The sequence below is a fragment of the Arvicanthis niloticus genome, chromosome 3 (assembly GCF_011762505.2).
Source record: "Arvicanthis niloticus isolate mArvNil1 chromosome 3, mArvNil1.pat.X, whole genome shotgun sequence".
NCBI classification, from domain to species: Eukaryota; Metazoa; Chordata; class Mammalia; order Rodentia; family Muridae; genus Arvicanthis; species Arvicanthis niloticus.
In genome coordinates this window covers 35,694,686-35,838,864 of record NC_047660.1, presented here as the reverse complement: position 1 = coordinate 35,838,864, position 144,179 = coordinate 35,694,686, and positions in this window count along the sequence as shown.

Below are 144,179 nucleotides of genomic sequence, written 5' to 3'. Positions count from 1 at the left end.
TTGAAAAAGTGTTTCTTGCTGTTAAATAACCCTCTATTGTTTCTCATGAATGTATTCATTAGTATATGCATATAATAACCATTGATGAAAAAAGAAAAGAGGCCATGAATTTAAACCTAGCAAATGAGGATTTGGAAAAAGGACATGTAAGGGGTAAATTTTAGGTAATTATATTTGTACTCCAAAAAATTATAAAAGTATTAACAAAAAGAAACTATTGTTAAACTTAGTGAAAAACACACAAAGAGACAGACAAATTCAAGTTTTCCACTGTTCTACAGAAAGTTATTATCCTGAAGCATAAATAACTGGAAGGCTCCGTTCTAAGGATAAAATTGTTATATATCAAATCACATTTATAGTATCCTTAGGCACATCATTGTAAGGGGAATGGAATGAGTTCAGGAGATACTTTCTTGATATATAAATCAATGGATGACTATATCAGTGTGAACCTGAAGAAAGTAATGTATAATGCTATTTCTAGATGAGGATCAATGAGCCAATAGTTTAAAATATCAAAAATTCTTTCAACTAATTTACATGGTTGAAAATTAATTGAAAATTTAATATGTAAGTGATATATTTTTCTTCATCCCTGTGTACATGTATATTTCTGTGCACATGTATAAACAGGTGCTCTCCATAAGAGCAATTCATTGTCTTACCAGCTGAGCCATATTTCTTGCCATAAAATTTAATATTTTATAATCCTTATAATTTATTTCCATAATGTTTCTCAAATCTTCCACTTACTTCCTCTGCCTTTGCACTAGGTAAGATTCTCATTATAACTTGTCTTGTAACATTGTGCAGGGTCTCTCCACGTCCAGCATGCATCAATTCTAAATTATCATCTCATATAAAAATGCTAGGCTAGTCTGCTTAAGGCAAGGAATTGAAGAATTTACTACCTTGCTGTAATATCATCAATTTTTTTCACCCATGTATTAGCAGAATAATTTTCAGAATCCTAGTCTTTGTACTCGGGCTCTTATAGGACGAGTCTCTACATCTTTTACATTGTCTAATTCTACATGTGTTTTCTCCCCCTCTTTATGTGTACTTATTATCTCTGTAACATACATTCTGCTTCTATAGGTTACTACTTCCACTCAAAATTATTCCTTCTCTTAAATATCATTTGTTATCCTCCGCTCATTTCTTCATTAAGCCATGCCCCAGTACATCTTGTGTTTACGCTACAGTGACTTCTCTGATGCCACCTGGAAATTGCTTTCTTGACTTCTGGGCATACATAGTACTAATTAACTGTATCATATTTCTTAATATAAATTCACAGTAAAAAAACAGGTTTATAAGAAAAATAAACATTACTAGCAAATGTGTACTAACTTTTAGATGTCCTGATAGAAGTCACAAATAATTCTTTTCAACAATGCTTTAAGCAGAATTAAATAGAAGGAAGCCTTAGTCAGGAGGGTCTTATTAGGAAATATTTCCAGTGAAGTTGGCATACCTGCAAATACATTGTAAGAGAAAACTATATTGTCACTATTTTATGGTATACATATTTGGTATGATTATCCTTTTGATTTTTCCTCTCAGGCATTATAGTTTTGTAACATAATATATTCCTTTCTTGGTGTTATTTCTAGAACACTTAGGTTGCTATTTTTTCTGTAATCTCATTCCTGATACTGTTCTACTATTGGGCTTTTATTTCCTGCTGTGTCAGCTTTGCTATTTATTTTACAGGTTTTTTAAATTTTTTTTTATTTTTCTCTATGTTGCCATAGTAGATAACTACTGCTTTGATAATTGGAGAAGCTTCATGGTGGAACAATCATAAATGTATGTTCTTAGCTTTCTGGATCTCAGCAGTGTGAAAAGTGGATTCATATCAACATAGATTCTTGCCTGGAAGAATGGAATACTTTTCTTTGGTTTTCACCACCAACTCATCCTTTTACAGATGGCTTGTTCCATATTTAAAGCCAAATAAGTTTGATCACGTCTTTCTCGCAATGCCTTTGACTTCTTTGCTTTGATCCTTTACTTTATAAAAGCTCTACGAATATGTTATGCTAATAAAATTGTTCATAAATCAAAGAAAACATGCTAAGTAGGCACTTGGTTCCCATCTATGAGCTTGATCTGGACTGTGTCAAATATATATATATTTTCAGCCCTTGCTTTCAAACATGGATGTAGTATCTCAGGAGGTCTTTCACTCTCTTTACATCAACTACCTTAGCTGTTTTAGTACAATGAATTTCACAGGTTACACATAATTTACTTAAAAATAACTTTAATTTTCATTATTGCATAAAGTTTCAAGTGGATTATAAAAAGTAAAATTTTCTATGACATTCAATGCTTGAAACATTTTTATCTGTACCTACATTTTAATAACATTCTATAAAATGAGAATATTCTATCACACATACTTATGCACAGAAAAAGGGTACATTAGAGAATCTAACTATTTTAAGTAGTTTGTTAATGTTCATAACCTATTTTTCTATTAATTTTATGGTAGCTTTCCCCTTTGCCTTAATTCAGTTTTCAGCCTGATCTGATGTAGATGCTTTAGGCAGAAATAGATGGTTCTCCATTAATGATTTAAAGTCAGGTTTATGTACTAACGCTATGGTTCTGGAACACATGAAAATCAAAGCAACTATAGTTCATTGTTAAAAGGAAGTTAAATGCCTTGGTTCATAACTGAAGAAAGTAGACAAAATAAAGCCTGACCTTAGTGAATGGGAGATGGTGAAAGTACTACTTTGTGATATTACTGGAACTTATTTCAAAGACTTAGAATTTTAATTTTAATTAACTAGTAAGAATAGCTTAGATCAACCCTATTATTTTCCAGTCCTCTGTGCCAATTTTAATAAAGCACATAAACACATCTCATCACTCAGGATTTATGTTTATTGGCAATACTTGGAGAATGGAAGACATAAATAATTTAGAAACAAGTGAAATCTCATATCCCAGCTTTATAACTGACTTTAAAACACTATGTACCAAATTCAGGGTATGAAAATGTGAAACAGTAGACTGTTTTGCCGAAATGGTTTTCTAAGCTGACTGTCATTACAATCTCTAAGGACATTTAAAAGTCTTGATGCTCTGGTCACAGCTCGAAGTAATTAAGCTGGAATCAGATTCCAGGTCACATCTCAGACTAATAAAGTCAGAGTTAAATTCAATGTGCTGATCTAGAAACAGAAGGGTTCCAACAGCAGGCATTGACCACTTATGAAATCTGTAGATAAACCTTTAACTTCTAATTGATTTTTTCCAATACTTTATGCAGGATCTTTGGATATTTAAAACACCCAAATTTATAGCTTGTTCCAATGATTGGCAGGATGATGATTTCTTTGCTTGTCTTTCATTATTTTTAATGATATTACCATTTAATGTTGTTTTGATAGGTCTCTCTACATAGCTTATGTTGGCCTGTAAATTTCTATATAGGTCATGATTGCCTCAGACTGGTAATCCTCCTGTTTTAACCTGCTTGCTGCTGGTATTAAAGTACATACATCATACACATTAAGTTTTTAATCTTGACAATTTTTACTTCAGATCTTGTCTGAAAATTCAGTTTTAACATTCATCAGCATTAATATTTTCCTATATGTTATTGAATTTTAGTAACCTAACCAGAAGCGTGCTTATAGGTATATTTCCCATGTATCATTTTAGATTATTTTATATATTTTAATTTCATACCGTAATTGAATGAATGTTTTTCTCTTTCCTTTAGTCCTTCCAAACCCACCTTTATATATGTACTTGTTCTCTTTCAATTTCATGGCCTCTTTTTCTTTATCAATTGTATTTATGCACAAATATGCATATTAATGTATATTGATAAATGCATAAATACAATCCACTTGTCTATATAATATTACCTGTATACATGTATGTTTTCATGGCTGTCCATTTGCTGTTGTATGAACAACTGTTGTGTTCTTCCCTAGGAAAGTTGATTCCTTCCATTTTCAGAATTCCTTAGTTTCATATAATTCGATATATTCATATTTTGAGACAAATGCTCATGAATCCCAGGCTAGCCTCACACTCATTATGTAGCCCAAAATAGCCATTAATGGTTATTTCAGCTTCCATCTACCAGACGCAGGACAAGGGCATGAGCCACTCTGATCAGTTTATATAGTGTTAGTGAACAAACCTATGAAGTTTTGCAACCCAGGAAAGCACTTTGCCAACTGAGTTACATTATTTTTTCCAGAATCTTCTATTTTTGTGTTGTTTTTGCTTTCATATTTTTGTTGTTGTTTGTGCTTTCTTTTTCTTTCTCCCTTACAGTGTAAACGTTAAACATAGGATTTTATTCATTTATTAAGCAAGCATCCTACCCCAGAAATACTCCCTAGACCTAACCAGAAGATCTTCATTTTAGTATTTTTAGTAAATATAAAGAAATCATGTGCTAAGTGACTTAGCTAAGTTTTGTAATTCAGATGAGTGAATGAAAAACTTTAATCACAATTGTTGACAATTCTATCTAGCATTTACTTCACCAAGGAGTCAATTTTACAAGATAGGAACTATTAATATCCTTTCAAAGCTAGGTGGTGCCTTAGTTACTCTTTTATTCCCTTGACAGAATGCCATGAGCAAGGCAAATTATAAAAGAAAGGATTAATTTGATTGCTTATTGTTTTAGAGGGTTAGATTCTATGACCATCATATCAGTAAGCAAGGCAAATGACAGGCACTCATGGTGCTCCGGCGGGAGCTAAAACATACATCCTGATCCTCAATTTGAAGACAGGCAAACATTTAACAGGGAATGGCATGGCCTTTTGAAACCTCCAAACTGTCCTTCCTCAGTGACACGTCTCCTTAAATAGGGCCACGTCTGTCTATTCTGTTCTCTGAAGACCAAATATTCACAAATATGGGCCTGTGATGGGTATTCCCATTCAACCTACCACATGTGGGTAAATTTTTAAAAATGTATAACTTGGCATAGGTCACAGAGCTTTCAAACCCAGAATAATGATTATGAACCAAACTAGTCTGTATCAGGAGCTTATGCTCTTAACCATTCTACTGTTAAAAACATATGGACAATGACAATGTAACTGAGCTCTTAGGAGCAGCCATCATATTCCTCTTGGGATGCAGTTTGCCTAGATGCTCTTCTCCTTCAGCTAAAGAAAAAGCCTTTCACTAGAGCAGCAGAGAAACACAATATTCCCTAAACACTACGAGGCAGCTGCAGAAAGCATTTTGTAAACATATGGTATTTGTATAATTAATGTTTAAGTAGAGAATTAGCTTACAGTTGCAGAATTACAGTTAGAAAACCTGAAATTTCCAAAGCAGAAGACATGAGATTTCTTTTTTCTCTTGAAAACACTCAATACTGATTTTCTCTTGCCCAATGGCTAAGTGGAAAACTAGTTGCTCAATAGATCTTTAAGAGCATAACCACTGCTTTCACTGACCCCTCTCATCTTCTTCTCTTAATAATCTGTGATCCAATTAATACACATTTTCAGGGTAAAAACAACTCCATACAATGTTAAGATAACTGCCTATTTATACCCAACATCTAGCCCAACTTCTATCTTCTGTGGTAAAGTCTCTTAAAAATACAAAGCTGATAGAACATAATTATAAGAAGTTTAAGATAAGTAACAATATGTACCATGGTTATCAACCCATGGGTCATGACCCATTTAGGGACCAAAGGACCCTTTCACAGGGGTCACTCAAGGCCATTGGAAAATATAGAAATTTACAATATAATTTATAACAACAGCAAAATTACAGTTATGAAATAGCAATAAAAATGACATTATTTCACCACTATGAGAGGAACTGGTTTAAAGGTTTACAGCATTAGACAGGTTAAGAACAACAGACATATAGCATCTCATTATTTTCTCATTTAATTTGGATATATAAGATTATTATTGAAAATTATATGATTTTAATTTAATTATTACTGAGTACAAAAAATGAAAAGAGTATTGAACTGTTAAGCAGAGTTGTTTCCCTAGGCTCTGATACATAAAATATTAATATGAATATCCTTTATATATATGTAGTACTACATGTGCTACATGTACTTGTTAGTGCAGAGGTGTTTGTGTGCATATCTATACTTGTGTACATGGAATCCAGATGTCAGCATCATTTGGCCTTTTGAAATATTCTCTATTTTGTTTTTGAAGGCAGAGTCACTCACTGAATTTTAAGCATATTAATTTGGCCTGCTTGACTAGTAAATAAGTATTGTACATCTGCAGTTCTCTAAGTGCCTTCTAGAAAACGCACCATCACGCATCTTTTTACAGGGGACTGGAAAATTTAAAGTCAAATACTCATGTTTGCATGGCAAGCAGCTCACTAGCTGAACCATCATCTAGTCTTTGGTTTTCTAACAGGGCTATGAACCTTAATCTACCTCTCCTTTACTTCTCTTTTTCATTGCTGTTGACAGAAGATTTGTTTATTTTGCCTTAATTAGACATTCCTTTTAAAGCCAGCACATTATCTTCATTGTTGCAGAGAAAAATATAAGATATCTGTATCTATTATTTAATATTTACAAGTGGGAGTCAATAAATAAAACACAAACTAAGGAAATACATAAGAAGTACATGGGGAAGAGAACAGGAACAACAGATGTAAGCATCACCAAAAGGGTACAGGAGATGGAAGAAAAAAAACGCAGGCATAGAAGACACAGTAGAAGAAATTGATGCATCAATCAAAAAAATGGTAAATTTAAAAATTCCTGACACAAAACATTCAGGATGTCTGGAATACCATGAAAAGAACTAACCTAAAAATAATAGGAGTAACAAAAGTTGAAGAACCCAGCTCCCAGGCCCAGAAGACATTCTCAACAAAACTGTACAAGAAACGTTTCCTCACCTAAAGAAAGAGATGCCCCATAAGCACACAAGAAGCTTATAGAACACCAATTAGCCTTGACCACAAAAGAAAATTATCCTAGCACATAATAAAACATAAACTCTACAGAACAAAGAATATTAAAAGCAGTAAGCAAATAGGCCAGGTAACATACAAAAGTAGACCTATCAGAAAGCATCACCTAACTTCTCAACAGAGACTCTAAGAGCTATAAGGGCCTGTTCAGATATCTTGGATAAAAACCTGCTTGGAGATGGGGGTTGGGGAGGAGGAGGTACGGGATGAGCAATAGTCAGAGGGCAAAATGGGAAAGGGATAATAACTGGACTGTAAAAAATAAGATTAAAGAAAAAAATAATAAAAAACCCACAGGTGTCATCCTAGACTACTACACCCAGAAAGTCTCTAATCACAATAGATATAGAAAATCAGATATATCAAGACAAATCAAAGTTCAAACAATCTATCTACTAATCCAGCCCTACATAAAATAGTAGAAGGTAAACTCCAATCCAAGAAGCTTAACTACATCCAAGAAAACATAGGAAATAAGTAATTCCATACTGGCAAAGACAAGGAAAGCATACGAGTGCACACTAATCCAGCCCTACATAAAATAGTAGAAGGTAAACTCCAATCCAAGAAGCTTAACTACATCCAAGAAAACATAGGAAATAAGTAATTCCATACTGGCAAAGACAAGGAAAGCATACGAGTGCACACACACACACTCACCAAATCACCACCAACATCAAAGTAACAGGAAATAACAATCACTTGTCATTAATATCTCTCAAAATCAATGGACTCAATTCCCCAATAAAAAGACAGGCTAAAAGAATGGATATATAAACAAGAGCCATCATTTGGTTGCATACAAGAAACATACCTCAACAATGAAGATAAATATTACCTCAGACTAAGGGGCTAGAAAAAATTTTCCAAGCAAAGGGAACCAAGAAGCAAGCTGGAGTAGCCATTCTAATAACTAGTAAAACAAAATTTTAAAGAAGATTATTCAGAGACAGGGAAGATCATGACATACTCATCAAAAGAAAACTCTACCAAGATATGTCAATTCTGAACATCTATGTCACAAACAGAAGGACAGCCACATTTATAAAAGAAATATTGCTAAAGCTTAAATTGAACATTGAACTACACACATTAATAAGGGGAGACTTCAACACCCCACTCTCACCAATGGGCGAGATATCAAGATAGATGAAATCTAAATGGAGGAATAATGAAACTAACAGACAATATGAGTCAAATGGACTCTACCTTCCACTTATCATCTCATGGACCCTTCTCCAAAATTGACCATATAGTCAGTCATAAAGTAAGCCTCAACACATATGAGAAAATTGAATTAATACCTTGTTATATTATTACACCACTATGGATTAAAGCTGGACTTCAATAACAGAAACACTGGAAAGCCTCCACACTCATGGAAATTGAACAACTCTCTACTCAATGATCTCTTGCTCAAGGAAGAAATAAAGAAATAAACTAAAGACCTTCTAGAATTCAATGAAAGTGAAGGGACATATCCCCAAATTTATGGTACACGATGAAAGCAGTGTTAAGAGGAAAATTCATAGCACTAAGTGCTTCCATAAAGAAATTTGAAAGTTCTCATATCTATAATTTAAAAGTACACTAGGAAGCTATAGAAAGAAAATAACCAAGTCCACCAAAAAACAGAATGCAACAAGTGATCAAAATCAGAGGTGAAATCAATCAGTAAGTAAGAAAGAAAATGATACTAAAAAATTAAAGAAACCAAAAGATGGTTCTTTGAGGAAATCAACAAGATAAACTAACCCTTAGGAAAACTAACCATGACACAGAGAGACAGCATCCAAATAAACAAAATTAATAATGAAAAGGGAGAGATAACAACTGACATTGAGGAAAGTCAGAGAATCATTGGGTCTTCCACAAAATTGGAAAGTTTTAATAAAATGGACAATTTTCTCGACAAAGAAATGGAAGCAGTCATTAAAATTCTCCAATATCCCCCCCCCAAAACAGGGACTGTTTTAGTTCAGAATTCTACCAAATTTTCAAAAAAGAGCTAACACCAATACTTCTCAAATTATTCCACAAAATAGAAACAGAAGGAATACTGCCAAACTAATTCTATGGAGCAAATCACCTTAATACCTAAGTCACACAATGACTCAAAAGAGAGAGAGAGAGAGAGAGAGAGAGAGAGAGAGAGAGAGAGAGAGAGAGAGAGAGAGAGAGAATTTCAGATTGATTTCTTTTATAAACAAAATACTCAATAAAATACTTACAAACCGAGTCAAGAAAACATCATAGACATCATCCATCAAGAACAAATAGGCATCATCCCAGGGATTCAGGGATATCTCGGTACAAAAACATCCATCAAAGTTGTCCATCATAGAAACAAACTGAAAGAAAAAAATTACATGATTATATCATTAGATGCTGAAAAAATCTTTGATAATATCCAATAGCTCTTCATGTTAAAGGTATTAGAGGAATCAGGGATAAGGGCTACATACCTAAACATAAAAAAAGCAATATACAGCAAGCCAATAACAAACACCAAATTAAATGGAGAGAACCTTAAAGTATTTCCACCAAAATAAGAGACAAGACAAGGCTGCCTAGTCTCTCCCTATCTATTCAATGTAGTACTTGCAGTTCTAGCCAGAGCAATAAGACAACTAAAGGCGATCAAGAGGATATAAATTGGAAAAGAAGAAGTCAAACTATCGCTATTTGTGGATGATATGATAGTATTTATAAGCAACTTCAAAGCTTTTACCAGAGAACAATAGAGACACACACCCACACACAAACCTTTCAATCCAAATGTTATCCTGTCTACAAGAAATGCAGGCAAACGGAATGGAGCTGAGGCTGAGGGAATGGACAACCAATAATCTGCCCACCCTGAGAACCATCTGTGGGCAAGTACCAATCCCTAAAAACTTTTTATTTGTCTTATTGCTCTGGCTAGAACTCTGTTATGCTTACAGAAAGGAGCAAGTTGTCATCTGAGAGGCTCCATCCAGAAGCTGATTCAGACAGATACACACATCCACAGCCGAACAACTGGTGGAGCTTGAGGACTTTCACGGAGGAATGGGAGGAAGAATTGTAGGCTCAAAGGGGATAAGAACTCCACAGGAAGACCAACAGAGTAAGGGAAACCTTGGGGCTCTCAGAGTGTGAACCACCAACCAAAGAACTTACACAGGCAGGACCTCGACCTCCTGGGCCTAGGACATTTGCATGCAGAAGTGTAACTTGGTCTTCAACGACTGAGTGGTGCTTATTCAAAAAGTTTTGCCTGTATATGGGATGTACACTACTAGTTGGGCTGCCATGCCTGGCCTCAGTGGGAGAGGAAGCACCCAGCCTAGCAGAGACTTGAAGGGCCAGGGTTGGGGGATACCAAGGGGGGAAGCCCTCTCGTTCAGAGGAGAAGGGGAGTGGGGATGAGGGAAAAATTGTGGAAGGGAGTGACAGGGAGGGGCCAGAGAATAGGATGTAAAACAAATAAGTAAAAAATGAAATAAAATTAATATAATAATAACAATAATAACAATAATAATAATAATAATAATAATAATAATAATAACTGTAGAAACCTCTATAATTAATGCTAAATGTTTTATTTGTTCCTACATCTACTCACTTGGTTAACAAATTTTCTTAGGCATGGTCTCTTTCCTCACAAATTGTTAGTAAGAGATATGAAGTAATTCTTAATCAGTAGTATTTAAGTACGCACAATGTAATAGCCTGCATAATAATGGAACAAAGCCACTCAGACGATCAGAGCAAGGTTGTTGTCTCAAAACTTCAATGAAAACCTGACAATCTTTGATATGGCTATGTTGTCTGAACAAGACATCATGGTGGAATTAAATATCAAAACCACAATATTTGGCAACCACAAGGGAGACCAGCAGTGCCAAATGCAAACAGCAAGGGATTTCTCTCACACTTAGATTTCAGAGCATAACAGCTTGATTCTTCTTTCAAAATATATCAAACAAATTCTCTCAGCCTTGAAATAACTTGAATTCTTAAGAATACACAAATTACAAAGATGGCGGAATCAAACCCATTTAACTTCAGAAATTAAGTGAACCACTGGGCAATACAACAAGCTGGAAAATTTGAAAGCAATAGTTTCTCATGGAAGCAGAACTCTAATTTGGATAAAAGAATAGAAGCAGAATGGAGACAAGGTCCCTGTCTTTGAGTAATTGTTTTTGTTACTAATGGGCAAGAACTGTGTCTTGTTATCCAGCAGTAGCATTACAATATGTGGCAGCCTCTAACTAAATCAGAAAGGGGTTGTTAGAGGATATACGACCTTTTGATATATTGTCTTCTGAAACACCATTGTACCGGAGAAAGCCAAATAAATAACATTTTGAGAGGTGAGGATATGTATAATTAAATTTAACTGAAAAGATAAAATAACCACTTCTTATGCTGCTCTATCTAAACTTTCAACCTTGCATCTATAAATATGAAACAGAGTCTGGTTGTTTATGCAGGTGTCAAAGTTTCCTGAAGGATAGGTTTTTGTTACCAGTAAATCATAACACATGAGAGGGATGTAATGTAATATCTAGCCTAAGAAATTTTACAGCATAAGGAGAACTCTCACCTGCCCAAGAAGGTAAATAGCTCTGGAGAAATCGAAACAACAGTGTCCTTACTCTGCACTTAATTTTAGCATTTAACCTTGTATTGGTTGATCTATTCCTGTTGTGTACGTCTATTATTTACATCATACTGTGGGTGCAGCAAGAGTGAAAACTATATCTTCTCCACTTTTCCATCTATAGCTCACAACACTTAGCAGCCTGCAGGTAACTAAGTGATATTGATAGTAATATCACACTGGGGTGTATTTGGTCTTATATGCCTTTGGTAAATCAGAATATTATACTGTTATTTCTGTTTATGGTATTTTTGTATCCTGATAATTTTTAGTGAATTTCATTCAGGATTATCAAAATGTGTTTTTGCACCAAATGTCTTAGTAGAGACACACAACATTAAATAGCTTATGTGCAAGTACTGATAGATAAAGTACTGCCTGCCAATGCTTTGATGGGAGACAGTAGGATTAGATGGTGACCACAGAAAGTGTCCAAACCAAAAAGAAAAAAAAATCAGCTAGTTAATGACTTTAGGATCTTCCATCTAGAATATTTAAAAAAAAAATAGGTATATGAAAGGCATAAAGATATCCCAGAAGGCAATATGGTAAAGTATACATCTGACCTGAAATATCAACTAATACCTGGGACAAAATGGTGATTCTTACATTTGGAAGAATTGTGGCATCACCCCAACAATTATATTGCAGTTCTGACTGTCTGGCATCTATATGTTGACTTAAATATCTGTGAGCAAATGAGAGTGATTTGAATTGAAATCATGTGGGGTGCAGTGGGCATATAGCTAGGAACCTGGCTATGGAGTGTTCTTTTATCTGTCCTTAGAGTCAACAAGTATATTGACTTATTAATCCTTGGCAAACATTGAGTGAGTGAATCTAACACGTTCACAGTAGTTTTATTCGTATATGTCTGACTAGGAAGAAAATAGAGAAAATTGAATAATAGCATCCAAACCTCAATGGTAAAGGATCTGGAGAGATAGCATAGTGATTTTAAAGGTCTTACTGCTCTAACAAAAGACTTGAGTTTGATTCCCAACTCACAAATGGTTCAAAGTGGAGAAAAATCTAGTTCCAGAAAATCTATGCCTTTTTCTGAGCATTGAGAGCACCAGGCACATGCACAGTGCTATGCCTGTAGGAAGAGCACTAATATACATATATAAATTAAATAAAAGAAAACCTTTCAAATTTAATGGGAGATAAAAACATAGCACTAATAATGAAGAGTAAGGATAGGCATAAGATTCAGTGAGTAAAGCACTCTTGAAAGCAAGATATCTGAATTTAAATTCCCAAGAATACCCTAAACCAAATTTGGGGTAATTTGTCACAATATCAGTTCTCCCAAAGCCAGATAGGAGGCCAAGAAAGCGAATTTCAAGGTATGAACATGTCAACTATCAGGACTTATACAACATCAATAGATGACAAAGTGAACTTTTCGCAAACAAGCTGCAAGACAATTTTACATGACTGACATGTTGTTATACTCTAAATTTCACTTGTGGGCAAAGGCACTTGAAAGTGCACACAAACATACACACAGAGAGACATGCACACATGCATGCTCACACACATTTAGACAAAATAGAAGGACAAATCTGGAGGATGCCCAATGATGAGTCATGCCTCAACATATTCATATATGTATATACATGTACATATGCCTACATATACACATACATAACACATACAAATCTACATGCATATGTGCATATATCCACGCAGACACATACACTCTCACATATATACAATGAGTCTGAAGAAGAAGAAACAATTATAAATAAAGACTTGCTTAGGAATTAATTTATTTACACACTAAAGGGTTGTTGGTTTTTTCAGGGAGAAATAAAACATTTATTTTAATTTTATAAAATAAAAAATAATATTAAAAATTAAAATAGGTGAGAATATAGGTTTGATTCTTAGAGAGATTACAATAGGAGTTGATTTGCAAGTCCCCTTTGTAAACTGAAAATTGGAGTGTTGGTATTGCATAAATTCACAGACTGTAAACTTTTACAGAAAGGAACAGAGATGACGCTTTATCAGCATTCATGTACAGGTACTGCAAAACAAAAAAGAATCAGAAAAGGAGGAAAACTTTTCAGTGGACAATTTTAATAATATATGTAAGTGAATAAATACTCAAGAAAGTAGATATTGTTAATATTTATATATACTAATCTACCTGGATGATCTTACTATCCAATATTAATAAACTGATTAATGAAGAACATAGTTTACTAAGAGTGTCTGCATATTAGACAATGACATGATTTAGACATATACTTTTATGCCAGTTACCATGCTTGCTTGGCTATTACCTTAACAATGTCATTAAACAAGAGGACTATTGAGAATTCAGTTGAAATTGATATTTGTGCAAGTGTTATATGTCTTTCAGAGAATAAAAATCAATTGCTTCAGGGCTAATTTTAAGAAGGTAAGGTGATGGGGTTAAAAAAATGGACAAAAAAAATCTATGTTAAAACAAAAAATGACAGAAGCAATATTCTGTAAGTAACAGAGAGAAAGAAGTTAAACGGTATCAGCATAGTTGGGATCAAAATTAAAGAATTAAAATTAAGTCTCTTCTGTAATAGTGTGTTCTATCTTAATGATAAGAAATAAATAAGAACGAAGATATTCAAAATAAAGTATGTACACATCATGAAAAACTGCATTAGGAGTCATGAATTTCATGAGCTCAGGTCCTACTTATGCTACTGTCTAGTCTTTGACCTGAAGAAATTTATTTCTCTGTTTTTAAATGCTCTCATCTTTAAAACACTAATACTATTTTGGGCTTTATGGCATAGCTTGTTGCAAACAGAACATGTCCAACAATGCATACAAAACTGATTTTTAGGGTTTTACTACTAAACTTAATCCAACATATTTTTCAAATACCATTTTTAATGATGGCTTTTAAATTCTTTAACCTTCCTTTTAGCCCACCACCCATCAGAGGTAGTGTGAAAGAAAGGATATGGAGAAGTAGACCTGTTTGGAAACGTTCTTTGGAGCAACTCCCATATGTTGTCTGGAAATTGGCAGTTCAGGTCACAGGCCAGCAGCAGCTCAAAATGCTTGACTGATAATCCAGCAGTCCACTTCAATAAAGTCAGTTCAGCCAACAAGAATCATCAGGGTTGGCACTACCTAGCAGAAATATCCAGGCCCCAGCTTAGGGTTGAGTTAACAGGAAGGACCAGTACAGCCACCAAGGAGAAGTTATAGACTGTGCCTCTTTCAGAGAAGCGAAGATCAGTAAAGAGAGGAGACCAACAAGCATTGCATAACTAGCTTTATAAGCAAGCCAAACTCAGCCTCTATCATTGTCCATTGAGTTATTTTTATGCTCTCTCCAAATATCACATGTCCTCCACCTATCTTGCCTCAGCATAGGTCTTGTCTCAGCACATGCATCTATCTCAGCTGACACCATTCTGCCAATCAGCCCGAGTCTGCAGAAGCAGCAAGAAACTGAGGTATACCATCATGTAGAGCTGTAGGTCTTGGTTTTTGTTGAAGGACTAGCTAAAAAGCCCGGAGACCCAACAGGTGTCCATTGCCTGTAAGGGATGGGCATCTGTTCTGCCTTGTTCCCAGAATCCAGGCTCCTAACACATGACATGGAACTCCAATTGACCTACACTGTTCAGGGCAATTTAGCCCCGCCCAAAGAACACAGGTAGAGGGTGTAACTACAGGCCTCAGACCCAAGAGAGATTGGCATACTAATGAGATGCCTGAAGGCAAGAGGGTGGAGCCAATTAAGTATTCTTCCACAGCCCTTCTCCCCTCTCTCCCTCCCTATTTAACTCAGGTCTGCCCTGAGTTTCACAGGGGTGCACATTCAGATTCAACCATCATTCCTACATGCCAATAAAGCCTTTTTGGAAACCCAGGGACTTTCTCATGTCATTGGGGCTGTGCTGTGAGAAGCCATGGAGAAGGCCTTTAATGAGCCACTGTAGCCACAGCTGTCTTGCCTAACTTCAGGCCTAGAGGAACTTTCAGCGTTCCTAGCCACCCTACCCACACCACCACATGATTTTTGGTGTATTTCTCCCTATGGAGTTCCAAAGGTGGACCAATACATGCGTGTTGTTAGGAAAGAATCCTTTATCACATGCTTGCCTTAACAAGTCAACCTTTCACCTGTGTCTGCTTCAGCTAAAAGTTCCTTCATGTGTTTGCCCCAAGAAAATACCATCCAATTGAATTTCAAAGAACCCTTAAGTTTCTACTTCACCAAGATTTTATAAAACATTTTGTTTAGGACACAAATATCCCAAACATTAAATAGGCTTTAGTGAAACTTATAAAAATATAAACAAAAATGTTAAGAAAAAAAGACATGAGAGGTAGCCATTTTCTGTTAATGATTTTGCTAAAGCTCTTTTCTCATTGTTGTTGTTGTTATTGTTGTCGTGTTGTTTATTTCCCCAAAGACAGACCATTCATTTTCTCTGTCATTGTGATGGCAATTCTTGCTAGTCAATTTGATAATGTTTGGAATTGGATAAAACTTTAGTGGCTTGGATCACCTGTAAGAGATTTTTGTTAAGTAAATCACTGAAGTGGGATGATCCGGCTTTATTCTGGCACAGTCTTTTTTATGGCAGTCTATATAATGAACATGGAAGAAGAAGCTTACATTTTCTGCCTGATTACTTTCACTCTCAATGGCAAGTCTATTTCTTTACTAGCATCAGAGGCTAGCTCTTCATACACTTAAGAGCAGCTGATACACCCAGCCTGGTAGACTGAACAACTATTACATTCTTGAAAGTAAGTAAGTAAGTACTTACTTACTCTTGAACTAGATATTCATTATATCAATTCAGCTGTCTAGAAAATATTGAATAATATAGTCAATGTTTTATTCAGCTGTATTACTTTGTTTTCATATTCTATATATTTTCTACTTAGTTTTATGACTTAAAAAATCTTAGGACTGCAAATAATTTGAGTTCATGAAACAGTATAAAATTAGGAAATGTTTTAACTAACCATTATCTTTTTTATGCCTTTTGAATATCCAATAGCAATGGTCAGTCCTTAAAACATATACATATAAGTAGCATTATAAAGATTGAGCAGGGTGCATTTAAATATTTAGGAATTCAGAAATATATGTATGTAATACTAATTACCAGGAAAAAAAAGAGGTGATACACTTGATCAAGGGCAAGAAGGGATAAATGAAGCTTTAGAAAGAAGAATGAGAAAGAAGAATGATGTAATTCTAATATCAAAATTAAATCTAATAATAAAATATTTTTTCATATTTCTGAATTATTTATGTATATTTATATATTTGTAATTAAATAATTTATATCCGTTATGGCTTGATGGATTTTCTCAGAAAACCAAGTAAATCAAATGATTTAGATACAAAGAGCAAAAATAAAGTAGATTCACAATTTTAGGGAATCATTATTTTTATTTATTGTTAACTCTGTTATAACCTTGGTTAAATCACCAAGCCCAATGTTAAAATCTACTCATACTTCTATTTTAGAGCTAAATTTTTAATATTAGATAAAATACAATCCTTGATATTGAAATCAAAATGTTTGTTGTGTTATGACAGTTTGTGACAGAGAGTTGTGACAGGTAAAGTATTCAAACATCATTATTATAAAATCTTCTACTATGAGGAATGGGAAGCATTACAATACATAAGAAGGAAGTGAATATTCATACAACCAATTAAGCAAGTTCACTGCAAATGCAAAGGATATTTACTGACATGACATCATTTCCTCCTTTAACTGGTTGTAATACTATCAGAGACTTGTATGTACATCCAATTGTGTACCACTAGCTAGCTTTTGAATCTCTCTCATTTTGTGTACAATTAATTTTATGCTTAAAATTTTTATTTAATAATAAAATTATTATTTTATGAGCATTCTCCAAAAACTTGGATGCAGTGTAATATTAATAAATCCATACATGAAATTCTACTTATTATATAATATTCAGATAGCTTCTGTATTTTTTATTTGACTTAATATGTTGTTACTTATTTAAAACTATTCAATTACAATTTATTGAATATCATAGCTATCTAAGCTGCTTCAACTTTTACTTAAAACAAAGTTAATGTATTCATTTTCTAATCTTATTTATTCTGCAAATATTTATTAATTACCAGGCTCTAGAATTTTCATTACAAATTCTACACCATTTTCTAAGTCACAGCTGAATTTTTACCAGTTTTCTTAATAATTTTCTAAATATTTCAAACATATTTCTGTTTGTGTGAAAGAAATTGCTAATTTCTATTGGAGTAGCTCACATTTGTACTTTATTTTATTGAAATGACTTATGGAATGTCATGTTTTATAATTTTTTCCATCCTTCAAACACTCTATATTGTATTTAAAGTGCCTTATGATCTTTTAAGCTCTTTTGCTATAGAAATTGTTGGTATCCTTCAATAAAATTTTTGCTATTATTTAAGTAAGGTTGTCCTAATTGAAAACTACTTGCTATAGGTTTATCCAGGGAATGGCTAATCTTAGTTGATTGACACGCTTAAGAAAAGAAAACCTTGATTAATGAACAGCTTCCATCAGATTGGCCTCTAGGCATATCTGTAGGGTCATTTTATTGATTGCTAATTGAAGATGCTCCCAACACCTTGCAGAACGTGCCTACCCTGGTTAACCTGGGCTGTATAGGAAAGGTAGCAAGATGCCAGCTTTGTGCCAAGCCAATAAAAAAAAATATTGTTTCCAGGTTCCTGCCTCTGTTTCTGCTTGAATTCTTGCCCTGAATCCTCAATGATGGAATGTGACCAGGATTCAGAAGTCAAACATTTCTTCTTTAAACTGTGTTCTTAGTTATCACAGGAACAGTAAATAAATTAGGATAGCCCAGGATGGCCCGCAGTTTTAGAAAACATGTTTTTTCTGGAGACAATTATAGAAAGATTTTGGAGCATTGAGATAGAAAATAAAAGCTAACTATTGAAAATGTAATGGGACGTTCTGTGGGAGTTTGGATAGCCCTGCTTAAAGACAAGCAGATGAGAAAAGCCTGGGTTGTGACATTTCAAAGAGAAGCCAAGGCTATTGGCAGTGTTCTTGCAAATATTTGAATTAAGAATCTGTGAAAATGAAAGTTTTGTCTTAGTAGGACATTGGATGCTGGTTAACTGGAGCTGAAAAGCCAACCATAATTAATAAGAAACCATTATCTTCAAGGCAAACATCTTCCGGGAAGTATTTCCTCAAGGAAAATACTGAACACAGAAGCTGTGATCCAGGGCAGTTCAAAAAAGCTGTCATCTGAACATGAAAATGTTTAAGAATCTCCTACATGGTACTTGTTTTAGAGACATGAAAGCTAAGCAATGGCCTGTGGAGAGAACCGGTGGCTTTGCTTCATGTGACAATTTTGAAGTTCCTGCAGATATGCTAGGAGGGGCTACTAATGAAGATACATCCTAAACCACATTCTGAACAACATCATATTGGAGATACCAGCCTTGTGGAGCTAACATCAAAACAATGGCAGATATGAAATGGAGCTAATTTGATCCTACAAGACAAGCTATATATGTACAGCAGAGAGCAGATCAGAAGAAATTGAGTTACCATAGCCCATAAGAACCCAGAAGATCGTAACTAAGCTCCAGACATTGGCCATTTAGCTATTTAATCTGTTGTATTTTGATTTTATTTTTATCTGATTATAACTGTGTCCACATCCTTCCCTCTTACATAATAAAATATATCACTAGTTTTGGATTTTGCAGGAGCCCATGTTTGAGAAGATTTTTTTATATTTTAAACAGGCCTATCCTTTTTAATTTGTGGGATCTTTAAAGATTGTGGTACTTTTAAAATTCATTGCATTTTGTGTTATAATGGTATCATTGATTTTGGGGACAAGGGAAAATGATATAATTTAAAGTGATGTTTAGTTTAAAAGTTGACAATGTATGGACCTGTGATGGTTCATGTTTGACCACAAGAGGAGAAGAAATCTCCATAGAGAAATGGCCTTCATCAGATTGGCCTCCAGATATGTCTGTGAAGCACTGTCTTGATTGGAAATTGAGAAGAGCACCCAGCTGGAATTGGAGGTGTTATCTCTAGGCAGAAGGTCCTGAAATATAATGGAAATGTAGCTGAATATGAGTCTTGGAGCAAGCCAGAAATAAGCAGGAACATTTGATTTTTCTCCTATTTCTGCCTCAGTCTTCCATTAATGACGATCAGTAATTCTGTAGCACAATTCAAATAAACCCTTAGTCGTGGTGTTTCTCAGAGCCACAGAGAAGCTAATTAAGACAATGAGTAACTAATGAGAATATCCCAATAATATGAGAGAGAGGAATTTAAAAATCTGACACCTAATTTGAGATTCCTGAGTTTTAACAAGTGTAAAGGCATCTCCTTATATATCTGTAGTTGAATTTTGATGGAAATAGAAGGCAAGGTAGAAATATATATTTAAAAACATTAACTTGCTTCTCCCCCTCTGAAATCTGTTGTCATGGTAAAATTATTTAGCCTTCTTTCTGCTGAATCAGTCAAAAGTGGGACATTAGTAAAATATTTTATCATGATGTTAATAACATTTAATGGCACAAGACTACGCATATGATGCAGATTGCAATTCCCAGAGTTTAGGAAACATAAAACTGATCTTCTAGTTATCTGTATGACACATTTTCAGGTATGTTGTTGACTGGTGGCATTGCTTCCTGATTCCTGTAGATTTGGTCAACGGATACACTTCATTCATTCTGACTTAAGTTATCTCCCTGCAAAATTTGCAATGTGACTGAGATATACGTAGCTAACTTACCTTAGGCTGGAGTATAATGTTATTAATGGAAAATTTATATCCAGTGAATCTTGTCTACTTGTAAAATAAAATGTTGGAACTGTTTTAGCAGTTGAAAATTAAGGAAGAGAACAAAAGATGTGAAATAGCGTGAAAGAAGAAAAGACAAAATACAATTAATCCAAAGACATGAGTAGAAGTGATAATGTCTTCCAGGGTTAAAAGAGTCTTTATTTCTTGTCACTAGATGTTTAGAGTTCTATCTTTTTATTTTAGTTTCTGTTAATAATTGTACAACATAGAGTGAACCGGAATTGTTCTCAGTCTATACTAAATTGTGATTTTATTACTTTTGGGAAAATAATGTAGAGTACTTCATGTTAATCCTGTGATAGAGTTATGAGACAGAGGAAAAGTTAGATAAAACATTCCAGAAACAGGACCAGAAGAAAATATTTGTTCAAAAAATTCATAGAGCCAAATGGCTGTGCTTTCTCAGTTGATTAAACAAATTAGATGTAACTATTATTGTAAGACAGATTTTAATCTATTATAAGCATGCATACAATTTAATTCAAGTTATAATTACTACAGGTCTTGCAGCCAATCCAGATTTAGTTTATAAATTTGATGGAATTTGTTTATATTTCAGAAAGGGTTGACTTACAATTCTGTCAAAAATATAATATATAAAATGACAAAACTTCTCAAGTCTATAATCATAAGTCAGCTCTAACTTAAGTGGAAAGCAAAAACATTCAGGGAAAACTCTCACACAACTATGACCCATAGAATTAAAGAGGGATGTTGAGCAAAGAGGGTTATCAGTATTATCAGAATGATCACCAATTCCTCAGGGCAAGTTTTCAGAGTATAGATAGATTTGTTTTACATATTATTAAAAGGATAAGTATGTTAACAACTTAGTATCAACTTAATAACTGGCCTGGTTCTGTAAGAACATTGTACCTTAAAATACCCTACAAGTATATTTTGCCTTAAAAAATGAGAGCTACATACTCCCAAACTCATTTTCTTAGACTTTGGTGAAAGTAATTGAGCCTCAATTTCAAAGCGCTGAAATATTTCAGGAGTCACTGTATGCTAGATTTGTACATATTATTTCCCATATGTTCAGTCTTATAAACAGTTAGAACATCAACATTCTTTGTCAGATCTAGGGACCAAAATATTAAAGTCAAAGATATGGTGTTAGATTCATCCACAATGAGTTGAAGAAAATTTGTGTCCATTTGTATGTATGGACAATTCTGTATAATAACTGTTTGTGTTCTTTGTTCTAAGCCTTTTCTAATGCATGATTCTTCCAATATATAGCTTCTAATCTTACCTGTTTTTTTAAAGCTTACTATATTTTTAAATTTATAAGCATGTGTGTTCATGGGACAAAATATAATGTTTTAACATGATGATTTGTAGAATGATAAAATTAGGTCAATTAGCTTAACTATTACCAAGAATATTTATTGGTTTCTTGAAGTAAGAAACATTTTAATTCTTTCTTTTGCCAATGTACAGTCTTACCAACTGTACTCATTTGAACATTGAAATGCACAGTCCTAAAGCACATGTGAACACAAATACTTATTATCTCCACTATGCAATTACATTCTGGGGTTTAAAATACCAACCTGAATAACCGTGAACAAGATGGACTCAAGTCCATCTCTTGCTCTTAACTTTAGAAGTTCTTTCCAAGTCTCAAACATATATAAGAAAACAGGCCTCTACTTCTTCCCAATCAAATATAATTTTATTTTATCTTCTGTGTTGCTTCTAGTCATTTTGCATAGAATTGTTTCTCTATTATTATATGCCACTTTAAATTGAGATTATGTCCCTGAAGACTCAGCTTTTTATTCTCTGCATCAGCTATAATGACCTAACATTCTTTACATCCATGTTTATACAATCTAACTGGAACTGAAACTGACCATCAGTGTCTGTGTATTCAGTACAGTGTACTCTGTCGTACTCTGTCGTCAGTGCTCCTCAATGGTTGTGACCCATCTGTCAAGAATCCTGCCAATCACACAAACCACAAACAATCTTCAAGATAGCTATTTCTAAAGTGTTTTTTTTTTTTTTTTTTTTTGAAGAGGTCTATACTGAATTTTGGTTATTATACATAGTTACAAGTTCTTATTTTAAGATAGAATCATGGGCAGTTCTCTATGAATCATTATTATTCATGATGGCAATAATAGTGTACCAGCATTGGAACAATAGCAATCACGGCTCTAGTTTATTTTTTGCAACTTAAGATGACTCATTAAAGTTTCAGAATAGCTAATAAACACTTGCATAATATAGACACATTCAGTTTAGCAATGCAAGTGTTAGGTAAATGCACAATAGTTGTTAACTATATGAAAGTATGTTTAAACAGGGGTCTAGATTAATAAATAATGAACTACTTTTAAAATGACTTCAATCTTAATTTTTAATTATGTTAAATATTACTCATTTTTGAAATTTGCATGTAAGGATGGGAAAAACTCAAAAAGTGTTTTATAGTCAGGTTCAACTTTATACTTCAGAAATGAATAGTAATTACTACTAAAAATGACATTAATACGTCAGTGTTGTTTAAAGGAATTTTGCTCATTTTTGTAAACTGAGCATATACGGCTTCTTTACTTTTTGTGTCTGTGAGAAGTAGATATTTTTCACAAAACATTTCACTGAATTAATGTGTTACTACACTTTTATTAATATATTTATAACCTAAGAGAATAAACACAAATATAAATCTTTGTATTTTATTATTTATTTAATGTTTTTTACACTTCAGATTTTATCCACCACCCATTCCACCCTCAGAATGTTCCACATCCCATATCCTTTCTACCCCCTGTCTCCACGAGGCAGTCCCTATCCCCCAACCCCACCCCACCTGACCTCTAAACTCCCTGGGGCCTCCAGTCTACTGAGGGTTAGGTGCATCATCTATGAACACAGACCCAGAAGTCCTCTGCTGCAAATGTATTGGGGGCTTCATATCAACTGGTGTATGCTGCCTTTTTGGTGGTCCAGTGTTTGGGAGACCTCAGGGGTCGAAATTAATTGAGACTAATGGTGCTCCTACAGGGTCACCCTCCTCCTCAGCTCCTTTCAGCCTTTCCCTAGTTCAACCACAGGGATCAGCAGCTTCTGTCCATTGGTTGGGTGCAAATATCTGCATCTGACTCTCAGCTGCTTGTTGAGTCTTCTGGAGGGCAGTCATGATAAGTCCCATTCTGAGAGTGCTCCATAGCCTCAGTAATAGTGTCAGGCCTTGGGACCTCTCCTTGAGCTGGATCCCACTTTGGGCCGGTCCCTGAACCTTCTTTTCCTCAGGATCCTCTCCATTTCCATCCCTGTACTTCTTTCTAACAGAAACAATTATGGATCAGAGTTTTGACTGTGGAATGGCAATCCCCTTCCTCATTTGATGCCCTGTTTTCCTGCAAGAGGTGGGCTCTCACAATCATTTAGTCCCCATCTTCATGATGTTCACTAAGACTTGGGTATAGCAGTTCTATTGTAGATTTATCTGTTCCTTTTGGTTCACCATAGACAGATAATATCTGTTTTATGACTATTTGTGGTTTTCTGTAAGAGCCTCTGTATGTTGAAAAGAGAAGCTTATTTGAAGATGAATGTGAGCTACACTGCTCACTGCTGGCATATGAAAAAACAAAACAAACAAACAAAAAAACCAGTTACCCTATCAGGCAAATACTGAAAGTCTGAAGCCAAGTAGTTGACTGTCTAGATGGTTTAATCTCAGGGTCCACGGCTGAGGTCAAGCTTTTGGCAAAGAACATAGATTGTTTTCAGTTGTCATTTTTTGCTTATTGTTTTTGATCCAGACAATTTAATACCTTGTCATGTGGGGTTTTTTATAAGGTCATTTCAAGATAAGGCCTTCTCTGAAATGATACCAGATTGAAAATGCCTAAGATTGAGAACCAATTGTAAAAGAAATCATTTGATTTTTCACTTGTGTTATAGTATAATAATTAAGGAAAATTCATAGTTTTGCTTTTTCTTCATGGGAAGTCTATTCATGGGTTGAAGACCTTGTATCCACATAATTTTAAAACCAACATATAGTGCTGTGTGTTTCATTGATGCAATTTTTATCATGTACACAATTGCTGTATTCTATTTTCCTGGCGTAAGTATTTCCACAAGGTTGTTGAGAGTTTTTTGGATTCATAGACTCCTCAGTTCCCTTCTTTCATAGCATAATTTCACTCACATATAGATAACCCCACATTATATTGTTATCCAAGATGTAAATTAACCCTTGAAACAGATACATGTATGCTATTTTGAATATAACATTAATCTGCCATCCTAAACAGTAGCACTCACTCATATGCAAAATTAATTGCTGTCATTTGCAAACTCATCTCATGTAATACTATCATCTTCAACCACAAAGGGTTATTATGTACCCCTCAAAAATTAGTTCAAAATATAGTAGGTCACATTTTTTTTAATTCAGCTCAGAAATACAAAAGAAATTATGCTTAATCCTTATAATCTAATTAATGTTCCTGATTAAAATATTTTCTGATGATTGATTTTGATGGTCATATTTGGATGTAATAAGTATCCTTTCAGCCTTTTTCTTTAATGTGATATCTTAAGCCCCCTCATGTATGCTTGTGGATAATTTGGCAATTATTTTAGTAATTTGAAACATCTCGTGGAAAATGAGTCAAATTAAGCTATGTTTTTAAAAAAAGAATGAACATTTTAAGTTATTATGTGTTTATATGTTGCTTATAGTTTCTATTTTTTGTCTAAAATTTCTAGTTTCTTTGTTTATAATTATCACCAGATAATGGTTTATCAAGTTCAGGCTAAATTATCAAGGGACATTCAACAATTTATATTGGTGAGTATGTTATTTACATATTATCAGCATACCAAATAGAATAATTTCAACACAGAGGTAATAAAAAGTTTTAAAAAAACATTTTGTGTTAATGCAGTTTCTAGTAAAGTGTTTAGAAATCTTAAGGAAACACTAGTCAACAAAAACTCTTGTCTGTTTTGAAATATCTGGAAGATTGATCTTTTTCCTCAAAGTTAAAGCATAACTTTCTAAGTAGAACTTCATTCCAGGATTTTTAAAATATATTCAAATGTCAATAAATTGCATGTCATTGCAATTAAGAGACACATATAATATGTTCAATATCATACTGTATCATTTAATTGATTATCAAGATGTTTTAAAATGTTTTTCTCTCATGATTCCTTTATGATCTAATTTATACTTTGTAGATTTCAGACTACTCAGCATAGCATAGGCATGTGTGCACATTCATACACACACACACACACACACACACACACTCACTATAAATAAATAAATGAAAAGAAAATATTAAAGATCTCACTAAATTTACAAGCCCAAAATGTCAAGAAATTATGAAATTCAACAATGAAAAGAGTACACATGGGGGGACCATGGCTACAGCTGGATATGTAGCAGATGATTGCCTTATCTGGCATCTTTGGGGGGCAAGGAGTGGTGCTTAGTTCTGTGGAGGCTCAAAGTTGATTCAGCATAGGAGAATCCTAGGGCACTGAGGCAGGAGTGGGTAGGTAGGTGTGGGAGCCCCCTCACAGAGGTATGAGTGGGGGGAGTGGATAAGAAGTTTGTGGAGAAGAAACTGGGAAAAAGAACATTTGAAATGTACATAAATAAAATAACCAATTAAAAAGAAAATAAAGATAAGAACTTAAATTTTTGCTAACTCTTTTTTTCAAAGCCACTGTGATGCAGTTGTTGGGGGCCAACTTTTAGCAGAAAGTGGCTATCAGCTTTGCAGCCATCTTGAGCCGTATACCCTGACATGAGACTTGGATTACAATAGCCTACAACAGCTGAGCACACTCTGATAATCTTGGTTTAGATACCTTGAGATTAAAGGTGCGTGAGATTAAAGGTGTGTGAGATTGAAGGTGTGTAACTTAGAAGTGTAGAGATCAGAGTTAGAGACAAGACCTAAGGGCATGATTAAAGGTGTAACCAAAAGGCATGGTTTAGAAGTGAGACATATAAAAGGCAGAGGCAGACAGAAGAGGGATGAGAGAATCAGACACTTCAGAGAGTACAACTTGGAGTAGAAATTAGGCATTAGGTAGCAGGCACTTGAAAGAGAACTTGGAAGAAGTAACTTGGAACTTGGAGGCACTAGGGACTAGGAACTAGGGACTAGAAACTTAGGACTTGGGACTTGGAGAGAATGAGACACTTAGAGGAAGAGAGACTGAAGAATAAAAGGGATTGAAACACACTCTGTCTGGTCTCCATTCTTCGAGTCCACCCTCACTCTCTCTCTCTCTTGCTGAACCCCGACCTGCGGACCAGAGCGGCAACTTGGACCCGGATACAGTGGCCCCCAAACGCGGGGCAGCCCGGGCCTCAACATTTTGCTTGGGCCGTGACATGCAGTCTTATTTATTTGTTTGTTTGTTTGTTTATTTATTTATTTATTTTACACTCCAGACCCCATTTCCCTCCCTGTCCACCCTCCAACTGTTCCACATATCATACTTCCTCCCCATCCCCCTGTCTCCATGAGGATGTCATCATCACTCACCCCCTCCCCACCAGACTTCTCAACTTCCTGGAGCCTCCAGTCTCTTGAGGGTTAGTTGCATCTTCTCTGACTGAACCCAGAACCAGCAGTCCTTTGCTATATATGTGTTGAGGACCCCATGTCAGCTGTTATATGTGGCCTGGTTGGTGTTCCTGTGTTTGCAAGATCTTGGGATTCCATGTTAATTGAGACTGCTGGTTCTCCTGCAGGGCTTCCCTCCTCCTCACCATCCTCTAGCCTTTCCTCAATTCAACCACAGGGGTCAGCAGCTTCTGTCCATTACTTGGGTGCAAATATCTGCATCTGACACTTTTAGCTGCTTGTTGAGTTTTCTGGAGGACAGCCATAATAGGTCCCTTTTTGTGAGTGTTCCATAGCCTCAGTAATAGTGTCAGGCTTTGGGACCTCCCCTTGAGCTGGATCTTACTTTGGGACTGTTGATGGTCGACCTTCTTTTTCTTAGGCCTCTCTCTATTTGCATCCCTGAAGTTCTTCGGACAGAAACAATTATGAGTCAGAGTTTTGACTGTGGGATGGCAATTCCCTTCCTCATTTGATGCCCTGTCTTCCTGAAGGAGGTAGGCTCTAGAAGTTCCCTCTCTCTACTGTGAGGTACTTCATCTAAGGTCCCTTCCTTTTAGTCCTGAGAGTCTCTTACCTTCCAGGTCTCTGGTGCATTCTAGAGGGTCTCCTCAACCTCCTACCTCCCTAGGTTGCTTGTTTCCACTATTTCTGCTGTCACGCATGGCTTCAGTCCTTTTCCCTCACCCAATTTCCGATCAGGTTCTCCTCTCCACTCAAGCCTCATCTACTTTGCCACCCAGGTCCCTTCTTCACTCCCTCTCCACTTGTGATTGCTTTCTTCTCCCTCCCCAGAGAGACTGAGATGTCCTTACTTGGGCCCTTCAACTTGTTGATCTTTTTGAGTTCTGTGGACTATATCTTGGATATTCTATATTTGGGGGGGGGGGGTAATATCTACTTACTAGTGAGTACATACCATGTATGTCTTTTTGGGTCTGACTTAACTCTTTCAGGATGAAATTTTTTAATTCCATCTATTTGCCTGTAAAATTTAGGATTTTCTCATTCTTAATATCTGAGTAGTATTCCATTGTGTAAATGAACCACATTTTCTGTATCAATTCTTTTGTCGTGGAACATCTGGGTTGTTTCCAGGTTCTAGCTATCACAAACAAGGCCTCCATGAACATACTGGAACACCTGTCCCTGTGGCATGGTGAGGCAGCTTTTGGGTATAGTCCCAAGATTGTTATTGCCGGGTCTTCAGGTAGATCTATTTCCAATTCTCTGAGGAACCTCCAGATTGATTTCCAGAGTGGTTGTACCAGTTTGCCATCCCACCAGCAATGGAGGAATTCTTCTTTCTCCACATTCTCAACCAACATGTTCTGTCACCTGAGGTTTTGATCTTAGCCATTCTGATTGGTGTAAGGTGGAATTTCATGGCCATTATGATTTGCATTTCTCTGATCACTAAGTACTTTGAATATTTGAATATCTTTAGGTGCTTCTCAGCCATTCAAGATTTCTCTGTTGTGAATTCTAGGTTTAGTTCTATAACCCATTTTTTGATTGGGTTGTTTGGTTTTTTGGTGGTTAGCTTCTTGACTTTTTTATGTATTTTGGATATTAGCACTCTATAGGATATGGGGTTAGTGAGGATATTTTTTCCAATCTTAGATTGTCAATTTGTCTTATTGACTAGGTCTTTTGCCTTACAAAAGCTTTCTAGTTTCATGAGGTCCTATTTATCAGTTCTCAATCTTAGAGCCTGAGCCATTGAAGTTCTGTTTAGAAAATTTTGACCTGTGCCAATGAGTTCAAGGCTCTTTCCCACTTTCTCTTCTATTAGATTTAGTGTATTTAATTTTATGTTGAGGTCCTTGATCTACTTGGACTAGAGCTTTGTGCAAAGTGGCAAATATGGGTCTATTTTCATTTTTCTACATACAGACAGCCAGTTAGACCAACACCATTTAGTGAAGATGGTTTCTCTTTTCCATTGCATATTTTTGGCTTCTTTGTCAAAGATCAAGTGTCTGTAAGTGTGTTGCATATTTTCTTTCTTGTTCTTCAGTTCTGTTCCATTGATCAACCTGTCTGTCTCTGTACCAATATTATTCAGTATCTATCACTACTGCTTTGTAGTAAAGCTTGAGGTTAGGGATGATGATTCCTCCAGCGATTCTTTTATTGTTAAGAATTGTTTAAGGTATTCTGAGTTTTTTGCCTTTCGAGATGAATTTGAGAATTGCTTTCTTCATGTCTTTGAAAAATTGTGTTGGGATTTTGATGGAGATTGCATTGAATTTGTAGATTGCCTTTGAAATGATGACCATTTTTACTATGTTAATTCTGCCAATCCATGAGCATGAGAGATCTTTTTATTTTCTGAGATCTTTGATTTCTTTCTTGAGAGACTTAAAGTCATTGTCATATAGGTCTTTCACTTGTTTGGTTAGAGTTACCCCCAAGATATTTTATATTATTTGTGACAATTGTGAAAGGAGTAATTTGCATAATTTCTTTCTCAGCTTGTTTATCATGTGTTTAAAGGAAGGCTACTGATTTATTTTAGTTAATTTTATATCTGGCCACTTTGCTGAAGTTGTTTATCAGCTGAGGACATTCTCTGGTAGAACGTTTTGGCATTGCTTATGTCACCTGCAAGTGGTGATACCTTTATTTCTGCTTTGCCAATTCATATCACCTTGATGTCTTTTTGTTGTCTTATTGTTTTAGCTAACACTTTGAGTAATATATTTAATAAATATGAGGAGATTGGACATCCTTGTCTTGTCCCTGATTTTGGTGGGATTGCTTCAGTATCTCCCTTGACTTGATATTGGCATCAAAGATGGTGTCACTACCCCTCCAGCAGTATATTTGTTAAATTGTCATCTTGCCAATATTGAAAATCAAAGAAGAATCTCTTTAGATTTTATTTGCTTGCCAACAATATTGTCTTCATTAAACCAGCAGTTATTTTTAGTTTTTCCCCTCTACAAGGAAAGACTTGATGTTTTGTATTGTCTACAGTGAATCACCTTGGGAATTAGTCATCAAAAATATATATTATAAGCTCTTTAACATTAAAGAGTACTGTTAAATATATAGCAGCTTTCAGTGCCACCCACCTTGTTGTGAATAAAGATAGAAAGACGTTTTAAAACCGTGAGGCAATAAACACCACCTGCTTTTAAAGTGCAAGGATCCTGACATTTGTATTTCTGTTTATATTTAAAGTCTGATATTCACAGGGAATTATGTTGGTATTTGAAAACAGATTGAATTTTAATATAGCACACCTAATGCAAAAATGTAAAGAAATAAGACATTTTCTATATGCTTAAACATATCTAGTAAAAATAGAATATTAAATAATGACATGTTAAAGCTGTTTGTAAATGATAGAATTATATATGCTTCCTTAAACATATATAGTTCTCAACAATTCTGAACTAATTTACTTCAATTAATAAATGTGGAATATCTTTTATATTGTACAGTTAATTCAATAAGTTTAGAGCACTAAGTATATGTAAAAATATTTCTTTTTACCAATGACATTTTCATTCCTTGCCTTTAAATAAAAAATTATCCTATTTAATCTTAAGTATCATTTAATATTATTTATGAAAAATCAAATTCTCAGTCCTTTTCAAAAGTTAATTTTCTTATACTTCAGAAATTACATAGAAATGTGAGTACTTCACTAAACTTCTTGACCTTATACATCATATCTTTCAGTACAGACCAGTTGCTACATTTTTTTTGTTTCAAAACACATTTTTTAGTCTGTTTTCCTTTTATTTTCTAAATATAAGTTCAACTTCCATTTATATCATATATCTGCTGCTGGCCCATGTCCACTTTAACCCTCTGGCTAGCCAGGCCATTATATATTAGACTGGGTTGGAGGAAGTGAAGCTTACCCAGGTAACACAAACAGACTTAGGAACAGCTTCAGAGAATGGCTTTGGTTTAATTTGAGAAGTAGGGGCTGGGAGAAAAAGATATTTATGATCCTGGGGAGGTGGCCAGGGTCTTTGAGGCAAGGTTTGTATGGACTTGAACAACTGGTCAGAATACAGGTGTCTCTTGGAAGATGATTCATCTACCTATTCAGGGGCTTTACACTGAGTGTGCTTGTGCATGTGCATCCTTGTGTGTGCATGCAGAGGTTGGAGGAGGTTAAGGTAAAACAAAGAGTGAAGCATGATAACTATCAGAGTAATAATTTCTTACTGGGTTTGATGGTGTGGCAGGCAGCTTCGTGGTGCCAGGTTGAGAGGGAAGAGGAAAGAGGGAAAAAGGAAGAGGATCCTGGGATCCTCATCTGGGGTATATGAGTTGAAGATCTCCTCAAGCCTTCCTCTGAAATCCTGGGCCATTATGGTTCCACAGTCTACCTTTTTGTCATTTATGTTATACTTGCAACTAATGATTAGATGCTGCTGTAATTTTCACAGTAGATTAGCATATTCCAGGTTTTTTCCATTGTCAATTCAGTACACACAGCAGGTAGGAAGGTATCTGTTCAATGCAGTCATTTAGTCTCAGTCACTGTCACTTGATTGGTTTTCTTTTTCTCTTTATATATTTGTCAAAACAGTTATTTTTAAAACACAGTTTGCTCATCTTCTCTCACTCTATCTCAGCATTTTATTTTCTTACTTTTAAATAAATCTCTAAGAATAATCAGTACCTACTTAATCCAAGTCAGTGTAGTTATTTACAGGTTTATATCAATATAGCCAGACACAAGAATGTTCTGCTCTGTCATTAATAAAATGACTTCATGTGCTTCAACACATTACATCATTGTAGCAGACAACATTACAAGTAAATGAACGCTGTGCTTTTCCACAACTTTCCTATATTAAAGCAGAGAAAGAGCTGCAATTACTTACCAAATTCTCATGATCATAGTTGTTGATGCTGAGTTAAATCTGAAAGAAAATTTTTCTGCTTAGGTAAACATTAAGTCTTGTCCAGTTTACTTCTCTAGAGAAATTACAACTGAAGTCTCCATTACAATTTTCTTTGATAGTTTGTTTTACATAAATAATTTACATATATGAGAAAAACTAATATAGAAGATAATTACCCTTAATATTTGAAAAATAGAAAAATACAATCATCATTTATCACCATTATTTGTCCTTCTAATATGATATGTAAAGTTGTAATAATTAAATATGGCATAAGAGATCAAATAAATAAAAATGTTTTGTCATAATCATTTGAAATAAAATTGATCTAACAAGTTGATGATTATTACGTTTTTAGAGTCACAGAGAGTGAAGTATCCATATTTTGTTTCATGGGTGACATCAATAAGATTACTGACATCAATGTGATTCATTGTTTTATCAATATAATGTAAAGGAGTTGATTGAGTCCATGAATGAAGAAAAAATGCCATGCTACATTTTAAAATCAACTATACCCATCAACTAATTCACTCTCACTGTATACTAAGCATATAAAACAACTACTTTGAAGTCATACAGGGGAAAACTTAATTTGTTTTTGTCTTACTTGGAGTAGCCTATAAAAATAGATAATGTAAATATGTGTTTTCATAATGCTTTTTGTGGGGAGCCGACAGAAGGCAGCTATTATCCTTGCAGCCATCTTGAGCCATATACCCTGACAAGAGATTTGATTACATTAGCCTACAACAGCTAAGCACACTCTGATAACATCTTGCTTTAGATACCCAGGATCTCCCCCTTGGGTGTGTGAGACTTAAAGCTGTGATTTAGAGCAGATCAGATTTAGAGACAAGGCCTAAGGGCATGACTTAAAGGCGTGACTTAGAGGCGTGGCTTAGAAGTGAGACATAAAAGTCAAGAGTTGAGCACAACTAGAGTACAACTTGGAACTAAGAATTAGGTTAGAGAGTACAACTTAGAGTACAACTTGGAGTAGTTATTAGGCATTAGGTATTAGGCACTTAGCACTTGGAAGAAGTAACTTGGAATTGGAGGCACTAGGGACTAGGAACTAGGGACTAGGAACTCAAGACTTGGGACTTGAAGAGAAGAAGAGAGACTGAAGAATAAACAGGATTGAATCACACTCTGTCTGGTCTCCATTATTCGAGTCTGTCCTCACTCTCTCTCTTGCTGAACCCCGACCCGTGGACCGGAGCTGCTTGGGCAGTGCTGGCTAACAAGTTAGTTCCCAAGGCTTTTGGCAGTGACGATTCCAACATTGACAGAACAGTCCGAGACATTTTTGACACCCAAAGAAGGGTAGCTCAGGCTGCAACAGCTTTTAATGACAAATTTTATTAATACAAGCCCATAAAATAGACCTATAAGCACTTTGAATTGTATGTATATGATATATTTAGGGTTACTTCTTTCACTCAGGAGGATAACATTCTCGAAAATAAAGACTTATGCCTATACATATTAATATTTAAATAAATAAGCATATATTTGTATATTTAAATGGAAATATATATTGTTTAACAATTGTGTGTATTTAAATATATATTTTTATTTGAATATGTGTGTGTGTATTTTATACACATACAATTTAAACCAATGGGTCTCATCAACTTGTATTTACATGTGTAAATGTGTGTATGTTTGCATGTGTAACAATAATAAATGAGAGAAAAAAAGGTTGACCTTAAGAGGATGACAAAATATTATACTAGTTGTGTTAGAGTGAAAAAAGGGAAGATGAAATGGTATAATTATAATTTTATTTAAAAATAAAAACCAAATTCAGACAAAGCAAACACATCTGAATATTTATGCTTACACTCACAAATAAAAGAAAACACATGATATTTGTCTTTCTGGTTCTCCCTCATGCTAAATGATTGCAGCTTCATTTTTAGCTGCATATTTTGTCATTTCATATTTCTTAAAGTGATACTACATATATCTTCTACACGTTTTCATTAACTATGCACCAGAAGATGAACAGCTAGGTTGTTTCTGTCTCTAAATATAGTGATTAGGGCAGCAGTGAGTAATGATGAACATCTATCTCTATAGTAATACAGGATTATTTGGGTATATGCACAAGATTGGTATAACTGGATCATGTGTATTCAGCTTTGGGGGAATCTCCTCACTGATGTCCACAGTAGCTGAGCTGGCACTCCCACTAGCACTACATAGATATTAACTTTTCCAGGATACACACTAGTACTTCTTGTCATTTGTTTTTGGATCTTAGCAATTCTGACTGGGGTAAGATGCAATTTAAAAATACTTTAAATATACATTTCCCTTTCAGCTTCTTGTAACCCAGAGGAAGCACAGCTTCAACCAACCAGACACCCCAGAGTTTCTGAGGACTAAACCACCAACCAAAGAGTACACAAGGAGAAGCTAATAGCTCCATCTGCATATGTATCAGAGGATGGCCTTGTGGAACATCAATGAGAGGAGAGGCCCTTGGTCCTGCTAGTGGGAGAGCATCCTCATAGAAGCAGGAAGAAGGGGATGGGATAAGGGGATTCTGGAAGGAAAACCAGAAAATGTAAGTAAATAAAATATCCAATAAAAAAAGAGAAAAAGATACATTTCCTTGAAAGCTAAAGATATTTAGCAATTTTAAAAGTATTTCTTAGTCATTTGTGCTTTAACTTTTGAAAACTTTGTTAGTTCCATGTCCTTTTCTTAAAAGAATTGATCGTTTACTTGATGCTTATGTTTTATTTTAGTTTTTTACGTATACTAGATGCCATCTCTCTGTCTAATGCATAGTTAGTAAAGGCATCTTCCCATTTTGTAGGCTTTACACTGCAAGAAAGTTTTAATTTCATGGAGCCCTCTTACTAATTGCTGGTCTTTATGCTTGACCTATAAGGATCCTGTGAGCCTCCCAACACATATACAGCAGAGGACTGAATAGTCTGTGTTCAGTCAGAGATGATGCACTTAACCACTGTCAAAAGACTGGAAGTCACAGGGAGTTTAGAGGTCAGGTGGGGTGGTCTTAGGGACAGGTTCATGGATACAGGGGCATGAGTTGGAGGTATGAGATGTGGAACAGTCAGATCGTCGATGGTCGATGGCAGGAGGGTGGGAATAAAGTCTGGAGTGTAAAAAAGTAAGTAATAATAAAAAGGAAAGGTCTTTCCTTTGTCAATGAGTTCAAATGTATTTCTTGTTTTTCCTTCTATCAAATGCAGGATCTCATATATTAAGTTACGTTGAGGTACAATGACCCAGATTCCCTGTAAGAACATTCATCTAAGAATGTATAGGCATGACAAGTTGACTTTGATTGGATAAAAGACTCAAGTTGTATTGGGAAAAAAATTGATTTAGAAAGAGCTAGAAGATGAAGGAATGAATATGATCAAAACTAATTTGTGAGATTGTAAATAACTAAAACATAAATGCAAAATGTCAAATTTCCAGGTGTATAAAGAATTCTTTTTTATTATTTATTTATTATTTATTTTTTACATTCAAAATATTGCCCAACCTCCCATTCCCCCATTCAAAAGTTCTTCACCTCATCTACCCTCCGCTTTGCCTTTTAGAGGGTGCTTCCCCAAAATTCTACACACTCCCATACCAGGGCATACCTCTACCTTGGGGCTTCAAGTTTCTACAAGATGCACCCTCTTCCACTACATCTAATTGAGGGCTAATATCCAAACTATATAATGTGAATCAAAACAACTCTGTGAGATTACACTTTATATCAATTAGAATGGCTAAGATAAAAAACTCAGGTGACAGCAGATACTGGCAAGGATGTGGAGAAAGAGGAACATTCCTCTACTGCTGGTAGGATTGCAGAATGGTACAACCACTCTGTAAATCAATCTGGCAGTTCCTCAGAAAATTGGAAATGTTTAACCAAATGATAATCCACCATACCACATGGATGAGTGTTCTATTATGTTTATAGCAGCCTTATTCATAATAGCCAGAAACTAGAAACAACCCAGATGTCCCTCAATTGAAGAATGGATATAGAAAAATGTGGCCCAATTACAACAATGGAATACTAATCAGTTGTTAAAAATGAGGACATCATGAATTTTGTAGGCAAATGTATAGAACTAGAGAATATCATCCTAAGTGAGGTAACCCAGACCCAAACGGACATGTTTAAAAAGTTTATAAAAAGAAAAATTATATTACTAGATAATTTTTATTCAAGTTACTAGAATATACAAACCTGTGAATAATAAAGTTGCTAACAAAATACATAATGTAAAAGTTCCATTTGTCAAGGAAAAATTCAAATTTTGTGAAAAAAATCATAGTTGTTCACATGTATTCCATGATTAAATGATTATTTATCTTGAGTTTCTTCATTGTCACTAATTCAGAAAGCTCATTTGAGTAAAAACTGAGAAAGCATAAAGCCATTTAAATCATTAAATCAGAAAAAGTTGTTTAATAATTATAATTACAATTATGTAAAGCATAATATTTCAAGACCATTTGAATATGCACATGAGTAAAATTTGGTAAATATGTATATATATGGATGTATAGATGTACATTTAAATTTTTATTTGCTTATATTATGGGTATTTTTCATGTAAAACAGCTGTGTACTACTTGTGTGACTAATGTCTACAGATGCTGGAAGAGTGTCAAATCCCTTGGGACTAGATTTATGGATGATTGTGAGGCACTATATGAGTGCTGCAAATTGAACCCATATTTTTTCTAAGAGAGCAACCAGTGTTCTTCCTGGCTAGACCATCAAGGCATATGTGTGTGTGTGTGTGTGTGTGTGTGTGTGTGTGTCTGTGTCTGTGTGTATACATGCAGTAAATACTGCTATTTTATGGGTATGTTTTATAATTTGTATTATTTGTATATTTGTATAATTAGTATATCTTTGTCATCTTTGAAATACATAACTTAACGTATACATTGATTTAATTTTCATTTTCATGAACAATGCCAATGCTCTATCAATTTTTTTCTATAGTGATGTTGAGTCATATTCATTAAAATCTACCTATTCTCCTATCTACCTTCCCCCACAGATTTAGTATTCAATGTCTTTAAAATTCTACTTTATTAAAAACGAAGGGCGGTGTGTGTAAAATTATAAGTACTGTTTTAAAGGTCTATCAAAGATTTCTAGAATGTTTTGAGTGACATTTGTGAAATGATTAAATAGAAAGTGGAGGTTATGACAGCAATTATGTTATCAATTAATGTAAATAGATAATGGTTGTATATGTGTAGACTAATACTGTATCATGCTATTATTTTTTGTTTGTTTCATTTAAAAAATACAATATGATTATTGTAATATTCTCAACTATATACAACTCTGACAGTTCATCAGTCATTCTCTGTATATGTTTATAAATTGGAAGAATTGATTTCAGAGTTTAGAGTCAGATTACTCAACATTCTTCTTTGTCATATTTTCAGTGCTCCTTTCTGACAGAATGTTATTGACAGTCACTACGTGTATAATTCACTTTGCTGTGCAGTGAGCACAAGGAGATGCTAAAAAGTGAATAATTCATCTTAAAACCATTTTTGTGTTGCCTTGTTCACAAGAAAATATGTAGGAAGATGATTGTATGATCTGCTGAAATTGCACTCGATCAATGATTATTCTATTACCTAGCTGACAACTGCACATAGAATCCAAAGTGTTGGAACACCCACGTTTACATTTTGAGTGTGTGTTTATGATTCTGCAGAGGGATCAGAATGCTCTAAAATATTTATTTGTCTTTCTAATATAGAGAAAGTTTATTCTGTTCATACAAAAATAGAAACCAGTGAAGTTTATTAGAGGAGTGATTAATCTGTATTGAAAATGTTAAAATATTATAGAGATGCAGGGTTGGGTTTTTTTGTTTGTTTTCTTTTTTTTTGTAAAGAATACAAACTAAGTCAGCCTGAGACCCTCTGCTTGACTACAGGCCACACTGGCAATTAGAGGTATATGTAGGCTGTAGCTACATCTTCTTCTCTCAGTGCTGCCATCCTATACCAACACCCCTCTTCTGTTCACCCTGTCCCACTCACAAACCCAGGCAGAAACTCTGTTTTTGATGAGAGGCCAAGTCATCTGCCATAAGTCTAGTAGGCTACCATCTAGCAGACTTCCCCTAGTCTCTCATTGCCTCCCATTCTATATCCTGTACCATCCCATTTTCTTCACCTTGTTTCAGGTCCGAACTTGGTTGGAGACCCCTCTACAACAAGAGGCCACATTATTCAGAAGACCAAACAGAAACCATAACCAGGGAACAAAAAACCCATCCAACTAATACAAACTTAGAAATTGACACCTAAAAATATAATCTTCTCAAACCCAGGTTCCCAGATACCAGCTTATGAATATGGTCAACAACAGCTAAGGGTATATGTCTCCACCAGAGCCCTGCTATCCTTCATCAGGAAGCCCTGTATATTAAGCACCCTGAAGCACAAGGAAAAAGTCCTTAATACCAAGATGATAGATGATAGATGTCCTTAAAGGGAGATGAATATCCCTTAAAAAATGAAGTCTATATAACAATTTGTAGAAAATTAGTAAATCTATTAAAGAAAGCCAAGAAAAACAAACAGGTGAAATCAATAAATAAAACTGTTCAAGACCTGAAAATAAGAAAAACAGCAATAAAAACAAAATTGAGAGAATTTTGGAAATGCAAAATCTAGGTAAGTGAACAGGAACTACAGAGGCTTAATTTCAGAAATGTGAGAATGGTTTACTATATGAAAATCAATAATGTAATAATCTACTATATCAATATTTAATGAAATGCAACAACCATGATCTTATCATTAGATACTGTAAAAACGTTTGACAAAGTCCAGTATCCTTTCATAATAAAAATTTTTGAGAGAATATGGAAAAAAGGGACATACCTAATCTTAATAACGTCAATTTACAACAAGCCAATAGCCAATTGTAGGGCCATGAAAGGGGTTTTGGTTTTTGGTAAAAGCACTGGCTGGAAGTAGCCAGGAGTCCCTGTAAGGGACAGGCATCTATTCTACCACGCTCCCAGAATCCAGGCTCCTAACATGTGCCATAGATCTCCATTGACTTGCACTGTTCAGTCATGTAGGGCAAACCTCCTACCAGCCCCTCCACAGGTAGAGAGCCTGACTACAGGCTTCAGCCTCAAGAGATTTACATACTAATGAGATACCTGAAGGCCAGAGGACATAGCCAACTAAGCATTCTTCCCCAGACCCTCCCCCCTTTTTCCTCCCTATTTAACTCAGGTCTGCCCTGAGTGTCACAGGGGTGCACATCCAGATTTACCCATCCTCCGGCATGCCAAAAAAAGCTGTTTTTTTTTTCCCCCATGGACTTTCTCTGGTTGTTGGTTATAGCCCATTGTGGAGGATATCCCTGCGTCCTGCCCAGCAGTTCCTGCAGCTAACACCACCAACATGGGGCTCAAACTGGGATACAACTGCAGGAACTGATACAGTGGGTAAAAGCAGAGAAGGCCTTTAATGCCAAGCTGCTGCAGCTGCTTAATCTTTCACCTGGAAGCCTTCTCTGCTTGCCAGCCACAGGAACCTCAGATTCAACCAAGATAGCTGACCCTGCCAAATGAGTGATGAACCAAGAGTCTCACCCCACAGGGCTCTGCCAGAGTGTTCCCTCTTGCCCCTCTCAGCTGCGGGCCAGTCTAGCCCTCATGTCCCCAGTCTCAACTCCTTCCAGCTGAGCATGGGAGCCCAAGAGCTTGAGACCAGTCGGTCCCTGGATGCCTTCTGTCCCGGGAATCCCCAACTCAAGAGCCCTATGCCCCAGCAGAGCTTTGGACTGAGATTCTCTCATGCCCACGCACAAGCTCCACAGTGTCCATCCGGTGTCCCAATTCTGTGGCCCAAAATCGCTGTCTCAGAGGACTGGGGCAAAAGACATGTGGGAACCACAGCTGCCCAACAGAGATCCATGCCCACACAGGAGCTATCATTCCCTGCATGTGGTGGAGGATGCAGGCAAAGCCAACTCCATGAGTTACCCTCCCTCCCTCCCCGCTTGTGCCTGAAAAGAACCTCTCCATGGAACCATAACTTCAGCCTAGTTCACAAGACTAGGCAGGCCTCTCTCTGTCTTCCTTCCCCTCTCTTTCTCTCTCCATATGTTCCTGGTCAGCTTCTCTGCTTTAACTCCTGTCTTTCTCTTTCTCTCTGTCTCTCACTCAAGGTGTTCTCCAACTCAAGGGCAAGATGGCAGCGACTCCCTAGCCTCCACTCTACCCATTCCCCAGCTCCACAGAAAGGGCTTCTTCACAGCTAACAGCTGTTTTTCAGGCCACGGTGCCTGTAGCAACACTCGTTCTAAGACTCCCTTGGGTGAGAGATTCCTCTTTTGCTTTGAGCTCTCAGGAGCTCCGACTTCAGTCTTTCCCATGCTGCCTCCTAGCATCGGTTTCTTTCCCTTTCTCTCTCTCTCCCCACTTGTTTTCCAACTTGATAAGATGGCAGTGACTCCCTAATATCCACTCTCTGCCCCTCCCTCAGGGGTCAGTCTTTCTCACGCCCCGTGCTAGCTTCTCAGGAACACCTGCTCCAATCTCTAGTCCCTAGCATATCTCCCCCAGGGGTCAGTCTCTCACTTAATGTAGGCTTCTTCCTCTCCTCCATCATTTGTGGCCAGCTACAGTTACTTAAATCAGTCAGCTTGCCTGAAGCAGCAGGGCCGGCACCCTGCTTGCTACCATCGCTCGCTCCTGTGTTCCTTAGACGCTCATTGTAGGACTTCTCCCCTTGGGTGAAAATTTTCTTTTTGTTTTGAGACAGTTTTCTTTTTCGAAGCTGAGAGCTCTAAGCTGAGCCTTGAGAAACTGCTCCCAAGAGCTGCCGGCTCCAATCCAGTTTCCATGTGTCTCCACCATGGCTTAGTCTTTTACATAGCCTTCCACTCCTTCTGTGAAAGTGACTCTCAGTCTTGAGACAGAAGACACAAGAAAATGTTCATCCACATTTTTTGAGTGACAAGGAACCAGAAGCTAGATGGCAGAGTCATAGGCTAGAATCAAATACGACTCTCCATAAAGGAATGCAATGAAATGGTTCCTAATATTCTGGTATAGTCATAGAGAAGCACCTAGTCCAATCATCTTCAGAGAGACTACCTTAGGCAGCTAATGAAAGAGAGGAAAACAGCCAAACATTAAGCAGAGAAAAGAGAGAATAGGTTGAAGGCATCCATTGAGTTTTACCTCTTAGAGCTCAGGGAACCCCTCACTAGAGAGGAAGAAGACTTTTTAAAAACTAGAGTAGTTGAAGACACTGGGAGAGCCTGACCCATGGAATTACAAAGAGTGCTGCCCACTGAGGCTCATAGAGACAGAAGCAACACTTACCAAAGCAAAATATAAGCAACAAAATTCACATAATATTGTATAGCATGTTAGAACCATAATGACGAGGATATACTTGCTTGTAGTTTCCTGTTTAACAAAGTTGATTTACATGTATAGTAAGATCTGAACTAAAATCTGCGTTATCTTTCTATTGTGATATGCAAAATTATAATAGCCATTGTAAAACTCAAAAAACTCAACCACACAAGCAAATCTAAATTCCCATACAGCTTGTGTCTTCTTTGCAAAAGCTATGCATCACTTCGTATCTTTAATTGATTCATAGTTTACTCTAACTCATAGAAATATGATCATGGTGCTCCAGTAAATGACAAACTTGAGAAGTAAATTATAGAACAAATGCTGTAGGGATTTCTAAGGATCACTTTTGAAAAACTGTTACTTTGCTGTTAAGACTCTGAAGTAATGGATTTGTTCAGCATTCCTCCACAGAATGTAATATCAAAAAACAATAAATTTTACAGTAATGATAAATGATATTATGATACCTTTAAGAAGACATTTGAGCAAACAGGAGATAGGTGAATTATAAATTCCAGGCCATCCTGAGATACCTGCAAAATGCTGTTTTATAATTTTCAAAATGAGATAAAAATAGAAAGACACCTTTTTGTAAAGTGTACTACATAATTTAAGACAATGAAATACATGTTTGATGTCTAAACTGAGAATGCACATGATGACCTAACCAAAACAGATAATGTGAAAAATAAGACAAATAAAGTAATAATCAATGAAGTGTGCTCTTTTTAGATACAACTTTGATTAAAATATAATGTCCACTTTTTTTCAGAATTTTGTTCTCTCAAGACAGACAATTAGATAGTATACTGAATAAGTATACTGAATAGTATAGATAGTATACTGTCTATACTATCTAATATATAATACTATCTAATACTATCTAATTATACTTATACTGAATAAGTATACTATCAGGATAAGTCTTAGAGAAAAATATGTGAAAAAAATGTTAAATATTTAGAAACATTTAAGGTTAAAGTGAACAATGCTTTCTTATACAAAAATTATTCTTCCCTGATACAACTTTATTTTTAAAGGAAGGTGTATTTTGTTTATAAAATGTTAACTAGAGTAGAGGGTGAGAGTGCAGGGTAGAGAAAGAAGTAGGCGCCTCTGTTATCTAACATTAAGGTCTTTGAAAGGGTTTCATGCAAAGCTACTATTGTAGAAGCTTTGCAAAATTATAATCCCCCTCCCAACACACACACACACACACACACACACGAGAGAGAGAGAGAGAGAGAGAGAGAGAGAGAGAGAGAGAGAGAGACAGAGACAGAGACAGAGACAGAGACAGATCCAGGGATTTTTCATAGAGTTAATCAGTAACAGAGACAAAGCTTCTCAGATAAGATAGGCTGTCAAATAGGAAACACAATGTCAGGTGTGTGTGTGTGTGTGTGTGTGTGTGTGTGTGTGTGTGTGTTTGATTTGCTTGCCAGTAATATCCCACAGAATGCTCACATATGACAGGGCACTGTATTGAATCTTAGTTAATTTTCATAAATCGATAGTAAAAACCTATAGTTGAAGACACCCAGTACTTGAATTATAGGAAGTGGAAAAGCCAAGCTGGCGACAACCTGAAAGTTTTATCTTTTTTGTAAGCTTTCATAGTGGTAGAAGGTTTTATGCTTGCTACTGGGGGATGGGGAAGGAAGCAACAATATTACATAGTTGTAGTTACTGCAAATTCAAAACCCTTCTGTGTGACAAGGTATGTCCACCTTTGCAAAACTGATATGAAGGCTATGGAAATAATAAACCACTTTCTTATTATATTTAAGTTCTACCTCACAAACAAGAACTAATGATGGTTACCATTAACTTGGCCAAAACCCATTGCTGCCAGGCAACAGGCTTAATGGGAAAACTTAATATTATTTGGCTGTATGGAAATAGTACTAAATTTCCTTGTAAGTATTTATCTTTATGCAGATGTGTTATTACACTTCATCAAAGAAGCTCCTTTTTACAGTTTAGGCCCATGACTGGTTGAGGTGTAAGAGACTGTGGAGACATCCTTACCAGCTTTTGCCTCATGATCATCATAGAAGTTTACATGTAAAGCCTATACATGATGATATCACCCAAGTTGGAAAATAACATAGATAGAACAAATATCTCACTAGAATTTTGGAATCCACATTGGCCCTTTCAGAAGTTATCTACACATTTTGTGAGTGGGGATTGGGACATTATTCCAAGTAAAACAAACTATAAGACAAATTAAATGTGTACGACCAATAGGTAAAATAGGAAGGTTAAGGTTATATGTGTTATTCATCTACAGCCATAAACCTATGGGGAAGAGATTTACTACATCACTGGGGAGATCAGGTTAATATTCCTTTAATCTCAGAAAACAGATACCTATTTTAATTGACACTGTATGTTGATATCTGATGTAATAGGACTGGATTTTTTTTTTTTATTTAAATAGGTAATGTAAGTGCCTAACTGTTTAGTTTAAAAATTAAAATTGCTTGTTCTTGAGACATGTGGATTCATAAAACATAATTTTATCTTGATGAACAAAAAGGCAGAATGAGATTATCTGAAAGTTGCTGGACTTTAGAAAAAAACTACTGAATTAGATCAAACTATATACATAAAGATGTTTTAATATCAAAATGGAACTCAGGGAATGTGTTATACTGGGGAAGAGGTTTTGCCTATGTTTATAGTGGTGATGAAAGATTTTGGGTTCGACCAAAGACCAAAGCTTCTAAAGATTTTGGGTTCTACCAAAGTTCTACCAAAGTTCAGGTTCTGAACTGAATAAGAGAAACTTCCACTAAGGACTGTGGTTATAAAGGAACATGGCATCAGTGGATCTTCAGAAGGACATTGGACTTTTAAAATTGTGGGATTGATACTTGTTTCTGTGGTAAAAGTTAAACTGTGTTTAAACAGTTTTTTTTTTTTTTTTTTTTTTTTTTTTTTTGCTTAAAGAGAAAGAAAAAAAGGTGTAAAGGGATTTTAAGCCTGCAACGTGGCTGCTCTGGCAAGGGATCACATCCAAAAATATGTCCAGCTGGAATGCAGACATACCACACACCTTTATTCCTCTGGCTGGAAAACAGACACACCTTTAGTACATACCTTTAATTTCAAACTACTTAAAGGGCAGACAAAGTGATGAATCAGAGAAGATTTGACAGAATGACTAAGAGATAGGATTAGCCCAATTTACAGGAGAAGAGAGTAGAAAGAGAAGCTACTTAGAGAGCAGTGAGAGAGACAATTCAACTAAACTCAATTTTAAATCAGTTTGAAGAGTTCTATTCAGAGCAGGTCAGTTCTGTGCAGTTGTACTCAATTCAGGTTAGAGTAGTTTGAAGCACTTCAATTTATGGAGTTCAAAGGCAGTCTTTTTTTTCTTTTTTATTATTGGATATTTTATTTATTTACATTTCAGATGCCATCCCCTTTCCCGATTTCCCCTCCTTAGAAACCCCCTATACCACTTTTCACTCTTCCATTTTGCTTTCATACTATTTTAATTACATGCAAGTATTAAGGTCAGTTCTAGGTTGAGAAACTAGCAATATAATAGATGCAAATAGTCAAGGAACAAGCAAGACAATAAACATAAATAGTCAAAGAACAAGCAAAGCAATAAACAAAATTCTGTAAACACTCCTGTGATTACTGTTTCTAAGGGCTTATCAGGATGACCACAATATCTGACCCAATTTCCCTGTCCTAGCCCAAAGTCATTTTCATGTCTGAGGCCTACTTCCTTGTTCTAGCCAAAATTTAGATTCCTGTCTGAAATTACTTTTTTGTTCTAGCCCAATATTTATATTCCTGCCTGAAATTACTTCTTTGTTCCAGCCTAATGTCAAACAGAGCTTCAGTCAGAAAATTGAGAAGCCTATTTACATCAGTCGTCTTGGAGAGGAGTTTGGGCCAGAATAGCTAAGTTAAACTAGCCAGTCATAGTCAGGAAAAAGGTAGAATGGGTATGTTTTTTCAGCAGTAAGTCTCAGAGACTGAAACACTCTAGGCCTAGGGCAGTTGACTGAGTCTGGGAGTGAAAGTCTTCAATACTCAGCCTTGCAGAAGAGTACATTGTATGGAGGCTAGAAGTTTCAATCTCTAGGCCTAGAAGATCTAGGCCTAGAGATTGAACAGAACAAAAGATTAAATGCTCTGGACTCTGCCTAAGCCTAGTGTTTGAACAACCTAGGTAAAGCTCTCATTGCACACCTTTCTCTAAGGAAATAATAGCAACATTCACATTTACAGTTTCTTGGTAACTTATCTTTTTAGACAAATTCCCACATTTAACAACTATTTACTGTAATGAAGACAGTTAATGATCATTATGAAATTAAAAAAAAATTAAAACAATCTCTTAGTAAAGAAATATCAAGCTCTCATATAGAACCAGACTTATCAGAATAGCTAGTGACATTTTAGTAGAAAAATTTAAAGGCCATAAGAGGTTGACATACTATACAGGGCCTGTAGGAAACTCAGACTACTATACACAGTAAAGATATCTATTATAAATGAAAAAGGAAAAAAAAAAAAAAAAAACAACCCAAAAAACCTCCATGATTAAAGCAGGCATACGGAATTTATGACAACTATACCAGTTACCAAAGGAATATATGAAACTGAAAAAGAAAAAAAAAGGATAAGCATATCTAAGAGTGGAAATGAAGTAAAATCACAATATTACATTGGTGATTAAACAAAGCAGAAACTGGAAAACAAAATAAAATCAAAGAAATCAATATTAAAAAATAAGTTGAAAAAGCACACATAAAATGAGAGCAAGTTCCAAATATTGAGATTTGTCTTTGGGTACATGGAGCCAGTTTATTCGTTGCCTCTGAGTCTAGACTAAACCTTGAAGTCTCCTATACTATAACACTACAAAGATTATCACAAAGATTGAAATCATCTTGTAATTATCTTTTATGACAGAAATTAAGGAAAGTCCAATTGAGGAAAAAAAATCAGAACTGCTTCAAAAAATCTTTTCTCAGATTAATGATTGAAAGTTTAATAAGTGCAAAGCATTACACTAATTTGCCCACAAGTATAATTAAATCACTCACATATATTCAAGTGCCAGGCAAGTTTTCTAGAATAAAATATACTGCCATTCGATATTTTTAATGTGCTTCAAGCTACATTAAATTCATTGACTTTTTTTATCTTTAAAAAAGTTTTCATGCTGTCAAGGCAACTCATTTATTTTCTCTTTGATTGACAATATAACAGTAAAACACAGTTTAAAATATTTAGTACAGAAATAGAACTAACTGCCAACTTTTAATATAATCTAAATGGACTGAATAACCACTGGGTTTTGAAACAATAAAAAATTGTTTGCCCACATAGTATTCAAGTGATGAATATTTTTTTGCCATCACATCTACAGGTTATATTTTTAAATATATTTTTAATTAAAATAGAATTGCATCACTCTTATTCTTCTTTTTCTTCTCTTTAGTCTGTTCCCAGTACCCTCCCTCCAAACCTTCTCACCTTTCCCCCATTCTCAAGTTCATAGCCTCTTTTTCTTTGCTTTTACTGGTGTATATGCATATGCGTGTGTGTGTGTGTGTGTGTGTGTATGTGTGTGTATACATGTAAAACATACCTTTTAATGAATATACTCTTGTGATGAGGTTATTATTATTTTTTTTTGTCTTAAATCACTTCTATTTTATTTAGGGACAATTATAAGCAGACTCTCACTTCCACATTCAACAGTAATATTTAATAATAAACAGAATCTGACCACTAAAAGAAGAAGAAAATAAAAGGAAACAGAAAGGAAAATAAAGTGCAGCAATGTAATAACTAATGGGCTACAAAGCCCTTAGGTACAATGTATAATGGCCACAGTGTCAGCAGCTCCCAACACTCTATTCTGATGAATAAAAAAGGCTGGTTCCTTACTGTTTCCCAAAGCGATCCCAAGCAGTGTGCATGGAGCAATAGCTGTAAGATGGTGTCCCAACAGACTTATTCAAACATGCAAATTAACAGCATTCAGAAAGCAATGTATGGTAATCAGGTCCCATTTAGTAGTGTAACATCAGCTGGGACACAATGGTTGCCTGTGTATCCTGTCGACAGTTTGTAGTGGTAATGGCCACCACATGAGTAATTAAGCACTTTAAACAAGTCAACCATTTAAGCTGCCCTACAAGTTAGAAGTGAGAAGCAAAGCTGGAACAAAGAACAATAACAAGGAGCCATTAGCCTTGATAACATGGTCCACTCCAAAGCATATGTTCTCCCAAAAGAGAGCAGATTTTCAGTCTCACCTGAACTGTAGATATCTGCTCTATTGGCATTGATATCCTGAAATAATGAAGATTTTTTGAGATTTTGTGATCTACGTTTAATAATAAGAACCTTTTCCCTAATTCCCTTTACCCTTAAAAAAATTAAAGAAATATTTCCACCAATATAGTCAACTAGTTAACACTATGCTTTGTTCATTTACTCAGACTTCCTAGGTAATATGAAAGAAATGTATCCTGATATTCTTTAGCACTTCAAATAAATTATCAGGCCATTGTTTGAGGAGCGCATGCTTTCCATTTTTACTGTACATGAAAGATTTCAGGAATCAGTCATAATTCAATTTTGGTGTTTTTAACAGGAATATATCCTTATAAATATTTATATTTTTTTTTCTTTTTTTTTTTTACTAACAGAGGCCAAATTTAAACTGCCCCTCTTCCAGGGAAGAGATTATTCAACATGTTTTCAAATTTGTCCTTCATGCTGAAAGTGTAGACTCTTCATTGCAGGGGAGAAAAAAAATTAGTGTATGATATGTTTTGAAGATATTTATTCTAGTTATTCTGTTTTCAGGTGTGTCCCTCAAGCCTAAATAAATAATTTTAATATCTATATTTGTATATCAGTCTGTTTTCAACTGATTCATTTCTTCATCTGTCTTCTGAACCTTCTCAAATTTATGTATTGTTTGGAGAAGTACTGATATTTTAAACTGGCCTTTGCCACTCAGTTACCCTGCCAGGTTACTATGATCACTGTCCCTTCTAATTTTTTTTCCATCAATGTATAGACTAAATGACAAAGTAGTTTCTGAGAAGACTGGATTACTTTAGGATTTCAGCAAAGGTTAGAGTTGTTAGCGAGTTTCAGACTTACCTGGGTCTAAGAATTTAGAGCATAATTCCTCTCAAGCTTCAAATGTTGTGTAAGTGATATTTAAGATTTTCATACACATTTCACAGTTGCCCCCATGTGAGTAAAACTTGCCCCAGTGGTTGGATAAAAGATAAACTTAAAGGTTATAATTAACTCAGAGGGCATTATATATGTTAACTATCACAAAAATACTTAATGTATCCTTAACTTCATTGAAAGGTTCAGATTCCTCTAAGCAGCAAGAGATTTAGCTTTGATCATTTTACTTGAAATAACATAATTGCCAAAGACTTTTTAGGTTTCTCTTCATAGAACCACAAGGATGATTACTAATTTTCATTCATCTAATGTCCTCTTTAACATCTGATACATCAGAGTGAAAGTAAGAGTAAATGATGTTTGCACATCATTTCTTCAGTGCTTTTGAGTTTTATGATATGTTCAATCCTGACTTTCAATATGAACACATTTGCAAACCACGAGGTGGATGAGTGTTAATCTTCAGTTAGCTTAGGCAGGAGATGAGTCTATCACCCTATGGGCTCAGAGACCAGAGAAGAGATTTAGTGTTATTCACAATATAACAAGCATTCATGTTGGTAGTCTACTATTAATAGAATCACATTTTATTCCTTTAACTTTTGGTATTACAATGTACAGATATTTTTAATGTATTATGGAACAGAATGTGCCTTTTTCCCCATGGTCTTGAATACCTTCAACTGCCAACAAATTGAGCTCTTCATCTATTAGTACAGCTGTTTATCATATTAATGTTATTACCAAATCATTGAGAACTCCTTTCTTTTACATAGTCTCTGATTTAGAAAGAATATGTTTTACTTAATGAGAGTAATGCAAACAATTATTGCATAGAAATACACTTGCCATCTAATTAATATTCTAGCTCTTAAAAGCATCCCATATCCTTATCAGAATAGCTCAGCTAACATGCTATTTTTGATATTTTTATATACATTCAAACTTTTTTTTTCAGGACACATTTGTATCAATTGATAGACTGTTTTCATTGTTGTCCGTTCCTCTATCTTAATAGTAATGTTTTACATAAACTTATCAATAGTTGATAATATATTTAGTTAATGATATATGTAGATGGCTTATTAGAAAATGAACATTGTAACTTCATGTAACTGTTAGAACATTATCCTGTGAAGCACATTGGAATATTTTTTACTTCATCTACCATAAATCCTTACCCAAATCTTGAGAGGATATTCAGATTGATGTTTGTCAAATTAGGATGATGTTTACTAAAAGTAGGCTTATTTTCTGGTGACACACATGTTCAAGTAGGCAGACAAAGATGAAGATCAAAATCAACCATTAGAGATGCTAATGACCACCTCCATCAGTTCCCCTTCCTACACATAGCAGTCTTTGGTTAGTGTGAAAATTATCCTGTTACAATGTGAACTGCATCATATTCTTAAATTTTAGTGCCTTGGAATTAACTTATCAGCTCTGAAATTCAGCTTCTAGAAAAATTGACCACAAGGATATGTATTTGTATAATAATATCTCTATCTGGTTATTAATATACAAAATTTTTGCTGAGATATTTTAAAGGTCTCTAGTCCCATAAATCATGTCATTCATTCGATATCTTCATTTCTAAGCCCCACAATCATATGATGTTATTTTCCTAATTTTTGGTTTTATATTTAAATATGTGCACATTTTATACATTTATACATGAACAAATCAAAAAAGTATTTAGTGTTTTCATGAGTTATTTCTATAAAGATAATCATATCTAAAATTCAGTCTCATTAACATCACTGTAACTTGTTATGATTCATATACATCTTAATTCCTTCATCTCTAGAAGATGTGGCTTTACTTGACTTATGTGGTTGTGTCTGACCATTACCAATGTCATCATAAATATCTTTGCAAATATAGCACTGAAGTTTGTGTTTTATGTTGAGTTACATGAAAGTAATGAATAACTGGTACATTGTTAGAAAGAGGTCTTTGTTTCTCTCCAACTCTTTTCCTCTTCTGACATCTCTGCCTTTACTTTTTGTCCCATTTTATCTTCTGTTACTTGACTGCTTGTGTTGACTTTTCTGAAAATACTACTCCAAGTATAACTGCTTACTGTCCTGCAATGTTCTAAATTTCTCATTCTTGCAATAAATAAATTCTTCAATTTGCAATACTATTACACTTTGACTGTAATAACAGTTCCCCAAATAATTTCAGCATGTATAACTTCAGTCCTGTCCTTTGACATACTCATATTACAATATTTTGAAACATCATTATTCTTAAAGAGATTTTATACATTTTCAGTCTTCTGAGTTCATATGTTTTACCAATGTTTTCATATTATTTCAACTTCTAAACTTAATTAAATGCTGATTTATTAAGTTATCTTCAATGGAGTTATTTTTGATTTGTGAATGATTAATATAAAACATTACTTTATTTTTGTGAATGTCCAATATAAAACATTATTTTTTGCTTATCACTTTATATTTTGAATACCCTAATCTTAATTATAGCATTTTTAAGTGTCTTTTAAATTTTAAGTATGTATTATAACGACATATACTATTAAGAAACAAAACTCTTTTTATTTCTCCTTTTTCAATGTCCATTTCAGTCTTTTGTCTTACTAAATTATGCATTTATTGAAATAAATTAAGTTGAAATTGTCATCATTTCTTGAGTGTCAATAGTTATCAAAATGTAATTAAGAGAATGGTATTACTTTTATACTCCTTATATATTTTACATATATATATTTATATATATATATATATATATATATATATATATATATATATATATATGCTTTTCTGATTATAATTCTTCTCTGTAATTTTTTGAATAATTTTCCCACTTCCATTTCAGCTAAAAGATAAAGAAGTACTCTGAAACAACACTGTGGGTTTTTTGAATATTCAAAACCAATAGCAACACAGCTTACAGTTAGAAAGATCTTTTAACAGTTACAAACTTCTTGACAACAAGATCCCTGCTTTTTTTCCTGCTGTCTCTCATGCATACGTACAAACTTCTTATTTTGGGAGTTGGGAAACTTTTTCAGTCAATAAACTGCGTGTATCCATGAGAATCTGAACTGGGATTCTCAAGACCCCTCTTAAAGCTGAGAATGATAGTTGTTCATCTGTAACCATAAATTGGCATGGAAGTGAGGAAGGATATGGGGAGCCGACAGAAGGTGGCTATCATCCTTACAGCCATCTTGAGCCATATACCATGATAAGAGACTTGATTACATTAGCCTGCAACAGCTGAGCACACTCTGATAACATCTTGCTTTAGATACCCAGGATTTTCCCTTGGGTGTGTGAGACTTAAAGGTGTGTGACTTAAGGGTGTGACTTACAGATCAGATTTAGAGACAAGACCTAAGGGCATGATTAAAGGCGTGACTTAGAGCCGTGGCTTAGAAGTGAGACATATAAAAGGAAAGAGGCAGACAGGAGAGTTCAGGATAATTTGGAGTAAGAGAGAATCAGACAACAGATTATTAGGTACTTGGGAGTACAACTTGGAATGGAACTAGGAATTAGATTAGAAAGTACAACTTAGAGTACAACTTGGAGTAGGAATTAGGAATTGAGGAAGAAGACACTTGGACTAGAGAACTCAGAAGAAGAATTATCAGACATTAGGCACTTAGCACTTGGAAGAAGTAACTTGGAACTTGGAGGCATTAGGGACTAGGAACTCAAGACTTGGGACTTGGACTAGAAAGAGAGACTGAAGAATAAATGGGATTGAATCACACTCTGTCTGGTCTCCATTCCTCACGTCCATCCTCACTCTCTCTCTTGCTGAACCCAGACCCGCAGACCTGAGCAGCTTGGAGCAGTGGGGGTTCCAACATTGACAGAATGGTCCGAGACACTTGGGCCCCTAAACATGGGGCAGTTAGGGCTGCAACAGAAGGGTTTACTAAAGTTTACAAACCAAACACTCTAGCACATTTTTGAGCTCCAGTTTTAGAAAAAGACCCTGTTTCAAAAATAAGGTGGATAATGAAAGAGTTAAAAAATCTTTTAAACTTTTCATAGATGGAGTCAAAAGTGCAGATCAGCTTGTTCTGCGCTCTGGGCTCCAGGAAATTAGCTATTCACAAGACAAATTAGATGAGATAGGAGTTCAGAGCTGGGAGGTCAGGTCAGCATGACCTAGTGCTATGGATACCAGGAGAGTTTGAGTTGGGAGTTCTCAATGTGCCCATACATCCTGGATACCAGGAACAAAACTAACCATAAGACAGATTGAATAGGGTTTGAGCTGAGAGTTCAAGTTAGCATGCCTGTGCACCCTGGATACCAGGAACTTGGCTAATAACATATAGGCTCTTAGAGAATAGCCTGTTCCTTATACCCTGTCACAAACTGAATAATGGGCTGGGGCTTTCCACAGGTACTCTCCAATGGCCCTCCCTTACTCCCCCTCGGTTGTGGTTCCCCCTCTGAGTTGTGGTTTTGGGCTTTAAATTCTCTCTGTCTCCAAAGCCCCAGGGTCAGACCCCATTGCTCCTGCTTGGGCTACAGGTCTTGACCTCAGTATACTGATTAAAATATGCCTTTTGCTGATTATATCAAGTTTGGTGTCTTGCAGTTAATGGGTAGCCTCGAATTCCCGAGGCTTGAGTGAGGTCCTCTATTCATGGGGGCCTTACAGATAACAACAGGTAAAAGGAGCTGATGTTGAACCTGGACTCCAAAAGTTCAAGTTTGTAAAACCACGTAAACTTATTATAGGCAGGGTATGTGCATGTACCCACACATACATGCATACATACAGAGATAGAAATAGATAGAGTTGTAAAAATACTCATTATTTAATATATTTGTCTTCAAATTTAAATGACCAGAAATTACAGAATTGCTCATACCTCATAATTCTCAAATATAAGAACTTGTCATAAGTTAGGATCCAACGAACCCTGAAGACTTTATGATTAGAGTAAGAAAGAGTATAATTTATACAATTATATGATAACCTAGCATTCTTCCACTAGTGTAGCAACTCAGAAAATGGTTACATTGTTTCTGCAAAAGAAGGTTTTTCTGACAGAAAAGCTGCTGATCAGTCACTATCCATATGTACAGGAAATAATATGTGGACCTTGGATTGACTAGATTCTTATAATAGTGTTAAGAAATATTACTAATGAAAAGTTCTGCATTTGAAACTTTTGATTTCAAAAAGGTCAAATTTTCTTCAAATAACATCACTACATGTTGCAATTGTAACAATAATTTGGCTGAGAGCCAAGTCTGTGGTAAGAACCTCTGATCTGCTTTGCTATGATTGATTTGGAATGTCACAGAGTCTCCATGAGAAGACTGAAGATTTTATTATGAAAGTTGACCCTTTACTGGAATGTGGCTGACTCTGAGAAAGTAGAGGATGCTGAGAATTCTAAAGCCACTGGGAATCTTTTCTTTGTTATCACATGAGAATAATTCTTCAAAATTCTGCAATGACTTTCCCTAAGGTGTGTAGCTCATAAAGAAAAGCAGCCCACTCGCTGCATGCTAATTTTCAGCTCTTAGTTGTTTTGTTTTGTAACTCAAGCACCAATTATATGTTCAAACTCAATTCAAAGCCTGTATAACAAATAGAAATGTTAAGTATTTCCTTATTCACGTCAACTGTGATTTTTTGAATCATACATAAAAACATACCATAATAAGGGGAAAGAAAATTAAGCACACATGGGTCTGTATTTTTTGTTTTGTCTGCTCTATTTCTTGGTCCCCTGTTTTTTGTTTTATTTGTTTGTTTTTGTTTTGTTTCTTTGTTTGTTTTTGTTTTCTTTTTCTCATAGAGGGAAGTTAAATCACTTTGCAATTCATCTTCACCAATTTGTTCGGCATCTTGACAGAAGGTTAAGCTTTGGAGAATTATGCGGTCTTCTGAATCCCACAGGTGTCAACTGGAAATAGAGGGCTGTTCTTGAGTAAAGTTTGCCCTGGTTCTTCTTGTTTAGGTAACAAGATACTGTAGTACTCAGGAAGTTACAGGAAAAAGTGTGAGTGAAATTTCCCCTTTCCTTTGCTTATTCTCTCCGTTTCTTGCAACCAGAGAAGGTAAAAGCTATCTATAAACAGAGGGGTTAGTTGGAACTCAGATGATGAAATGACTTCTGTCTTTATTGCTAATCTATAAGGTATTATACAGGGCTGCTGCTGGGGATAGTCATATTAAATCAAATAAGAAATACTAGGCTTTCCAATACTGAGATATGAATACTTTATACCTTAAAAAAAAAAAAGTCAACCGAAAAGTTACATACTATGTGACAAGTATTCTAGAGAAAAAAAAAAAAAAAAAAAAAAAAAAAGGTTGAGAGGTTAAGTGAAAGTGTTGAAAAGTTCATCTATTAGTATTCAGGGACATGTTAGCTAGCCAAGCACTTGGGAGAGTGAAGGAAAGATGATCATGAGTCTGAGGTTAGCCTATACAGTAAAATTCTGGTAACAAGCAAACAAATCAAGAAAAACAACTACAGCAGCAGCAGCAGCAACACACACACACATACATACACATACACACACACACAAATGGAAGAAAGAGAAAGAAAAGAAGCTAATTTTGAAACCTTTCCATTTAAAACATGCTTAACAAGTGCTTCTCTTAAAATACTAAGTATAAAAATTGTCAGCTTATTAACATATAATTTAATATTTTTGCAATCTAAAATTCATGGTTCGTATTAGTAATGCATCCTGGTTTATTGTTGAATGTTCTCATTAGCTTTAGGAGATTTCTAGTGGACTCTCTAGGGAATTTTATGTATAAGATCATAGCATCTTCAAATAATAATACTTTGACTTCTTCCTTTCCTAATTATAGTCATTTAATATCCTTCATGTGTCTTATTGCTTTACCTAATACTTTAATTGCTATATTAAACAAGAAGTGACAGACTGGACAACCTTGTCTTGTTCCAGATTTTATTGGAAATACTTTGAGTTTTTCTCAGTTCTTAAGAAGAAAAGAAGTTAAACAAGGAATGATAGAAAGATGCGATTAATGTGAATCTGTGGTTTTAGTGCTAATTTTAGCCAGACGTAAGCTTGAATATATTAGAATTACTTTGCTTTGCAGTGTTTCTCTGTCTAGGTGTAAGAAGACATTGAACATCACTGTAAGACATTTCCCCAAATGTGTCAGAGGATTGCCTGGCTAAAGGTGATTGAAAAAAAAAGAACAGAAAGGAGTCTGTATTTAGAATTAGCAAAAATCTGAAAGCCAATGCCGTTACTCACTAAATCTTGTGAATTTATGTTTGGACATTTTTTAAATTATCAACACTTGAAGATCTTGTCTCTGAATATAACACTAAATTAATATTTCATCAGTTAGAGGAATTTATATAAGGTTTTTCTTGTTAAGGAGGACAGACTAGTTGAAGAAATCTGGAAATGAGCAATACAGTGGCATTTCATTCTGCAGCTCTATGATGGCAGGTACACGCTAGGATTTGCAAGTGAATTAGTGTCACATATCTGTGCTGAATCCCCAAAACACATAATGTTAAACTTTGCTACTTCAAATTTTTTCTTTAAATTTCTCCTTTTTAATGTTATTTTGAATTCTTTCTTTAAAAAGTATCATAACGTATTGTGAATAATTGTTTAGAAATATTCTTGGTGGAATTAAGAGATAATTAATCATTGTTCACAGGTGTTCACAAGAAGGCATAAAAATAATATCAAGGTAAGTTGCTACTTTTACAGAATTTTCTTAATATAATAGGTCATAATGTCTTTGAGTTCTAACTTTTAATTACATAGCATTAAATATCAAATATTACACGAGAAGTATTTAATTAAATTGCTTGTCAACACTTCCTGTCATTTTCTGAGAAAAACTCTATATTTCGGTTTAACTAGATTTCAGTCAGCCAATAAATATATAAGTGGGTACTAAGCTCTCATTTTAAACTAACACTACACTAGTTAGTTTCCCTTCTTAACAACGGAAACACAGCGACCTACTCTGTGTGGGTCTGGATATGAAGCCCTGACTGTTAGTTGAGTGTTACTATGACTTTATGATCATTGTTTTCTCTTACAATACACACGTCTATATCAAAGAACCCTCCAGCAGACTCTAGAAATAATCTTTTCTTATTTAACTAGCCATCCAGATTTTTTCAGCATGCTTGGAAAAGTAGAATATTAGATATTGAAATACAGATGCATATTAGATATTGAAATACAGTGCTACAAAATGTAGTCTAGTTCAGCCAATACTGAGAACAGAGATTCTATGAAAGAATTCTGGAAGATATAATATGAAGAAAGAGGAAGGAGGATGGAAGGGAGGCAGGGAAGGATAAAATGAGGGAAGGAGAGAGAAAGGAGGGAGGGAACAGAAGAAAAAAGGAAGGAGGAATGGAGTAGAGGTATGAAGGAAAGAAAAATTAAGGTGAATTAATTGGGAGCATACTGAAATAAGCATCACTGAATGCAGAGAAAAGATGTGAGTGAGAACATATAAGATGGAAGAAATTTCTTGGAGAGAATACTAGAGTCATTTAAAACTAAAATCCTATTTTATAAAATTTCTTCTGTATTTTTGTTGAGCATCTATTATCTTACAGTTCCCTTGTATGAGGAGAGTTGTGTCATTTGTAGCTTTGCAACTCTCTTAATACTGTAGTATCTTCTTTCTGATCAAACACTGCCACGCAGATTTTGCAAGATATAGTCAGTTGCCTGTCATTTTACATACAATCAAATCAACTTATGCCAACGTGACATCATCACAAGTTACTTATTTTATATTTTATGGAACTATGTATCATTTTGCTCTTTGAGAATCAAATTGAAGGTATGATGTTTGATTCTCAAAATTTAGAGGGAATCATTTGGAAACTTTTTATATTGTATAATTCCAGGTGTAATATTAGCTATTCCTTATAACCACGCAAAGTATGAGATTTTTTAAACCAAATACATGAAATGGTCAAGGATATGACTTCATTTTGTTGACACTTCAGTCTCCTAGCCTTGTGTACCATAAATTTTTCAGTCACTGGCAAGAAGGAGAAGTGTTCATGCAGGCTGATAAACAAAGAAGCCAATAAAATATTTACTGAATAAAAGGTGCTCTTCCCGATGTGTCTTCCTGGTAGTTCAGAAGAAACTATTTCAACTACCTCACCATACATAAAACAAAGATGCTAAGAGAATGAAATAATTCACCAATGAAAACAGTCATACAGCTTTTGGTAAAAAGGCACATAGCTTTTACTACTAAGTCTTTTTAATTAGAATTTAAGCTTGTCTCTTTTATAAAACGTTGGTTTGTAAATTTGTACTTAATAATTAGGCATTTCTGTCTGGTTGAAAAAATCCCATGGGTAATATTTTTATGAAAATTAAAAATTGAAAAACAAACTGCTTAAAATATGACAACTAAAAGGTTGTTTTCCATTTCTAAAAAACATGTGCATGCAAATCAATACATGGGAGACATCAAAAAATATTTATATAAGGAAAGATAAAAAAAGAATAGAAATAGAAGTTCAGAATTTCTAATAAACAGAATAAAATAACAGAAAACCATCTCAATATATAATTCAAGAGAAATTGAAAGTATTATTTATACCTAGTATAGTGTAGAAAATAAAACACCAAGGCATGATGAAAATACTTGCACATTATTAAATACTGGCTTCTGTTTTTCAGTTGGTGATATTTTTATGACTGAAATTTACTTTTATAAAATCTTATGACTAACTTTCTGTGCCATAGAATAATTTATATCCGAAGTATACACTGTTTCAAATTTATTCATTCTTCTGTCTCTTCTGACATTATTCTTTTTCATATGTATTTTAAGATAAAAATATACCATCTATCAGCAATGAGCTTCTGTAAAATTTAAATTAAGAATTTAAAAAATACAATCCTGTGAAAATAACTTTTCTTCAAACACCTTGGAAAACGCAAATCATTTTCTACCATGAATTAAAAAAATCATTTGATGTTCACCAATTATTATGGACAAAGGCTTTCAGTTAAGAACACTTGAATCATAAACATCTTCCTTCACACATGTACACATTGCACCAGTGAGCCTTGACATTCTGCAGCTCAAAACATGAGTGACAGATGTGAGAACGTAATTGGTCCTTATTCAAAGTCATAAGCATGAGAGTGAGACACACACTTTACAGGACTTAGTTAATTTGCTAATGACTAACTCCACTTGATTGTTTGAACATAATGAACAAGAAGCTTTATGCTATGTCGACCAGAGAATAAATCTGAAGTAAAGTCGTTTTAATCACACACCTTGAAAACCTGTTAAATTTTTGAAAAAGCTTATATTCTGATTAATCTAACTTCAAGAATAAGAACACCTCTCAATATTAGCAGTTTTATTAATTTTTTTAGTGAAATCTAATAAGAAGGTTGACTTTTTTGTGTGTGTTCTCTATCATCCATTATCAGTTTTCAAAAAATTTGTACATTATTATTTCAGAGAATAACAATTTAATAAATTCATCCTTTTGCCTCAAGATATAAAGATATGTTTTCATTGCATTCAAAAAAGTTTATATTAAGAAAAAGAAAGACATCAATGTTAGTATAAGCAAATATCATTCAGTTAATGAGATTTAACATAGCTTAGGTTGGCTATAAAGAAAAAAACCCTACATTGAATGCATTAACTCTTTAATGTTTGTGTTTCCTCATTACTATTATCCCTCTCTTCCCAACAACAACAACAACAAAAATACCACTAATATTCCCAATGGCAAGTAACCTAGACATGCCAACTATCCCAACATCTCTCTGGATTACAAAGAATAATAAATCAAGTGGCACTGGTTTTATCTTTATAATATTTCTCAACTACTACACTCATGTGATGCCATGGCTACTTATCCCATATTATGCACATGTATTTTCTCTGAATTGGCTGTGTAAATAGAGTTAAACTATTTAAAATAACAAATATGGACATCCATATCCTAATAGATTAAAGTAATTCCTTCTAACAAAAACTCAGATAAAAGTAAGAAGAGTTGATATTTCCAAACCCAGCATATAACTTGCTCAGCTTTCTTGAAAGTATTAAATTCTGAAGGGAAGCCTTCTTTAAAAAAAATACATCAAAATAGAAGAAATAGTTTAGTATATAATTTGATAAAGCTAAGAAAACTAAGGTTTCTTTTGTGTTTGTCTACCTAATTAAAGCATCATCTAATCTTAGGAGAGTATTTTTTTCTTAATCTAATTAAGTTTGCCTAAAGCCTTTGAAGAGAATTTATGATCCACAAAATATTTGTCAAGTAGCAAGTAACTTGGCAGAATTTCTAATTGTTTTCCAAAGATCTTTTTACCGAACTGATTAAGAAATGTTTTATTTCCTATACTACTCCTATTCCTTGGCCAGATGCAACAATGTCAGAAAGTTTTTAGATTAATCATAGTTTTGCTTAGAAAAAAACTCTACTGAAGACGGAAAACTGCAATTGCCTCAGGGTTGTAATACAGAAAAAATATTTATAATTTATAAAATTACATAATATATGTGTAAATATACATGTGTATATGCAAGAATATACTTTTGAAGTGTATATATGTGTATCATTTATATGTCAAATACTTATAACTACCTATAATCTATCTATACATCTATTATCTGCATCTCTTTGTTCATTATTATAGCTCCTTAGAATAAGCATGGTTAAAATTATTATAGCTTCCAACTATATTGAATTCAGTAATTCAATATGAATTATTAAAGATAAGAAATATCTTGGTTGTCATGCATTGAAGATCATATAAGAGAAGTAATACATATCTGAAAAGAAAGGACCAAGCTAGAAGCCTTGCTAACAAAACTTAGCATAGAAAATTGTAAGAGTTCAATGATTCAGAAAACAGCTTAAATTCTAGAACCAAAAATCTAAGAAATATAAGTATTAACAGAGGTAGACAGTGCAATTCATACTTTGCTCTTTAGAACATATTGTCAAATATATTTTTGTGAATAGTTCATTTTTATTTGTTAACATCAAAAGGAACAGGTAGAGCTGAATAGACGTTATTTACTAATTTAGAAATTTTAAATATCCTTAATAAACTCTCACCATAGAAGATAATTGTAACTGTACATGATATTCATTTGAGCCAACTCTTCCTGTAGTTAATTTCTTTAATAAGTCCAGTAGTGTAAAACCAGCACACTATTTATTGGAGAACAAATCAAGAGAATCTGAAATTAATTATTTTAGTTCAGCTTCATTTGATCAGTATGTAAAGTTTCTATGAGGTGCCATTATTTTAACAATGAATAAAATATCATTGTTTCCTTTAGTAGATTGAAACACATTAGGAAGACAGACAAGTATAAGACAAAAACAGGCTCAGAAGCATGAACACTTAAAAGTTAATGAACATTTAAAACTAAATGAAAACTTAATTGAAAAAGAAAATAAAATCTAACTCAGTCAGTAGAGGTTAGGAAAGTATTTGAATTCACCTAAATAGAGACTAGAGAGATGTCTTAGCAGGTGCAACCATACACACCTGACAACCTTTACTGAATCCATAGAACCTACGTATAAGAAGTGGGAAAACAAAACAAAATAAAACAAAACACAGAAAAACTAAACAAAGACAAACAAAAACAAAAACTCCTAAATTCTCCTTGAACATCTGCATAGATTTTTTTCTGAATAAGGAAACAAATAACAAAAGCTTTCTAGATATAAAAATTATTAATCATAAATTACTTGAAAACTTGTTGCATGTTTCTATTGATTGATTTTGGTTGAATTTTGTATGACTTTGGTAGAAAACTGGGATGTTATTTCTGGGTAATATTTCAATCTGACTCTACAAAGTAGAGATTTCAGAGAACAACCTTTAGTCAGCAGTTGGGGAAGGGTTGTGGATTGCATGCTAGTACTGTGTACTGAGAGACTATATCACACTGCTGCTGAAGGCCTTGTGCACACTCTGTGAAAATATGAGAGAATGGTTGATCCAGAAAGGAGAATAGAGAAGGAATTTGTGCCATGTCCAATCAGTTAATTTATTACAAAATCCTAATTATGCATAGACAAGTGTGAACACATTATGTTTTCCTCCTCAAAACTATCTTCAACCACTTTGTATCACACCCCTAACCATACACACACACACACACACACACACACACATCACACATGCACTACACTACACCAAGACTATTCTGATATCTGAAAAGTCATACAGCTTTGAAGTTGTATTTTGTTTAAAGAGTGGGAGAATTTCTTCTAATACAAACAGATTTTTTTAAAAAAAATCAATACTTGGTTATACACAAAATGAAGACAGAAAATGAGATTGAGACATCCTGAAAAGAAAGTTTTCAGCAGAACTGGATGTGGGTGAAAGAGTGGAGTGAGGGTTGGACATGGCTAACCCTCATTACATAAATGTTTGAAAGAGAAACCATGAAAAGAAAATTAACCTGTGGAAAGAAATCAATTCTACAATCCTTGCCTCTCTTCTCTCTCTTTTCTGGGACTGTCTACAAGTTTGTGTCTACTCTTAATTGTAACTTGTTATGCTAGGTTTGGTTGAAATGTCTAGTGGTGGTTTAAATATGCTTGGTCCAAGAGAAGTTGCACTATTAGTAGATGTGGCCTTATTGGAATAGATGTAGCCTTATTGAAGGATGTGAGTCACTTGTAGGAGGGATTTAAGGTCTCCTAGTATTCAAGTTCTACCCAATGCAGAATAAAATCCTTTTTTGTTACCTGTGGATCAAGATGTAAGAACTCTTGTTTCTTGCAGCACCATGTCTGCCTTCCAGCTTCCATGTTGACAATGGACTTTATCTCCAGAACTATAAGCCAGCCCCATTTAAATGTTTTTCTTTATAAGATTTACATTGGTCATGAGGTCTCTTCACAGCAATAACACCCAAATAAGATGTGCCTGGTAACCCTGCTCTTTTCTGAAGGGAAATGGAGTAGGAGTGGATCTTGGGAAAAGGAGATATGGGGAGGGGCATTTGTAGGAGTGAAGTGAGGGAAAGAATAGGTTGGGATGTAACATAAGAATTAATGAAAAATAATGAATACTAGACAAAAGTGTAACATATTTTTTTATCAAATTCAATATTTCTTTTTTTAAAAAGAAACCTCATATCTGATGATGGACAATCTTCAGTTTGTCTTATCAAGACTCTTCAAACCCACTAACGTTCCATGACATTTCTTTCCACAGTTTTTGATCCACAACAAACTGATATGCATCAATAACAGTCATCACTGGGTGATGTGGCTACCCTGAAGGCTGCCCTCTTTCTTATTAGCACCCTTCTCTTAAGGTTTTTTTTTTTTTATTTTTTATTTTACTGTTTTGCTTGAATAAAATGAGAATAATCTGTTGGCTCAATGCCAACCTGACTTTGAGTTACTTTCTTAGCAGCCTTCACTTACTCATGGCACATAGAGCTTTGGAGATGGAGTTGTAATCTAGTAAGGAACTGAAAGGAAGATAAAACACCATCAAGGAAACTCATCTGATAATAGACATTTTGTTGAGACAGCAGCCATTGTTGGCAAGGAGCCAGTATAAACACACATCTCAATTTTCCTCTGTACATTCAGCCTGGAAACTAACACATTTAAATACCAACTCGTATTAGTCACTCATATTAGTCACTCTTGAGCATAGTCTCGGATGAAGGAGTACTTATATATAGAACTGTCTCACTAGGAATATAATGGGTAAAAAATGTCCACCAACAAGAAAACAGTATGACAGGCACATGGTAGCAACTGGTAATACCGTGGGTGTTCTATAACAAGGTAATGGGAAAGATATAGCATAAAAGAACCAGCAACATCTGGTCCTTGTCAAACAAAGACGTCAAAGTCTGTATAGGGTTTTCGTGAGATTTCTTTTATTCATCAGGTCATTGTGCAGAGCACTCGTAGTCACATTGCAGAAAGCTCTAAGAACTAAGTGGAGGTTTGCTCTACTGTACTAGGACACTTAGAATCTATAAAATGTGACTTTATGGCAGCACATGCTGTCATATTCATCAAAGAAATAGGTACTTCTTTGTTTTTACCAAAATGTGGTTTTGATTCATATTCACTGTCAAAAACTGTGGCTTTGAAAAAAATAACTTAATTTTCAAGACCTTGCAGGATTTCACAATGATCTATAAAAATATCAGGCAAAAGAAATAAAAGAAAGGCTAACATCTAACAAAAAAATTGAAATATTTGATTTTGCTTGATATTTCATTAAAATTGAACCCTATGGAAACACAAGGAATGCATTTAATTATCTTGATTTGCAACAATCATAACACATATGAAAACTTAATTAGAAAACTTAAAAACCATTTATCTATATTACTTTCACTTGACAAATGGAAATAAAATTCAGAAAAATCTTTACTTCAGTGTCCTAGATTATCTAGGATTATTACCAAAGGAACTGACAGGGATAGACATGCTCCTTTCTATTTCCCAATAATTACACCTTTAATTGTAAGTGCCCCCAAAGAAAGATGATAATGACTGAGTAGACCTATTTTCTGACATCTGTGACAGCAGCCACTTATCCCCAACTGTAGGTAAAAATGGCTGGGGAAGCACAGGGTTCCTCATGCTTCATTGTTTGTATTTGGCTGGGAACGCCCTGGGTTCCTCCAGCTGGAAGTTAGGCCCAGCTGCTCACTAAAGGCCTCTCCACACAAGGCCCCAACACAGAGGAAGTCCACGGGTTTCCAGAACAGGATTATTGACATGGCAGATGGTGGATGGATCTGGATGTGCACCCCCAAAACTCAGAGCAGACCTGGGTTAAATAGGGAAAGAGAGGGGGGGAGGGACCGGGGAGGAATGCTTAATTGGCTCCACCCAATGGCCTTCAGGTACCTCATTAATATGCAAATATCTCTAGGGCCTGGGGCCTGTTTATCATGCCCTCCACCTGTATACATGACTGAAGGGCAGGTTGAATGGAGATTAGACCTCCTGTCAGGCCGGACACCTAACAGGTTTATGAACTTTAGGAGTCCTCAAAGAGGATCATATGTGTAGCTTGATATATCTGTGTATTTTTATCTAATATGAATATTTATATGAAAAAAGCATGGTTCACCAACCCAGAGTCACTCTACTAAGGGAGTATGTGACTCAGGAGTGTTCAGCTTATTCTTTTTAATGTATGACCATAATCTCACAGGCTCATAATCATACAGGGAAGCCTAAAACCCAACAGGCTAACCCCAAACTCAAGGGCACCTTGAATCAGACCCCCATAATGCTAGGACTATAGGCATGTTCTACCACACTGACAGTTTACACTATTTTTTTGAGATAAGGTGCATCTGGAAGTTACCAGTTCTGATGGATAGGACGCTAGACTGTGATTCTCCAAGGCTAGGATTAATGGCAGGCACTGGTGCAGTAGGCCATATACATGCTTGATTAGGATCTGTATTTAGATCCTCAAACTAGTGCCATACGCACTTACTAATTTAGGCAGCCACAGGGCATATGATATATATATATATATATGTGTGTATATATATATATATATATATATATATATATATATATGTGTGTGTGTGTGTGTGTGTGTGTGTATACACATATATATGTATATATACACATATATACATTTATATATGTGTATATATACATATTTTACATATTTATATATATATTTATGTATATATACACATATATGTATATATAAATATGTAAAATTGTTGATTGTATAACAATGTTATTAACATAAAATAAATAATTCTACCACCTAAACACTTATTTTCCTTTATATTGATATAATTATCAATTAGCTTTTACTAATGGTTAAAAGATGTTTGAGAGAAATCTGACTTTCAGTTTCTCAGACTATGAACATCAGTTTGAGGTACTGTCCCAATCTTAGGAGTTTTTTTAAGCTGGTGGTTTGCTGAAGCTACCTGGTTACATACCTATCCTATTGAATATTCAGCTGATAAAAAGCTTTGAACCTTAATATAATGCTTCCAAATTGTTAAGAGAAACCAAAGCACAGTGTTACTGTGTCTGTGCTTCTATCTTCCTATAGGAAAATCCACCTGAAGATAACCATTTCAGTTTTTTGTTGCTTTCTGTTTCATCTTCTCAATATTCTTTTAACCCTCTTTTATTCTTTCTGTTTCTTTTTATCTCATTGTTCTGAAGCACCATTCCCAGGAAGTGACTAAGCACTCACACTCTTTATTTGTCATAATCTAGGATTACCAGAAGGAATTCTGCACAAAACTTGCATGTTGACTTTCCATCACAGAGCTGTGGGAGGAACTCACAAGACCATACCTGTCCCTTAAATGTATATGCACAGTGATTTTGGGGAAAAAGAGATATTTTTATTCTCATTGATTCTGTTTCTATAAAGAACCCTTTACCTGGGTACCTGTAGGTAAGTCAGGTCAAGTTTCACTCTGCTAGATTTGAGTGCAATCATTTATTGATATGCTGTTGGTTTCTGATCTGCAGGAACTAGACAACTGTGCATCTCCCCTGCTAAAGTTCATGCAATACTTAGCCTCTATGTATGTATTTTCTTCTCTTATTTTTCTTCACATATTCTCTTGTATTATTCAGTCATTGTTTTACTTTAAGAACAAAAAAAGTAGAACATACTTATTGTTTTCTCTAGATAAAAAAATAAGTAATTTATTTGGTAAAATTCAATGAAAATTATAACGTAGAGTAAAAGAAAAACTTTAAAATTTCCAGTTATATTTCCCATACATATTTAATAAGAATGTTTCTATGTTTTTATTTCATTTATTAAAGTTTAAATATGTCCTAAAGAGTAGGTAGCAGTAACACATGTTAAAATTGTCCAAGTTTATGTGTTACAATTATAAATATAAATTATAGGGAACATTTAATTTAAAACGTATCATTTTGTTTTAAATATTTTAGCATTTCATAGGTGACAAACAAGCGCAAACTGTGGATCTTCCATTATATGTAAAGTTAATGTAAATGCTACTGGCATTAATCTTTCATCTTACATATATCTCTGGTTGCTTCTGCTAAGTAGGGATATAAATTTTTTTTCACATCACAATCTCTCTAGAAAATATCTCTGTATGTTCTTTCAAAATTAATTAGCATGATGGCTGAAAACAAGAGTCTTTGCTTACACATTGTATCAGGCAGATACATATCAGGATTTGTAACTCTGCCACAGAAGGGCTCATTGTCCCTCTTATGCTGAGGTTTTGATGACTTTTATCACAATTACTGTACAAATTCAGAGAGAGGACAAATAGATCATGCTCTTGAAAAGAAATGGCAAGATTTTACATGAGTGAAAGAGACTGGAAACAGTGCTGTGTTGTGTTTGGAAACTACATTCTGTCAAGGACTGATTTCTGTTCTTTGCTTTAAAGTGAATTATATATAATGACAATTTAATAAGATTTTACACATTCAGAGTTTATGCTTATGTTCTATTTTTGATATGTTTTACTTTACAGAATTACCTTCAATTTGCAAGGTTCTTCAATTACCTTGCAAATTGAAATGAAGAAAAAAGGCACATACTTCCTTCTCTTCTTTAACATACTAACCAGAAAAGAGATAAACAAAGAATAGAGGGGAGAGAGGGGATGGGGTGGGGGTCCGGGGTCAAGAAAGCTATGCTTACATGGACTACACTTCATCCAACTGCCTTCCTATCCTAACTCGGTTTCATTATTCTAGAATCAGCCAGGTTTGCTGAAAACCTAAATTGGTCCTGAATGTACATTTCATGTCAAAGAGCTTAGCTCAGTCTATATCCTTCACAAGAGCAGAGACAAAAAAAAAAAAAAAAAAAAAAAAAAAAAAAAAAAATCTCCTTATATATGAGACTTAGATCTAAGCACACAATAAAAGCTAGCACTGACTCTAACCAGAATAAGCATAGCTAGCATGGCTTTGGCAGGTCTTGCTCTTCTCTCCATACCCTTGTCTTGGCTAAAAACTGTTAGATTACATTCCTAAAGTTATTACAGAGGGTCCACTAACTGTGTGCCAAGATCCTCCCCAATCATTCATGTTTCTAAAAAATCTCAATTTCAGAATCCACTTGAACACCCAAGGAAGGATTATTATATTGTAACAAAGCCTCTCAAATTATATTCTCCCAAAACAATTGCTTTCAGAAAACCGTTGTTCCACAATTAACCTGATATAGCCCATCTAAATTTCCTTTCTCCTCTCAAGAATTCCAAAATATACTTTAGGTAAATACTAGTGTCTACCAGCAGCTTAGGTTTCCCTGCATTTTGCCTCTTTCTGAGGTTGGGATCTCTCCCCTTTCCCTGGTCTTGAGACTTCTTCTAAACTACCAGGGCTATGAATCTAAAAGTTTGAAATGTCTAGCCAAGAGACATATATTTCTTAGCTTACCTTTGTACCTGGTCTATTTGTCCATCTGCACACTGCTTTACAACTCCAGCACTAGATCCACCTCTTTCCTTATAATCTACTTCCCAGTCTAGCCTTCACAGACTGTATACTTCCCTAACACATCGTCTGGCAAAACCAGGATATCAACTGACACAGCCTGCCATTCTCAGCCTGCAGAAACAAGCCAGCTTTCTTGAGTCTTCTAACAACAAGAACTCAATGTCAGCAAGACCGAATAATAAATGAAGGGGATCTAGCCAGCTTAACCATCTTAAAAACAGCTCTGGCCAGCCTTGTCCCTTTCCTCTATTCCCTCTGTCTTGAAAAAAAAGAAAGAAAGAAAGAAAGAAAGAAAGAAAGAAAGAAAGAAAGAAAGAAAGAAAGAAAGAAAGAAAAAATCCATTAGCTTGCTTGCATTCCTTGAAACTAGCCCACTAGTTTTATTCTCGTATTTGACCAATTCTTCCTAAGACTTACTACCAAGATCCAGCTATCATATAGTGAAGTCCCACTATCAAAGGCCCCTTTAACTCAACTATTTAATATGCCCAAATAAAATAAAACATTTAATCCTAATACAGGATTTTCTCTTTTACCTTTATACACTGCCATTTTCTAATGGTACGTGTCTATCTTCTTTCTATCCAGAGACGGTCCTTGCCCCAGCCACCCCTGTACTGCAACCTCTACCAATACTCCTCCCCCACTTTGCCTTGTCCCCTTTTCTATTCTTTCTTCCTTTCCCTTTCTATCTCTTCATTTATCTTCTGTCTTTTTCCTCTGTTCCTTCTTTTTAACCCTTTAGGGAAAATATATATTCTTTGTGCTGTGAACTTTGTCTTAAGGTATCTTCAGCAGATTTTGAAGTTCTCTACATGCTCTCAATAGCTTCTCCAAAGTATCCTTGACAAAAAATATTAACGTCACTAAAAACTAAAATTAAAATGTATGTTAATGCAGATTTCCATTATTTTGGTCATAAATAACTTTAATTTTTCTTCTTTACTATTTCAAAATTTTTATACCACTAAAATTAAAAATTCACCAAATTTATATAATGTCTTTCAAAGACATACCATATTATCTCAATTTCTTCCTTTCCTAGCTTGAAATTGATACTACGATTAGAAATATGCTTGTGATATATAGATTACTCTATAAAAATCTTTTGATAAATTTTTAAGCAAAGATTTTTTTATTTGAAAATTCTCTAGAAATATATGCAGTACTGGATTAGTGTTTTTCATCTTCAAAGAAAGAAAAGACCAGAAATGACTTCCTTAGATTATAACTACACAAAACTGAAAAATTAGTAAAAAAAAAAAAAACTAATTGCACTCAACAAGGATGAAAAAATATTATTTTGTATGTAAAAGCCCTGCTTTTTCAAGATATAATTACCAAGGGTAAATTTTAGAAGATAGTTTACTTATTATATATTCCAGACCAGCCCCTATCCAGGAATAAATATTCACAAGAGAGTAAAGCAATACCATCTTTCATGTTATGTATTTCCTCCACATGAAAGTCTTGGTTTTCTAGTATCTTGCTTGGCTAATTCAAAACACCTTGGAGTGAGGATTCATGTCGTGCAACTGTGTGGCTCCCTCTTGTTTCGGACTCAGTCCTTTAATACAAAGTGAGTCTTTTCCATTTTAGGGAAGACTAGCTCCAAGTGAGTGTTGCTGGTGGAAACTGACTAGTCTGTGCTCCAACTACCTCTCACCTTCAATTCCCCTTGCCTGCAGTGTGGCTCACTTGGACCACTAATTAGCCATAATCACTATTAGTGCAGCTATTGCTTTAAGACTATTTCTAAGCTCACCAGTTATTTTCAGGTTCTGTGTTCCCCTTCTCCTGCCCACTTGATTGGTTTTAAATTGCAACTGTCGACTCCAGCTTTCTATAGCACTTACTCATGACTGCTCCAGCTTTCAACTTTCTCTTTCCATTCAAACAGCTAAATTGGAAGTGTATAGTGTTTGATTTATATTTAGATGTAGTTTTTAAATGAAGAGTTAAAAGTTAAAAGTCTGCACAGCTGCAGGAAACATTATTGAAAGTCCTTTAAAACCATTATGTAGACTCTCTGAAATGGGCTGCTACAAATGCACATTATAAAATCAGCCTTTTAGCTGCTAGCATTTCATTTGAATTTGCACCATTTCCCCCTTGCTATTGTCCGTATTTAATGGTAATCATTTAGTATCATAAAGCTAGACATGTTTCTCTACAGAAGGATAATAATGGCACATATAGAAAAATAAGTTGCAAGGAAGGAAGGTTTAAAATGTGGAAGATTGAGGGTGAAGAAGTGCATCCGAATTAGTTTGCTGCAGTATTGGAATAAACTGGCTTAAACAACACAATACTTTTATCATTTGCAGAGACTGAAAGCATGGGTTTTATTCTTGACCATTACAGCTTATGGGAACAGCATCATAGAGCTGAATTTTCTCCACTGTCTGTACTGTCACCTTCAGCATCTACTTTCTCCAGGGTTGTCTTTCTCTGGGGGAGGAGGTGAGGGGAGGGGGGGAGACATCTACACAGATGCTAGTCGGGCTCACTCACTGTTGTCTTCATTCTTGTCAGGAGAGTGGCTTTTTTTTTTTTTTATTTTAATACATTTACTAGTGTAATAACAGAAGCGGGTAATTTAGAAAGGTATAAAAGTTTTACATGCCTTAGATTTAAAGCAAATATTATAAATGACAGGCTAGATTATCTTCATCTGAGATTATTCTTTTTTTTATAACATTTTTTTCTTTTTTTATTAGATATTTTATTTACACTTCGGATGGCATCCCCTTTCCCCATTCCCCACCCCCACCCCCCTTAGGAAATCCCTATCCCATGCCCCCTTTTCCTTTCTGCATTTATACATTTTTTTAAAATAATGTTAATCATAGGCTTTATAAGTTTGGAATTGTTCAATCAGAGGTGTAACCCACTGACCAACCTAGATATAACATCTATCTTTGACTGGTGGAGATACTTGAACCTCTGCCTCCCTGTCTCCCCCCTCTTTCTCTCTTTCTTCACCTAGCTTCTCCTCTCTTTCTTCTTCTCCTCTTCTTACTCCTTTTCTTCCTCTCAGTACTCCTCCTACCTTAGCTCCTCCTACACATCACCCTTCCTGTTAAAATGAAACTTTTCTCTCAAAATACAATTAGAACATAATTATGTCAATTTGTACCAGTGAGGTACAGGATAGTCCTAATACCCAGTCCATCCTTTTGCTGACTAACCAGCTCCTCTGTCATCTATTCTAACTAAAACATGTAGTTCTGAACCTGGCTTTAGGATGAATGTCAGCTGGCGACCATCCACTCAAATCTTTTCTCTTAAGGTCAATAGCTATATGTTTTCAACCCCATCAGAAATCCAGAATGACTGAGTTAACTATAATTGTGGGAAGCACAAATCATAGTTTCTAAAACTTAGCCAATTTATAGAGACCTCTGAACACCTAGACACTCGCTCTACTTCAAAACGTTGGAACATCTGTTCTTCTGCCTTCTGACCCAGGATCATCTGACAGACCTTAGTGCTGCAGAATTATTAAGGGCTGATTACTCTGTCTAGGCAGATATAATCAGTCAACTATTCTGCAAGTGTGTCCTTTTCTGGACAGTAATTTGTCTGTAGAAGGAAAGTGGCAATTCTTGCCTAGTGGCTGTCTCACCACAACTGGAGTAACTCCAAGGATGCTCAATTTCTTCTTAGAATTCAATATAGGAAGCTGTCCAGAGCAGACAGGTCTCTAATGAAAATGAACATTAATACTGAAATGTTTGTCATGTCAATTCTAAGGATTTCTGATGTTTTGAAAACCAGCTATCCATGTAAGGTAATCTGGACTGTTGCCTGTTAACTCCACTCAGCTATTTCTAAATAAAACATAGAGAACACCCTTATAATAAACTCCAAGCCATGAATTTGCTATAGTCCCTTAACTCGCAGGCTGACCATCTCAAATCAGTTAAAAAAGTTAAAGAAGGACTGGGTCTAAGCTTTGTATTCCTAAATGTGTTATACTGGTACAATGCCTATGGGAGTAACAATATTCATCTCACTCTTATATCACTAAGAAGCTCATGCCAATGAAAATCTTAAAATTTGTAAACAAAGTAAATTGGTGCCATTTAAGAATTTATATCTTCATCTTGATATTAATTATACAGATTTCTACTTATAGGTTATGACTATGCAATTAACCCTAGCTAATCCTCTCTATTCCGACAAAACCACTACTTTTCCCTAGAGAGACAGACCAACATTTACCACCTTAATCCCCAAGCCCAGGGAATAGGGGCGCTGACTCATCATTAGCTTCTTCAAGCTGATTATGGGCGTTGAGATATTAGAAGAGGAGTGGGGGGGGGGGGAGCAAGTTGACAATCCTCTGATGCTGTGTCTTCGCTGCCTCCAGATGGAATTCCCGGACCTCAGAGGTTTGAGCAGGTCTGCCCAGCTTGCTTGTTGAGTAGATACACCAAGGCTGATCATTTTGCAATATACAATTCTCAAAACAACTTTTAGTATCAAGATAGTTTTTTTTTTTTTTAAAGAGGGCTGACATTTTATTAAGAATGTTGGTTCTAACCATTTTTCTATTTTTTCCCCTCTTTTATTGGATATAATATTTACATTTCAAATTTTATCCCCTTACCATATTTCCCCCACCACCCAGGAACCCCTTATCCCATCCCCCCTCCTCCTGCCTCTATGAAGGTGTTTACCCACCTACTCCCAGCCCCCCTCCCCACCCTCAGATTCCCCCTCCTTTGTGCTCAGCCTTCAGGGTACCAATGATCTTGTCTCCCACCTATGCCCGACAATGCCATCCTACCCTACATATACAGCTGGAGTCATATTACTCAGCTATTAAAAATAATGAATTTGGGAAATTCTTAGGTAAATGGATGGAACTAGAAAATATCATCCTGAGTGAGGTAACCCAATCACAAAAGAACACACATGGTATTTACTCACTGATAAGCGGAGATTAGCCCAAAAAGCTGAAACAACAAAGATTCAACTACCAGACGACATGAAGCTCATGAAGAAGAAAGAACAAGTAAGGATGCCTAGGTCTTTCTTAGAAGGAGTAACTAAATACCCAAGGGAGCAAATATGGAGACAAAGTGTGTGACAGAATCTGAAGGGGGGGTTGTAGGGAGACCATTCCATCTGGGTATTCATTCCATGGGCAGTCACCAAAAATAGACGCTGATAGGGATGTCAGGATGGGAAAGCTGACAGCAGACAGATAAGGCTATCTCCTTAGAGGTCCCCCAGAGTCGGACATACCCAGAGACAGATACCCACAGCTATCCATTAATCTGATCAAAGGTTCCCAATGGAGGAGTTAGAGAGTAAATAGAAGGAACCTTAAGGGCTGGTGGCCCCGTGAGGAGAGCAACAATACCAACCAGCCAGAGCTCCCCAGGGTCTAAACCACCAGCCTAGGAGCACATATGGAGAGTGGCATTTCATGGGAGAGAGGTGAGAAGCCAAAAGAAGAAAAGACTAAGGAAGAAATAGAAGAGAAACGCTGTGGGGAGTATAGAAAAAATTAGAATATAAAAGAATAAGATCTCCCAGGTGACAGGAAATGAAGTTTTCCAGCAAATTTCTTGTAGTTTAGGGGAGCACAGGGAATTCCTGAACTTCTGGAATATGTATAACATTCTCTCAGAAAGAGACAAGGAAGTAGATATTGTAAAACCAAAACCCATGTCTGGGCTATGTGGAAGAGTAAGAAATATAAAAATGAAAGTGGCTTTATACAGATGGACCTGACTTTTTTTTCTTTCTTTTTGTAAAGTCTACTCATATCTCATCCATAATATCACACTGGAAATAGCTTAAATACATCAAAAGATTATATATATATATATATATATATATATATATATATATATATATATACACATATATACATATGTGTGTGTGTGTGTGGCTAAACAAGATTTAATTCTTCATCAGCTTTTATTATAATGAAGAACAATGTTAGATATGTGCAAATCATTTAAAAGTATGTTTATGGGTATAGCTCATTGGTAGAGTGCCTGCCAAGTATCCACCAAGCCTCTTAGTTTCTGCACAGCATAGATTACAACTTGATATGTGGTGATCTCTTCCTTTTCACTCCTTCTCTTCTTTCTCTCTTGAGCCCCTTCTTTCTCTATATTTCTGGAGACTATAAGATTATATTTTAAAGTGAGTATAACTTAAGTCAATACAGTAAGTTTTCTCAATGCCCCAGACTCTTTTATTTAAAACAGTTTTATCTATTCCCTTTACTTGAAGAAGATGTGAGAATAGTTTCTTTTTATTCAAGAATTGCAAATACTTTATTAAAAATTTCCCATTTTCATTATAAGAATTACAATTCCAATATCATCATAAATGTATTAATCCATTAACCCCTTGGCAAATAGATAAGATAGTATAATAAGTGGGTTTCTTGGCACCTATAAAACAGAGGCAGAGATATTTTTGATCCCTAAGCTGTTTATGAGACAATCAAAGAGATAAGGTGCTTGTATAAATAACTCCAGTGCAAGTTAGAAAATATGTTCATTAAAATACAGACAGAGTGCAACACAAAGTGCATCTCTTTTCTTGGAAGATTATCTTTTATGTGAGTTTTTCAAAGTAAATCTCGATTTCCAGTTGTTTGGGAAACTATTAGGTGGACTTTTTTTTTTTATCATCATTGGCAGCTCAGCTTATTTTTATCATATGCAGGTTCTACCTGATTATGAATCACAATAGAGGGACTTTCTCAACAAAGCATTTAATTACTTCTTTGCCTCGAGGGATGTTATAAGCCAAGATATTAAGCTAAGATGGTCTCTGTGCTCAGCCTGTAAACAGTCTTCATCTCTACTACAGCAAAAAAGTCCAGAGTAAATAATGCAGTCTGGTAACATAGCAAAGGGATCCAGACCCTATTTTAGGACTTAGCTGGTGTTATATAGCTTTTTGTTGTTGTTGTTGTTTAATTTTTATTTTTTTAAATCCACAGATGTCTTCAATAACAAAAAGTTCAGACTAAAGTAACTCAAACTTTTGGATGAAATTATCTGTAAGCTATATCACTGTATGTTGCTTTAAACTAGTATGGGTAATTAAAATGGCTACCCACAGAAGGAAATCTTCAGGCAAACATTATGGTGACACACAGTTTCTCAGATACTTTGGACTTATAGACCAAATTTTTAATATCATTTTTGAAAGTAATGAAAAGAGTCACAGAACAAAAAGGGAAATGTTTGATTCGTTGCTTCTCCAGATACCTATAATACATTTGGTAAGTTTATATTTGTGTTTGTCATCTCTGTCTGAAATTTTTTATCTGTAAAATGAAAACACTTTTCTACTCTTTATAATCTTCCTCTCATGTCTCAATTCTATATATAAATATTTATTTTAAAATTATAAAATATTAAAAATAGATTGCAAAACAAAATATGAAATACTATGCTCATGTTATTTTTTTTAACCACAGAGAGATTCTCATATATAAATATAATTGAGAATTTGCTGTTTTTATTTGTCAATAATAATAATTTTAAGTTGGAGAAAATTAACATTTTTTTTTTCAATCTTTTGAGGAAGATTCTGGGAATGTAGCCTGAAAGGTATCATTAATGTTTCAAGTCATTCTTCAAGGAAAAAATACAATAACATATAAAAATATGAATGAAATAAAGCACAGACATAGAATTCTTTGTCCAACACCATGAACCTAACTAGTAAGTAGTTGGGGTGGGGCAAGAAACCAGGATTCTGTGGTTTCTATGCATTCATATAATTTTGTATGCTTAATTGGGAAGGCCTTGTTGATATTGAATACCCCCCCCATCAATCTTTTAAAAGAAAAGTTTCTATTTTTTTCAGAATGATGTATTTATATATCATGAAAAATAGATATTCCAAGAAACATGTGGTGACTGACGAAACATCATATTCAGGGCAGGTTTGGATAGTATACACTGGTCAACTCCCTGTTTGACAGCATGACAGGGAGAAATTCTCTTCACTAAGACTCTCAAGGATGCTTTGAAGTGCTCTACTGGGGATAATGGAGGGAAATCTGGTCATAGCTTCAATTTATATAAAGAGAGTTTTTATTTTAAAAGCACTTTCCCATGCATTATGTAAATATTCTGTAATGAATATTTAATCCAAAGACATCTGAGCCTTATGTGTATTTTTATGGGGCATCATTTAAACAACTTTTAGTCTCCCAGAATTTCTGCCCTTTGAAGAACCCCTTTATGACAGTGTGTTAAAAATTCGATTTAATAAATGTCCAATATCAGTTCATCTTGCATATAAATAAAACACTTCAATCTGAAATGCAACTCATTACAGACCGTTTTGCTTTTATGGAGTCAGTGGGCAGTCATTGCTGGGACAATGAAAGTGAGGCTCTGCAGGACTTGTAGAACAACTTACTCTGTGGGGCTAAAATTGCTCAAGATTAAAATTAAAACAATAAACTTCAGCTCCTAAGTGTCTTCATTACTAAAGCACTGGGTCATTTACTTTAACAATGCCAACTTACTCTCAATTTCACATTCCCTTTAATTAGTAAAGGAAGCAATATGCAAGAGCACACCTCATGGTGTCCCATTACCTTGGAGAGATGCTTTTTTACTGTTTCTAAAAATAGCATGTCTCAACATCTAAATTTTTTGTAGAAGGAAAGGATCCCAGTAGAAATATTCCATGAAATACCAGACTGGAATGACTATGAACTTCTAAACAAAACACGCATACAATGATAATAAAACATGTATGCTACATATTATATGTATAATATTGTAGAAACAAAAATACTCAGTATCAAATAATTGCTTAGAAATATTATGTAGTGAACAAAATTTAAGCACTAATGCCCAGTTATTTTACACAAACATAAAAAAAAATCACCTAAGACATAATATATATCATTCAAATTTTCATGGAGTAACTACAGTCTTAGACATTTAAATTGTTTACTTATTTTAGCTTATTCGATAGATTTTTTGGAAACTAACAGAAATAATACATAGGCATTCTAATAAACTGTCAAAATTGTTTATACCAGTGAATTTTACAATTTAGCATGAAAAAAAAAAATCCAAAATGTTTTGAAGGAATAGTAGAAAGGAAATCTAACACCTATTAGATCTGTTTACCCAACTTGTGGCACCACCCTGAAGACTAGCAGTCATTAATAAATTAAAAGATAATAATCCTAAAGGATTTATTGTATTATTAATATGATTAGGAATTTAAATATTACATTGTATAAACAGAAATCATTAGGTGCAATTATGAAAAGTATTTTATCTCTTTTATATTTATCCGGAAGTAGTTTCCACAGTTTCCCTGGATAACAATACAATTAGGTTCCTAACATTTTCTTTATACATTTATAATAAAGAATTCTATGATCATACTAAGTAAACAAGCTCTCCTTCATAGACATTGGAATGTCCATTTCAATTTAGTTTAAATTTTTCCCGTCCCCTCAGTTGGAGCCCAAGCTGCCCAGAAAGTATATGATCAGGGATGCAGCTTAGTTGACATCTGCTATTACATCTTCATGGATTTGCTAACACAATTTCTTGGTCCCTTGGGCTTTGGATTAAGAATCAGAGGAAACAATAAAAGAAATTGGAGAGTTCTGTTGTTTGATGGCTTTGTACTCTCTGGATTCCAAATGTGATTAAAGGCAAGTTGAAAAGAAAGACTTCACCTGTAGCCGCTTCTCTTTGCCCCCAGTTCCTTCATACACTTGATACTGGTGCACCACAGCAGTATTCAAAAGCTTTCTGTAGTCCATGCAAGAACACAGGTACTGGAGACACTGTAGTCATAATGACAGCTTCTTGCCAAGCACTTGTCTTCCTATACCTCATCCTTAAAACCACTCCAGTCTGCCAGTCACACTTCTAGTTCTTCAATTTAGATTCAAATCCCTGTGTATTGCATCACTGTTCATTACAAAATTAGGTATCCGGGCAGTGGTGGCACACACGCCTTTAATCCCAGCACTTGGGAGGCAGAGGCAGGCGGATTTCTGAGTTCAAGGTCAGCCTGGTGTACAGAGTGAGTTCCAGGACAGCCAGGACTACACAGAAAAATCCTGTTTCAAACAAACAAACAAACAAAAAAAAGACACACATTAAGTTTTTCCATTTATTTACTTGTGGCTATATTCTCTATTTGAAAGCACAAAGAAAAGAAATCCCATCCCTCTCCATAAAAGTGAGTAGAAAATTGATATTATATAATAGCCTGATATAGGACAATTTACATTTAAAATGTAATCAAATGTCTAGTTTATGAATAATTTGATGGCCTCTATAATAGTCAATATTGACTGCAAATTTGACATGATCTAGAATCATTTAGAAGACAAGCCTCACTAACCACCAGGATGAGACTATTCGGTAAGCTGCTAACGACTAGGAAATATGATCTCAAAACAGTGACATAATCTTTGACCTCCAAATAAATGTGTAAATATACATGTGTATGTATATCCAAATAGATATATCAACTAACGCACACATAGAGAATGTGCATACCCACAATAAATATGCACACAAATACCTTGGAATAAATCTATGGAATATTTAATCAAGGATGAAAATACATCTGTAAAATGAATTGTTTATACATTGAAAAGGGGCAATTTTTATTTCTATATTAGCAATCCTCAAAAAAATTGAAATACATTGTAGATGAAGTGTTAAGTAGAAAATTATACTGCTGAGAAAATACATTGTAAGGTTTTCAAAACCTTGGTCTCAACTAAGTAATTGGGATGGAGAAATAACAATTTTATTACAGAAAATAAGAAATATATATTATGAGATAGAATATTTAGATCATATCTAAGTTGCATTGTTTAAAAATTGACATAGGTTGATAGGAGTGAAAGGAATATAAAAATAAGCAGGAGAGTAAGAAATAGAAGTCTTCCTGTACATGTATGTAATTGTCAAAGAACTAACTTGATCAAAACAAACAAACAAATCAAGTAGATACCACCTGTGGCTACAGGGTTTATAAATGTACCACAAATGCATGTACTTTTATTATAGCTAAGGCAATTGTGGCTTGGCACAGTACAATCACAACCATAAATTTCAAGGCAGAGATTATGAGGATAAGTACAAAATTAGATTGCATAACTTTGGTTGGGCTATGTTTGTAAAAGCATATGGGAATCTATTCCGCAGGTGACACAGTTTTATTTCTGTTCCTCAATACAATTCTAACAAAAACAGCTTTAAGGGAGAAGGTGTTATTCTGTTTTCAATCTCAAGTTACAGTACAGTCCATTGTGGGAAGTCAAGGTAGGAATATGAAGCATCTGGTCGTATTCATGGTCAAAATCAGATGAAAAGGAATGCACACATAACTGAACCAAATACAGATTCATGATTATGAAATGATGCATCCCACATCCAGCGTGGATTTTGCCACATCAAGGAAAGCAATCGAGATCATCCTCACAGAGATGCCCAGTTGGCCAACATAACCTAGTCAATTTCCCATTGAGACTCCTCGTATAAGGTTCAACAAAGTATCAATTTGACAACTAAAAAACAACTGTCATACCAAGGTTCACTTTCTGTTCATATCTAAATGATTATGAGATATGGAGAGACCCAGTAGCTCCACACCAGGAGTAAAGAGAAAATCAAATCATACCACGACTGTTTTAGCTAATGTAAGATTCCCATAATTTCAAAATCTCCTTTGTGACTTGTAATTTTACTCATCCTGATACTAGCAGCAGCCACTATAAGGGCCAATTAACATATTTAGGAAACAAATCAAAGCCATCATTAGTCTATGTAGAAACCCATAAAGAAAGTTTATTATACTATCTAAGTTATTTCACTATGTAAGCCACCTCTCTAAATGATGTCATATAATTTTGATACTGCATGAGAAGTACTAATGTAACAGCAACCAAACTGCTCTGAAGTGTTTCTTTAATTTGGTAGAGTTGGATTTGATTTGTAGTTATATGAGCCACTGAGAAACAGAATCCTAAACACTACTCTATAATGTGCGAGTTTACAGATGTGGGTGTACATGAATTTGGTTGGGAAATAGGATAGATATTTTAAGGGTCATTGCTAAGAATATATATATTCATTCTAAGGTAGCTTTTATTTGCCTGATACTATACACACATGGCTATTGATCTACACTTGAAAGCCCTAGATACAAAGAATATAAATATGAGTAAGGCAAGATTCCTGTTACTGGAAGCATTTGGATTTATCTTCTTATTACTTATTCAGGAAATTCAGTCCTTTGAAAAGCTACACAAGTAGGCTTTTGCCTTCTTGCGAACATCTAATCAATATGTCTCAAGTGACTAAGGAGACAGAAGGGACCAAGACTTGCTCCTGCTTCAGTAGAAGCCAAGATGACACAGAAATTAGAGGATCCAAATTCCAATCCTTTAAAATTATCTACTTAGTAAGTTTAACCTTAATTTTAAGACAGGGGACTATACCAGGAAATGCAATAAAAAAAGAATGGAGTGATAAATATGAAAACTTATATAAAATGTCATAAGTTGTTTCCTGCTTTAGGTCATAACAGGTTTGATTTGATAAGCAGGACAGTATTGCCTTATGCAACTGTCTTTCTTATTGTTTTGATTCTTTCTGTAGCATAATCAAAGATTGCAATTTTATTGTTTTTCAGATAGGTAAGGGATATTAACATTTGGAGTCAGAGTCGCTTCTCAAAGGATAAGAAAAGAGGTTTGTACAGGCCATTACCTCATCAGCATTTAGTGTTTTCCCTGAAGAAAAGGAGAGCATGGAAAAGAGAAACCAGATTTAGGAACAAGGGAGCTAAAAGATGAGCCAAAGGAAAAAAAAATTTTTTCAATACACTGTGGACTTTAATAGATCTTTGTTGTAAGTCTAATTTGTAAAGACCAATAGCTTCTGTTAAACTACAGTATAGGAATCCCTATCTCCTTTTAACTCATCTATTCAGCACATGATTTTCATTCTGAAAGATAAGAACATGAGGCGTTTCAGATATTTTTACTAGACCTTTATTTCTTTAAGCTATCAAATAACTTAAAATGTGTATGGTAATGAAAACTTCTTATCAAGGAATAGGATGTGAAAACCTGCAGTTGAAATACTGTCAAAATACAAGCTGACTGCACTTTATCAGAGGGATTTTGTGCTATGTTTACAAGTTGCCAAGTACGTGAAAGAAAAATGAGAAGTGTAGTCAGGGTTTAGACATTCCTTAGTATCTATCTGTAAAAACCCTGCAATGAAACTGGCTCAATTTTCAAATTTATCTTGGTAGATCTTGTTTTGAAAAGAACTTCAACATTCTTTGTGAAACACTTATTCCAGCAATTCCACACAATAATAGAGGTAATATTCTTCCTTTTATTTGGTTTTCTCTCTGGTTACCTGTATTTGTAACATTTATATCTGAGGCTCAACATTGATAGGTCATCTCATTGTTATCTCATTGACTTGCTGTAATATTTTTCAATTCAAAAGAAGAAAAACTAGTGTATTCTTTATCAAAGTATTAATGAATGATAATTTATATAAAATTATAACTATACACTTCCAGTGTACACAAAATTTTATTCATCACAACACAGGCCAAGATTTATGATCCTTTATTTATTAGGATAGGAAGGTATTATGAGGATAGGGAGGTATATTAAGTGTCTTCAAACTACAATATTTTTCAATTTTTGTTTCTTGAGATTTAACAATAGTAAATCCAGAAGCCTCTGTATATACATCTAAGCTATATTACTTAATGTGTAATAATAGCCTTCTGTTCCTCCAGATCCAATCCCCCAATCTCATCCCCAGTTCTGCAATGGAATACCTACCTGCAGCCTTTTGTCGCCCTTGCCAATACCTCCTGTGGATCCCATAAACCTTCTCTCTTAACATCCTCTCCAGATTCAATGTTTTTCTCCAGCCTAAAGCAGTTAATCCCGGCAAAATCACACTTTACTCTCGCTAGGGAAGCAGATAGACTAAATGCAGGTTCTCACCTCTCTTTCTGCTCTTCCAAATTCAATCCATGGTCTCATCTTAGATTGGTAGCTGACCACAGGCTGTAGTCTCCCTTTCCTCTGAGATTCCGTCCTCAGCAAATCAGGAGGACATCTCATCCAACCTTTCTTCCCCCAAAACCATCCCACTACACCAGCCACAAACACCAGCAGGCATCCCATGAGAACATACCAGCTGAGCAAGCCAGGGAACCAAGTAAGCCAACGAAAGACTTTCACCACCACTCCCTTTCTTCTCCGAGTCCAGTCTCCCAGTCTCATTCCTTGCTTTGCAAATGAACACCCAACTGCAAACTTTTTTCTCCACCTGTGCAAATCTCCTGTAGATAACATCAGAAAATGTTCTTAAGTAACAGGCCTTTCAAAAGCAGTAATTAGTTTTTTTGAAAGTACAAAGGAAGTCACAGTGAGTGCTCAAATAGTTCATGTTATTCTAAAAATTTACAAGAACCATGACCTTTGAGAACAAGCTTAGACCCATGAAATTTAACTTAAAGCAATAATTATAAGAACAGGGAATTTGAAGGAATAAACCTATGTGTACTGAGAAGCAACCTGAAAAACAGAAGGGAAGTTATTACAAGGATGAAAACAGCTTTCTGTGTCAAAGTTGAGTGGGTAGAGGAACACCCTCATAGAGGCAGAGAGGAGGGGCAAGAGGGGAGATATAATTAGAGCTTTGTGGGAGGTAACTGGGAAGGGGGATATCATTTGAAATGTAAACGAATAAAATGATAAAAATATACAGAAAGTATGATTGACATCATCCCTGAGGAAGCAGGTCAACACAAAGAGTTGACTGGATAAGCAAGAGAAGACTGCAACTTATGGATGATAGAAAATAGGACCAAGGTAAATTCAATATTTTACTGAACTTTTAAAAGAGAGCTGAAGTTTCCTAATATATAATGAGACTTTTGCCTCTAATAGAAAAGTTTTGCAATAAAAAAAAAAAAGTGAGACTAGGCTGCTAAGGCTGTACAGCATTGAGAGTAAAGAAATGAAAAAAGTATTTAAAATGTAGAAATTAATACGTATGGTGTAGGCAGATTCTTTCATAAAATGCATCTGTATCAAAGACACTGAGAAATATATCAGCAGTGTAGACCTTTGGTTCATGATCAGAAAGACAGGAAAACAAAGAAAATTATATTAATACATGTAAGTCAGAAAAAGAAAATGAAGAGGTAGGATGGTGTGAGAAGGAAGTTTAAGGTTAGAGGAAATCAAGGAGATTACATAAATAATCTCAGGAATGGAGAACTGGTACTAAATTGACTCAAAGCAACCTACTGAAATGAGGAGGTCATCATGAGTCTTAATGTTTGCAAGTATATCTTATATAATAGAATGTCTGTGAATAAACTAAGACTGATGTTGTAAAGGGTGAAATGTTCCTACTGTGCTTTCAAGCAAAAAATCAAGAGTTATAAATTGAACCAGAAGGATACACAAAATATTGGAACCAGTATCTAGCTGTCACTTTTTTGGTGTTTTAATTCTAAAGAACCTATTTTCAGGAATAATACTTTTGACTGCAAAGATAGATTCAACAATTCATTTCTTTATACTCCATTGTTGATGTTCAATTTAGTTAAAGCATTTAATGAAATCATGCTTTGTGTATATATGAGTGTCTGTGAGAAAGTGTGTATGTGTGCTTACACATGTACATTCATGCATATATTTGTCAGGAAAATAGAATATTCAAGAAAAACACAGTTTAGAGCAAGATAATAGTGCCAATACTTTGTATCCCATGCATAAAGTGATACATAAATATGTTTACAATCATTAATCAGTGAAGAATCAAGTTGTATTTGGTCCACACAATTTGATTACAGTTCTGGAATACTCCAAAGGTATACATTTACATATCCATGTTGAATATATTGAGAGTTATATTGGTCAGCTAGCTTCTCCTGTGATAAAACAGGTAAGGTAAATCAACTGAACTGTCAGGTGGATTTTGGTTCACAGTTTCACAGGTTTTATTCCACAGCCAATCAGCTTTACTGTATGTGGTCTTGTTACAAGGCAGAATGATATGTAGAGAGCACACAGTGGAGAACTATTCACCTGCCCAGAACCATAAAGGGAACACTTTTAAAGTTTTAAAGGTTACTCAGTGTAAACTTAAATCTAGTTTGACATTATTACAAAGTTTTCCTAAAATATAGAACTGTGGAGATAGAGGTCTTCCTACAATAAGTGAAACCACGTCCTACTGTGCAATGAGTCACTTGGAAAACAGACATCAATGCTTGCCTGTGACCATTTGCACTGTGTCTACTACTTAATAACTTTACCATATAAAATGGGTAGGTTTGTGCAGGCTGTATTATTTTTATCAGAAGAAAATCTACAAAGAAAATAACAGAAGCAGAAAATATGAATCTCTTTTCCTAAAAGAAAACTTGAAATTTCCTATATTTTTCTTCACGAGTTGGGGCCAAATTATTTAAATATTTCATATTGAATAATGACAGAAAGAAATACATAAATGGCATATGTTATAATATGCTTATCAAATAATTTTATTATTTCAAAGATGAATAAACTTCAATAACATCCAGTTATTTTTCTTTTTCTGGTTTACTCTAGACCATATTTCCATGTGTAGCATTGTCTGTCTTAGATTTCACTCTGTAGACCAGGCTGGTGTCAAACTCAATGCTTTGTCTGCCTCTGCTCCATGAGTTGTAGTATTAAAAGGTGTGTGCCACCACTGCCTGGCCAGTGATTTTTTTTTTTTTCAATTCTAGCCTTCTGAATTCCTGATATTCAAAGTTTAGGAGAATTTATCATCACTAGATGAATTTTAATACAGCAATGTGGCTGCTGTGATCATAAGCAAAGACCTTCTAGTGTGTGTGATCTGGCTGGAAATACAGATATACCTTTAGTACACACCTTTAAGCTAAAATTGGTTTGTATAAAGAAGCAATTATGTTCAAAAGTAATGTCTAAATTGAGGGACAAAGAAAGTGACAAATCAGAGAAAGATGAGACAGAATGAGTCAGAAATAGTATATACCCAACTCTATTTAGAACACACTGGAAAGCAAGGCTATTTAAGGGCAGTGCAGGGAGAGTCAGGGGTTGAGTTCAATCACTGGAGTTTGGGGCAGTCTAGTTCAGTACATTGGGAGTCAGTCCAGTGATCTTAGTGTAGTGGGGTTGAGTTCATTAGTGAGTTGATGTAGTTTAATGAAAGTCAACAAGGCAGGTAAAGGATCAGAAGATTAAAATAAATTGCCAAAATTAGAGGGCGAGCAGAGCAATTTAGGAAGAAGCCAAGAGAAGCCAGATTGAATCAGTCAGTTTGGAGAGGAGTTTCAGCTGGAAGAACTGAGTTGAACCAGCCAGCCAGAGCTGAGAAATAACTAGAAAGGGTGAGCTTATTCAGCAGAAAGTCTCTGTGTAAGCCTCCCCAATTATATAAGGGGAATAAAATTTATTTTTACAATTTTTTTTGTATTCTTAGGCTTTATGTAGGATATGTAGGTCACGTATATCTAATAGTAGTTAAAATGAAAGTTGGGGATATTGTGAAATTTCATTTTCTCACTGATCTTTTGAAATCAATAGTATAACATCACCATACCTTTTAAAAATATTTCATTGTATTTATTCATTATATATGTCTCTATATTACATAAAGAGACTTTCATACAGCTATATACCATCCACTTCACATTTTCTTCTATATTTTTCTTTCAATTATTTATAATATGCTGAAAGTCAAATTCTACCATTCTAAATACCCTGGCTGCCCTGTGCTTTTGAATATAGGGCTGATTTAACTCTCATTTTGGAAACTTCTCTATTATTGTGTTATTTTGTAATTATCATAACTTCATAAGGGAAAACATTTTAAAAGAAATAAATTGGAACTTAAATTCCAATTTAAGTGCTACTCTGAATAGCAGAATCTTGGAATTTGACTTTTTCTTTTTCACTCAGAAATACATTATATTCAAGTCATAGTAAAACTTGATAGCAATAAGCCAGTTACATTTTTTAAAGCACAAATAGATTTGCCTGCTTTTCAGCAGTAATCTAAAGCTGAATGATGTAGGAAGTTTGCTGTAGTTTTGTAAGATTTTGCATCAACTTCTGCATGTGATATTCATATTTTTCTCCTTGAAATAATAATAATATGATGAACTATGTTTGTATTCTAAGTTGCTTGTTGTTTCCTCAGTTCTGGTTAATTTGACACATAAATCTGGTATATTTTCTGGTACCTCTAGACATCACATGTTTAGGAGACTGAGATAATGAAAATGTTTATGTTATAAAATATTCTTCCAGATCTGGGAAGATGGCTCAGTGGTTAACTGTTAGTGGCTTTTTAATAAGTGTATTACAGTTTTCCTCTTACCCACCTAGCACCTAAATATTTGAGATGGAACTAGTATATTTATTTATCATGCTTTATTTCTTATTATTTTTATTGGTTATTTTATTTATTTTCTTTTCAAATGTTACTCCCCTTCTCAGTTTCCCCTCCACAAACTCCCTATCTCCTACCCCTGCCTCTATGAGGGTGCTTCTGCACCCACCTAGTCCTGCCTCAGTGCCCTAGCATTCCCCTACCCTGGGTCATCGAACCTTTACAGGACCAAGGGCTTCCATTCCCAGTGATGCCAGGCAATGCCATCCTCTGCTACATAGGTGGCTGGAGCCATGGGTTTCCCCATGTGTACTCTTTGACTGGTGGTTTAGTCACTGGGAGCTCTAGGGGATCTGATTGGTTGATATTGTTAGTCCTATGTGGTTGCAAACCCTTTCAGCTCTTTCAGTCCTTTCTCTGACTCCTTCAATGGGGACTCAGTGCTCAGTCCAATGGTTGGCTGTGAGTATCCTCCTCTGTATTTGTCAGGGTCTGGAAGAGGCTCTCAGGGGACAGCTATACTAGGCCTGTGTTAGCAATCGCTTCTTGACATCAGCAATAGTGTCTGGGTTTAGTGTCTGAAGATGGCAGGAATCCCTACATAAGATAGTCTCTGGATAGCCTTTCCTTCAGTCTCTGCTCCACTCTTTGTCCCTGCATTTCTTTTTGACAGGAGAAATTCTGGATTAATATTTTTTGAGGTGGGTGGGTGGCCCCATTCATCAACCTATTTATTATGCTTTAAGGGCACAAGAACTAAGCAGTAATGCTCTACTTAATTCCTCTATGTAAATCTGGTTATCTCCCTACCAAAATCCCCAAGATACTTGCATGTTATGGCTTTCTCTCCTCAAGATATTTTCTCATGGTCTTTCTTGAACTCTCTCCCTATGGCAAATACCCACTTCCTCTCTCTCCTGCTGCTTCCCTGGCTAGGAGGAAGTTTACCCTATTTTCTCCTCTACTTCATCACTGACTTTTTTTTCTTTTAAACAAAGCAAATTTCAGTTGCTTTTATTATTTTTAACTGCAACTTCAGTTGTTGCAGCATAGAATACATAACACAGGGAACAGAAAATATGGGGAACACTACCATCATCTTCGTCATTGTCATCATCATCATTCATATTCCAGTTGTTGCTCCCCTCTTTGTTCTCCTTCCCATAGTTCCTCAAACTATTCTTCCACCCCATGCCTCCAAGAGGATAATCCCCACCCCTACTAGACTTCCTCCATCCCTAGGGCCTCAAGTCTCTCCAGGATTAAGCACATCTTTTCCCACTGAGGTCTGACTTGACAGACCAAGGTAGTCCAATGACAGGCTAAAATTGTGATCTATTTTATAGGGATGCATCAAGCCTGGAACTATTACTGATGTTATGATGTGCTTACAGATAGAAGCCTAGAATGGTGTCCTCTGACTAGCCCTAAGAGCAACTGACTGAAAGAGAAGCAGATATATACAGTCATCAATTGGACTGAATTCAGGGACCCCTATGATTGAATTGGGGGAAGGACTGAAGAAGCTGAAAGGGAGAGTGACCCCATAAGAAGATCAGCAGTCTCAACTAACCCAGACCCCAGAGATCTCCCAGAGACTGAGCCACCAATTAAGAGCATACAAGGACCAGTCCAAGGCCCCTGGCATCATTGATTTTTTTAAGCTCCCTTTATTGACACATCAGGAAACTACTAGGGAACTGGTATTTACACAAGACTGAGACAAGAGATAATGTGAATAAGGAGTGCAGACAGATATAGGGAGACAGAAATCAACATTTGAATCTTCATACGATGCACAATAATATCATACCTACAGTTAAAAGTACTGGCTGCTCTCTCAGGGGACTCAAGCTCAATTTCCATCACCCATATGGCAGCTCACAACTGTCTAAAATGACAATTCATGGGTTTTTCACACACTCATACAAATATACAGGCAGAACACCAATGCACATAAAGTAAAAATAAATAAATTATACAAAAAAGAAGCCTATCTTTCTTTTAAATTGTCCTATTTTTTTATCAAATATGAAAATGAATAAATATCAAATAAATATTAAGTACTTTTAACAAATAGGTTTTATTGTTTCCTTCCATGATTTCCAACAATGATATCTCTGTCTCTCTTTCTATCATGTGAAGCCCTGAGCATACTATTACATATAGTCAACTAACAACACTACTGTTCTAGAATGCAGATGGGTAATCCTTGGTATTCTGTTACCCTGAAGAAGTTCCATTGAAAAACAAGTAAAAGTAAAACTTCACTTCTCCATAATTTTATCATATTTAATCTTCAGGAAAAAATACAAGCTATAAACACACTTCTGAAAGACTGCATTGTCTGCACAAGGGCTTTTTAAATGAGAGCTGAACCTTGAGTGAAGCCAACACAGATTCTGAATGTATAATGTGACATATGGGAGAAAATAATCCTGTTTTTATGTCTTTATGTTTTCCATACTAGTTACTATGTTATAGATTTTCTGAAGGCAAGGAATATTATTGAGTTTTAAAGTGTTCACACTAGCCATAACATACTGATATCAATAGCTTCATGGCCTCTGTTACCTTCTTTTCTTTCTTGTTTTTCTTTTGGTCTTCTACTCAATAAGTGTGTGAGTGTGTGTATGTGTGTGTATGTGTATCTGTGAATTATAATTTTATAGCTTTTGATTTATGTGAACAATACATGTAATATCACATAGTGATTTACAACTTCATCCTATAATGACAAATATTGCCTCAAAATTGTCCACCCTTCCCATAACTGTAGATGTGGTTTTTTTTTTTTTTTACTTCCCCTCAGTCCCTAGAATTGCTCAGACCATGTTATTGATGTTGTATTCTTGGCTAGCAATTCCATTAGTAATTTTATTATATCTTATTCCAACATTAAAATATTTATTAGCCATTAGGTAACCATTTTAGTGAATAAACACCTTTTACTTTCTGTTTGTAGTTGGGTTCTGTTATCACTGATTTTAAAGGTCTTTATGCAATGTGTTTAGTGTATTTTAACTATACAAAGAAAGGGGACTCACAATACACAGTCACATATTTTGATAACACCATTTCCCTTTATTACCATTTCATGTTCTCTCGTCACCTTTTTCTCCATAAGTAAGAGTTTCTCCTCGATTTTCATTCACTTCTCTTCCGGTTCCCCAAAATAAAAGCAAATATGAAATGATTATATGAATCTATGGCTTGTTTTGATAATCTTTATCTCTACACATGTCCCTGCAAAAGGCACAGTTTCATTCTTTCTAAGGCTGTTGCATGACAAAACATTCCCTGGGAAAATGCAACACACCTGTCTGCTCATACCACATAAGGAACCCTTGACAGACCAAAGTGCAGATACCACGAAAGTCCAGTTCAGTGAACCAATGAGTTTTATTGGGGTTGCTTAAGTAAATATTGGTGAGGGTTGCTTATGGGAGCAGAAATGACTTAATAACAGCTGGATCACCAAAGGCTACCACATCTCACAAATCTGGAAACCAGTAGCACACTACACACCCTGCAGGCAGCCTAACAGATTACAGAGTATCTGTTTCAGGTGGTGCAGTGGTTCAAACCTTTTCCTGGCAGCATGGCTAGATTCTGCTTCAACCAGTCTTCTTTTCAGCTTTTCTCCTTAGAGAGTTTTCTTTGCAGCTCAGGTCCTCTGAACGTTTTCTTGGTAGCACAACTTTGCTTATTTAAGGGGGACTCTCAGCTTTTATTGCTTCCTCTGAAAAAAAGGGGGCCTAGTGATTCTTGTCAGTTTCATGGACTTCCTGAAGCTGTTCTGAGTTGTTTACCATCCTGTTTAAAGAGCTTCTCTGTAGCATGGAACATTTCAATCTCAAAGGAAACTACTACACAATAATTGCTGAATAAAACTTTGATGGGCATGCAAGCCACATTTTTGCCCATTCATTCTTTGATAGATATCTTGGCTACTTATTCTGGATATCATTTATAGTGAATCAATAAATGTGGTTTTTCAGGTACTTGAACAGTTAGCTGGCTTTGATTTCTTAGGGCATATACTCAGATGTGCCGCAGATTGATTATATGAAATTTCTACTTCTAAGTATTTGAAATTATATAAGCAAACTCTATACTGATTTTTTATGTGTCTGGACTAATTAGTATTTATATAAGCAGAATGTGAGGGCTACTCTTCACTTCAACTTCACCCACATTTGTACTTTTTGTTTGGATCCTGAGACTCATTCTGACTTAGCAGGGAATACACAAGGTTTTTGAACAGATTTTTTAAAAATTATTATTTTTATTTCTACAGCCAATATATATATATATATATATATATATATATATATATATATATTCAGTACATTTGTTCATTATTGATTCTTACACTTTTGGTGTTTAATATTTTGAGTTCCTTTATATAATCCTATCTATTCTTATGTAATAGTAACTTTTAAGGGGCCAGAAGCAATTGTCATCTCAGGGGTTTACTACTGAATAAACTTACCCTTTCTAGTTCTTTCTGAAATCTGGTTGTCTAGCTGTTCAACTCAGATGCTCCAGCTGAAACTCCTCTCCAAGCTGACTGACTCAGCCTGGCTTGTCATAGCTTCTCATTGACTTGCTCTGCTTGGCTTCAAACTAACTCTGGCAATTTATCCTAATATTCTTCCTCCTCCTTCTTCTCTGGACTCAGCTACCCCTTCTGTCCTGGCCTGAACGATATGAACTCAGGAACTAACTCAACTCCACAGCACTGCATTAACTGCACTGACTCCCAACTGACTGACTAAACAGATTCAACTTAATTGACTTAAACTCAACTGAACTCTACACTGAACTGCATCCAACTCAATTAGAAGTCATTTTCAAGCATGGCTGCTTCCTTCTATCAACTAATCTTACTTTCATTGTCAGGGATTAAAGGTGAGTACTAAGGCTGAAAGACCCCAGCTCAGCAGAGTTGTTTTGCTCAGCAGAGTTGTTTTGCTCAGCAGAGTTGTTTTGCTCAGCAGAGTTGTTTTGCAAGGCTGGAAAAATACTGGGCCCCTGAGCAGGTCAAAGATAGTGCCAAACAGTGCACCTGGCCCCAGTCGGGGGGATGGAAAGTACCCAGAAAAACACCAGGTGGTCCAAAGAACAATTGAGACTGCCCTGAGCTCCTACCTGGCCTTATTTGAATTGTCCAATTAGAGCCCTGTAACCATGCTTCTCGCTTCTGTAAGCCTCGCTTCCCACTCTGAACCTCTATAAAAACCCCAACCCCTAGACCACCGGGCGGCAGTCCTCCATGAAGACACTGTCTCCCAGGTACCCATTTGACGAAATAAAGCCTCTTGCTGTTGCATCCGAATACCTGGTCTCGGTGTCTTTGGTGACGGGGGTCTCTCAGAGCAGAAGACCTGAGTCCAGGGTCTTTCAAGGCTTGTCTGTATTTCAGTCATATCATACTATAACCCAGGATGTATCAGCATTGCAGTGGATGATACAGATCTAGAGGGTCTTTGGATGTGATCCCTTCCCAGAGCAGCCATGTAGGTTGATTAAAATTCCTTTATGTTCATATATAATATAAACATTTTTGTCATATAATCACAAACAAAAGAATTTCTGCTATTTGGTATACTGGGTCAATACAATTTATTTACATTTTAGTGCAGAAACTTTTTATTTTAATGCATGCCAAGCTTGGAATTACTCAGAGATTGGGACTCCCAACAGTGCATATAACTCTCATTTATTATTACTTCCCTCCTGGTTGTATTCAAGACATCTTTATCCAACAAATATCACAAACACGCCTTCTAAAGTCCTGATGACATTTCATTGATTTAATTTTCTAATTTAAGTTTGCCAATTTTCTGTGGTACATGAAGTTGGAGCACAGACATGTATCTTTACATGTTCTCTATTTTTCAAAAGATATCCAGTTATCTTTCCCTGCAGACTCAATAAACAGTATTATGTCCAATGCAATTCTGTATCATCTTAATCACAGCATAGACTGAAATGCCTGAGAAGATGTCTGTGTGTGACTTTATATTTTTTCCTTTTTTTATTGAATATTATATTTACATTTCAAATTTTATACCCTTACCCCATTCCCCACCACAACCCAGAAACCCAGTAACCCATCCCCCTTCCTCCTGCTTCTATGAGGGTGTGTCCCCACCTACCCCCAACTCCCACCTCCCCACCTTCAAATCCCCCCCCCACTCAGTGTTTAGCCTTCATGGGACCAAAGATCTCCTCTCCCACCTATGCCCAACAAGGCCATCCTCACCTACATATATAGCTGGAGTCATGGATCACTTTCTATGTGCTCCTAGGCTGGTGGTTTAGACTCTGAAGAGCTCTGGTTGGTTGGTATTGTTGCTCTCCTCATGGGGCCACCAACACTTTCAGCTCCTTCAGTCTTCTCTTTAACTTCTCCATTGGTAACCCTTGATCATGTCAATGGTTAGCTGTGAGCATCTGCCTCTGGGTATGTCAGACTCTGAGAGACCTCTAAGGAGACAGCCATATCAGGCTCCTGTCAGCATGCACTTCCTGACATCCATAACATCGTCTATCTTTGGTGACTGCACAGGGGATGAATATCCAGGTGGAATGGTCTCCAGATGACCTCTCCTTCAGTTTCTGTCCCACACTTTGTCTCCATATTTGCTCCCTAGGGTGTTTAGTTACTCCTTCTAAGAAAGACCTAGGCATCCACACTTGTTCTTCCTTCTTCATGAGCTTCATGTGGTCTGTTAGTTGAATCTTGGCTATTTCAAGCTTTTGGGCTAATATCCACTTATCAGTGAGTAAATACCATGTATGTTTTTTTGTGATTGGGTTACCTCACTCAGGATGATATAATCTAGTTGCATCAATTTACCTAAGAATTTATCGAATTCATTATTTTTAATAGCTGAGTAACATTCCATTGTATAAATGTACCACGTTTTTTTTAACCATTCCTCTGTTGAAGGACATCTGGGTTCTTTCCAGCTTCTGGGTATTATAAATAAGGCTGCTATGAACATAGTGGAGCATATGTCCTTGTTATATGTTGGAGCATCTTCTGGGTATATGCCCAGGAGTAGTATAGCTGGGTCCTGAGGTAGCGCTATGTCCAATTTTCTGAGGAACTGCCAGACTGATTTCCAGAGTGGTTTTACCAGCTTGCAACCCCACTAACAATGGAGGAATGTTCCTTTTTCTCAACATTCTTGCCAGCATCTACCATCACTTGAGATTTTTATCTTAGCCATCCTGACTGGTGTGAGGTGATATATCAGGGTTGTTCTGATTTGCATTTCCCTGATGACTAAGGATGTTAAGCGTTTCTTAAGGTGCTTCTCAGCCATTCGATTTCCTCAGTTGAGAATTCTTTGTTTAGCTCTGTAGCCAATTTTTAATGGAGTTATTTGGTTGTCTGAAGTTTGATTTCTTGAGTTCTTTGTATATATTGGATATTAGCCCTCTATCGAATCTAGGATTGGTAATGATCTTTTCCCAATCTGTTGTTTGCCATTTTGTCTTATTGACAGTGTCCTTTGACTTACAGAAGCTTTGCAATTTTATGAGGTTCCATTTGTCAATTATTGATCTTAGAGCATAAGCCATTGGTATTATTATGTTCAGGAACTTTTCCCCTGTGCCTAGATATTTGAGGGTCTTACCCACCTTCTCTTCTATTAGTTTCAGTGTATCTGGCTTTATGTGAAGGTTTTTTATCCACTTGGAGTTGAGCTTTGAACAAGGTGATAAGAATGGATTAATTTGCATTCTTTTACATGCTGACCTCCAGTTGAGCCAGCACCATTTGTTGAAAATGCTGTCCTTTTTCCACTGGATGGATTTACCTCCTTTGACAAAGATCAAGTGACCATAAGTGTGTGGGTTCATTTCTGGATCTTTAATTCTATTCCACTGATCTTCCTGCCTGTCTCTGTATCAGTACCATGCCATTTTTATCACGACTGCTCTGTAGTACACTTTGAGGTCAGGGATGGTGATTCCCACAGAAGTTCTTTCATTGTTGAGAATTGTTCTCGCTATCCTAGGTTTTTTGTTATTCCAAATAAATTTGTAAATTGCTCTTTCTATCTCTATGAAGAAATGATTTGGAATTTTGATGGGGATTGCATTGAATCTGTAGATTGCTTTTGGCAAGATGGCCATTTTTACTAAATTAATCCTGCCAATCCAGGAGCATGGGAGATCTTTCCATCTTTTGAGATCTTCTTTGATTTCTTTCTTCAGATACTTGAAGTTCTTGTCATACAGATCTTTCACTTGCCTGGTTAGATTCACTCCAAGATATTTTATATTATTTGTGGCTATTGTGAAGGGTGTCACTTTCCTAATTTCTTTCTCAGCCTGTTTATCCTTTGAGTAGAGGAAGGCTACTGTATTGTTTGATTTTATATCCAGCCACTTTGCTAAAGTTGTTTATCAGGTTTAGGAGTTCTCTGGTAGAAGTTTTAGAATCACTTAAGTATACTATCATATCATCTGTAAATAGTGAAATTTTGACTTCTTCCTTTCCTATTTGTATCCCTTTGACTTCCTTTTGTTTTCTAATTGCTCTAGCTAGGACTTTTAGTACTATATTAAATAGGTAAGGTGAGAGTTGGCAGCCTTGTCTAGTCCCTGATCTTAGTTGGATTGCTTCAAGTTTCTCTCCATTTAGTTTGATGTTGGCTACTGGCTTGCTGTATATTGCTTTTACTATGTTTAGGTATGGGCCTTGAATTCCTGATCTTTCCAAGACTTTTAACATGAAGGGATGTTGAATTTTGTCAAATGCTTTATCAGCATCTAGTGAGATGATCATGTGGATTTTTTTTCTTTGAGTTTATTTATGTAGTGGATTACATTGATAGATTTCCAAATATTGAACCATCCCTGCATTCCTGGAATAAAGCCTACTTGATCATGATGGATGATTGTTTTGATGTGTTCTTGGATTTTGTTTGCGAGAATTTTATTAAGTATTTTGCATCAATATTCATAAAAGAGATTGGTCTGTAGTTCTCTTTCTTTGTTGGGTCTTTTCTGTGGTTTAGGTATGAGTGTAATTGTAGCTTCATAGAACGAACTGGGTAGTGTTCCTTCTGTTTCTATTTGATGGAATAGCTTGAAGAGAATTGGTATTAGGTCTTCTTTGAAATTTTGATAGAATTCTACACTATAACCATCTGGTCCTCGACTTTTTTTGGTGGGGACACTTTTAATGACTACTTCTATTTCTTTGGGTTTATAGGACTGTTTAGATGGTTTATCTGCTCCTGATTTAATTTTCGTATCTGGTATCTGTCTAGAAAATTGTCCATTTCATCCAGATTTTCTAATTTTGTTGAGTATAATCCTTCATAGTAGGATATGATGATTTTTTTTTTAATTTCCTCAATGTCTGTTGCTATGTCTCCCTTTTCAGTTTTGATGTTATTAATTTGGATACTGTCTCTATGCCCTTTGTTTAGTCTGGTTAAGGGTTTATCTTGTTGATTTTCTCAAAGAACCAGCTCCTAGTTTTGTTGATATTTTGTATAGTTCTTTCTGTTTCTACTTGGTTGATTTCAGCTCTGAGTTTGATTATTTCCTGTCTTCTCTTCCTCTTGGGTATATTTGCTTCTTTTTGTTCTAATGCTTTCAGGTGTTCTGTCAATTTGTTAATGTATGCTCTTTCCAGGTTCTTTTTGTAGGTACTTGGAGCTATGATTTTTCCTCTTAGTACTGCTTTCATAGAGTCCCACAAGTTTTGGTATAATGTGTCCTCCTTTTCATTAAATTTTAAAAAGTCTTTAATTTCTTTATTTTTTCCTTGACCAAGTCACCCTTGATTAGAGCATTGTTCAATTTCTACATGTATGTGGGCTTTCCATTGTTTTTGTCATTATTAAAGAGCAGCCTTAGTCCATGGTAGTCTGATAGGGTGCAAGGGATTATTCAATCTTGTTGTATCTGTTGAGGCCTGTTTTGTGACCAATTATATGGTCTATTTTTGAGAAGGTACCATGAGGTGCTGAAGAAAGGTATGTTCTTTTGTTTTAGGGTGAAACGTTCTATATATATCAGTTAAATCCATTTGGTTCATAACTTCTGTTAGCTTCATTGTGTCTCTGTTTAGTTTCTGTTTCCATGATTTGTCCATTGCTGAGAGTGGGGTGTTGAAATCCCCCACTATTATTGTGTGATGTAATGTATGCTTTGAGCTTTAGTAAAGTTTCTTTTATGTATGTGGGTCCCCTTGCATTTGGGGCATAGATGTTTAGAATTCATAGTTCATTTTCATACATTTTTCCTTTGATGAGCATAAACTGTCCTTCCTTAGCTTTTTTGATTACATTTGGTTGAAAATCAATTTTATTTGATATTAGAATTGCTACTCCAGGTTGTTTCTTGGGACCATTTGCTTGGAAGTTTGTTTTCCATCCTTTTACTCTGAGGTAGTGTCTCTCTTTGTCAGAGGTGTGTTTCCTGTATGCAGCAAAATTCTAGGTCTTGCTTATGTATCCAGTCTGCTAGTCTATGTCTTTCTTTCTTTTTTTTTTTTTTTTTTTGAGAATTCAGTTCATTGAATTAAGAGATATTAAGAAAAAATGATTGTTACTTCCTGTCACTTTTGTTATTGGAGGTGGAATTATGTTTGTGTAACTATCTTTTTGGGGGGTTGTTGGAAGACTACTTTCTTGTTTTTTTCTACGTTGTAATTTCCCTCCTTGTGTTGGAGTTTTCAGCTAATTATCCTTTGAAGTCCTGGATTCCTGGTAAGATAGTGTGTAAATTTGGTTTTGTCATGGAATATCTTAGTTTCTCCATCAACAGTGATTGAGAGTTTTGCTGGGTAGAGTAATCTGGGCTGGCATTTATCTTCTGTTAGGGTCTGTATGATAGCAGTCCAGGATCTTCTGGCTTTTATAGTCTCTGGTGAGAAGTCTAGTGTAATTCTTATAGGTCTGCCTTTATATGTTACTTTACCTTTTTCCCTTACTACTTTTAGTATTTTTCTTTGTTTTGTACATTTGATGTTTTGAATATTATGTAGCAGGAAATATTTCTTTTCTGGTCTAAACTATTTGGAGTTCTGTAGGCTTCTTGTATATTTATGGACATCTCTTTCTTTAGGTTAGGGAAGTTTTCCTCTATAATTTTGTTGAAGATATTTACTGGCCCTTTAAGTCGGGAGTTTTCACCCTTATCTATACCTACTATCCTTAGGTTTGGCCTTCTCATTGTGTCCTGGATTTCCTGTATGTTTTGGGTTAGGAGCTTTTTGCATTTCACATTTTCTTTGACAGTAGTGTCAATGTTTTCCATGGTATCTTTTGCACATAAGATTCTCTCTTCTGTCTCTTGTATTCTGTTGGTGATGCTTGCGTCTATGACTCCTGGTCTTTTTTTTTTTTTTTTTTTTTTTTTTTTTTTTTTTTTTTTGGTTTTCTATCTCCAGGGTAGTCTCCCTTTGAGATTTCTTTATTGTTTCTATTTCCATTTTTAGATCCTGGATGGTTTTGTTTAGTTCCTTCACCTGTTTGGTTGTGTTTTCTTGCAATTCTTTAAGGGATTTTTGTGTTTCCTCTTTAAGGGTTTCTACCTGTTTACCTGTGTTCTCCTCAAATTCTTTGAGAGTGTTATTTATGACCTTCTTAAAGACCTCTAACATCATCATGAGAAGTGATTTTAATTCTGTATCCTGCTCTTTCTGTGTGATGTGATGTTCAGGGCTTGCTATGGTAGGAGAAGTTATCTTGCTTGCGTCAGAACTCCTCAGGGTCCAGATGTCTCTGTAATCCTGTGATCCTGATCTCCAACTTCTCTGAGTGCAGTGTCTCCTCTAGGATGTCTCAGCATAAGGTGTCTTCAAGAGAGCAGACCAGGTAGGTGTTTGCTGCTCTGAGTTCAGTGGCTCCTCTAGAATATCTCAGGATATGGTTTCTGCTGTTCTGAGTTCCATGGCTCCTCTAGGAAGTCTCGGGGTATGGTGTCTCCTGCTCTGAGGTCAGTGGCCTCTCTAGGATGTCTCAGGATACAGTTTTTCACAAGGGAGCAGACTGGCTAGGTATCTGCTTCAGCCACAGGCATCCTGAGAGGGGCCGAAGGGGAATGGTATTGCACAGGGGCGGGGTTTGGGTGCCTGGGGGGATCCTGTGAGCTTCCTGCTCCCACCTGTGGCTCTGGGGCCTAACTGATCTTACCTGCCTCTGTGAAGTCAGTGGCCTCTCTGGGATGTCTCAGGATATGGTTTCCACACAGGTGCAGACCCGCTGGGTTTCTGCTCCAGCCACAGGGATCAGGAGAGGGGTTGTGTGTGACTTTAAATCAGTGATATATCTCATCCTCTATTTCTATCTACATCTCTCTCTCTCTCTCTCTCTCTCTCTCTCTATCTATCTATCTATATGTGTGTGTGTATTTCATATATATTTCTACTTGCTTACACTATGATTTGGGTAATTATTATTGCATATATTAATTGCATATATTAATGCTTAAGTGTCCATATTTTTATCTCCTTGCTTATTTCTATTATTGGTCTGCATGTTACATTTCTATGTTACATTTCCATCAGGTTCAAAATTATGCCTTTAGATTCAAAAAGTTGTATTTTTTTTTCATTTATAATTTTCTCTATTATTTCTTATGCATGGTCTTTTGAAAGGATTTTAGCATCAATATTTGAGATATAGTGTTTAAGAATACTTACTACTCTTTCAAAGAACTAGATGTAGGTTCCTAGTATCCACATTAAGTAATTCACGTTCATTGTAACTTCAGATCCAGGATCTCCAAAGCCTTTTCTAGCATCTATGACCATCCATAAACAAATGCAGACACATATACCAATGCACTCGCATGCATATAAATAAATAACAAAGCATAGCCTTTATACAGCAACATTTACAATATTTTTGAGTAAAAGTTAAATTCCACACTAAGCAACTACCTTATGAATAATCTTTAACCTATCCAAGTTAATGATGAATCTTGTAGTTTTCATAGAAAAGTTGAATTTTGGCCAACAATTCTTTAGAACTATTTATTTTCTTATATTTTCTCTTTATTCCTGCAAATTTTTAAAATAATTTACCACTTTTAATTTGTAAACTGGGTTCAAATATAGATTTATTGGATTAAGACTAGTACATTCATAAATTTCTATATAAAATTGATAGCTTTGCACCACAGTAATTGTAATGTATTAATTCATATTTATTGGCAATATGTGGTTTTATTTATGATATGTTGTAAGATATTTATGTAAGATACATTGTCTATGTAAGATATGTTTTTGTATGGTGATGTAGAACTGTCTTTCTTCTTATTAGCAAATTGTCCCTTGTAGTGATCCACTTCGTCTCTGATTTACCACTTTGTAAGTTTTCTACACAGGGGGAAAAAAAACTGCTTTCCAGTTCAAAATCTATTTCAATGTTTTCTTTATTGTTTTACAGTTCCAATTTCTTTAAAAATAATTTTGATTTGTTGGTTTTTGCTTTAGAGTTTTCTTTCATAATTTTTTTTTTTTTTTTTTTTACAATTTCTTCTTTGTTGTGCTATGATGTCTATAATAGAATCTGGCATTATGACTGACAACAATACATTGATATTTAAAATAAAATATGCAGGTGCATGTGACTTTTGTTACATTCAATATGGTTTCATGAACATAGCACTTAGTTAAAAATATTTTCTGATACTAACCATTATTCTTTTCTCTGACAAATGTATTAATATGAAACGATTTTCTGCTAAACATTTGAGACAGTTCTATACGCCTTCTATTATAGGTTTTCACTATAATTATCTTGAATTAAAAATTTCACATTACAAAACTTCTTTTTACTAACATTCATGAGACATGCTTAATGAAGCAGCATAACCTGATTGATAAGTAATCCTTTTGAGTTTGATATTTTTTATAGTTTCAGTTCTTTTTTTTTTTTTAAACAGGAATTGTGCTGTTGTTCCATTGTTTGCATGGATAGGAGACTGTTTTTGTTTTGTGTGCTGTCTTGAGTTTTTACTGCTAATTTTTCACTTTGATAAGATTTTATCTTACTTTATGAGAATTTTTTTTATGGAAAGTAGATTCTGATTACTCTTTCCCTTCCCCACTACTCCTTCTAGTTCCTTCCTTCCTATCCTGATCCATACCCATCTTGTCTATCCTTAGATGGGTATCTGAGTGATAATAATAAAATAAATGAGCCAGTACCAAATAAATCAGAATAGAACAAAATAAACAAAAAGAAGATAAAGAGCCAAAGAAAAAGTACAAGAAACACAGATAGACATAGAGACACATGTTCACCCAGACAGGAATCTCTTAAAAACAAAAACCTGGAAAGTGTAACATATATGTAATGAAGTTGAAAGCAAATAAATTCTGGTTCTTGTCACTGCTTAGTTGCCTGTTCTTGTGTAGGGAAATCCTGAGGTTTCCCCAATTTATGCTACAATGTCTACTGTCATCTTTGCTTAGCTCATGTTTAGGTAGCCATGTTAGTAAGAGTTTGGGGATGCAACTTCCTTTTAATTTTTGTTTAAGTAACTTAATGTAGTTGATTTCTTGAGATGTCTGTGAACCCTGTTTAAATATGCAGTTCTTGACTTTCTCTTGAATATTTCAGTTACTTTAACTTTCCTGTGTTTATCTCTAGATCTGTGGCCTGTATTGTTCCATAAGAAGGTATTATTTGTTCATTGGTTGGCTTTTGATCTTCATAAATTACATGTTTTGAGCAGACAAAAACTCAAGAAATCCATGTATTTATTTTTTTATACAGTCCCAATGTATTTGTTTCTTGGTCCCACAAATTCCACATGCTTCCCCATTCCATTCCTGATTATGCATGCCATTGGAACCCCAGAATGGAACTCTGTGAATAGAACTCTGAAGTGCCAACAGGAAAAGAAATTGACAACTGGAGGACCTATGGCATTCATCTCCATTCTAACAAAGATTATAGAATAATGAAAGCATTTTGCAATATTTAACATAGTGATGACATCTCAGTAATGCTACACTTTTCTATTTATGCCTACTAGCTCCTTGAGAAGCTCTAATCCAAAACTTAATTCCTATTTCCAGCGGTCTGATGAGGAATCCATTGTTTTCATTAGTTTCTTAGTCAATGCTTATTTTTTATTTTATATTCTCACACACAGGTAAGCACAGGAATCAATACTAATTCCAGGTAAACAGCTGTGAGTAGTGTTAACCTTGCCTCTGTACACTCCCTTAATGATGGGTACTTTAAATCCTTGGTTATTTCTTCAATTTTGACTGTTTTGGCTGCTCCCAGTGGTTTTCAAATAATAACTTAATACAAGAGTATTAAGTAAATGTGAGAATTAGAAGTGAGATGTGAATTTTTTAACTCTACTAAACGGCTTACATATTCTCCAAATTCAAATCCATTATCACACTCCTTAATGTATACCTCATTTAAGGCATGAATTATTTAAATGTTGTTTCTAAATTGATGAATATAAAATTTAATTTACACTGTGCTGAAGATAGAAAGAGAACAGCCCACAAATTAGTATGTTAACGGATGTTATTAAAAACACCAAATTGTGTAATGAAATTACTTTCTGCCCTTCAACAATTACAACTTCTAAATCTTGGTAGTTACAGCTCTACAACTGGTTTGTCATCCATAAGTTTTTTATAAAGAATTCATTTAAATCTTTAAATTTATACATGTATCAGATAGTATTCTCTCTGTAAGGAAAATATTCTTGCAATTTATATATAAATAGTTATACCACATGTTTGAGTAGACAAGCATTGAAAAAGATTATTAAATTTTTCTGGATTTGAGATTTGGATTTTAGGTGATAATGTCAACTAGATTTTGACATCTTGAAAAAAAAAAGCCCAAAACTCTAGTCTTTCATTGGAAATGTTAATTTAGAACAATATAGTGTATAAGTTACAATTTGTGTCTTTGTTCTATAGTGATAAGTCATATTTACCTTTCATTCTTGATTAACTTCATCTTATAACTGGACCAGTAAGTAGGAATCTATAACTTTTTTTTCAAGAAAATATTTCAAGTCCATAGAGATTGTATTAATTTGGTAGTATTATTGATCATTCAAAGTCATATTTTAAGCTATAAGCAAAGATAATAAATTCATTTTCTGAATGGTTACATCTTCTCAATTTTCATTTACTTGGGTTTTCATGACTATTGAGAAAATGAAGGTTTATTACAGGACTGCTATTAATTCAGTCTGATTAGCATTGAATCTTACAATCAGCTTCATATTTCAGAATGAATAACATGCAATTTTGTAGCTTAGAAAACAGCATTTCATTTTCACATCTTTATCAACATGAATCCAAGCTTGCAAGTTACTTATTACATACCACAATTGGGTTTACATCCAGCTCCTAAAATGAGAAATTTCCCTCTTTCTATTTAGGATAATTTGACTTTCAGGAAGGAGAATAATTATCATTTTGTTATTGTATGCTTAGTTAATGAGAACTCAGCTGTTCTTTCAATATAGTTTTAAAGCTACAAACTGCTCAAAACTTCTCTAACCTTTACATGTAAATGGTAAGGTCCACATGAACTTTCTTTAGGAAGTCAGTGTTTATATGTTTCCACTAGGAGATAACAGATTTACTATTTCTATATATCTCTAGGCAAAAGCCAGAGAGTCTGGATTTCCATACATGGCAATCATCTTCTTTAACGGGCAGCGTTTGCGACAGAATAAACTCCATTAACTTGTTCTATTAGTGCTCTGTGCAGTCAGCAAGATCAATGCTGCATAGAATGATGAAATGACTAACAGCATTCCTCTGAGTCCTGCCGAGTGCTTTCTGTCGCACAGAATATATAATTACTGTTCATATAAACAGGTAGAATTTGATATTCTATTTCTCACGCAATCCTTGCAAATACAAGAAGGTTCTTAATGAGGAGAATAAAAATAAAGTCTTCTCTCTCCATGCATACAGAGTAATCTACTATTCATTATTACAGAATTATTAAACAGCAACCTAAAATAGTGGAGTAAAATCTGATTCTTTTCCTCCATTGGCTCTAATGTGATGACCAAACAACTTGGCACAATTTAAGAGCATTGGATAGAAAAGATTTTCTGAACAGATGCCTCCCCGAGGGCCCATTAGTAACTTGTCAGGAGCAGAACACAAGGTGAGCCAAAAGCAGAGTAAATGGGAACTAATGAAGCCAGCAGACCTGAGGATACTTTACTGAATGTAAGTAAACAGGCAACAAATATCACACCATTAAAAATAATCCAAACGGCATGATTTGAAACAGGTATCTTGTTCTGCAGATGGCACAGCTGCTAGTACTCATCTGAAGAGAGGTATTCTCTTTCAGAATAACTTCTGCAACAAGGAACATTAGCCACTTCAAAAATATAAATGGATTTTTTTCTCTTCTCCTCTGTCTCCATTTTCTGCTGCCTGCATTCTCGCCTCCACAGTCGCCCTCTCCCTGCCCATTTGAGATGAAAGCAAGCTTAAGAGCTAACTAGCTGCACAGGTCTGCCAATATAAACCTTGAGTACATTACATTTCATTCTAACCAAGTACAGGAAGCATGAAGCTAAGCAATCACAAAGGAAATGATTGAAAAGAAGAGTCGGAACAGATGTAAAATGAGGAGAAGCATGGGAAAAAAAAAGCAACATTAAAATCAAATTCAAGCCATCTTTTACTAGGAAGAATGAAATTATGAGTGGCAGATTGAATATAACTAAGTTGAAAGGTATTTTTCATAACAATGATTTATATGCTCAGCCTTTTGTTGGCGCAGGGTTTCTTTTGTATGACAGCAATATCTCTCCTCTCCTCTTATATTTAAAGGTCCCTCTGCATTTCCATAAGAAGTGTCTAGATTGAGTCTTATAACTTGGTTAGAAAAATTCACTGCAGAAAAAAATTTTATATTCAAGATATTATTCTTGTGATGAAATTTGAAGGCAATTAGCATTTTCAGTCTTCAATTTGTTAGCTAATAGGTGTATGTAGCTTGAGGAAGTATTACTAATTATGAAGAATTGTGAATACCTTTAAAAGTTTTTTTTACATTAAAACCAAAAGTACAAATAATAGAATATTCTTCTCTGACTTAGTATTTTCATTTCTATTACATGTATATTAACCAGGGCATGATTTTTTGGTCAACAATTACTCCTGGCATTAAGACAAGCATATGAGCCTACTCTCCAGATTATGCATAAAGGGAGCATTATATTTTCTGCAGGACAAAGTCAAAGTGACTGTACAATGAATGAAGGCCATTCTTTCCCTTTTGCTGAGTTCTAATGCCAGAGAGTATTAAATCTGATTGTCATTTGACTTCAAAAATAATGCTGAATCTGTTTTCAGAACACCTTCCAATATCATGCACTGTTTCAACCTTCAATTTTAAAATTGCTCTTAGAAAAATTGTTTCTGAGAAGTAATGAGAATTATGATCCCTTAGATTCTGAGAACATTAAGTATGACATGAGTAGTGGTCAGCTCTACAACTGAGCTAAAACTAAATGTTAGTTTATTAGAGTAAGTATCATACTAGATACAGGAGATCTTACCATTGGGAAAATGTAGACTGTTATGTATGTTTTGTTAGCAACAAAACAAATATTGAAATGCAGATAGAGCAAGACATCTGCACATGGTATAATGGAAGGGCAAACTAGGAATGTCTTATTTAAGCATTAAAATAGCACGTCCATTGTGTTTGTGATTCTCCAAATAATAAAGGTGTGAAAATAGTGATCTGTCAACAATAGAAAATAAAATAGGTAGAATGAAAGTCATTGCACACAAACATCCCCCCACACACAAGAATTCAAAGACATTAAGAGGAAGAAAAATATGCATAGCATTGAGCAGCACAATAAATAAGAGCCTTCAAAATAATAAGCAATTACCATGCATAGGTGAGATAAAATTATAACAATAAAAATATTTGGGGGTTAGGCAACACAAGGTTCTTTTTTCAACTGAAAATTCTGATTATTCAATGAAGAGTAATATCTAATTGCTTAAACTTTTAAATCATGTTCTGCCATGTTCAAATATGACCTCTGGCCCGAGCATTGTGATGTCAAAGCTATGCCAATTGGGTGATAACACAAAAAACCTGTGATCTGCAGTGTTTTGCTTAATGTAAATCAGAAACAATATTCAAGTCAGAAACTGGAGGGGGGTAAGAAGAAAAAAGAAAAAATGAGCTTTCCTTGGTAAATCTGTTAGAGGTGTCATTATTACCATCAACAAGATAAGAAAATGGAATTAGTTTATGTGAAATCATTTAGAATACAGTAAATCTGGACAATCTAAGGGTAGACCATAATCATATCTTTTGTATAGGAGTTAGGCTAGCTAACTGTGGAAGTTATATGATTATGGGTAAAGAACAGACTGAGTAAAATAATAAATGACCATCAATGCCCTTTCTTAATTGTCGAGCTCTAAAGACAGTCTGTGAAATGCCCTGACAAATATAATTCCAAAATACAGGAAAATAAAATGCACATAATTTGAAGAATGATAAGTAGGAGATGAGGTTGATAATATAAAATACTTAAGAATAACATACAAATGAATAATTAGAAGAGAAAAATTGAAAACCTATTTGATGTGCAAGGAAACCAAGAGGCTGAATCAGTGTATTTTTCTTTTCTTTTCTTTTCTTTTCTTTTCTTTTCTTTTCTTTTCTTTTCTCTTTCTTTCTTTCTTTCTTTCTTTCTTTCAGAATAGCAGCATATGTTAGCTGGTTGATGACTAAATGAGAGGCAAGAAATGAAGCTTCAAGTACAATGAAAGTAGTTGATCTTATTTTTTCAAGTATCTGTGTACAAAGCACAGAGCCAGGTATAAGGAAGATTTTTAATAGTTGTGTGCTAACAGTTAGATAGAAATGGGATGATCCATCTCTATCTGGACAAGGTAGGTAGCTAAGAGGAGAAGAAATAACTCTTGGCAATAGCTAGAGAGAAAAGTAATATTTAGAAATTTTACTTTCTTGTATTTTAATATAGAAATTGAAAAATTTTTTAATATTAGAAATACATATTGTAATATATGAGACATTAGTGAAAATGTAAATTATTAAATATGTTTTAAGTGATGAGAGATGAATGATAGCATCAGGAATGAGAGAGTGGCTGGTCTGTCCCCTCAGTCTGGATGGAAAGAAATATTGTTGAATGTGATATAGATAAAAACATAGATTCACATTTCTAAGATGTGACAGAATATAATATATATTTTATATAACTTTATAGAATTCCAGGCAAGTTCACAAGGGTAAAAGTTTAAACTAGCTAAGGAATATAAGAAAAGTTAGATATTTAAAAAAAATAAGTATCAGCAAGAAAAACAATTGATATGCAGCTCTGAAGTACAATCAGAGGTTAGAAACATCAATTTATAATATCATTCCCAAAGCTGAGTGATTTTAAGCACCTAGTATGATAGAAGATTGATTGTACATTATTCTACGATTAGGTATTTGGGGTAAGGTAAAAGAGCAATGAAATCAAGTGTGCAAAGTAATTGAGCAATTCAGAAAAATCATCTTCTTTCATGCTCAAATGGGAGAATATATCTAGGAAAGAGATGGTCTTTGGCCTTGGGAGAAGAGAAAAGGCAACAAATTATATTCTTTTAGGAGATTAAAAAAGAAGTTTTAGTAAACTAAAATGATGAAATAGAAAGATTAAGTGATTTGGTCAGGAAGTTGTACTAGTGTTTTGTATTAGTCACTAGTGGCTATAACATACCTACGTTAAAACAGCTAGAGTTGAATATGGCAAGCTGCTGTACAAAACCGTTGAATTGTCTGCAAGCACAAGTATCATTAGTACTGTCAGGAATTGGTGCCCGGTACCACAAGGACAAGTGCTCCAGCATGATCATAGCAGCTTTATTCATAATAACCAGAAACTAGAAACAACCCAGATGTCCCTCAACCACAGAATGGATATAGAAAACGTGGTCCATTAATACACTGGGAAACTATTCAGCTACTTAAAAACAGACATCATGAAATTTGCAGGCAAATGGGTGGAATTATAAAATAGTTCCCGAGTGTGGTAACCCAGACCTAAAAGGACATGAGTGGTACATGCTCACTCATAAGTACATATTAGCCATAAAATATAAGATACTCACAATATATGCCACAGATCTCCAAAAAAAGTTAAACAAGAAGGCCCAAGCAATGATGCTAGCATCTCACTTGGAAGGGTGAATAAAATAATTATTGGAGGCAAAGGGAGGGAGAGAATTGGTTAGGAGAGGGGGTAAAGAGGGTAATGGGGTAGTTTTGTCAGGATTAGGTGTTGGAAGAGACAGGAGTGAGGGCCAGAAGAATGAGTAGAAATCTGCAGCTGCATGAGGTGGGGATGTGGGGGAAATCTTTAGGGAGTTCCAGAGAACTGGGATGGAAGAGGCTCCCGGGAGTCAATGAAGGTGACCTTAGCCGAGATGCCTAAACTTGGAGACATGGAAACAACTCCTTTAGCCAGGCAGTGCCTCCACTGGAGGAAAAAGGACACTAACCAACTCACAAAACTTTCACAAATACAGATTCCGACTAACAAACATTGAATAGTGGTCTGGGACTCTTATGGTAGAGTTTCGGAAGGACTGAAGGCCCTGACGAGGATAGAAGCTCTACCGGAAGACCAACAGTGCTAACTAACTTGGATCCCTCTGAGCTCTCAGAGACTCAACCACCAACTGAAAACATACCGAGGCCCCAGGCACATATGTAGAAGACCTGCAGTTCAGTCTCCATTTGGGTCCCTCCACAGCTGGAGCTGGGGCTGCCCCTAAATCTGTAACCTGACTGTGGAATCTGTTCCTTTCAGCAACAGGGCTGCCTTATCTGGCCTCAGTGATACATGATGCACCAATCTAACAGAGATTTGAAGCAGCAGGATGATAGAATCCCCGAGGAAAGGCACCTTCTCAGAGGGCAGATGGGGCATGGTACTCTGTAAGGAGAGGATAGGGAGGGGGCAGAGTTTGGGATGTGAATAAATAAATAAAACCAAACCCTCTTAGCTAAGTTTGCTTTCCAACGGCTTCCTATAAGCATATGGTGCATGCTAATTATTATAATTCTAATCTTCCTCCAACTCTTCCTAACCACTCTTCCCTTCTTCCTGAGTCTCCTTCAGACATCATGATTGGCTTTGCGACTGTTTCATTTCCTTGGTTATCTGGTGTTTGTTTGCTTGGGATTTTTATTGGATATTTTATTTATATTTCAAATGTTATCCCCTTTTACCGTTTCCCCCAACGCCCCCCCCATCCCATCCCCCTGCTTCTAAGAGACTGTTCCTCCACTCATCCACCCACCCACTGCTGCCTCCCCTCCCTCAGATTCCCCTACACTGGGGCATCAAGCCTTCACAGGACCAAGGGCCTCTTCTCCCATTGATGCCTGACAAGGCCATCCTCTGCTACATATGAAGCTGGAGCCATAAGGTCCCTCCATGTGTCTTTGGAGGGGGTTCTGGTTGGTTGATCTTGTTATCTGTTTTGACCATGGCCTTGGAACTGTCCAGACAGGCTCCTCGGTGGATACTTTACAATAAATAATGGTGAACGCAGAGGTTCTTGGCTGATCACAGTGTTGAGAAAAAGTGCTGATTTGAGTACTTTCCCCCTTCCTTCACAAGGACATTCATATTATACACTCTCTAAAGCTTAGGAAATATTACCAAGAAAAGGGTAAGGAAGAAAAATCCTGGAACAGAAAATAGAAAGACTGTGAAATTTAAGCCATTGTCTACACGCAGCTGTTTTAGATTCTCCACCTAGAAAGGGAAAGTGTGTAGAGTGTTCCTACAGCTTGAAATACAAAAGAAGACATACACTAGGAGCAAGAGATTCATGCGAAGCTAACACATTCATTGGTAGTGTAAACTTATGCAGAATTCAGAATTAACAAAGTAATTGAGTTTTAAGGCATGCTTACGTGGAAGTAGAACCCAAGATAAGACAGATCAAGTTTATCCAGAATTATCAGGAAAAATCTTTACTTCAGTGTGTGAAATATTAGACATATAAAATCCAAATGAAACAATACAGACAAACTTCATTTTACATGCAATAGTTTTTAGATCAAAAATACATTAATGAATCTTTTTGTAATCTAATGTAAAAATACATTAATGAATTTTTTTTCTATACAAAAATTGAAGAATAAGAAAATATATATATATGAGTTGATCACAAATTATTGAATTCACTGTTAATCACATTTTATGAATGTTACACTCCAGATAAGTGAATTAGTAAACACTAATTCTCATTATATTTGTTCATAATTTGTAATAATTGCACACTAAGCATCCACAATTAGCAGTTACTGATACATAATGTAAGATTAAACTTGTTCTTTTCCTTTTAGGCATTAATCTTATTCATAATTAAAGAAAAGTGTCCTATGATAAACACATCTGTATTTCAGGAATGGGAACAGCTACTAGGTCATATTATCTTATTTTCCTGTAAGTCTCAGAGAGTGATTCTCAATGACCATGATTCTGCTATGGTTTTGACAGAGAGAGAGAGAGAGAGAGAGAGAGAGAGAGAGAGAGAGAGAGAGAGAGAGAGAGATCAAAACTCTCCTTTCACAGCCTCAAGCATTCAGAGACCATTTATAGGAAGCAAAATAGTGGCTGAAGTTTTCATTCCCTGCTGGATCTGCCTAAGGGAATAAAGATAATTATGATGATGAGCTGTGTCATTATTATTTTAATTTATTGAGTGTTAATGGTACACTCAGCACATCAGTAAATAAAGAAAGAAATTGTCCCTACCCCAACCTGAGGACAGAGTCAGGACACAACGACAAAGAGCTATGTGACAGAGGAAAACAACTTCAACTTTCCCTGACATTAGAAAAAGAAGAAAGGGACTAAATAGACAATGCATTGTTTAACCAGAGACCATACAACTACAGAAAGTTAACTGTGGAGGAGGTATTATATTATTATAATGAGGCCATTAGTGGGATAGTGCATAGCACTTTGTAGGTCAGAAGATAATATAATAACTTGTACATCCAAACCAGCATCTAATAGTAATCAGAACTTCAAAGATCTAGCCCACTATCACATTTTATTTCACAGCACACTTACTAGGCTTTGATTAGAAATGTATGGTTACAAACTTGAAAAGAAATGAACCCTTCATATTGAATGGACAATCAACACGGAAGACTCACTCAAAATTCAGGAAGTCAGCTGATATCCTACTAAGATAAATAAATGGTAAGGGAGTGAGAAGACTAAGACAACTGATACAATTTTGAGTGTCATCAAGGTATGTGATGTTAAAGTTATATTCAATGATTAGAACAGAAAACAATGTCACACACAAAAAGAATAGATAATGGATAGGAATATAATGAAAAGAAGAGAGGCAGAGAGGTAAGAATCACCACTACCAGGGTGGAGACTGAGGGATGGTTCAGAGGTCAGCGATATTGTGACACAATCATGAGTTCCAGACTTTGGATGTTAGCACACTGGTGACAAGCCAAGATTCTCCCAAAGAACAGTAATTCTAGCACTGATGGGGCAGTCTGCTTCTTCTGGCCTCAGCATATATAAATAGGCTCATTCACCTGAACACATATGTATGTATGTGTTCGTACTCCAAATATAGACACACAAATAGATTAATTAATTAATTAATTAATAACAATTACCAGAATTTCAAATCTATTACCTTTATTTAATGAACTGTTTGTAGAGATGATAAAGATGATGATGTGTATGTATGTGTGTGTGTGTTTGTGTGTATGTCATATATATGACATATATATGCATATGTCATTCTCCATTATCAGTAGAGTGATAATAAGTTGGAAGAACAAAGGTCCTCTTGTCCAGAGACTGATAGAGAAAACCAAAATATTGAACACACAGAGGGAGTTTCTTCTCATTGAAGAAGATAAAATAACTCTTTTCCTACCCAGAATGCTGGGAGTGAATTTCGTTAACCACCTAGTGACTTTTTTGTTATCTGTGTATGTTGACATCAACACCTTTTGCTACTGAGGTGGACTTCACCCAAATTCCCCAGGATGTTTATCTCAGTCTCCTCCCTAGACTGTGGTGGTTCATCTTTAAGGCGAGATGTCACATGTAGTTTATGTCCTGCTGAACTTCATGCCATCTCTGACAGAAACCACACTAAATTTTGTCTATGTCTTTTAGATATAGAACCCACTCTAATGGTCACATGTACTTGGTAAAGACATTTCTATGTCGTCACATCATAAGCTTTAGTGTGCACCTGGATTGGAATGATTGTTGCCTGGAAACTTTTTTCCAAATCATACTGTGTTTTGAATATGCTGACAATGAACCTAATGCCTTTAGACTCCCTAAAGTCTGATCCAGGTTGACAAAGTCAATCTGATCCAGGTTTTCATTCTCATTTCTGCAGATTTGCTTCCCCGCCTGGACACCAGCCAAGTCTCCCTCAATAGTACACATAAAATACATTGCTTAGTTTAAAACAAATAGCTTTCATAGTTATAAAGAAAGAATTCACATCGTCTTGATGTGCTAATATCCAATAAAACGAGTAAAAACTTAATGTCTAGCATACCGAATCAAAAGAGGCAAATGCTAATAAAATATGAACCTATTAAAATGTGTACAACAATATAAAATTATTAAATGAAGCAGGATGAAAAAAGAAGATCAATATAGAATTGAAATGAATCTTTAGATAAGGAAATGTCATTAAGAATCTAAAAATAAAAATATATGATCTATTCTCTCCTGACCTTATAACACATGGACAAAATCTGTGCAGTTTACAAACAACAAAATTTATGCCCTACAATTCTGGAGAATGGTGATGTCTTATCACTGTGTTCTCCTAGCATGAAAGTGAGTTAAGAAACACTCTTAGGTCCATTTCAAAGTGCACTGAGCCATCAAAACACCTCTTTTCTTATGATAATTTCACCAGGTAAAGGAGCCATCTTTAAATCCCATGTAATTAGAGATTAAGATTTCAACGTATGAGATGGAGTGAACATAAATATTTAGACATAGTAAGAAGATAGATGTTTTTCATCATATCATATGAGTGTTTGGCTGAATTTTTTAATTTTTTTAATTTTTATTTTTTTATTGGATATTTTATTTACACTTCAGATGCCATCCCCTTTCCCCATTCCCCCCCTCCTTAGAAAACCCTATCCCATGCCCTCTTTTCCTTTTTGCATTTATACACTTTTTTAAAATGTTAATCAAAGGCTTTATAAGTTTGGGAATGCTCAATCAGAGGTGTAACTCACTACCCAACCTAGATATATCTACTATCTTTGACTGGTGGAGACACGTGAACATCTGCCTCCCTGTCTCCCCCCTCTTTCTCTCTCTTTCTTGCTCTCATCACATAGCTTCTCCTATCCTTCTTCTCCTCCTCTCTTTACTCCTTCTCCTCCTCTCTTTACTCCCTCTCCTCCTCTCTTTACTCCTTTTCTTCCTCTCTTTACTCCTCTCACCTTAGCTCCTCCTACATATCACCCTTCCTGTTAAAATAAAACTTTTCTCTCAAAATACAATTAGAGCATAATTATACCAATTTGTACCAGTGAGGTACAAGATAGTCCTAATACCCAATCCATCATTTTGTTGACTAACCTTTTCCTTGGCTTTAGAATGAATGTCAGCTGAAAACCATCCACTCAAATCTTTTTTCTCAAGGTAAATAGTCAGGATTGGCTATGAGACTGTAAGTTTTCAACCCCGTCAGAAATCCAGAATGACTGAGTTAACTATAATTGTGGGAAACACAAAGCATAGCTACTAAACCTTAGCCAATTTATAGAGACCTCTGAACACCTGGACACTCCCTATACTACAAAACGTTGGAGCATCTGTTCTTCTGCCTTCTGGCCCCGGATCATCTGACAGACCTTAGTGTTGCAGAGTTATTAAGGGCTGATTACTTTGTCTAGGCAGATATAATCAGTCGACTATTCTGCAAGTGTGTCCTTTTCTGGACAGTAATTTATCTGTGATGGAAAGAGGCAATTCTTGTCTAGAGGCTGTCTTATCACAACTGGAGTAACTCCAAAGATGCTCAATTTCTTCTTAGAATTCAACACAGGAAGCTGTCAGGAACAGACAGGTCTCTAATCAAAATAAACATTAATACAGAAATGTTTGTCACATCAATTCTGTGGACTTCTGACGTTTTGAAAACCATATCCATGTAAGGTAATCTGGACTGTTGCCTGTTAACTCCACTCAGCTATTTCTAAATAAAACATAGAAAAAACCCTAACAATAAACTCCAAGCCATGAATTTCTATAGTCCCTTAACTCACAGGCTAACCATCTCAAATCTGTTAAAAAAGTTAAAGAAGAACTGGATCTAAGCCTTGTATTCCTAAATGTGTTATACTGGTACAATGCCTATGAGAGTAACAATATTCATCTCACTTTTATATCAATAAGAAGCTCATATCAATGAAAACCTTAAAATTTGTAATCAAAGTAAATTGGTGCCATTTAAATAATTATATCTTCATCTTGATAATAACTGTACAGATTTCTACCAATAGGTTATGGCTATGCAATATATCCTAGCTAATCCTCTCTATTACAAAACCACTAATTTTCCATAGAAAGACAGCCCAACATTTACCACCTTAGCCCCCAAGCCCAGGGAATAGGGGCGCTAACTCTTCATTAACTTCTTCAAGCTGATTATGGGCGTTGTGATATTAGAAGAGGAGTGGGGGGAAGAGTAAATTGATAAGCTTCTGATGCTGTGTCTTCACTGCATCCAGATGGAATTCCAGGACCTCAGAGGTTTGAGCAGGTCCGCTCAGCTTGCTTGATGAGTAGATATACCAAGGCTGTGTATTCTGCAATATACAATTCTCAAAACAAATTTTAGTATCAAGATAATTTTTTTAAGAGGGCTGACATTTTATTAAAGATGTTGACTCTAACGGCTTTTCTTTTTTTCCTCTCATTTATTGGATATAATATTTACATTTCAAATTTTATCCCCTTACCCCATTCCCCCCACCACCCAGGAACCCCTTATCCCATTCCCCCTCCTCATACTTCTATGAGGGTGTGCACCCACCTACCCCCAACTCCCCCCTCCCCACCCTCATACCCCCCCACTCAGTGTTTAGCCTTCATGGGACCAAAGATCTCCTCTCCCACCTATGCCCAACAAGGCCATCCTCCCCTACCTATACAGCTGGAGTGATGTGTCCATTCCTATGTGCTCCTAGGCTGGTGGTTTAGACCCTGGGGAGCTCTGGCTGGTTGGTATTGTTGTTCTCCTCATGGGGGCCACCAACCCTTTCAGCTCCTTCAGTCTACTCTCTAACTTCTCCATTAGAAACCCTTGATCAGAATAATGGTTAGTTGCAAGTATCTGCCTCTGGGTATGTCAACTCTGGGGGATCTCTAAGGAGACAGCCTTATCAGGCTGCTGTCAGCATCCCCTCCCTGTCATCCATTACAGTGTCTATTTTTGGTGACTGCACATGGGATGAATACCCAGGTGGAATGGTCTCCATACAACCTCTACTTCAGTTTCTGTCCCACACTTTGTCTCCATATTTGCTCCCTAGGGTGTTTAGTTACTCCTTCTAAGAAAGACCTAGGCATCCACACTTATTCTTCCTTCTTCATGAGCTTCATGTGGTCTGATAGTTGAATCTTTGTTGTTTCAAACTTTTGAGCAAATCTCCACTTACCAGTGAGTAAATACCATGTGTGTTCTTTTGTGATTGGGTTACCTCACCTAGGATGATATTTTCTAGTTCCATCCAGTTATCTAAGAATTTTTCGAATTCATTATTTTTAATAGCTGAGTAATATTCTATTGTGTAAATATACCACAATTTTTGTATCCATACCTCTGTTGAAGGGCATCTGGGTCCTTTTCAGCTTCTGGCTATTATAAATAAGGCTGCTATGAAGATAGTGGAGCATATGTCTTTGTTATATGTTGGGGCATTTTCTGGGTATATGCCCAGGAGTGGTAAAGCTGGGTCCTCAGGTAGTGCTATGTCCAATTTTCTGAGGAACTACCAGACTGACTTCCAGAGTGGTTGTACCAGCTTGCAACCTCACCAACAATGCAGGAGTGTTCCTCTTTCTCCACATCCTTGTCAGAATCTACTATCACCTGAATTTTTGATCTTAGCCATTCTGATTGGTATGAGGTGGTATATCAGTGTTGTTTTGATTTGCATTTCCATGATGACTAAGGTTGTTGAGCATTTCTTAAGGTGCTTCTTGGCCATTCATTTTTCCTCAGTTGAGAATTCTTTGTTTAGCTCTGTACCCCATTTTTAATGGGGTTATTTTGGTTTTTGGCATCTAATTTCTTGAGTTCTTTATATATATTTGATATTAGTCCTCTATCAAATCTAGGATTGGTAATGATCTTTTCCCAATCTGTTGGTTGCTGTTTTGTCTTGTTGACAGTGTCCTTTGCCTTACAGAAGCTTTGCAATTTTATGAGGTCCCATTTGTCAATTCTTGATCTTAGAGCATAAGCCGTTGGTGTTATGTTCAGGAACTTTTCCCTGTGCCTAGGTATTCAAGGGTCTTCCCCAACTTCTCTTCTATTAGTTTCAGTGTATCTGGCTTTATGTGAAGGTCCTTTATCCACTTGGAGTTGAGCTTTGTACAAGGGGATAAGAATGGAATAATTTACATCCTTCTACATGCTGACCTCCAGTTGAGCCAGCACCATTTGTTGAAAATGCTGACATTTTTCCACTGGATGGTTTTAGCTCCCTTGTCAAAGATCAAGTGACCATAGGTATGTGAGTTCATTTCTAGGTCTTCAGTTCTATTCCATTCAACTTCCTGTCTGTCTCTGTACCAATACCATGCAGTTTTTATTACTACTGCTCTGTAGTACAGTTTGAGGTCAGATATGGTGATTCCCCCAGAAGTTCTTTTATTGTTGAGAATAGTTCTCGCTATCCTAGGTTTTTTGTTATTCCAAATAAATTTGCAAATTGCTCTTTCTATCTCTATGAAGAATTGATTTGGAATTTTGATGGGGATTGTGTTGAATCTGTAGATTGCTTTTGGCAAAATGGCCACTTTTTCTAAGTTAATCCTGTTAATCCAGGAGCATGGGAGATGTTTCTATCTTCTGAGATCTTCAATTTCTTTCTTCAGAGACTTGAAGTTCTTGTCATACAGACCTTTCACTTGCTTGGTTAGATTCACTTGAAGATATTTTATAATATTTGTGGTTATTATGAAGAATGTCATTTCCCTGATTTCTTTCTCAGCCTGTTTATCCTTTGAGTAGAGGAAGGCTACTGATTTGTTTGAGTTGATTTTATATCCAGCTACTTTGCTAAAGTTGTTTATCAGGTTTAGGAGTTCTCTGGCCTAAGTTTTAGGGTCACTTAAGTATACTATCATATCATCTGCAAATAATGAAATTTTGAATTCTTCCTTTCCTATTTGACTTCCTTTTTTTGTCGAATAGCTCTAGCTAGGACTTCCAGTACTATATTACATAGGTAAGGTAAGAGTGGGCAACCTTGTCTAGTCTCTGATCTTAGTGGGATTGCTTCAAGTTTCTCTCCATTTAGTTTGATGTTGGCTACTGGCTTGCTGTATATTGCTTTTACTATGTTTAGATATGGGCCTTGAATTCCTGATCTTTCCAAGACTTTTAACATGAAGGGATGTTGAATTTTGTCAAATGCTTTCTCAGAATCTAGTGAGAGGACCGTGTGGTTTTTTTCTTTGAGTTTATTTATGTAGTGGATTACATTGATAGATTTCCAAATATTGAACCATCCCTGCATTCCTGGGATAAAGCCTACTTGATCTTGATGGATAATTGTTTTGATGTGTTGTTGAATTCTGTTTGCGAGAATTTTATTGAGTATTTTTGCGTCAATATTCATTCATAGGAGAGATTGGTCTGTAGTTCTCTTTCTGTGTTGGGTCTTTCTGTGGTTTAGGTATGAGCATAATGGTAGCTTCATAGAATGAATTGGGTAGTGTTCCTTCTGTTTCTATTTGATGGAATATCTTGAAGAGGATTGGTATTAGGTCTTCCTTGAAGGTCTGATAGAATTCTGCACTGAAACCATCTGGCCCCGGATATTTTTTGGTGGGGAGGTTTTTAATGACTGCTTCTATTTTTTTAGGAGTTATACGACTGTTAAGATGGTTTATCTGCTCCTCATTTAACTTTGGTACCTGATATCTGTCTAGAAAATTGTCCATTTCAACCAGATTTTCCTATTTTGTTGAGTATAGGCCTTTGTAGTAGGATCTGATGTTTTTTTTTTTTTTAATTTCCTCTGTTTCTGTTGTTATGTCTCCCTTTTCAGTTCTGATTTTATTAATTTGAGTACTGCCTCTGTGCCCTTTGGTTAGTCTGGCTAAGGGTTTGTATATCTTGTTGATTTTCTCAAAGAACCAGCTCCTGATTTTGTTGATATTTTGTATAGTTCTTTCTGTTTCTACTTGGTTGATTTCAGCCCTGAGTTTGATTATTTCCTGCCACCTACTCCTCTTGGGTATATTAGCTTCTTTTTGTTCTAACACTTTCAGGTGTGCTGTCAAGTTATTAATGTATGTTCTTTCCATTTTCTTTTTGTGGGCACTTAGAGCAATGATTTTTCCTCTTAGTACTGCTTTCAGGGAGTCCCACAAGTTTTGATACGATGTGTCCTCATTTTCATTTAATTCTAAAAAGTCTTTAATTTCTTTCTTTATTTCTTCCTTGACCAAGTTATCATTGAGTAGAGCATTGTTCAGTTTCCATGTGTATGTCTGCTTTTCGTTGTTTTTGTCCATGTCAAAGATGAGTCTTAGTCCATGGTTGTCTGATAGGGTACAAGGGATTATTTCAATCATTTTGTGTCTGTTGAGGCCTGTTTTGTGACCAATTATATGGTCTATTTTGGAGAAGGTACCATGAGGTGCTGAGAAGGTATTTCCTTTTGTTTTAGGATGAAATGTTCTATAGATGTCACTTAAGTCCAATTGGTTCATAACTTCTGTTGGTTTCATTGTGTCTCGGTTTAGTTTCTGTTTCCATGATCTGTCCATAGCTGAGAGTGGGGTGTTAAAATCTCCCACTATTATTGTGTAGGGTGCAATGTATGCTTTAGGCTTTAGATAAGTTTCTTTTATGTATGTGGGTGCCCTTGCATTTGGGGCATAGATGTTCAGAATTTTGAGTTCCTCTTGGTACATTTTTCCTTTGATGAATATGAACTGTCCTTCTTTATCTTTTTTTTGATTACTTTTGGTTGAAAAACGATTTTATTTGATATTAGAATCATTACTCTTGTTTTTTTCTTGGGACCATTTGCTTGGAAGATTGTTTTCCAACCTTTTACTCTGAGGTAGTGTCTGTCTTTTTCACAAAGGTGCATTTCCTGTATGCAGCAAAATGTTGGGTCCTGATTACATATCCAGTCTGATAGTCTATGTCTTTTTATTGGAGAATTGAGTCCATTGATATTAAGAGATATTAAGGAAAAATGAATGTTGTTTCCTGTTATTTTCGTTATTGGCAGTGGAGATATGTTTGTATAGCTACCTTCTTTTAGGGTTGTTGGAAGATTACTTTCTTGCTTTTTCTAGGTTGTATTTTCCCTCCTTGTGTTGGAGTTTTCCACCAATTATCCTTTGAAGTGCTGGATTTGTGGTGAGATATTGTGTAAATTTGGATTTGTCATGGAACATTTTGGTTTCTCCATCAATATTGATTGAGAGTTTTGCTGGGTATAGTAGTTTGGGCTGGCATTTGTGTTCTCTTAGGGCCTATATGATATTGGTACAGGATTTTCTGGCTTTTATGGTCTCTGGTGAAAAGTCTGGTGTAATTCTTATAGGTCTGCCTTTATATGTTACTTTACCTTTTTCCCTTACTGCTTTTAGTATTTTTCCTTTGTTTTGTAGATTTGATGTTTTGATTATTATGTGGTGGGAAGTATTTCTTTTCTGGTCTAAACTATTTGGAGTTCTGTAGGCTTCTTGTATATTTATGGACATCTCTTTCTTTAGGTTAGGGAGGTTTTCTTCTATAATTTTGTTGAGGATACTTACTGATCCTTTAAGTTGGGAGTCTTCCCCCTCATCTATACCTATTATCCTTAGATTTGGCCTTCTTATTGTGTCTTGGATTTCCTGTATTTTTGGGGGTAGTAGCTTTTTGTATTTTGCATTTTCTTTGACAGTTGTGTCAATGTTTTTCATGGCATCTTCTGCACATGAGATTCTCTCTTCTATCTCTTGTATTCTGTTGGTGATATTTGTGTCTATGACTCCTGATCTCTTTTTTAGGTTTTCTATCCCCACAGTAGTCTCCCTTTGTGATTTCTTTATTGTTTCTACTTCCATTTTAGATCTTGGATAGTTTTGTTTAATTCCTTCTCCTGTTTGGTTGTGTTTTCTTGCAATTCCTTAAGAGATTTTTGTCTTTCCTCTTTAAGGTCTTCTACCTGTCTACCAGTGTTCTCCTTAAATTTTTTGAGAGTGTTATTTATGTCCTTCTTAAAGTCCTCTATAATCGCCATGAGAAGTGATTTTAATTGTGAATCCTGCTCCTGCTTTTCTGGTGTGATGGGGTGTTCAGGGCTTGCTATGACGGGGAACTGGGTTCTGATGTTGCCATGTAACTTTGGATTCTGTTGCTTTTGTTCTTGTGCTTGCCTTTTGCCATCTGGTTAACTCTAGTGCTACCTGTACTTGCTGTCTCTGACTGAAGCCTGCCTTTCCAGTTATCTTGCTTGTGTCTGATCTCCTCGGAGTCCAGATGTCTCTGTGATCTTTTCCAGCTGTACTGAGTACAGTGGTATCTCTAGGATGCTTCAGGATATGCTGCCTCCAAGGTAGCAGTCCAGCTAGGTATCTGCTCTTCTGGGTGCAATGTCTCCTCTAGGATGTGTCAGGATAAAGTGCCCATTTATCTGAGTGCAGTGGCTCCTCTAGGATATCTCAGGATATGTTGTCTGAAGCTCTGAGTTCAGTTGTTCCTCTGCGGCTCTGGGTTGAGTAAACCTTCCAGAATGTCTCGGGCAGAATCTGGGGTCCACACAAGAGCAGACTGCAGAGGTTTGCTTCAGGCCTCAGATCAGGGAGAGGGGCTGAAGGGGGGTGCTATTCCACAGGGGCAGGGGTTTGGGTATCAGCTAGAATTCTGAGCACCCCTGGCACCCAGATATTTGCTTAGGGCAGTGTGTGGGTCTTCCTACCTAAGGTTGTGGGATCCCTGGAGTCTCCAGGATGAATCCCGGGTCCACACAAGAGCAGACCGGGCAGAAGTCTGCTCGAATTCTTTGAATTTTAAATATATGTGAAAATTCCACTGCAAATATTAAATTTTAAACTTTTTTTCTGCACACAATAGAGACTAACAGACAAAACCCCTTAAATTAGATGTAATGAATTTAAAAAGCTATAATGATAACCTGAGCTCAGATTGTAGTTACATTCAGAATTTGTCTGTCTTGAGTCCTTCCAGGAGTGTGAAGTTAATCAGTTTCAAGTTACAGCCCCAAAAACATACATGGTAGTCATAACTCTTCCAGACAAAACCACTAGTATCTATGGCACAGTTTATTTTCTTTCTGGAACAAGCATTAAGTATTTGTTTGTGAAAATGTATCACCAAGTTCATGCTTAAATTATTTTCATCAAAGTTGTCATTTCATAATGTTAATATACACTTAATGTATATGTTAATGTATTTACCCTATGTTAAACTCATTTGATAGAGTTCTGGTAAAACCAATATTATATAAAAGTGTCTGAAAAAAAGTATTGTTCACATAGGGGCAAAAAGAAGTTACAAAGTTCTTATATTAGATCTGAGCAGCTAAGATTTATTTTTAGATCAGCTGTGTAAGAAGAAATGTATAAGTTTCAGAGCAGGTTTGTAAATAGGGCAGTATAGATCATAATCTTGTGTTGCAAATTAACCAATTAGATAGACTCAGTGAAAAATAATATTTTTCTTCCTTGAATAAGTATCTTGGTTAAAAGCATTCAACTGAGTTAAGCCCTGCCTTTCCTTTCATAATCTTAGTGATAAGGAAATCTTTATTGATGGCTATATTTTAGAGATGGCTCCAGAATAGGAGAAAAATATTTTAAGAACATAAAATTGTCAAGAAGTATTTAAAGGGATTTGTATCTCAGAGAGAAAGAATAAATAACTATTTAAGAAAGAGTCAGAGATACTGTGTTAGAAGAACTGTATAAAGTTAGAAGAACTGTGTAGAGTAAGATTACTTACCTGCTATAGGCCAGCTTTAACTGTAGCCTATTTATGACAAAAGTGGTTAGTATTTTACTGTAAGTTATAGTTGCTCAATCATTTATGAATTGTTTAAAAGCCCCTAAAATATTGGGATATTTTCATTCTTAATACTACAGAGATTTAATTTAGATAAAATAATTTTAATAATTTTTGAGAATTTCATATATGGTGTTTTAATCATGTTCAACCGAGATATCAGAAATCATTTGTATATTTTATCATAGAAGTGGTGGGGCATATTGAACATTATTAAATAATTTTTTTTTGCTTCTTTTTTTTACTTGTGTGCTTTTCCTTAGTTAGTGATAACCATTGTATATAGAACAATTAAGTTTGTGTGGTTGCCGATAAAGGACAAGGGTTGTTCAGCTTTTTGGATAATCAGAGCAAGCTTTAGTAAATGGAAAGTAAAGATCTAAAATTAGCTCTCTTAAACATTATGTCAAGGGAAGACGTTAGTGTAGAAATTCAGGCAAGATTACTTAGACATTCATTGGAATGAGGGGAAGAGGGGATTCTCCCAGATGCAATCAAGAACTGAAAGAAGAGAAGAGAGCTGAAGCTTTGACAGGAGGAGATGTTCACATACTTACTCTATTAGTTTTGTTGGTTAATATTTCAGGGAACATACCATACAACCCTTGTTGATGTTCAATTACTCTTTTTATCACTGTTGGAAGGTAGTTTTCCATCGCACCTGTCTGAAATAGATCTTCGGGTATAAATAAGATAGCACATTTAATAGCACCATGTTTCAACTTAGATCTCTTTATGTGGGTCATTGGACATCCTAGTGTTCTAGAATACTCACTAAATTTTATGTCTCAGAAGACGGAAACTGTGACAGAAAAACATCCCAAGAAACAAAGTACAAGTCAAATTTCAAATAGAGAACTCTGGAGCCAGCCAGACATTGATTCATAACATTTCTTCTTTCTCTTAACTTATTCTTTATAATTGGTTATCAAAATCATTACTTCACACCAGGTATACAATAGCTGAGTTTTTTAACATTACCATGGTCTTAAAGTTTTAGAAAAATTTTAGTTCTTTTCATCAACAGTATGTTAGACTATTAAATATGTTTAATTCTTAAGGTGAAACTTGCCAATAGACAAATTTCAATAGCACTGTCTCTGTTTGTTGAGCTCTGAATTTCAAGTCTCTCCAAGTCCTAGAAAAGGAATCTTCACATGTATCTGGCACTCAACTTGAGGGTGATACTTGAATGTCAGTGTTTATTGGTATGCATAGGACTGCTCATTGATTAGGGAGATGTGATGAAGGAAAAGAAATAATCAAGCTTCCAATATCTCTACAGATATGATCTTAGAACAGTTCTTACTTCTAAAAATGATATATGCTATAATATTCTGAATCATCACATTAAAATGGCATTTGGGAAATTACTAAATTTTTCCTTATTGTAGAAAACATCATCAAATCAAACACAGTACTAAATATTCTTTCCTTTTTCCTCAGGATTCACAGTGATGCGTAAATAAACAGTGCTATGTTGAGGCTAAGCAAGAACAAGAAGTCATTTTTTTTTAAATCTAGTTGCACCTCACAAATGACAATATGCATAATTTAAATGTCAAGGATTTCTAGAAAGAACATTTAAAACTATATATATTATACTGGGTGCATCTTATGCTTGATGAAATTCAGTAGTTTTCTGTGGCTAGTAATGAGAGAGATTAGAGTGCTAAAATCATTTATATGATAATGACCTGGAATCTGAAAAGAGAAATATGATTACTAACAATGATGGATTCTGAACTTAAAGATATAACAAATGAGTTTAAAAATGAAAAGGTTTTAAATTCTGGAATTTGAGGGATCTACACTTGAAGTCTTGGGTGCATGAAAAATATATGATTATCAAAAACAGTAAATAAAGTTATTTAAATTTTATGAGCATTAATTATTTTAAATAACAGTGTGAAATATCTATAGGCTTACTGTGAAATATGTAAGTGTATTCTTCAAAAACAACCATTCTGATGGCTATACCATGTTCCAAAATAATCAAAATATACTTTTCTCTGTGTGAGTGTGTGCATTTGTGTGTGTGTGCTCATGCATGCATGCATATGCATAGACTAGAGGTTAACATCACATGCCTCCCTTTTATCTCTGTCTTACTGCTGTGAAACGAGGCTTTACACTGAACTTATTCAGTGGTCAGAAAGAATGGCTGACCAGCAAGCTAGAGGGATTCATCTTTCTCCACATAGCCATAGTGCTATGCCTGGCTTTGTCCATGAGTCTCTAATTAATGATGCTGGGCATGATTTTGTACATGGGTACTTGTGACCAAAACTAGAGTCCTCAGGCTTGAAAAGCTAATGCTCTGTTCATTGAGCCATATGTTATTTTTCTGCTTGTATTTTTCCACTAATTTAAATACTTAGATTTTAGAGTTTTAGATTCAAAAAAAGAAAAGAAAAAGTAAAAAAAGAAAGAAAAAAAGGCAATGAAATTCCTAATGTCTTCCAAATCTTCCACACGTGAACATCTCCCCCCACTTAATAAATCTACAAAGAGAGGCATATTTGTTGTAAATGACATTATTCATGGTTAGAACTCTTTTAGGTGCATCTTCAGTTTGCAAGGAGGAGGATGGCAGGTGTCATGCATTCTTGTTCCTTACTGGATCATCAATGATGCTTTGCACAGATAGGTTCTCCTATAATCTTTACTTGTTTTAAAAGCAACCACACTATACATTATATTTTCTTTAATTCCAGTATAACCACTGTACACACATGATTTTCTGGCAATTGAGTTCTTTTTTTTTTGGAAGCAAGATTATCTAAACTGAACTCAGTTTAATTGATTTATTCAATGAATACACTAAGAATAGCATTTGATTTGTTCAAATTAGTATAAAGCTAGTTAAGGAGTCAAGGGATGGAATAATGCCACAATCAAGGTCTTGCCTGTCACAGCATTTCCACAGGAGAATTCTTTTAAATAAACTCTATTTCTGGTATTTGAGAGTGCTGAGATTCAAAATGACAGTTCAAAATTTCATCAAAAATATCGTGGTGTGTATATTATATTTTTTAAAGCCCCACAACATTAAACAGAATCACAAATATTCATGGAATAAAAAGTAAAAGGTGTGATCTCGTCAATTATGAAAGGAACATTGCGCTATTTAAATTAGTCTGATCTTTAAAGAAATTTTAGCCCAGCAGTACAAATGATATTAAAAATAGCAAGATCATAACAAGTAGTTATTAGAATTTGCATATGTGAATAAGAATAATCTTAATTACAAATTACATTCTCTAAATTATTTAGGAGCTGCAAATCATCACAACAAAGAATAATATGTCTAAAGAGTAAAGTATTTGGGGTTTTTTCAAATGTAAATAATGGGAGCACCAACAGCAAATGCATGAGGGGTTTGCTCCTTTTTCAAAGCAAATATCTTATTGAATAAAATATTATGACAGAAATTATAAAACGGTTTTCAATTCAAAGGATATTTTCTGTAATCTAGATTGCTGTTTTCTAGAAGCCCCAAATACCTATTTCATCCTAAAACAGAAGTGAGTGAAACCGTTCCTGTGGTTGGTAATAAGCTCACTATAACATTCTGTTATTGGCATCCACAAAAAATCAATTTATATGGTAGTTATTACTAAATAGTTCACAAGATGATAGAAAAATTTGCATAGATAAATCTGGTAACACTTAGCTTTCAGAACGATAAGAGTATGTAAAGCCTTTTCTATACTATCCAATAATAATAATAATAATAATAATAATAATAATAATAATAATAATATCATTTTAGGCATTGTATATTTAATAAAAGAGAACATTATTGTGGAACAAGGAAAGGGTAAATTAGAAAGAGATTTTAATGTCCCTGAGGTTGAACTGTGCTTCCTCCTTTTATTTTTATTCCATACACCAGATCAGGTACTCAAAATACTACTGATTTAAAAATGCAAACAAGAGGAGGTAAAAATCTCATGAAAAAGATAACTGTTAGTGGACAAAAAAAAAAAAAATCAGGATTGAGACAATAGAGAAAGACAGAAAACAATCATAGTCAATCTTAGTAATCACCCTTTTCAAATTAAAGATCATAGAAAACTTTACAATACTTACCAGCACAAAGGACCATAATTGTACTGCTACTGGCCTCGTCCTGTAAACAGATTAGTAAATTTACCCACATACGTGTTGGTAAAGAATAATGAGTAGAATTGTATAAGCATTACTCCATCTGGAGCTATCTAGTGTCAGTGAAGTCCAGCAGTAAGTCATAAAAAGGAACCTCTCCCAAGGAAGCCATGCTCAGCAAACTCTTCTGAGGTAGCATGCATTCCAGTGCCATCCAGAAAACAATACAGAGCAACAGTCTGTACTGTCAGAGGAGAGGTAAAACAAAGGAGTTTCTAGGACAACTTGTTCTAGCAATGTTGCTTCCTTTCTCACCCACAGAAATAAATAATACATGACATAATTGGACCCAGAGTATTCACAAGCAATTGCAAAATAACTCCAGGATCTCAAAATTTGTGACCATATTGAAACCAAATTCTCAAAGAACTAAAATAGTCACATCTCTAAAAAGGAAAAAGTAATTTTCTTCCCAAAATCAAGAAAAAGTGTATCCTTTCTGGCAACTATGATTTCTTGGTGTTTTTAGAATTGTGGAAACAACAGAGCAAAAATGAGTATTAAAACTATTCAGAATGGAGGTTACAAAAGTAGTAAAAATATCCCTGATGAATAATATGATCCTAGACACAGAAAACCAAAGATATCACTAAATGATTAAATTAATAAATGAGTTTGCTAATATAAAAGAATACAAGATATTCAAAATTATCTGCATTTATTATAAATAACAATGGATTACAAATAACAAATGGATTATAAATAACAAATTAAACTAAGAAACAATTATATTTACAGTAATTTACAATATTAATATACTTCATAGGGTAAATTTAGCATTTGAAGTAACACAAATGTTATAAAGAACTCAAGAAGCTAACCTCCAAATAATCAAATAACCCAATTAAAAAATAGGGTACAGAAGTAAACAGAGATGTCACAATAGAAGAATCTCAAATAGGCAAGAAGCACTTAAAGAAATGTTCAAAGTCCTTAGCCATTAGGGAAATTCAAATCAAAACATCTCTATAAGATTCCACCTCACAGCAATCAGAATGGCTAATATCAAAAACTCAAGTAACTGCACATGCTGTTGAGGATGTTGAGAAGAGGAACACTTGCCATTGCTGGTACATCCACTCTGGAAGTCAATCAGATGATTCCTTAGACCAAAATTTAATGTTAGACTTAATTAAAATTTACAACGTTTGGCTGTGGATATAGCTCATCAGAGATTACTTGTCTAGCATTATAAAGATTCTGTGTACAGCCCCCAGTTCAACAAAAGTATTAAATTTTTTTCTAACAAAACACGGTATTAAGTAATAAAATATGTAAAATAAAGAAAAAATCTGTATAAATTCTGTGTCTGACCAATATATATATAAATAGATAGATGGATGGATGACAGATGATAGAGATAGATGATAGATAGATAGATGATTGATTGATAGATAGATAGATAGATAGATAGATAGATAGATAGACAGATAGAGAACCTGTAAGTGTAACAACGAAAAGCAAATAAGGAAACTGCAGGGTAGGTAACAGTATTGATATACTTTGCTCCAATAATAAATTGCTAAATAAAAGTTATACACACACACACACACACACACACACACACACACACACACACACACATTTAGCACCATTGAGCAGTTGAGACAATCAGAACCACAATGAGATATGACTACACAAATAACAGACTCGTAAAAAAAAAAAACAATGAAAAGGTTAAAAAATTGTTATGAGAATTTCAAGAAATTAGCACTCTTACACAACATGTTCAGAATACAAAATGGCAGAGCCATTTAAAAAACAGAAATGTTTTTGGAATTCTTTGGTTTTCTAAATAAACAATTGTCATACAAGCTAACAATTCTACTTTCCGGTTTATTCTCAAGACAGTTATAAACATGGGTTCAAACAAAATGTGTCAATTTCTAACAGCAGTGTTATTTCAAAAGGTCAAAGTATATAACAAATTTAACATAAACTTGCTAGAAACAATAGAAAATAAAGAAATGAATATGTCTAGCCAATAAAATGTTAGAATAGCTTTCAGTAAGAAAAAATTGTTGATACATGCCACAAAATTGGTGACTTTTTTAGCATTGTGCTAATAAAGGATATATAAGATAATTGCCACACTAAATTTTTTTATGTAATAAGCAGTAGGTAAAGTTGCAAAGATATTCATCTAGGTGAAATTAGTATTACTATGCACATTTCAATGCATATTTGTTCGAAATTATAGCAATAACTTTCAAGGAACACTACAAACAAATTAAGTATAGTGGCAAAAATATTACTTCAGACACTTAATTTTTCAGCTCCAACATCTTTCTATAAGGTAAACATCTAAGAACTAATTAAAAGTGCATTAGTTAATACTAGCAGAATTTGTCAATGAATTCTGTTCTGTTAGTCAATCATGACTAACAACCATATACTTTTCAATAGAGGAAGAGTAGCCAATAGTTGAAGATGAAAATGATTAAAGTAGTTCAATGTTTTGATGCAATGGAGTATGGAATTATGAGAGATAAGAATAGAACTCTACTACTGTAAGAATGACCAAAGTATAAAGTCTAAGATACTGAACCACTGGTGAAGATGGACCACACCCTTATGTACAATGCTATTACTAGTTATAACTATTATGCCTTATTTGTCACCTAGATTCTTTTGTTTATACCTGACTCACAGCTTGTATATGACTAGAGCAAGTCTTGGTTACTTGAACCACATAGATAGCAACATTTCTGCCATGCAAAGTATATTGCACTAACAGTATTAATCCCTCTCACTGTGGTTTTGGTTGTCTATTTTCTGTTTGTTTGTTTTGCCTAAAAAATGTCTTTTTTTAAATCCATATCCTTATTGTTTTACTTCAACAGTGCAAATATCTAATTTATATATGTAAAATAGTTTCATTTCAACCTATGATAATTCTAAGAAATGAAAACAAGATATTGTTTTAGATGAAACTTCAACAATTTTTTATATTCATATTTTTAAAATGTCAGGGTGATAGGAGTCATTTAGATCCATTTACTCTTGTTTTTAGCCATGTTTATTTCTAGAAAACAATTATAATTAAAGTTAATAGTCTAAATTTGCCTACCTCTGGGTCAAAAGGTATGTATCTATATTATGCTTCTGCTAGATGTTATCTACACAGTTGATCAAGGTGCTGTGTTAATAAAATACAAAAAAATGGGCATTTGTGATTAATAATAGGATTTCAAAGTTGAATGCCTAATTCACAGGAATCTACTGTTCATTTGTACCTGCATATTGGTCTTTTTGCTACTCACAGTTTGACTTAAGTAGCACTTTCCTTCATTTACTTATTTACATATCTAATGACAATAAAATGTCACCGTCATAAAGAGTCAAAGTACCTCATCTAAATTTTAATGCATCATGTAGATCCACTTCCAGTTTATAAATTATCAGCATAGACTTTTCTATGTCTATGTCTGCTTTGTACATCCTCATGTAAAATAATAACTACAAATCAAAACAAGGATAGTTTTGATTATTATAACAACTGTCCTTGTCTTAGCCTCACATTTATTGTTAAACCAAGAATGTGCAACTTGAAGTAATCTTGTGGAAAAATGTGCTAACGTGCATCTTGACAAGTATATTATATAAAAGAAGAATAGCAGAAAGGAAGGACAATAATTCTCTCCAAAGAACCTCTGTGGTTTGATATTGAAGGTTATCTGTGCATTCAGTAAAGATTTTCAGAGCTTTTCTTGAAAAGAAATGTCATAACCTATAGTCCATTCTTATCTGCTCTAATAAAAAAGGCAATGAATGGCACAACACTTTGATATCTCTTATAAATTTTAAACATGTCAAAATTTCATACTATTATGCCCATAAGAATTCAATGAGGTAAGTAAGTGAAAATATCATTCTAGGCATCCATATAATGTGTTAACATTTTGAGCCCTTCAAGATTTTCTTTATATATTATATTTCTAAAATGTAATTTTCTTTTTATTGTGGACATATCTTTTGAAATTATGTGTCCTCACCTTACATTTATTTGACTGTTGTCCCAAAATACCTTGACTTGACATGGTTTCACATACCTCAAAGCATATTGCCATGTTTTTTCTAATGATTATAATTTATTTCAGTTGACAAACATTTCAATTTTTATAAAAGCACATATTATGCTTCTGATAGATGGTATCTAGATGGTTGATCAAGGTTCTGTGTTAATAAAATACAAGAAAAGTGGCTGATATGGAAACACATTATAATATTAAAGGTCACCTATGATCTTAGGATGAATTTTAGCGGCTTCATAGAATATGAGTAGCATAACATGCAACTCAATTAGAGAAAGTAAGAGCTAGTGAAAAATAAATTACATGTAAATTAGTAAAAAACAGGTGGCATTTTGCTTAGGGAAAACTTGGGGGGATAGATTTCAATATACAATATACTCAATTGCATTTTGAGTTAAACTATATATTGTTATTTATTAGAAAGTGAGTACTCTTCTACTATATTCTGTTCAGAACTGCATTGAAAATGATAGAAAAATTTACTAGGATACAGTCTTTAATTCAGTATAGGCAGCACACTACACAACGTGATGTGATAGAAGAACTTGCACATTACAGACAAATTCAGTTTGACTATCAAATATGTTAGATAAAATATTAAATGATTTAAATGATTCTGGCAATTGCTTTACAAACGCAGATATTCATGGTTTTTTTTTTTCATGTTGGCCTAAAGCTGGTTTTGCTAAACTTTTCACAAAACATTTAATAATATAAAAGCAATTAATCTTCACAATCACGAGGGGATAAAATGTACATGTTTATTTAATCCATTTAATGAATATCTGTTTCTCAGCAACAATGTGCATTCCAGTAAGGTAAGATTCTTAGACTAAATGAATTGAATGCCATCCTAGAACGTTATGTTTATTTGGATAATATTGTATTATTAATTCTTTTTTATAATATTCACTAATTAGGAGATCAGCAGCCTGGCCAGTACCCTGCCAAATGCTGCAGCCTGCATGCTTCCAAGGAGGTATGCAGTGATCAAGGACACAGGTGAGAATTTTGCCAAAATACCCATGGCAACTGGGATACCCACTCAGCCCAGCTGACACAGAACCTACCAGCTCCCCTGCCCCACAAGCTCCACCTTACTTCACCTTACTTCTGGCTCACTTCTCCACACAGACCAGATCAGGCCTGGCCAAAACCAGCTCTAACGCCACAGAGTGCATGCTTCCAAGGAGGTTTTTAGTGATCAAAGACACAGAGCTCCACTGTCCTTCTTGCCCACTTCCCTACCTGGACCTGAGCAGTGACCAGATACCTTCCTAAATGGTCTCCGAGGAGGTCCACAGTAATAGGGGGCACAGGAGGTCTGCTGTAATCAGAAATACAGTAGCCCTGTTCTAACCAGAGACACAGGAATTCCACCCTATCCAGAGATAGTATTTCCTACCTTCAAGGAGACCAACCCTAACCCAGGTCTACCTGCCTCCAACTCCTTGCACTCTGACTCTTCTAGTCAGAGACACCCAGGACAGTTAAGACCAGAGAGAACCAAATAGCTAGAGGCAATTGCAGGATCATAAGCAACAGAACCCAATGCAATTTGGTAGTATCAGAACCCAGTTCTTTTACCAGAGTAAACCCTGGCTATCCTAACATGCATGCAAGCAAGATTATGACATAAAATACAATCTCATGAAGATGATAGAGGCCTGTAAGGAAGATATAAAGAACTCACTTGAGGAAATACAGGAAAACAGGTAGAGGCCCTTAAAGAAGAAACAAATACACATACTTTAAAGAAATACAAGAAGATACAATCAAGCAGATGAAGGAATTGAACAAAATGGTCAAGGAACTAAAACTGAAAATAAAAACAATAATGAAGACATAAAGGGAAACAACCCTGGAGATGGACAACTTAGGAAGGCGATCAAGAGCTACAGATGCGGGCATCACCAAAAGAATACAAGAGAAAGAAGAAAGAATCTCCATAGTAGAAGATACCATAGCAAATATTGACACACTGGTCAAAGAAAATTAAAAATGTAAAAAGCTTCTGACCCAAAATATCCAAGAAATTCAAGACATATTGAAAAAGGCCAAACCTAAAATTAATAGAAATAGAAGTGGGTGAAAAATCCAAGTTCTAATGGACAGAAAACATCTTCAAAAAATCATAGGAAAAAACGTTTCTACCCCCCCCCCCAAAAAAAGAGTGATTATAAATGTAAAAGAAGCCTATAAAACACCAAAAAGATTGGACCGGAAAAGAAAATCCACTCATCACATGATAATCAAACCACTAAATGCACAGAACAAAGAAAGGATATTAAACACTTTAAGGGGGAAAAAGCCAAGTAACATATTAATGCAGATATATCAGAATTGCATCAGACTTCAAAACAGAGACCCTAAAAGCCAGAAGATCCTGAACAGTGGTTATGTAGACCATAAGAGAACACAATTCCAGTCCAGGATACTAAACTTTCAATCATCATAAATGGGGAAGCCAAAATATTCCATGACAATACCAAATTTAAACAATATCTATCTACAAATCAAGTGCTAAAGAGGCTTCCAGAAGGAAAACACCAACAAAAGGAGGGTACCTACACCAAAGAAAAAACAAGAGCAGGTATAGTATCTATTGCCCCCAAGGAAATAGAAGAAGTCATTAAAAATCTCCCCCCCCCCCAAAAAAAAAAAAGCCTAGGGCCAGACGGCTTTGGCTGTGGTGCAGAATTCTACAAGACCTTCAAAGAAGAGCTAATACCAATTCTCCTCACACTATTTTACAAAATACAAACAGAAGGAATTTGAAGTAACTCATTCTATAAAGCCACAGTTACTCTGATACCTAACCCACACAAAGACATAACAAAGAAAGAGAACTTCAGTTCAATCTAGCTTATGAATATCAATGCAAAAATACTATTAAAAATTCTAGTAAAATGAATCCAATAACACATTAGATTCATCTCAGGGATGCAGGGATAGTTCAGTATAGGAAAATCCATCAATGTAGGGGAACCATCTAGAAAGTACCAGAGACATGGTAGGACACTCTCAGGATTCTTTTGGGATGACCTTCGGTAAAATGCCCAACATTGGGGAAAGGGAACTCACCACGAGTCGATAGACAGGGCCTCAAGTGGAGCAAAAGAGTTACTAACCCACAGTCAGAATTCCTGACCCCAAACTTTCCTGTCTAAAAGCATGGCAAGAAAAAAAAATTTAAGAAGAAAATGAGGTAATGGAGGTCCAATGACAGGCCAACCTTATGATCTAGTTCACAGGGGCCAGGGATGCGGGAGGCACCAAGGCCTGACACTATTATTGATGCTATGATGTGCTTATAGATAGAAGCCTGGCATGGCTATCCTCAGAGAGAGCCTACCAGCATCTGACTGAGTCAGAAACAAATACTTAGACACAACCATTGGTCTGAAGTCCGGAACTGTTATGGTTGAATTAGGAGAATGATTGAAAGAAAGAGTGACCTTATAAGAATACCAGCAGTCTCAACTAAACTAGACACCAGGGAGCTCCCAGTGACTGAGCCCTAAGGCCCCATTTATAGCAGAGGACTGCTTGGTCTGGCCTTAGTAGGTGATGTGCTGAATTTTTGAGAGACTTGAGCCCCTAGGGAAGGGGAAGGGCTTTTAGGGTAGGGACAGCATCCTCTTAGACATAACTGTGAGGAGGAATGGAATGAGGAACTGTGGGAGAGGGTACTGAAAGGGCAATAACTGGAATGTAAATAAATAAGATAACTTATAAAATATTCAGTAATTAGTCACAGCAAAGGAGCCATGATTTGTTTCTGAGGGCAGAATAAGTCTGATTTGAGTTACAATTGCTCAGAAGGCCGAAGGAAATCTTCTCACTTGGCACTAGCAGCAGCCTCCAGTAAACCTGGTCTCAGATTTCATTTTGATTTGACATGTGGAATTAATATGTCAGATCCTGTGGTTGTTACTTAGGTGACAACTCAAGAATAGATGTTAAGAAGATTAGGAGTAGGGCGTGTAGTACTACAATGAAGGTTGACATGGCTTTTAGAATCTGATCATTGTGTATTGATTCCATCCTATCCATGAAGTTTACTTTACTTGACCAGCACATCTCTCAGAAGTGTCTTTTTATGCAGTTTCCTTTGAGGTACAGATGCACTTAATCTCCTCTTGTATGTTCTTCTTCTCTTCTTATTCTTTCTCTTCCTCCTCTTTCTTTTCCTCCTACCCCTTTCTAGTTTTAGAAACAGAATTTCTCTGTGTATTCCTAGATATCCTGGAACTCACTCAGCTGATCAAGCTGAACTCAGACTCAGATGCACCTACCTCTGCCTCTCCTCTGCTGGCATTAAAAGTGTATGCACCATTCCCTTGCATTCTGTTGAGTTTTTTCTTATAAATGAGCTCGTGATGATTTCAGAGGCATGATCATTTTGGTTGTCTCTTATATTCATCTTAGTAGCTAGTATCCCTGGCCCTTTATTGAGGACTCAGATTCATTATAGCATTATCGTAATGAAATTGGAAATTAAGTATCAAATAATCAAAAATTTTCAGGATCATGCTTAGTTTTGCAATTATAATAAAATGTGTAGAATACTGATGAAGAAAAACATAGAGGAGATAAAGACTTGCTCATTTCCATGCCTCTATTATGATCATTAACACATTACACATGATTATACATAATAAATTGAATTGTTTACTCTAATAAGAAGAAAAGGCAGAAAGGCAGTCCTACCTCTCTTTATTAGAATCTGTCTCTGCTTTATCAACAAATGTTTGGAACCATATCATAGTTAAGAGTTCTGACTATTTCACAAGGTAGAGCATGAAGACTGGAAGTCAGTTATTAAGAAAAAGTGTGTTAAACTTTTTCACTTCCCAAACATCAAAAGATTCTAGCATAATCTCCAAGGTCATTTTACTTCAGTGAATTGTGGCTTACACTTGCATACTATCCCTTTTACTATCTTCCCAGGGTGTCATAAGAATTAATGAGATACTCAGTCCAACTCACATATTTCTCCACACCTCTGTGGCTCTCCTCCACACCCCAAGGAGTACTTTATAGGCATCCTTTACTGGAATTTCAGTATGCTCAATTAAGGAAAATTTAATTAAAAATTTATTTCAAAAATAACATCAAACTCCCCAATGCTTTCATACTTACAAGCATTTCTCTCAGTAAAACACATATTAACTAGGGATCCCAGCTACATTTGGTGTTCTTTAGATGTCTTGAACTATTTAACCAAGCTCTTCCCTCTTTAATTTAAACACACATGCACACACACACACACACACACACACACACACACACACACAAGGTAATGGAGAAAAATGCTCTAGAGAATTAATATGCAGTTTGCTCCTTGGCATTACTTTTATATATGAAGGTCTCTTTACAGTTAATCACAGCTCTGCACACTGATAAAATACAGCAGTTGAATTGGAAAATGCCAATCCAGACTTTTACCTCTACATTTTTTCTGATTAATTTAAACATAAATCATCAAGATATAGATTTTAAAGATCTACTGATTTTCTGATGAGTGTCCATTGGTGTTTTGCAGCTATTTGATTTATTTTCTCCCTAATAGTTTGTTTCTGACAATTAATAAATACTTAAAAATACTTAAAAGAAAAAATACTTAAAAGAAGAAAAAGGGGCCAAGGAAGGGCATCAGAATTTCATAGTAAATAAACTGAGAGTTAATTTGAACACTGAAAGCTGAATTAATTTGTGAATTATTGACCCAAATGGTTTGTGTGCTACTGAAGATTAGCTGACTCTGTTGTCAAAAATAAAGAGAAAACAACAACAAACAAATACACAAATTTTTAAAAAGGCTCTGTTACAAATGCACTATGTGGCTTTGGACAAATCACTTAATTTCTTTGCTTCTTATATTTCTCATTTCATAGAGACAAAACTGAATCTCCTTTGTGGCCCCTCTTGTCTCTAATTTCAGTGTGTCTCTCATGTGTAGCTGTTGTCCACAACAAGGAACATTGTATTTGTTCTCTATGTTTGCATCTAAATTGCTGCCTGTAGCAGTGCTACTCAAAGGTCCACTTTCTTGTCCACAGTTTTGGGGACAAGATAAGCTTGAATATAATCATACTGAATTGTCAGGGAACAGGACAATTAAATCACATTAATGTTAAGAAGCAATATAAATAACTTTGCCTTGAGAGTGTAGCTGATATGTTTAGCTGTAAACTTTTAGCTCTTAAACTTTAAGGTTTGAAGATGGTAAAGAAAATATAGAGACAATGAGAAACATAAGGCATATCAAAGTAACACAAAGATTTCTTTGAAAGGTTAAATAAAGAGATGTAGACTGCATGTTATCACAACGAAAAACAAGGCAATTTTATAGATGAAACAATTACTCATGACTCTGCCTGTTATCACAAAATGAAGACACGTATAGTTTATGTCTAGTTGTGCATATGTGGTAAACTATCAACTTCTATTTATTTTTTTCCTATTGACAATTGGAAACAAGACATTAGACTATTAAAAATGTATTTGTGACATCTATCAGTGAGGGCCTACCATAAAGCAAGTATTTGGAATATTTATTGTTCAGTGTAAAAGGAATACTAAACAGAGCTGTCTGCTGAAATAACAAATTTAGCAGCGTTGTCCAGATACCATTTCCAGATGTACCAGGAACTGATTCCTGCACAGAATGATTAACCAGCGTTGACTGTGGCTACCATGTCATTTCAGCTTCCCAGATTTTTGTTAAATTTTTCAGAACAACATTCTTAAAAGATAGGCTTACTACAAATTATTTTTCTGACTTTCTAACAACCACATGTTTTCTCTGGTCCATTCTGTCTTATATGATTATTGTTATATTCAAAAGAACTTCATCTTTTTGCCTTTTCCCTGTTCACTTATGTTCATCTCTCTCTCCCACAAAACCAATTTATTCTCTGCTTTATTTTTCTTATCTGACATCCAGTGCACATGGATTTGATCTTAACAAATAATTGGGGAATCAGCTTCCCAAGTCTAGTTAAAGAGTCATCCTGAAGCTACCATTGCCTCCTGTTGAATGCCATTTTGAAAGAAATTATATCTCTAAAAGATCGCTTAATGTTCAGCCTTAATCCTGTTATGGTATGAAGCTAAAGAATCACCATCTCCATAGTGAATGAGATCACATCAATGCTGCCTTTTCGAGAATCACTTTCTCTGAGGAGCTCAGTTGTAGGCTTGCCCTCGACTACTATTTATGTAGAGCAGAAATAAACGATGTTGTCAGTAACAGAAATTGAAATACTATAGATAAATTTCCAACAAAGAGAGAGGGAAACAAAAAATAGCTTCTTACCCTCAAGAACTGCTGCTCAGTTCTCTTTGTTTTTACTCCTTTCTGACAGCCAGAGAACTCAGTATCAAATTCTGTATTGTCTTCCAGCAACTGGCATTGAAACAAGATAACCTGACTAAAAAATCAAACAAACAGTTAATGTTTCTGATTTCTTTCAATCATCTGAAATATTATGTCTCTTAAATTTAAAAAAAAATGCATTGTTAATCTCTACCTGAATTCTGATAAATTAAACACATTGTTGTTTTCAAGAAATAGGTCCTCCCAACACAATAGGAAGAGATTGCCATGTGAAATTATTAGCTTGTGTTGCCTTAAAATAAAGCTTATATGAATTAATATACAATCCATGTAATGGCACTGGGTGTTACAGGACTAATTCTGCTTGGAGCTGCATCAGCTGTTATTTTATAGGTGAGTCATAAATTCATAATACCACTGTGATAAAATATTCAGCTGAGCTTTCGGTGGCAAGGTAACAGGTTTTATGTGAAATGGAATCAGGGGAAAATCTGAATATGTAGAACTACCAGTTTAGATTTCAAGATAACGATTTTCAAAATCTAGCTTTATTAGATGTATCAAAATACATTTCTGCAATTAAATTTTCTTCAGTGAACACTTGTATCAACAATCCAGAGATCACTGTTACCAGAAGAGAAACATGGACTTTAGTTTTCTGATTTCAGAGTCAACCTTCTTCCAAATGGTTCAAATAATTAACAGTATCAGCCAATGCTTTCAAAGTCAGCTTAGAAAGTCCTCTTCAGATTTATTATCTGGCTTCCACTTTGTCTCTGAGAGTAATGTAGGAAGAAATGACGGAGGTTGGAGACTGCTAAGTGTTATTAATATTATTGCAACCAGTAAATCCCTGGATTCAACACAAATTCTTTCTTTAACTGCCTTAGATATAATTGCAAGAAAATGAATGACCAGGAGACTCATTTTCTGTTACTATGATTCATCCATCAATCTCATCTAGATTTCTTTAACCCCATTTTATAAACTTTGATAAAAGTGTAGTCTGTAGGTGATTAGTCAATTACCAGACCATTTATTTCACAAAGAGGAGACTTGTGGGAAAATATAATGAGGATGCAAGGTTAATGTGATAGTGTGGGTCATTCTGTTGATGCAATCATATAAGTTGTTAAGCCACCAGCTGCTTTGAACAACATTAGAAGGGTCTTCGTAGAGTCTGCATCTGATATAAAAACTATATCATACAAGACTAGAATGTTTAAAAGAGGTCAATTATACATATTTCTGAAGAACATAAAATAATATACTGGGAAGATTACTTTGAACTAAAAAGTTAAAAGCATAGAAACTAAGATTCTTTATTCCTATCTGCTCAGGAATCAGACCTGTCTAAGAGGCCGTGAGTAATTGTGACAGACCTGAATGTGCTGTCGTTGTCTTTAAATTAAGCACACTTCAGTTGTTTTTATTTGAAGCAGAGACCCTATGACATACCTCATAAGCACTTCTGACACAGGAGGTCTGGATACTGTAGAGGCAATTTCAAAGGCATGACTGACACTCTCCGTAAAGTCTTTCTCAACTTTCATAGGTGCACATAGTTTACTAAGAAACTCTTAACCCCCATTGTTCCAATGTAAGTAAATATTGCCTCCCAAAACCCCCAATACAATAATATAGTGTATTAGCATGTGTCTATTATACAGGGAAGTTGTCTCTGAGTACTCGTTCATATTTAACATACAAAGGGGAATAGACATTTGTAATAAAGAAGGAAATGGTTAACTTTGCTATACCTGCAGCTGTAACATTTTTATATAAATAATAAAGATGTTTTCTAGAATTCAGTGGATATTTTTGGTTATCACTAATTCAGCATCTTGTGTAAAAATTATATTTTGATATCTAATTTCTAACATAAATAAATTTATACATATGAAATTATATATTATATATACATAATCAAATATGAAACTATTTTCCTAAAATTGCATACATATATTACAAATCCTTACATTACAGCAAAATATAATAATTGCACTGGATGAAGTGTGACAATGAAAATTATTTGAGTTTGACCTAAGGTAGATTAGTTGAGATAGAATGCTCATAATTTTGAAGAAAAAAATGAGGCTTCTTCCATATGCTCTGTAAAGTCAATCTGTTGAAATCACCACCATGGCAGGTCACTGAGCCTAATATCGTGACTGTAAAATTTTATGGCTCTTAATAACATTTGTTGTATGCAAAGCATGGATAATGACAAGGGAAACCAAACCTCATGCTTCAATGCATATATTCTTTTTCTCTGTAAGTTCATGAAAAATAAAGCAATATACTGAAAACCACAATGAAAAAGAAATTAAGCAATAATTTTATGGCTGATTTTGAAATGAGAGAGTATGTAATAATCTATTTCACTATTTTCTAAATCTCTATGTTTTAACATAAATGGTGATAAGTCAGTTAAGAATATTTTATACCTGTCACATTATAAAAATGAGATTTCTTTTATTATATGCTCAGTTTAGCCTTTTAAAAAATTTTCTTCTGTTCTTATTTTTTCTCCAAGGTAGAAAGCATATTTCTATTGATGAAAATAGAAAATAATTTCCTAATTATTTATGAATGACTTGAGGTTGTATTTGTGACCTTATAAACACTACTTAATAAAAAAAAATCATAGATTAAGAAAATATGAACAAATTTTTGACTTCGATATCAGGAAATACTTAAATAGGGATTCTGGGGACATCTTAATGTGTCATAGGGACTCTTCTTTACTTATTCAGAAAATACTTTCTTATGATAGAATAACTGTAGATTATTAAACACCTTGAAGTAGAACAATATTTATTAAAGGTTAACTTTGTTCTTCATGTGTGATTTAAAGACTTTCTTTATCTCAGAATTACTGACAAAGTAACTATCACAAATTAGCTCCTGAAAAAACAAAAGGATCATTTAGATTATGAAATTGCTTATCCTGAGAAAAAAACATTCTAATGGCTGCAAAGGTAGCTGAGTACTTAAAGCATATACAATTCTTCCAGAGGACCTGACTTAAGTTCCTAGCACCCACATCAGCTAACTCACAACCTCCTGTAACTTCAAGAGATGTGACACCCTCACCTTGCCCTAACAATCCCTTTCATTCACATGTACATATTTGCACACAGGCACACAGACAAACACATCTCAAAAAGTAGTAAAAAATAAAGAAAAAACATGGATATATATTCACTCACATTAGCACATTATGAATAATATATTTTATACAGTCTGTGTCATGGCAAGAATGTTATTGTGATGGTTTGGATATGCTTGACCCAGAGAGTGGCACTATTAGAAGGAGTTGCCTTGGAGTAGGTGTAGCCTTATTTGAGAAATTATGGAATTGTTGTATGTGTGTGCTTTGAGTCCTACCTTCTAGCTGCCTGGAAGATAATCTCTCTTGGTTGCAGTATGATCAAGATGCAAAACTCTCACCTCATTCTCTAGCACCATGCACACCTGGATGTTGCCATGCTTCCTGCCATGATGTTAGTGAAGTGAATGAATCTCTGTAACTGTAAACCAGCCCCATTTACATGTTGTCCTTTATAAGAGTTGCTTTTGTCATGATGTCTGTTCACAGCAATCAAACCATAAGAAAGTCATGTATGCAAATTAACTTTTCAAATATGTACATAAATGTAGACCAAAGGAAAATCTACTTCGGTTAGAAATTCTTTAGTCCTAAGTCACATTGTCTATCCTCGTGGTAATTAAAAGATAGAAATGAAAAGAAATGCACAGTAATCTCTAAGGTTGCTCTTTTATAACAGAAAAAGAATATCTGAATGCTCCCAAAGTTGATGGGATTTTTTGACTTGTTGAATAGAGCTCATTAATTGCCTTCTGGAGATAAAGAATTTAGTCTTTGTAATAATTAGAATCATTGAAAATAAAAAAAAATTAAACTTGACAGTAGTTTCAGCATGTCTGCTAGAATTCATACTGATAAGCAACCATATTCTCTCTGTAAACAAATCAGTTATATTATTAAGTGTGGCAAGTTGGTTTCATCTCAGTAATAGAAGGAGAGCCACACTGTCCTTATATGATTCATCAAAGTCAAGTAACATATTAGACAAAAAATTGAAGGAAAATACTGTGCTTTGATTTGGCAGTGGGGACTAAGGATAAGAAAATGGTTTCAATTTATAATAAACAATGGATGTAATTATTTCAAATTAATAATGAATCTAATTATCTTTTTAAAAGATACTACAATACAAGGCAAAGCCCCTTATTTTGAGGCCAGACAAGAAAGGTAACTCAACAGGAAAAAAAAAGAGTCCCAAGAGCAGGCAAGAGTCAGAGATATATCTACTCCCACTTTAATGCTATTTTAAATACCACACACTCCTCAAAATAGTTTCTCCAAAATTACAGCCAATATCACTGCTCCCTATATTACATAAAGAAAAATGAGAAAATAATACTGATTTATAAAACTGAGCAAAATTTAGTCTGTAAAATTTATGAAACCACCTTTTTACATATGCTTTCTAAATGAAAAATGCTACTTTAAATATAATAGCTGCTGTCTCAAACTCTTGTATTCAGTGGTCCTTAATCATAAACTCTGATATAAAACATTTGATATTTACTTGAATCAGTCTCCTCATTTTCTAAGAAAACTGTCACTTGTTTTCATAGGGGGTAGAATTTATTCCCAGGATGCTTGTAACAACTTATGTAGATTTGCCATTAGATTTTAATTTTGAAAATGAAGAGAACTTTATACTGTTTGTAAAAGTACTTTCAATAATATAAATGGAAAATCAGATTTTTTAATACCTTAGTTTAAGACTTAGTTGTAAGTTTTAACCTCATAAGTTATGTGATAGTATTAAATCAAGTATCTTCTCAATTCTTTCACAAGGATATTGAAGGATAATTATTTCTGCTTTCAAGGGTTAAGTCAGTTGAATTTTTTAAAGAAAAAAGAAGGAGGAGGAAGAGGAGGAGGAAGAAGAAGAAGGAGAAGGACGAGGAGGAGAATGAGGAGGAGGGGGAGGAGGAGGAGGAGGAGGAGGAGGAGGAGGAGGAGGAGGAGGAGGAGGAGGAGGAGGAGGAGGAGGAACAGTAGAAGATGATATGAAGGAATTCACCAGACATGTCTAAATTTGTCTGCACAGTGAGTTCTGAACTAGCCATGTCTACTTAGTTAGTCACTGTCTCAAAAATTACCAATACAAGAATTCTTAATAAGAGTTGTATTCATCATTTGTTGGATGTAAGAAATAAGTATAAATGGGTTGGAATAGGAAAGTGAGGAAATGTTTATGTAGACAACTCTTCAAATGCTAAAAAGTACACAAAGAGAACACTAAAAAACACACTGCACAGGTACTGAAGTAGATGGTCTCATGAATGCATTCATTTTTGATTGTTTTCAATTTATTTTTCTTCCCTCATGCAGATTCTTTATTGAGTGATGCATTGAATCATTCTGTGATATTTTAAAGGAAGTCTGGAGAAAGTTTGACCCTTTCCTCTGCTGGTTTCCAAAAAAAAAAAAAACCCTTAGTTCCAAAATAAAGCACTTTGATCCTTCCTCTCCAGCTTGTTCCTCCTCTGGGCCTTGATTTGCCCTGCTTGTTTTCCCTGTGGATGAGCATCAAGAAAGGATCTGAGGGAGCTAGAAAAACGGTGTTTATATCCCCAAAGACACTTGTTCTCAGAGTTTCTGACAGACCTTGCTACCTAAATTGTGTTCTGCAATCCTTGTTGCTCTTAAAGGAAGTTCTTGCTGGAAAAAGTTACAACATGGCACTTCATTTACAGTGCCAGTGACCTTTGTTTGACACTATCTGAAATTCTCATTTTGCTTCCCATTGATTTAAGAGAAGAGTTATAGGTGCAGCTTCTAAAATGGTCCAAGATTTATTTTAATAAGAGGTGTTTTAACCATTTTATTTTAATAAACAACTATAAGGTATGTAAAATTGCATTAAAGTCATTGAACCCCAAACAGTTTAGTGTTTACTAATTTATTTTAAAGTAAATGAAAAATAAAGTTAAATATCTTGTACATTATAATGATTCACTGTTTCAATTTAATGTTTTTTGAGAATTTAAGCTTCAACATTTTAGTGTAACTGATTTCCCAAACCTTCTTTTTCAGTATTCCAGATCAAATCAAATAAGTAGTTTATAAATGTATATTTCATAGGCAAAAAAATCTATCATAAATTTATAGCTATTAGGTTCAAAAGGATGGGGCAGATTAAAATTTTTATCTATCTCTTATCAACATTTTTGTGGCATAATTTCCATATCATAATATGTTCTAAGTATGTAATCCAATCTTTCATTTACTAAATTTACTGAATTATGCATGCACAGATGCTATGTGAGTTTTAAATATTTCAGTGACCTCAAAGAGGGCTGTCATACCCAGTGATGTTGTGGGTGACACCAAATTTACTTCTGTCCTTACAGTTTTGCCTTTCACAGATATTTAACAGGAAATTATTTGGTGTGTTCTTTCTTACATCTGTTTCTTTTACTTAGTGAAACATTTTTAAAGCTCATGAACATTATATTTTATAAAACTATCCCATTACTTTTACCTGACTAATATTATTTCCTTTTATGAATATACTACATTTTATTTACTCTTCTGACAACTGAGATTACATATGTTAGGGTACATGAATACACTATGAATAGTTATATAATTCAACATGTAAATAAATGTTTGCATTTCTT